The sequence below is a fragment of the Talpa occidentalis genome, unplaced genomic scaffold (genome assembly GCF_014898055.3).
Source record: "Talpa occidentalis isolate TD23 unplaced genomic scaffold, MPIMG_talOcc4v2.1 talOcc4.2, whole genome shotgun sequence".
Lineage (NCBI taxonomy): Eukaryota > Metazoa > Chordata > Mammalia > Eulipotyphla > Talpidae > Talpa > Talpa occidentalis.
The window spans coordinates 144,803,664-144,925,559 of NW_023602073.1; the positions used below are offsets into that span (position 1 = coordinate 144,803,664).

Below are 121,896 nucleotides of genomic sequence, written 5' to 3' on the forward strand. Positions count from 1 at the left end.
TAGCAGAATTCCAGAAGAAGTAGTGAATTTATGCATACTAGCATCCAAGTCTTTTTTTCATAAATTTATCCCAGGATAAGTTTTGTTCCTGTAAGATTCCCGGTCTACAAACCTTCAAAATCTGCTACTGTAATTTCATTGACCTACATTTAGACAATAAATTTATTTCTGAAATAGGAAGTTAGGTGACGGATGCTCTGTTTCCTTTCATTTGAAATGCTCCTGGTTTTCATGTGTTAATCTTTATTATTATCAACATTAATGTCTTTGATGTAACTGTCTTTTCTAGTCCTTGGCAATGACACTTGATTTGTCTTTTCTTTCCTAGAAGCTTCTTCTCTTATGATATGTCCTCTTACTCTTACCTGTCCAACTGAATATCAGAACTTCTATCCTCCTTTATGTCATGACCCAGGAAACTCTTCTCCACTTTTGATTCCACTAGTTATATAAGCGGCCAGTCTCTTATAACAAGTTTATTTACTTCCTAATCCATTTCTTTAGACTTGCTGCCTCAGGTTGGATGTTTTTACAGCACACATTGCACTTCTTGTTCATCACTATGAAAATTCTATTTCTTTCCATAGGCTGGTATGTGTGTATCCCTCTTCCACTTTATGACACCAATATCTTTGTCTTTGGAAACAAGGATTCTTCTGAAACTTCAGGTCCTAAAATCTCTATCTCCTACTCTATTCTCTTCAATCTTTGCCTCATGTGCACACAAATGTTCATTACTATTGCTTCCTAAATTAAACTTCCAGTTTTCCGAGTTCAATGTTTTCCATGAATTACAACTTCTTCCTTTTCAAATCTAGGCTTATAGAATACCATGTCAAGGTGATTAGTTTGATATTGCCAAATAAAAAATTTTTAAAGCTAGATATTGGTAGTATATTTAGAAAGATGTCTCAGTAGCAATCATTAGTACCAATCCAGGGCCAGATGGGGATCAATATTATATAAATATATATATAATATATATACTTCCCAATACCCTGTCATTTGATATATGCAGAATTATTCCCCTTCATCCCATCATATGCATAAAATAATTTGAATTATCATTTTACTTTATCAGATAAGGATTGTCTAGAACAAAGGCAATTTCTAAATCTTTCGATGTTGCAGGGAAATATCTGTGAGATTATTCTAAAAGGAGGAAATCCAGAAGACAAATCAAGCAAGAGCATAAAATATAACTAATATTTGACTAGCACCATGCTACCAAGAACAGAATTCCTACCCTAGAGAATCCTATGATTTTTTAATGAGAAGGAGATGGGATAGGAGGAAAGAAAATGAACTATTGCAACAGGGTGTTTGTAGGTGTGTGTGTGTGTGTGTGTGTGTGTGTGCATGTGCATGCCTGCATGTTAAAGCAAATAGAACCATGAATGACAAACATTTCCAGAATTAAAATAACAATGTACATAGAACGATAATTTTCTTTTGATTCAGAATCCTGAAAAATTCAAAATGCTTTTATGTGTCTTCTCTTCCTTTTTTACTTCACAGAGGTAAAGGAGACCATTGGGCAAATTTTAAAATGCTTTACTATGTGGAAATGAAGCAAAACAGAAACCAACTATAATCTTTTTCAAAAACCTATTGTTACTGAATTTGGGTATTATCCATACTGTTTTAGTCATTCAAGGCTAAAAGATCATTCTTTTCAAAAATTCATCTTTACCATGTGGGTGTTCTTTGAGGCTCTTTGACTATAGTTCACACCACCACATTCCAAAGATGTAATTGGAAGCCATCTGAACACTGGTCAGACTCCTAGCTTGTCAAGGAGCACAGTCTCACAACCTGAGCATGTCCCAGCACCCAGAATCCACAAGATGGCATTAGTGTTCACTTTTTTTTATATTTAAAGAAATTAATTTTATGACTGCCACTTAATTGTCTTTTTGTTAAGAAAAATATTTTTCCTCTTCTGAGATATTTCTTAATGATTAACAATGATTAATTTGTTAGATCTGGAAACACTGCAAATGAAAAACTACTTTTGTACACCCTATGCTTTGCATCTGTATTTTGAAAATTATCACCTCATCTCTCAAACTTCCACAATGCATCTGCATTAAGACTCTGAGTCTGTGCAGTTCAGTCCAGTCAGCAATAGCCACAGGCACCATTTAAGTTTAAACTAATTAAAGTTCTTTCTTCCTTTCTCCACTTGCACAAGCCACCTTTCATGTGCTCAACAGTTACAAGGAGCTGGTGCCCACCTTAGGCAAACAGCAGACCTGGGGATCCCCATCACCAGGAATATTCTACTGGGCAGCATGGCCTGAGAGGTCACGGCTTAAAGACCTGGATGCATTTCCAGGAACTGCAAGGTACAAATGGCAGCCCTATTTGATATTTCTCCCTGTGACACCTACTCTTTGAAATGGAAACATAGGTGAATAGAAAGTTGAAATTAAGGGACTTCCCTGGTGGCACAAGGGGTTAAGTCTCAGTGCAAGCTATAAGCAGCCACTGCAACATGAGTTCCATCCCCAGCCACGGAGCTGACCCACATGGGGCAGCAGACCTCTCCTGTCTCCCTGCTGCTCCCCTCAGCAATGTATTTCATTCAATCCACCTGTTCTGCTCCTCACTCCATCTCTGGTGAACCCTCTCACCCCTCACCCCACACCTCTGGCCTACACCCCAGTTCTTGTATGCATAAATAAATAAAAATAATTCAAAAATTGGAAAAGTTGAAATTAAAGTGTGCATTTTTACGCACCCCTGTGGACTCTAAAAACATATTCACTCATGGGCAGATGTTTAAAGTACACAATTTTGAGCATTTTAGAGCAGCCACTGACATCCATTTTTGTTAAGCTCTGCATATATTGTTGAGATTCCCAGAAATATAAAGACAAAAAGGAGAGTGGAAAAGAAACCTGGAGACCATCTTATCTAGCCACCGTGTATGACTGATCAGGAGCCAGGACCTGAAAGGCAGAAAGGGGTATAATAGAAGGGGGTATAATAGAAAGCCCACTAGTGCCGGAGGCCAGAAACAGCCGCTGTCCTGGGTGGTCCTGATGACCTTTCCTGCACCTCACGTTTGTTGTGCTTGTGAAAGCTTTTGGGAAAGTCTATTTGCAAGTTTACTGTCAGCTCTGAATTCCCTTCTTGTATAACATTTAGTTAGAAATTAAAGGTGTTTCAAAGTCAGAGGATAAAAGAGAGTACATCTACCTTGAGTATTTTATTCAAAAATTTAAGGAGGAAAAGTTAAGTACTTTGACTGGTAAGTGATTTAAAAATCATCTTTTTATCTTTCAAAAATGCAGTTGTGTTATGGAGAAGATAAAACAGGAAGCTACAAAGGAATACTATGCCTGTAGTGGGCTTTTTGAGATACGCTACCAAATCCCTTTGGAGTTCTCATTCATTCTTTCTGCCTTTAAAGACAGTTTTTTTCACTTTTGAGAACTGCTTCTGTAGGCAACTGCTTGTGAGTGAAAACCTTCACATGGTAAGTTTGGGGACTCATGATTTGATGAGGTCTGCAAGCCCAGAAATGTCATCTTCTTGAGTCCTTAATAGGGTTAACATGAGGCATCACAAAAGCAAAGTAAAAATGTAGTGCTTAATGGTGGTGGGGTGAGGGGTTGGGGTGTGGGGGCGAGCAGGCCCTGTGTCTCTACAGGCATCTCTTTTTAACAAACCTGCCCCATCAGACACCAGACACGGCTCTCCACCTGCCTGTGACTATGCAGGTGTTCTTTTCACAAACCTTTTTTTCCCTTTGCAAAACAGGACTGGCAGCTCCCCTGCCCACCTGTGACTATGCAGGCGCCTCTCTTTTTCTCCTTTCCCTAATACACCTGTCCTTTTAAAATGTAAAAGAAAAAAGAAAAGAAAATAGTGATGGTGGTGGTCATTATACCAGACATCTGGGTTAAATAATTACTAATTTTTAATCTTACAAAATACACTCTAATCTTCCTAAATGTTAAATAAAAATAAAGGAAAATGAGAAGTATCATTATGGTTTGAAGTAAGTCAAGAATAATATTGCATGAGGAACGTAGTCACTCCTATCCAGATTCAGAGAAATCAGAGGGATGAAACGCAGGCATGTATTTATGGGGAAAATCAGTATTATGAAATGAACATTATGTTTAGCAGCAACTTTACAAATGATGAAGTACTCCATACAGTCATTTTTCAGCCTGACTCTGAATAAATATGAAGAACAAGTTGCTGTGTTGGAAATTTGTCAAACCACTTCAACAGAACGCTAAACGTCAGTATGTTTCAGACTTACAGCATCTGAATGACCTGACTGGATACAAGGGTTGATCTTAGAGAATATGGACAAAGGAATTAGCTATATATCTTGGAATGTTCACTTCTCTTTTTAAATGTCATTTTCTTTTTAATTTTACACATTGAAATAACACATTGAAAATAGATGAGTTCGGATTTATCCTTAAATACCACCATCCAAGAGAGATATTTGTATAGATCTTTTGTATCACTGAAAGCAAACAAATACTATTTTATCCAAAAATCTGTTATAAACAGACTGGGAACCCATTGTTACTTCTTGTCTTAGATTTTCAAATGGCAATAATGATTAAATGCTCATCAGCAACTAACTTTTTCGTCGTGATATCTTTTCAGTGTGGTACAATAACATAAAACATTAAAGTTTATCACCTAAACTCTTTTGAATACGCAGTTTAAGAAACCTGTATGTACATTGTTGTGCACAGATCTTTGTCATCTTGCAAACTGAAACTCCTTATTCATTAAACAGTAATTCTTCTTATTTCAACCCAGGCCTTGGGAGTCACCTCTCTACGTTTCATTTCTGTGATTTTTACTGCTTTAGATAAGTCACATGTGTAAAATCACGCAGTATTTGGACTGGCTTGTTTCACTTAACATGAAGTCCTCATGTACATCTACATTTTAGCATGAGACAGGATTTCCTTCTTTGTAAAAACTGAGCTATCCATTGTATGTGCCTGCTAAATTTTGCTTCATTCATCTGTTGATGGCTATTTGAGTTACCTCTGTCTCCTGACTAATGTGCATAATACTTCAGTGAATGTGAATCTGCAAATATCTCTTCAAAATTTGGCTGTAAATTCTTTTAAATATCTATATCCAAAGTGGCATTGCTAAAATCATATGGTAATTCTATTTTTACTTGTTAGAGGAACCTCCATACTACTTTCCCTAATGGATGCACAACTTCATTTTTCCACCAGCACTGCACAAGAATTTCAATTTCTCAGTATCCCCATCAACTCTGATATTTTCTTTTGAAACTGGCCATCCTAACGGGAAATGATCACTTCTATGTAGCCTTATCACTTATCAACTGTTCCAGACAGTAATATTATATAAGCAAGCAATTCAAGATGGAGGTTGTATGGGTGAATTGAATTAAGATAAAAACTGAATTGTAAGCAAGGCAACAGTCTTTAATCTATACATTTTATTAATTCAAAATGGCACAATAGTGGAGTGATCAGACAGTGCCTACAGTGTGGAGTGAGGATATTTTTGATATAGTGGTCTTCACCGATGTAGCATAGCAATGTCCAAAGAAGACAACTTGGGTTTCCCAACTTACTCCTACCACTGTCAAGCTGTGGAAGAAGAGAAAATACTTAACCCCTCTGAGCTCACTTTCCACATTTGTGAATTAGAGATAGCAATACCTGTCGACTGCACTGCACGCTGTTGGCATGAGGATTAAATGAAAGGATATACATAAAGTATCGGCACATAATAAGCTATCAACAAATGTTAGCTTCTTTTCCCTTAATCCTCAAATTCATTTCTCATGCAGGTTAATATATTAAGAGATTAAGACCAGAATTTAAATAAAAGTCTGATAGGAAATTTCAAGACTCATTCAGCTGCTACTGTAATATCTATGAAGATTTTGCATAGTCATCTATACCAGATACTCACCCTGAAGCTACTTTTACATGAAGAGGGCTCTACTACTCAAAATAAAGTTTAAGTAATGTTTCCTGGAGAAAAGTTTCCTCATGTTTAAGATAAGATGTTATAGCAAAGATGCTAGCACAGTCCAGTTGTTCCGGAGTCTAGAGCGACTAGGTCTGAGAATCCATACTCAAGCCCTGAGGGACATAGACAAGGCCTGACACTTGTCTATGGTAGTCGGCCAGCCCATTCTAGTTAATAAATACAATTTATTTTCAACACAGCAGTCAAAGGAATCTTCCTAAACCATAACAAATCACACCTCCACTCAGTATTTCCAGTGGCTTCCTACTAGAAATTTGGCAGGTATCTGCGTCTTTTTATCACCGCTGTAAACTCAGTGCGCTGAGTAGTGCCTAAGAGTTAACATGTACTTAAGTAACTCTTGTAAGGTAAATGAAGATGCTCAGGTTTTTACCCCACTGGCCTCTGTGGTTATCACCTGAGGCCTTGATTGTACTAATGTAGGAGGGGCTTGGGAGTTTGGGAGTGTGGGCTCGGGGCACACATGCCTGATGGTGGAAATCTGGAGTGTGGTGTGGGTGTGTATAAGTGTGCACACCTGTGCCTAGGAGGTCAGGGCTATAAGGGCGGCGTTACTCAGAGACTGTGTGGTGGCAGAATGGCTCCGAGAGGAGGAGTGATGGGTGGGAGAGGAAGAAACCTCTAGATGATGCCAGACAGAGCCCACAGAAAGAGTAATGATTCCCCGGGGGCTGAGGCCAACCAGTCTCTTGGTCCCGCAGCCTCCCTGCCTCACCAGCCTGCAGGCTTGCCCCACAACAACTGGCATTGAAAGAGCATTAAAGCCTGAAAAAATCCACCATGGGCTCCAAAACGCTCCTTTACCCATCCACCCGAATCGGTAGAGAATCTGCCCCAAGACTAGGGTAGCACACGCTGGTCATTGAATAAATAAATAAGTGAGTAAAAAATATAGTCACATTGAAAAAATTTCCATTTAGTGGCCCTGAATTCTGCTAAAATGCCCTACTTACTTCCCCAGGTCTTTCTTGTCTTCTAACCACAGTGTCTGAAACAGGACACCGGTCAACCCCTGGTGCTGGAAGTTGTTGCTTCTCCCATGTTTGGATCTACACTCAGTCCAGATGTCTCTCCCAAAGGACCTTTGGACCTGAGCACTGTAAGCACTTTTAAATTCCTCCCCTGGAGAAGCACCTCACCCAGCTCAGTCTCTTCGGCAATGCAAAACCTCAGGGCATTTGCATTGGGGGACACACTTGTACTTCAGTATAATCTAAGATGCTCCTCTCACAGACGGCAATAAACAAAGGTGAGTTAAATGTCAATTATCAATAATATTTTGCTCCATCTACATAAATAATGTTGCCCCAAACTTACCTTTGGGGTTTCATTTACGTATTGAGTCATAACTCCATTGAGATGAGTTTGATCAGACATTTCTCCCTTTAGATATCAGTACAAGAATAATGGCCTATTGAGCAACAATTTTCCTAAATCAGGTGATCTGGCAATAGAGTTTTATTAGAACTATTTCTATTCTTGACACTCAAGGCCCCTAAAATTACTGTATCAATTAAATGTTGCCTCAAACATATAAAATTTAACTGACTACTTCCAGCTAGAAAACATGCCCACTGACTGTATGTGTAAGAGAGTGAGAACCGAGACAGAGAGTGGTTTACAAATATTCAAATCAGGAATTAGAACTAGATTCTCAAGATTTGCGTTTAGATAATTGAAACAAAATCTAACTGATATTAACTCTAGTCATTTGGGCTAAGATGTCCTGAAATTTTGTTAAATCCCTTTCAGAAAGCAGGGAGAGATTGTTTGAAGTACCCATGAGTGAAATTTAGAGAAATAGACCTAATACTTAAAATTGCTATTTTAAAAGTTGAAATAAATACAGTGCCTGGGTGCTTGTTTAAAAATGCGAGTTTTAGTTCAGTAGACCTGGATTTGTGCTGAGAGCCTGTCTGAATTTGTAACAAGGCCCAGCTGAAGCTGATCCTGGTTCTGTGGGTCCACCGCCACAATTTGAGTGTCAGTGTATTAGGACAGGTCAGCAAAGGGTCTAGCAATGTTGTCAACGCAACAGAGCTCCCCTAAATGAGAACAGCGCCATCCAGACACTGCAGGTAGATGCCAACAGCGACTGCAGGAGGTCCCAGTATCACTGATGGAGCCATGTTCACATTCCGGGAAGGAATCATTTTATTAAGTTCATCAAGCCTTCTTCATCTCACAAGTGTGAATCATTAATGTTTAGTGTAGGGTTGTGAGTGTTTATTGTTTAAATTCGAGAGTTACAGGATGAGTCTTTATCACCTTCCACATTCATTAGAAAGGGAAACAGAAATATATGTAACAGTACTGTATAAAACTCAGTGATCAGAATATAATGATCATAAATAGCAAGAAGGTAAGAGTCACTGGAAGAATAAAGTTTCTGCTAGAAGTTTGTCAGTGGACAGGATTTATTCACTCAGACTTGAACTTTAGGAAAAGCCTTGAAGTGTGAAGAGGCTCCTAAGAAGACCTGGAGATACTGAGTCACGAGGAAGCCTGTAGCTTACTGCTGACTTACCCCTTAGGGCTCTGTGGTCCCCCTCCCTGCTTCTCCAAGAATGGTCTGGGCCATTGTGAATATTCACATGTTTCTGCAGGGCACATTCAGCCTCAGAGCGTATGCATTTACAATACAGAACAAAAGAGAGGATGCAAGTATGTCAAAGAACCATGTGGAAATAGCAAATAAAACCACTCAAAGAAAGTTCTTCAACTTGCTAAAAATTCAGCACCTGAACAAAATGCATTTACTTTCAAACCTTTGCTACAGAGGCCCCAGGTGCTATTGGGCTGCAACAAGAAACAAAGCAAAGTCAGAGAGTCGTTCCCCTTCTGGAGTGAGCAGACATATATGAGCACATCTAGAGATAGCAAGTTCCTCCTCCTCCAGTAAAGAGAAGACTCGTGGACCTTTGAATTTAATAGTTTTAAGGTTTGACTTACCTAAATACTAAAACGTCATTTATGTGCCTTTGTTCTGGACAAAATAGTTGTCAGGGTGAGTATGGGTGGTGTGAATATGGAAGCATATGTTCCCTAGGCACTTTGTAAAAAGATGAGTCCTAGGAGTCCTTCAATAAAATGGTAAAAAAAAAAAAAAAAAAAGACTCCAAAAATTCAGCCCTGGGACAGTGTATTATGGTATGTGCTGTTTTGTTGAGATTATAAAGGAATGTAGTTAGGAAAGAAAGCAGAAAGAAAGGAAGGAAAGTCAAGGACTTAACTTTAGGGAAGATTTACACTTAGGGACAGTGGAAATAGATGAACGATGGAAGAGTGTAAAAGGAGTGATAGAGAATAAATTGGCACAGAAGCCACAGACTAGAGAATGGTGCAGGAACAGGATGGAGGGGTCCATTGGCATTAAGCATTCAGGAAATAGGAGCATGGACAAGGGTCATTGGATTTCACAAATGTCTGGCCATTAATTTACCTTGAATATGGAGCCTAGTTAAAGTCAATCAAGCTTCATTCTTTTGCATGTAGCAACCCAGTTTTCCCAGCACCATTTATTGAACAAACTTTCTTTGCTCAATTGCATAGTCTTTGCTCCTTTGTCAAAGATTAGTTGACCATAAATCTGTGGGTTTATTTCTGGATTTTCTATTCAATTCCATTGGTCTGTATGTCTGTTCTTGTTCCAATACCATGCAGTTTTGATGATTATGGCTTTGTAGTATAGCCTGAAATCTGGGAGTGTGATGCCTCCATTCCCTTTTTTTTTCAGTAGAGCTTTGGCTATTCAGGGTTTTTTGTGATTCCATATGAATTTCATCAATAATTGTTCTATTTCTTTGAAGAATGACATTGAAATTTTGATTGGAATAGCATTGAATCTGTATATTTCTTTTGGTAGGATGGCCATTTTAATAATGTTTATTCTTCCAATCCATGAGCAGGGGATGTCTTTCCATTTCTTTGTGTCTTCTTCTATTTCTTTTAACAGTGTTTTATAGTTAAATGATATTAGAAAGGGTTAAACACAAAGTGTGAAGTATTGGCAAGAAGTGGAGAAGTTTAACTTTATATGAAAGAATAAGAGGGAATAACAAAATTATTGGTTTTGAGAGCAAGATGGAGAATGCATTTATGTCGATGTAACATGGAGGGGATTCATGCCAGACAATTTCAATCCCTTAGTCATTGCAGATGGTCACTATATTATTTCTGAGGCATAAGGGAGGCTGAGCTATAGGATAGTAGAGCTGTTCTGAAATAATTGGGAAATTAACAAAAGAATAATATCAATAGAAAGATGGCTAAGAAAAAGCATAGGCACATTTAAAGCTGGTACAATTTAGGACCAAAAAAAATCTTAAAACTTAATAAGCACTGTCCATTTCTTAGATTTCTTTGTTAGTCTCATCCCTTGGAATACATCCTTAGAAAATAATTTTTATAGTACAACCTTTCAAAACAAATTTATCATTTATTTTCCTGTGCAGCCAAGCAGTAAATATGGAAATAAACATAGCAGGAAAGAAACCTTGGGAATGTTCCACCCCAGCCAATAAACCTATTCCTTGCTTTCTTGCATATGCAATACTATAATTATTAGTCATAGTTCTTACCCAATGGCTTCCCTGTTCCTCCGGGAAACACATAAAGACTCTGTAATCCTCCTAGCATCATGTAGCCAACCGGTAACAGATAAAATTGCCAAAGCTTTTGTTTTAAGACCCAGTTTCTGTCTGTACCTCAAGTTTCCCTCCAGAAGGTTCCTCTGGGCATGTGCTCATGATGAGATGCGAGAGCTTTTTAGAGACTTCATTCACATCTAGTTTGCTACTGTTCCCATGGCCAAAGCCCTCACATGGTTACACTCCAAGCCATTGTGAGAGGAGACCACCAACAAAAGAAAAAAATATATCAATAAAAATTGGCGGCATGAATGCAATTAATAGATCACTGTAAGTTGCCAGTATCATGGCATTCACTGGCAGTTCAAAATTAAGTGATGAGGACAGAGGAGAGCAAATAACGTTTGATAAAAAGCCTGGGAACTGACAGGGGGAAAGGAAATATTTAGCTGGTAAAGACTTGCTGGAAAGTAATTAAAGAAATAAAGGCCATTCAACTCCTGGTTGCACATTTCTACCTGCTAAGGCTGGAGAATGTAGTGTGGGGGATTTAGGCTGGATATAAAGAAAAACTTGCTGACAATGAGAGTTGTTAAACACTGGAATGGATTACTAAAAGAAACTGTAATTTTCTTTTCTTTTAAAGTACTTAAAATCAGACTCGCTACCTAGTGATCTGGTATGTGTTCTTGGACAGAAGTAGAAGGATGAACTAATTGACTTTTCAGAGTCCCTCCAGACCTATTATTGTCATGCTGAACCTATTCACACAGTGGAAGAAAGACACTAACAGCCTGCCTTTTATTCCTACACTTAACACACTTTTAGCACAGCTCCTCTCTGTGCTTGGCGCTCTGCTTGGTGCTAGGGATATAATCCCAACCTTAAGGAGATCACAGGTTTTGGTCAAAAGGTGGAGCAATAATGCTTCATCTACATAAGTGGGAACACACAGGGTTGATAGAAGACGCTATTTAAAACAGCGACTGTCTTCAGAGGACAAAGGCTACCGTAAAAAGAATGATCTCCTGCCCGAGGTCTCTGCTTATCTTTTGAGCTGGGAAAAAAAAAATTTTTTTTTTGTTCAATGGAGACCATTGCTGGGTTTGAGACAGACAAAAGGACTTACAGCAGAATTATTACAGGGTAGAGGCTGGAAAGAGCAGCGTTCTCTGCACAATTAAGTAAGAATTTGTGATTCTCTAGAAACCCTAGGACTGAAGGGGGCAGAACAGACATGGAAAGGGAAGGCATCACATGGGTAACAAGGCCAGTGAGAGACCCTTTGTTCTGTGATGGCTAAAGGATATCTAAGAATCTAACAACCTCACTTTTAAAATATCTAATAAGAGAGCTTTCTGTTCAAATAAGACAGCTGGAGCAGACTCGTGTCTCTCTGCTAAGTACCATGTTAAACCCTAAAAAGGATACAGGGAAATCAAAGCAGGTGGTGAGAGGAAGGCCAGCTGATGAAGGAGCAATGACACATTAGGGCATCTTACAGCCTCTTGTCCAAAGGAAAGAGGTGTCCCACCTTGAGCCTGACAGTCCCCAAACCCCAAAACTCTGAGATGAGCAGGGAATCCAAAGGGGTGGATGGAAAGCCAAGTGAGACTGAGACAAGGGCACCAGGTGAAGGCGAAATGCTCTACTTGTGGGGGCCTGAACACCTTCAAGGAAGACTCCACCACAAGCACCTGCCCAGAAAACTCTCTCTTGTCCTCACAGTTCAGGGGATCTCTTTCCTTACCTGAGACTTGACTGAGGTGAGGGGCCTCAAGCTTTCTTCCATCCCTTCAAGCAGCACCAAGGGCAAAGCCCAGTGGCCAATGTTAAGAAAATCTTCAAACAGAAATGAAACAAATCAGGTTTCCATGCTAGGAAAAAAACAGGACAGTTTTCTAAACGTTATGGAATGATTGAAATGCAAATTACAATGTCTAATAATTACAGCAATGGTATACGAAAGTGGGCCGGAAAGAGTAAATGTAAATAAAGTTCCAATATTTGAAAAGATAAAAATGTTCGTACCAGTAGTCTGTGAGAAACAGTATGTATGTATGTTGTCATTCCCAGAGCAGCCACTATACAAAGTGATACACTCAAAAGTACTGTAAATTTAGCAAGGTAGGAATCCTTAAAAAATGTTCAAGTAACCTACAGGAAGATAAGAAAAACTAAAGAATAAGAATCAGGAAAGAAAGGAATACAATAATAAAATGTCAGACCTAAGCTCCAGTGTTTCAATAATTATTTTAAAAGAAAATGGTTTAAAAATACAAACTAAAAGGGCAAAAATTGGCAGAATGATGAAATGAATTTTTTTTAAAAAAAAGGATATTTACAAGATTGCTGTTTACAAGAAATCTACTTTAAATTCAATGGAATAAGTAGGTTGAAAGAAAAAGATTGAAAAAATATATATACCATGAAAATGTCCATTAAAAAAGCAGGATTGGCAGCATTACTGTCAGATAATGTAGAATTCAGAGCAACTAAAATCACTACAGACAAAGAGAGACATTATATTAAGATAAAAGGGTAAGTCCACCAGGAAGGCATAACTCTTATTATGTGCACACTGTGCAACAAACCCTCTAAATGCATGAAATAAAAACTGATAGAGCTAAAAGGAGAAATAGATAAATCCACAATTATAGCTAGGAGCATCAACATCTCCCTCTTGGGAGTTGATAGATTCTTGACAGCATATCAGCAAAACTGTAGAAAATCTAAACAATGCAGTCTAATTGACCTGATTAGAATACTCGAAAACTCTACTCAATAATTCACATTTTTCAAGTGTTACTGGAACATTCACCAAGATAGACTACATCCTGAGCAACAGAAAAAAAAAATGTCAACAAGTTTAAAAGAACTGAAATCATACAAAATATGTTCTTTGTCCATAATGGAATCAAGCTATAAATCAATAACAGACAGCAGAAAAATCTCTGGATACTTGAAAATTACATAATGTATGGGAAAAAAATCATGCTCAAAGAGAAAGTCTTATAGAAAAAAAAAATCCAAAGAGGAAATGCAAATGGCCAACAGGCATATGAAAAAAATGCTCAACATCACTTGTAATCAGGGAAATGCAAATCAAAACCACAATGAGATACCATCTTATACCAGTGAGAATGGCACATATTAAAAAACTAGCAACAACAAATGTTGGCAAGGGTGTGGAGAAAAAGGAACTCTCCTGCATTGCTGGTGGGAGTGCAAACTGGTCCAACCACTATGGAGAGCTGTGTGGAGATTCCTCAATCTGCTAAAGTTGGAGCTTCCATATGATCCAGCAATTCCACTCCTAGGGATCTACCCAAAGGACACCTGCACCCCTGTGTTTAGTGCAGCACTATTTACAATAGCTAAGCTGTAGAAACAACCCAAATGCCCAAAAATAGATGACTGGATCAAGAAGATGTGGTACATATACACCATGGAATATTACTCAGCAATCAAAAAAGATAAACTCATGCTATTCACAGAAACATGGATGGAGCTGGAAGGGATCATGCTCAGTGAAATAAGCCAGAAAGAAAAAAAAAATATTGGATGATTCACTTATGAGAGGAATGTAGTGAATCCAAATAAGGGATCAGAGGGGAAAAAAGTAATTATAATAAAAGTAAAAATTAAAATCAACAGGCAACTATAAACCGGAGACATTCTGGGTGTGGGGGGGAGGGAGGAGGGAGTTGGATCAAAACAGGGGTGGGAAGAGCACAAGGGACTATGGTGATGGTGCACAGGTGAATCGGTGATGGGAATTCCATGGGGACTATACCTAAGACAACAAAACCTACATTGTATAAAAATGAAAAATAATGTAAAAAAAATAATAATTTAAAAATAATAAGAAGATAATTATAAAATCAGCCCTGTTGGAATGAAAAAAATCAGTGAGAAACTATCTAGACCTCAGATTGTGTTTTATATTCATTGTTTTATATTCATTGAGATTGTGTTTTATATTTTCTGAATGTATAGAGTGCTCAAGATTTAAAAAGAATGCAAAAAGAAAAAAAGAAAAATGTAAATGCACAGAATCAAATGAAAAAGAAAATACAACATATCAAAGAATATGGGATGCAGCTAACAAGTGCTGAGAGGGAATTTATAGCACTAAATAAATACTTATCTTGGAAAAGAGGAAAGGTTATTAATTGAAGAAAGTAGGAAGAAATGTCTTTCTTTTATTATCAGCAAAACTGACAAATATAAAAAGAGACGATGCAGAAGCCACAATACCAAGATTGAAAAAAGCAATACCAGGACAGATAATGTGGTTCCATATGAATTTCAGGATTGTTTTTCTACTACAAAAAAAAATGCCAATGGAATGTCAGTAGGGATTATGTTGACTCTATAGACAGCTTTCTGTAGTACGGACTTGTTCAAAATATTAATTTTCCAATCACATGGGATGCCTTTTCATTTATTTATGTCTTCATTTCCTTTTACCAGTGACTTGTAGTTTTCAGAGCAGAGATATTCACTTCCTTAGTTAAATTTATTCCTGAGAATTTTGTTGCTTTTACTAAAGGATTAATGGAATTGTTTTCTTCATTTTTGTCTGATAATTCATTGTTATAGAAATGCTATTAATTTTTGTATATTATTTCTGCATCCTACAAATTTAGTGAATTTTTCTATTCGATCTAAGAGGTTATTTTTCATGAAGTCTTTAGGATTTTATATACGTATAATCATGTCATCTGCAAGAAGACTATTATATTTCTTCCTTTCCAATTTGGATGTCTTTTATATTTTTTCTTTTGTTGCCAGATTGTTCTAGTTAGGAATCCCTATGCTATGTTGAGTGGTGAAATTAAATGTTCTTTGTTATGGAATTTATTGAAACAGCAACAGATTGGAACACCGTGAATATCTTTTATGGGTCAACTGTTTAAAAATGATGGTACATCTTCTACATGGGAATATTATGCAGCTATTCAAAAGAATAAAGCAGATCTATAGGGAATGATATGTTACTCAAAATATTTTTATGTAAAATGCAAGGAACAAAATATTGATTATAGTGTGATCCCACTTGTTTATAAAAAGTAATTTAAATCTATATGATGAAGATTATAAAAGTTTTAAAACACTATAAAGGATTACAAAAAACCATTAATAGTTACTTCTATAGTAATTTTGTTGAGGGTAATTGGTGATCTCATATGAGAACATTGATTAGTGTATACACGTCCATGCAATTTAAAAAGAGTAACATGCACACTGACTAGTTTAAGTTTATATAAAAATGAAAATGAAAAATACTTGGTTCATAAAAGGTCAGGACTCTCTAATAAACAATATTGTGCAATTTTACAACCATATTGCACTGGTGGGCCTTTTACCTGGGGAAGCCACAAAGCTTCAGTTAAATTCTATGGTATCAATCTGAATTAGGTTGCTCTAGAATGGAAGGAGAATCAAGGAGAAGAATCCACATTCCTTCCTCATGGCAACACCAGGGCTGAGATGTAGGAAGGGCCACAAGATGAAGAAGTTTGACAAATGCAAAAAATAGAGTCAAAGTCAACCACTCTCTCACTCCCACCCAGCAAAGAGGCACAGAAATTTCGATGAAGACATTGGCCTGTACACAGCCCTGTGTGCTTGTTCATTTGTGTTATTTTTTTAAAGGTTTATTTATTTATGCATACAAGAACCGGGGTACAGGCCAGAGGTACAGGGGGTGAAAAGATTCATCAGAGACAGAGTAAGGAGCAGAACAGGCGGATCTACTGAAATAAAGCTGAGGGGAGCAGCAGGCAAGACAGGAGAGGTCTGCTGTGCCATGTGAGTCAACTCCCTGGCCGGGATTGAACTCATGCTGCAGTAGCTGCAGATAGCTTCACAGTGCTGACACTTAAGTCCTTGTGCCCTGTTCATTTCATCTGAATCTCAAAGGACAGAGTTAACCTCTAGGTTGTAACAGTCTAAGCGTTTGCATGCTCATGTAGAAATACAGAGTTAAATGGTTTGAACAAAAATTCAGAGACACATCCAGAGCTCTCAAAAATTTTCAATGACAATGCCATTGACAAGTTATTCTTTTAAGTATTTCAGTATAATTTCTACATTAAAATCAAAGAATCATGTTCCCTAGATATAAGTTACGTAAAGAATCCACACCATGTATGCAGCTTATCTGCAACCATTTTCAAATGAAGAAAGAGACTACCCCAAGAGCTGAGCCCTCAGTGACAAATTCTCTTCTCTTTCCCATGACAGTGGCAGCAGGAAGACAGATGACTTGAAACTTTCATATATTAAGATTTTCCCTATTAGCTATTTATAGGGAAATCTTTTAAAAATGTATATGCTTAAAAGTTTAAAGTGTGCTGCTCAGAACCTTACATTGACAAATGGATATGCTGTGGGTTACTCAATTTTTTTTTACTCCAGATTTAATTTTATTGCCAAAGGAAACCAAAAATGTAAAATGTTTCAAGTTCCTGGTCAAAACTCTTAAATAAAAAAAAAAAGATTTTCTTTCTAGATAAAAAAAAATACTGCCCAAAATCCTCAAACCAAAAAAACAGGATTTTATTTTCCCCTAGGGAAAAAAAAACAACAATACAAGAAAATACATTTTAAGGATGATTCAGATCTACTAAAGCGGTATTTGGAAATGTAGAAAGTAAGATTAAGTGGAATGAGTGACAGAAGAACAAAAAGAGACGAGCCAATCTTCTAGAACCCCATTGACTTCTCTTATCACCTGGTCTCTTCTGTCCAGTGGCCTTAGAATTAGCATAATTGTGAAGAAATTACTGTAATGGCCACCATATTAGAATTCAACCTACCTCACTATTAAGCAAAGTTCATTTGATTCCTGTGGATAACTAAGGAGCATTAGTCAGCATGGATGAGAGGGGTTTGCTATGCAAGCAAATGACCTGTTTAATTGCCAAATCATTATTTCAACCTGGACAAAGCACTATAGCCCTATAGATCTAACAGCTAGAAAAGCAGACCAGACCTTGTGCTACCACTCAGCAGTAGCCTCAGGCTACTTAGGATCCACTCACTTTTCTTGAATCAAGAATAAAATCTTCCACTTGGCTCCTAACCAAATGAGCCAAAACACACTTCCTAATGTTGCAATTTATTTTGAGCAACAGCCACATTTCTTATGCCACATTTAAATTCCTATACCAAAATAGCTATAGGAGGCAGTCTGGGCATTTCAATTCCTATGGAGTTATTGTTTAAATTTAGGAGAAAAAAAATGCCTGAACCAGCACATGCAAAACAAATACAAGTACTTTAAGTATCTAAATCTCTTTTTTAAGTCAATATATCCTTATCATTGTCCCCACTATAAACTAGATGGCATATGAAAAGAACCTAGCCAGTCTGGGGAAACCCAATCTGAAGGATTTCAGGAGACCAGCATGTACAAACCCTTTTAATTCAATAGCATTAGTAGGAAAGTCTAAAGTTCTGTATCAGCATTTTTTTATAGTTACAAAGCCTAATTCAGCTGACTCTCCTAAATATGTTCAAGGAATTTGTAACTGAAGAGTGTAACCAGCATAAAAAATTGTTCAGTGATGCAAAAGATTACAAAGAGTAGAACAGAGGAAAAGAAGCGAAGAAACAGGAATCACCACAGGAGAAAGGAGGTAATGGCTTATATAGGATACTTGGCAGGGCAGTGTTTCGGCTTAGAAAATAGGATGTGTGCTAAAAAAGCCTTATTAGAAACTGTGACACTATTTTAAGGAGACTTAGTATTATGAAAACAAATAATGGTTAGAGTAATAAGATGAAATTTCCAGTGTCAGCTGATAATAAATGTGTGACCTTGGGAAGTCACTTCACTTTATAAGTGTTAATTTCCTCACCTATACAGCAAAGCCTCTGGACTAGTTATTAGAAGCTCTTCACAATAAGAAATATGATTTTTAAGTACTAGGAATCAAAAATTTAGTGTATATTTTGGAAGAAGTAACACATTGCTTCAATACAACTCCCTTTGAAAATATTTTTTGTAAAAATAATTCTTGACAAGAAAAAAGCTATGATTTTTTCAAAGGATTTTGCATTGTTCATGGCTGGAAAGTCAAGAGTTTTCAGTGTTTCTGAATTATGATTCAGAATTTATTTTTAATTATCCAGTTTTCAAATTGACAGTAGTTTGGGGTTGTTGTTTTTTTTTTTCGGTATCTAAAGATGTGGTACCAAAAAACATAATACCTGAGAATCTTTTGTCAATCATAGAACAATATAAAATGCAAATATCACTCTTATTATTGCTAGTGCTAGAAAATCTCAGATATACTGTTGCTGAGTCCTTAGTTGTATGGCTTATTCCTTTTCATTTCTAGTGACAATAAATCTTGATGTTGAGTTCTAAGCAAGTTTCCAACATGAACAGTTCATATAAATGTTCTTTCTTCTTCGTTTTTAGAATATTTGGCAAAGCCAAATACTATCTATGATTCTTTACCAATTTTACTCAAATACAGTACTAGTGCTGATTGTAACTGAAGAAGCTATCTATTGTCACTCATGTAGCTTTGGATGAATGAGTTTTAATTTGACCCTCAAGAGTCAGTCTACCCAAATAATAACAATGAAAATGCATGAGAACAGCAATTTCAACCTGGCTATTTCACAGACAAGCTTATTTTATGCATCAATAGCAAATAAATCAAGAAATTGGATGGACTTGCTGAATGTCTTTCACTGCCCTAAGTAAATCCATCTAGCTAGCGTAACAAGCAGTTCTGAAGATTGGAGTGTAAGCAGAGAAGAAATATTGATTGATTGCTTTATTTAGAGTAGAACTGTAACACCACCTATGCAAGGAATTTAGCATATATAGCTAGGCAGTACCATCTTGTTGCTATAAACTTAACTGCAAGATAGATTAGACACTGGTGTGTGGAGTCTGGTCCCATAACTTAAAGACATCTATGATAGCAAAACAGCTCCTACTAATGGCATTAACTTTTGGCAGGTGCAAGTGATGGCCATCTAAATATTAAATTCCCATAACACCACACTATAGCATATCTGAGCATCTTGGGGGGATGTCAAAATTCACATGTCAAAACAAGGTATTTCCTTTTTTTTTTTTTTTTTAGATTTACTTATTTATATAAGCGCTGGGTACAGTCAGAAGGGCGGGAGGGTGAGAGAATTCACCAGAGCCAGAGGAGGGAACAGAACAGGCAGACTGAAGAAGGAGCACATTGCTGAGGGGAGCAGCGGGTGGCAGGAGAGGTCTACGCACAGTGTGGGACCTTCCTCTGGTGGCCGGGATCGAACCAGTGCTGCAGAGGCTGCGGGCAGCTTCACAACCCAGTGCTCAAACACTGTGCCACCGGGGAGGCCCAAGGTGTTTCCATTTTAAAGAGGGAGAATGTCTTATGCCAAAGCTCTGCCTGAGCTCCCTTTAGGAGGTTTAAACTTGGTTATATACAGGAAGCAACAAAAGAAGGCCCAGGAAAGCCCCATCCTTCCCTATCAGGAATTCTTATTGTTGTTATTGTAACTATTATTTCAGAAATTGGAATGATACCAACAAGCCCTGGCCCATAGTGTACAACCTTACTGATGTCCCACTAAGACTAATAGAGAAAAACCAAATTAAAGAACAGGACAAACCTGTTGAGTGACACAACTGCCTCAATAGAGAACTGAGCTAATGTCTAGTTGCAGGTTCAGCAGCATTTTGATGACAATGCCAGGAATCTCAGAAAAATATTTAGCAACCTTTTGAATTTCTAGCTCATCCACAGGATCATCAAGGGTTTCCAGGTGGCATTTCTGTTGGGATCTGCTCATCTATTTTGAAGCCTCTTGACCAGCTTACAGCCGTGCTCCCCATATGGTACTTGAAAGGTTGTCTGTCCCTGGTACCTGGGGTTTTCATTGTACCCCTCATGCACCAAGCACCTTTGCCCACATGTGACATGTAAATGCAGACATTCCTCTGGAACTTAAAATGTGGAGGAAACAAACTTTAAGAGGAGATAATTAAAAATTCAAATTGGTTACCTGATGCTGAGAAGGCACACTGTCCTTAGTACCAGGGTGACTTGACATCAGGGATAGCTGATTCCCCAAAGTTCTATGTATCCAAAAATACCAATCACAATAGTTTATACTCTTTTTAAAGCTTTATTTATTTATGCATATTAGAGCTGGGGTACAGACCAGAGTGTGGGGGTGGACGTGAGAGGATTCACCAGAGACAGAGTGTGGAGCAGAACAGGAGGACTGGCTGGAATACACTGCTGAGGAGAGCAGCAGGCGAGACAGGAGAGGTCTTCTGCGCAATGTGGGTAGCTCCCTGGCCGGGGATCGAACTTGTGCTGCAGTGGCTGTGGACAGCTTCGTAGTGCTGAGACTTAACCCCTTGTACCACCAGGCAGGCCCAAAAGTTTATATATTCTACATTATGTTGTGACTTATATAGGAAAAAAGAAACTCAAAGTGACATCTTCAACCCCTTCAAAGAGTGCTTTTGAATGGTACAACCAGAAGAGCAAAGCAAGGTCATATTCACATTTAGATTGGTCAGTTAGACGCATCCCCTAGCCAGCTTAGCTGCCCCACGCAGGCAAGAACAAGGGCTCCCAATGCACAGGATTGCAATTGTTTTTTAATTTTTTAAGAAAAATTATAGAGGACTCAGATATGCATCATTGTTAAATCATAATCAGTATGTATATACTAAATTAAGTTGACCACTAAAAGCTTAATGCGATCTTTCAACAGCTATTTGAGCCCTTTCACTGGATTTACCCACCCCAGGCCTATTCCTTCCTGGTAGCAACGTATTTGGTCTTGTCGTGGAAAAGGTTTTTGTTTGTTTGTTTTATTTAGTTCAATTGTTTGTCTCTTTAGGTATCATATCTGAGTGAAATCATACAGTGTTTTTCTTTCCCCATCTGACTTACTTCGCTAAGCATAACACCCCCTAGGTACATCCTTATTTTTGCAAATGGCTGGTTTTCAAGTGCCTTTTAGAAAAATGACAAATTGCAGTAGATCCCGGGACTTGAGGAGGGCGCTTACAAACGTGATCATTCAAACTTACTTTATTACTGTGTAAACCTTATGGGCATTTTTACCAGATGAAAGTTGTCATCACTAGTAACTTCAAAGAATCCATTGTAATGTGATTCCTAAGTAGAACAATGTATTATCTGAAACAAAATCAAGGAAAAGCATTTAAATATGTTTGTATTTCAATCAAATACCTAGTAGTTGTTGGATAATTTGAAAGAATATGATGATAACTCCTTTTAAAGACTGTTTAAAAATGCCTGGTCCAATATCCCTCAGAGACTCTGCTGCAAAACTGACATTTGTCTACCTGTATTCTTCAGTAACAATGCCACAGTGCCTCCATTGCTGCTTGCCTTACTTGAACACAGCAATTGCTATACTGGAGGATCGTGGAAACAGATGATGCGTTCTACTCCTGAATTTTACAGCTTTCACTTGGTGGCAGGATATCAGATAATGTGGGAATGATTTTTACGACTCTCTGGTAGCTATCTGGAGCATCAGCTTGCCTGCGAGACCCCCCACTTCTCAGTGCTCCTGCAGTTTCCTCTGTGCTGGCTTCAAATGACCTGGATACCACGTGAACAGAAAATAAGCTCTCCAGGATTAGGAATTCTCCATTATTCATCTATGTGAACCCAACCTCAAGCAGCAATGCATGTCACATATGCAGTCACGCAACATGTGTTTACTAAAACTGCGCAGTGACAGGGCATTTGACTATGTAGCTTTTCATTTCTAACAACTACTATTCTCCCCCATTTTTCCTCATCTGAGGCCCTAGGGAGCATAGTCAGCTCATTGGCAGCAGCTCATAAGACACGTTGGTTCTCTGGTGACAGAAGACAAAGCCCGCATGGAGGTTTTAGCAGGGAAGCTAAGCATAGCTGTACTGGGGTATGCCTGGGGGCTATCTGAGTGCATCTCTGTGAGCTGCTGAGTGGGAATAGTTTGTCACCTAATATAAAGAGAAAAAATGAACATAATTACTTTCATTTCTTAGAGTACAGTAGGAAAAGAAATTGTGTAAATACCCTTGGTGCCAAACTCACTGTTTCATTGGAAATGACTGAATGAAAAAAGAACATCTCAAAAAAGTTTTTCTAAAATGGTCCTGTTTAAAAAAAAATAAAATAAAATAAAATGGTCCTGTTTAAGCATCTTTTTTCCGCAAGCAAAACTACCAATTTTGATTTATGAAGTGCAAGTCCTTGTGGGAGCAACTTTGAGAAGGCTATTTACACTCCTCAAGGCAGGAGCCTGGTAAGAAAACACTGACTCCAATATGGTGGACTTGCAACATCACCTAGGAAACCACATCTCTCCCATCAGTGAGAATCTCTCCACTAAGAGAAAGGAAAGAGACTTCAGTGCTCTTGAGTCTTCCTTCTGTCCACATGAGAAAAGAATTATGTGAAAGTTTGCACAAAGCTAGTCAACTAAGGGTTGAGCTGCAATCACTCGAGGAGACTGGTAAACTCTCCAACCCATGATAGACTTGGAGTGTTGGGTTTTGCTCCTGTGACTGGGGTGTCACACACCTAATCGTTTGTCATGGCTTAAGGTCTTCCACCTCATCAGAGGGCAGACGTGATTTCCAGGGGATTTCCTGTTCCTGTTCCTATTTGGGTTGCCCTTATCTTTCTTTCCAAAACATGGCACAAGTTCATTGTCAAGACCGACAGCTAACTGCTTACATCAAAAGGCGATTTTGAAAATGAGATGAATTTCCCCATTTCATACTTCCACTCTATTTTATGTATTTTCTGGTGCCAGTAAAGAACTAAATGAGCATTTTTATATCTTAAGCATCTTTGTAAGTGGGAAAAAATGATTTCAAAGCCTTCTCTATACTTGGTGGAAGCATAAAATTCAAATCCCTTTAAGATACTTTAAGTTACTAATACTAACCTAATCAAGAATAAATTAATAAGGTTTCATAAACCATTTTTTCTATTTCCTTAGATAGTTCTAGCTAAGAAAAATAAATTTCAACTCTAAAGGCTGATAATTCTTTCATGAGAAATAATTAAGGTTTGGAGAATGAAGTTCCACCCTGAGAACTAGTTTCTAAGGTGGACATCATTCACTCATATACAAACTGGTGCTGAAATTTTATATGGACAGCTTCTATACTACAGAAAAAAGAAAGCATCCTCAAAGCTTCTACCCATGAAGGATTAATTACTGTGGGAATTGCCACATGCTATTCACGTAGAAAACCAAATGAAATGGGCTTCCCTGGTGACGCAAGGGAAGCCTCTGAAGTCTCAGCACTCTGAAGCTATCCTCAGCTACTGCAGCATGAGTACCATCCCTGCCCAGGGAGCCGACCCACATGGTGCAGCAGACCTCTCCTGTCTTCCCGCTGCTCCCCTCAGCAGTGTATTTCAGTAGATCTGCCTGTTCTGCTCCCCACTCTGCCTCTGGTGAATCCTCTCATCCCCCACACCCCAGTTCTTGTATGCATAAATAAATAAATGTTTTTTAAAAATGAAATATATGATACGTATTTTTTCATAGCGTGCACAACAGTTGATGCAAGTCAGTGTTTGCCAGATATGGGGGGGAAATGAAATAGTAAGGTTACCCTAATTTAATGCCATTGGGCAATATCTAGGACCCAAAACAAGAGGCTGACAGCAAACAGAGACCGAAGTTCTCACTGAGCTTGGAGTTTGGAGAAGCCAGATTGTCTAGGTAGAGTGGAGACGCAGACACTCCACAGAGACAGCTCCAGAAATTTCCAGCCGTCCCTTGTCATATCATTACCTCAGTTGAGTGTGCACGTGGATAAAGTGAAACTCCAGAAATCTGGGAAGAGAACTAGAAATCTGTAGGATGAAAACAATAATCTAAAAGAAGGTAGGAGAAAAATACAACAGAAAAAAAATGGACAAATAGATAACAATTAGCAAGGGTCAGATGAAAGATTTAACACAAAGCAAAACAATCATTATATATAAGTGGTTTAAAAGCTAAATTTAGAGGCAGATTTTTTCAGATTTAATTTATAAAAACCAAAATCATGCTATATGCTTCTCCAGTAAAACAATTTTAAATACAAAAACTCAAATAAATCAAATTTTAAAAATAGAAAAAGTTGTAACATGAAAAATAATCAAAAGAAGGCATGAGTGACTGTGTTAATACCACACCATCTCGACTTCAGAAAAAGGAACATAATAAGGGATTAAGAGGTACATTTCATCACAGTAAAAGAGCTAATCCATCACAATCCTGTAGTTGTCCATAATTAATAACATACCTTCAAAATATATGAAACAAATGTTGATGAAATTGAATAGAGGTGTAGATAGATCCAAAATTATTGTTAGATATGTCAATATTTTCTCAGCAAAAATCATTAAAATATTGAAAACCTGAGAAATAAAATCATCAATCAAGCTGAACAAACTGATTTTTCTGGAGCATTCCAACCAAAACAGAATACATATCTTTTCAACTGCAATAGACCAAGTTTGGGAACATAAATCAAGTCTAAATAAATGTAAATAGGCTGAAATTATACACAATTACATTCCTTGAATGTAGCATATTTTTATCAAAAAAAGAAAGATTAGTGATCACCAATTGGAAAATAACACTTCTATTTAACTCATGGCTCAAAAATATTACAGAGAAACTATTTTAAACTAAATGATAATAATGATAACCAATATTTGTGAGATGCAGCAAAAGCAGTATTTCGAGGGACACTTATAGCTTTAAATACTTAAAGATACCAATAGTGATAAAATGTTATGTCATTTATATCGCAAATTTTAATTGAAAATTTTCCTAAAATAAAAGAATACTTCAACTTGCAATTTCAAAGGACGTAATATGACCAAGGAGAATCTCTCCAGAACAGATAGAGCCTATTTAAGTTGCTGAGTTTCAAAGGTAAAAAGAACTAGCAAAATATAAATTAAATGAAGCAATAAATTTGGGTTAAGGGGGGAAATTAAGCTCCCTTCAGATTTCTCCATATCAGTGTCCAAAACCTTCAAAGACAAAAAAAAAAAAAAAAGTGATGTAATTCAATTATACTATCTCTGTTCAAGTGTAAAAGCACAAATCAAAGTTTTATTTTTTTAAAGATTTATTTATTTATGCATACAAGAACTGGGGTACAGGCCAGAGATGCGGGGGGCAAAAGGATTCACCAAAGACAGAGTGGGGAACAGAAACACACTGCTGAAGGGAGCAGCGGGCAAGGCAGGAGTGGTCTGCTTTGCCATGTGGATTGCTCCCTGGCCGGCTGGGGATCAAACTCATGCTGCAGAGGCTGTGGATTGCTTCATAGTGCGGTGCTTAACCCCTTGGGAGGCCCACAAGTCAAAGTTTTGAGTGTTCATATCATCCCCTGGGACCTGTTTAGTGATTCTATCACATGATAAACAGTTTAAACAACAGATATGGGGAGAAACTATGAGGAAATGTCTGGGAGCAATGAATATTTATATCTTAAACAGTATGGGATTTTGGGTAACTGGAAAAAATATAAATCTTATATGCTTGACAATTCAAAAAATGAAAAACTGACAAGAGTTGCATGGGAGAGGTGGGGAGAGAGTAAGCAGCATTGTACACACACTACTTTCGTGTCTTTAATAGCTGGAAGTCAATGGATGAATACAAAATTATGTGTTAAAGAAGTCAGGGGTGGAAAAGAAAAATTTAATTTAACCAATACTTATGGAAGAAAAATGGTAGAAAGATCTGAAAAAAAAAATGATTGGGACAGTAATTAAAGTTAAAAGTGTAAGGATAACTAGAACAATACAATTCTTCCTGTTTAGCAGAAGAAATACACAAGCAAAAACTCAAAGGAAACTGACTATTGACTATGAGTTAAATATTTTTTCAATATTTAACAAATACAAAAAACAACATGAAAAAACAGACCAGTAGATCTGTCAAATCAACAAATAAAAGTTAACTCACCTATTAAAAGATAAATATATTTTGATTGTATCACACAGCAAATTCAGTATTGAATTCAAGGATATACCTAGAACACAGTAATTCAGCAAGGATGTAATAAAAGTATGGGACAAAGTAAAACAGACAAATGCAAACAAATTGAAGGCCAAAATTGTGATCTTATCCCAGAGAAGTTGCATACAGACCAAAAGCTATTAGGTGTAAGTATAGACATACAAAACCACGGAGGAGTCCAGATATAGACTAGATGTGTTTCATTGATTTTTCAACACAGATGTTGAGTTATTTCAATAAGAAAATGATACACTTCTCAGCAAGGGGTGCTATAACATGTGGATAGCTGTATTCCAAAAACAAAACAAACAAACATAAAAACTTGCCTTACACCATATATAAAAATGACTCAAGATTAATCATGACCAACATGTACTTCTGGAAGAAAGCACAGAAGAAAATCTTTGTGCCTTTGGGCTAGGCAAAGATTTCATAGGAATTAAAAAATATAAACCATAAGGAAAAAATTTAAATTGAATTTTAGAATATTAAAACTTTCCCTTCAAAAGGCACTGTTATATACCCAAAATATACACAAAACTTATAATTTGACAATAACAAGACAAACAAGACAATAAAGACAGGAAAAACATGTGGACTCATCTTAAAAGAAGATATTCAAATGGCACAGAAGCACATAAATAGGAGCTCAATCTCATTAGTCATTAAAGAAATATAAATGCCACTACATAGCACTAAATTGGTTAAAATTAAGAAGATGAACTCTACCAAGAGCTTGTGAGGATACGAATTAAATAAACTTTCATATGTTGTTTCAAAATAGGAATGAGATAAAATAAATTCAGTGGCCATTTTGCAAAAACAGTTAGGCAGCTTCTTATAATGCTAATAGCACACTTGCCATACTACTCAAACATCCCAATCCTACATACTTGAAAATACATGCTGTACAAAGAAAATTGAAAATACATGCTGTACAAAGACTTTATGTAGAAGTCTTGACAATTTTATTCATAATAGCCCAAAACTGGAATCAACTGTGCCTTAAGTAATGACTGAATATAGAAATGATGTGGCCACACAAAGAAATACTGCTCAGTTACAAAAAGAAATCCACTATTAATACACTCAAAACACAGATGATTATCAACTGAATTATGCAGGTGGATGAAGCCATGCACAGAAACTACATAGTATTGACATACTACATACTTTATGACAAAGACAAAACCATCATGACGGCGCGATCTATAGTTTCCAGGGACCAAGGGAAAGGAAAGACGAATGTCGTAGACTATAGGAGAATTTTTAGGACTAGGAAAAAAAAATGCTTTTATTTTGATTGCAATCTCAGCTGTATACATTTGTCAAGCAATACATTAAAATGCATTGATTTTATTGTATAATTATACGTCAGTAAAATTGTTTTTAAAATTGGAAGGAAAATTTTTAAAAGTAACATTTATTAGAAATGCTGCAGAAGAGAAATTGCTCATTTGCTATTATTTTGTGTCCTGATGTGCAATGGTCACATCAAGCAGGGGGAGAGAGAAGCTATTTAACACTGAGGTTAATTAACTCTGTGGAAAGATCTTCAAATGGCATAAATAAAGTGATATTAAAATGAGAGTACTTTGTAGTAACAAATTGATAGTTTTTCAAGTTTTTTTAGAAGTGCAAAGAATGCACATGGATACTTATCTTCATTGTGATTTATTAAGTAGTGGGGTGTAGCTACACAAATGTCAATATTTACACTTTCAGCACTTCATTTGAATTATACTTTGATTTAGAGAATTCTAATTTTTATAATCAGTAAGTTATTGGAATAACATCGTGTTTACCCTTTTGTTTCACTTCTATTTTGTCAAAATTTGAAAAACAAATCTATTCGTTGATGGGAATAGATTTTCCCTAGTTGACTTCCACATTCATTGTGATCAATCCTGTAACATTAAGCACATTTCCTCATCAACATGAAAATTAAACTTTAGGGACTGACTTTATAAATAGATCAGGGAAAGCAGAAGGACACTGAGAATAAGTTAACGACATTTCCAGATAATCAAGCCCAATACAAATGTAGTGTTTGAATGTGCAATGTGTAGAATAAATCAAACTTGAAGGTACATTCCAAGACTTTAAATAGTCTACTGAATGAGAAAAGAGTAGCCGGGTAAATCTTGATCATCTTAAATTGGCAACACTTTGAGTGTGCTCTGGAAGATGTGTCGAACACATACACACACACACACACACACACACACCATGAATACATTATCAAATCAATTAGAATAACATTAAATTAAGCAAAACAAGACCAGTTTATTCACATCAAGACTTCTCAGAAGTTTATCAAGCATCAGTTACTGGAATTTGTATCTGAAGAACAAACTTTGGGATCACTATCTAGGGGGTGTCTATTTTCCCTGAGAAACCCTTTCTTGCATATGGAAGCACAGCTCTCTAAACCACATCTCAATCTTTTAATAGGTATGTTGTATCATTTGTTCTGCTTTGTGAATGTCAGAAATAAATAATTATTTGGTTGTCCTTCTTTAAATAATCTCTTGGAAAGTGTTTATGTGAGTACATGTGTATGTTTATGCAATTCATCTTCCATGAGCAATTGTAAAGTGTATGTATATAATTTAGCTGATTATGACTGGTTCTAACTTATTTTCTAAACCTGGGGGAAGCCTGCCTGGTTTATATCAGACAGGCATGTCTACCCACTGCAAAGAGACACTTTTTAAGGAAGAAAACACCTGATAGAAAAATTCCCGTGGTCTCTTGCATTTTCGCCTTACGACAAGATGCATTGGCAGCACTTTTCAGCAGTGTCTTTTCAAGGACATTTGTGTAGCACTCAGCTCTGGAAGATGCAGCCTCATCCTGGACCGCAGAGTTCCAGACAAAGGCAGGCATGTGTGTGGACAGCCCTTTTCCAAAGTCAGCTCCTCCAGAATATCGACTCCTGAGCTGCCTCCCTTTAAACCTTGGGGATCCTCGACCAAACGACAAACCCACTGCATTTGGAGGGTTCACTCTGTCTGCTCCACATCACGCCCAGGGGCCGTGGGGTGCAGAAGAAACACTGAACACGAAGTTCTGGTTTCCTGTGCCAAGTAACAACATCGTTGGTCTCTAAACCAGGAGTCTCGTATCCTCTGCAAGCATCTGTGAAACTACACAGACAGGCTTTTTCCTGGCCCTTGGCAGCAGTAACATTCACATTGAGGCAGAGTTTCCAGGTAAACATCTTCCCGTGTAGTAGCTGGAGAAGCAGGCAACATCAGTAAAGGACTGAATGGCGTAAGACGGGAAAGAAACACAGAGGTATTGTATTTTTGATAAAACCAGATACACAGTATTGGCTCCCAGGGACTACAATGTTAGACACGGTGACAAAGTGAGGAGGGATGTGACAGAGGCTGAATTTCAGAACACAGTAGTTTTGTTTTCATGGCCCAGCTGTATCCCCTAAACTGTTTATTTGGTGTACAAGCAGCAAAGAAGGCAGCAGGAAGCTAGAATCTGGCAGTCAGGACAGAAAAATATTTTTTGCAGGTCTGCAAAACAATATTTAAAAAACAAAAATAGTTTTATGTGTAAACTACGGTTCATCTTTATCTTGGTTGCCGTGCATGGTCAGAACATAGACTCCAGGCAGCTCTAGGATGGAAGGAGGGATTCCAATGGTATCTTACAGGAATCAATGGCAAAATATAATATTCCACAAAAACAGATGCTCTGGAATGAGAGAAGATATGATTGCACTGTCTGCACTCATGGTTACAATCGAACAGGACATTCCTATGTTGATTTTTTTCATTTTTGTCTTTTAGGAAAAAATGAAAATGTTTAGAGTCATGATATTTTGGCTCATGAATACTTTGTCTTATTTTTCAGTATGGTGGAGAGCAGTACAATAGCCCCAGATACATGGCCTTTGTCCCCAGAATCTGAGTAAATTACAACTCAGTAGATCCTCAAATAATGTTTTTTCAACATTGTTTTGTTGTAACATTGCTAAGAACAAATAAGAACCCCAACCAATATTGAACAAAATAATCTGATCCAAGAAGCTGATTTTGTTACATGTTGTTTCTCTTTTTTTTTTTTTAACTCCATTTTTTTAATGATTTATTTATTTATTTATTTATTTATTTAAATTAATAAATTTTATTTTTATATTCCCCATACAATTGCAATCCCCCCATTCTGACCCCAATCCCTCCCCTCCCGCCCCCCACCCCCCAAAAAGTGTCTCTGGTTCATAGTTTTTGTTGATTTTGATTTTCACTTTCTTATAGTTATTCATTTTCCTGGTCCCTTATTTAAGTTTTCTAGATTCCTGCTATGAGTGAGACCATCCGGTATTTTTCTTTTTCTTTTTGGCTTATTTCGCTGAGCATGATCCCTTCCAGCGCCATCCATGTTGCTGCAAATTGCATGTGTTTATCTTTTTTGACTGCTGAGTAATATTCCATGGTGTATATGTACCACATCTTCTTGATCCAGTCATCTATTTTTGGGCATTTGGGCTGTTTCCAAAGCTTAGCTATTGTAAACAGGGCTGCTATAAACATAGGGGTGCAGGTGTTCTTTGGAATTGATGTTTCTGTGTTCTTTGGGTAAATACCTAGGAGTGGAATTGCTGGATCCTGTGGAAGCTCTATGTTTAGTAGGTCCAGAAATCTCCACACAGCTCTCCATAGTGGTTGGACCAGTTTGCACTCCCACCAACAGTGCAGAAGAGTTCCTTTTTCTCCACAACCTCGCCAACATTTGTTGTTGCTATATGAAAAAATGTTCAACATCACTTGCAATCAGGGAAATGCAAATCAAAACTACCATGAGATACCATCTTACACCAGTGAGAATGGCACATATTAAAAAAACTACATGTTGTTTCTCTTAAGGGAAGGTTTTCAAGATCCTCCCAGCGTGATGAGTGAGGACCTACTTTGTATGGCAAGAGCAACCCTGACATGTAAGTAAAGTTACAAACTTTTTTTTAAAGATTTATTTATTTATGCAGACAGGAGCTGGGGCACAGGCCAGAGGTGTGAGGTGGGGGAGTGGGTGAGAGGATTGACCAGAGACAGAGTGGGGAGCAGAACAGGTGAATTGACTGAAATACACTGCTGAGGGGAGCAGCAGGGAGACAGGAGAGGTCTGCTGCGCCATGTGGGTCAGCTCCCTGGCTGAGGATCGAACTCGCACTGCAATGGCTGCTGTTAGCTTCATAGTCCTGAAACTTATCCCCTTGTGCTACCAGGGAGGCCCTAAAGTTACAAACTTTAAAATGAAATTATTCTGGATTCTCTGAGCACCCAGCCTAATCATCAAGCCTTTAAAACCAGAGAACTTTTCTCTAGCTAGAGGCAGGGAAGATGGAGCAGAGGCTGGTCAGAGAGATCTGACTGTGGGAGAGACATACTCAGCCCACTGTGCCTGGGTGGGCACCATAGGGAATGCGTGAGAAGTGATGTGGGCAGCCTCTGGGGGTAGCTAGTAGCAGAGGCCCTGCTAGTAAGGCAATGGAGATCTGGGTCATACAACTACATGAAACCGATTTCAACAATAACCCAAATGAGCTGAGAAGTGAATTTATCCGAGAGCCTCCAGAAAGTATAAAACCTGCCACGTTGATCCTGCCTTCTGAGACTAATCAGAGGACCCAGCTCAGTTTAGCTGCAGCAGAATTTTTAACCTATAGAACCATGAGGGAATTAGTGGGTGTTGTTTTAAATGTTAAATTGCTGGTAATTTATTGTGGCAGAAATAGAATCTAATACAAAGGCTTAGCTAATCCTTCTCTAACCACTGATGGACCATTTGTATGAAGCTTTCCTGTTTGGGTATTCAAGCAATGATGACCCTATAAGCAAATCTACTGAGATGTTGCTAGTTTTTAATTTAAGTGTCATTTATTTGCCTACAGACATTTGTCTAGCAAATGAAATAACTTGATGAATAATTGAAACTTTGCTATTTGATACCTTTTCAATTATTCAATAACAAAAGAGAATAACAGTACCACTGACAGAGAGTTTAAATAAATATGCTCTCCTGAATTTATTTAATTTTCACTGTGACCACAATGTCAAGGCTACTGCACTGACATTGGAGATTGGAAAACTCCCTTCAAATTATTCTTTTAGGCACTGAACATGAGGTCACTGTCGGATAGTGAAGGACATAGGTTACTATTTGCATCTTGCCCAGTAAATGATCTATTCCTTCTAAAAGGATCTTTCTTGATACTTTTAAAAGAAGGAATTTAACCTTTCTTTAAGAATAAAGTTCTTTGACAGTCTGAACTGGACTGGAGTATGGATTAGAGTATGGAACAGATGCTTTGGGAAGATGACAATATGATCATCAGTTGATTCACAGCTAGATCTCTATGAATACATCTCACAGAACTAAAGAACTACAACGAGAGAACGGGTCCCTTCAAGGTCCAGTGAGTGATTTGGAAAGATCAGTTTTATTTATTTGGGAACTGAATCAGTAGTCCAGAGGAAGAAACATGTTTCAAGACCATTAACAAGGTCTTATCTCTTCATATGGCTTCTCCCTAGCCTTTTAATATTAAGGTGTAATGACTAATAGCCAAGTATCCCCTCTCAAGTGTAAATATTTCAAATTCAGGAAATTCTGCCTATTTTCAGTCTTTTTGACATCATCAAAATTAGAATAAAAAACTGCTGGGGCTCCCTAGGGAATGCCTTGCCATGGCAGACTCAGCAGATGTGTCCACTCCTGAGGAGAGAACTTCCTCCCTGATAAGAAAAGCACGTGGTATCTCATTCATAACATTTGGACTCTGACAAAGGGGCATCCGAGAAATTTAGCAGAATAATTTCTCATGGAGTCAGCATTTAGTTTTAAAATTGTATCTGGACATCCGTAAAGGTCAAACTCAAAGTGGAGCTTCAGGACGAAATGTCATGGACTCCTGCCTTCTCTTTTCAAAGACAACAGCAACACCATCTCCAGTGGATAGAAATGTTTCCTGTTTGAAAAAGTTTCCTAGAAAGGAGAATGTCACAGCGTAATACAGCAACTCATGCCATAGAGCAGTTCTGGAATATTTCTTTTTATATATAGTTCATCTATTGAAATCTGCATCTTCTTGAACCACCATTGAATAAATATTTAAGTACCTACCTGGTCTTTCTGACTTTTATTTTAACAACTTTGTTGTGATATAGTTCACATATCAAAATTTCACCCCTGTAAAGTGTTTTTAAAATGGTCTTAGTATATTCACAGATGTGTACAGCCATCACCCACAGTCTGTTTGGAATATTTTCATCTCTCCAAAAAGAAACCCAGTAACAGCTACTCCATCTTCTCCCCCAGGCCCTTGCAACCTTTAAACTGCTTTCTGTTTCTATACATTTTCCCACTTTGCATATTGAATATTTATATATATATATAGTACAATCATACAAGATGTGTTTTTATGACTGGTGTTTTCATTTAGCATAATGTTTCAAGATCCATCCATGTTCTAATATATGTAAATATCATTCCTTTTTATGACTGAATGCTATTCCATTGTATGAATAATTAATTTCTCACTTTTGTGATTAATAATTATATTGATCATTTCTTCCTATGCTTATTAGCTCCAATTTAGAGAACTGTCTATTCAAATATTTCGCCCATTTACTAATTGGGTTATCTTTTTGTTATTGAGAAATTAAAGGTTCTTTATTATTCTGGATAAAAATATCTCATAGACACAAGACTTACAAATATTTTCTCCCATTCTGTGGATTGTCTTTTCACTTTCTTGATGATGTTGTTTTTTGAAAAACTATCTTTCCATGATTGAATTGTCTTGACACCTTGTCAAAGATCAGTCACCATGTGACTATGAGTTCATTTCCCACCACTTAATTATGTTCCATTGATCAGTATGCTTACCTTTATGCCAGCACCACCCTGTCTTTATTACTGTAGCTTTCAAATCAGTTAAGCGTTATAAGTGTGAATCTTATAACTTTATTCTTTTTCAAGAAAGATTTTGTTATGCTGAGACCCTCAAGATTGTATATAACTTTTAGGATCACCTTATCCATTTCTGCCCTCTCCTCCCCCAAAAAAAGACAGCTAGAATTTTGGTAAGACTGTTCTTCATTGACCCCATCAAAATCAATTTTTTATTTTTTTGATCAATTTTCACAGTATTGCCATTTTCACAATAGTATTTTGTGATCCATGAACATGGAATATCTTTTTTATTCATTTTAGATCATTTTTAATTTCTTTCAATAATGTTTTACAGTTTTTTTAATTTTTTTTTTAATATTTATTTATTTATACAAGCACTGGGTACAGTCAGAAGCACTGGAGGGTGAGAGAATTCACCAGAGCCAGAGCGGGGAGCAGAGCAGGCAGAAGGACCAAAGTGCACTGCTGAGGGGAGCAGCGGGCAGCAGGAGAGGTCTGTGCACCATGTGGGACCCTCCTCCGGTGGCCGGGAGCAGCCGGGGATCGAACTGGTGCTGCAGAGGCTGCGGGCAGCTTTGCAACCCAGCGCTCAACCGCTGTGCCACCGGGGAGGCCCAGTTTTACAGTTTTTAGTACACAAGTTTTACATTTCTTTTGTTACTTTATTTTATTTCAATTTTTCTGATCACTTTAATAGTATTTGTTGTTTAATATAATAACGTGCAAAATGATCAGTCCTAAGAATTTATTGGCATTGTGCATTCTTGACCAGACAGTTCAAATTGTTATGTATAAATATTCTCTATAGAATTTTCTTTTCTATTGACTTTGAATCTCCCACAATACTCATTTTAAGCATAAGGTACTCTACAATAGCTGATTTGTAAATACTAAGTAAATAGAATTTGGTAAGACTCTTCTTAATTGATCCCACTTGCTGAACATTAATTTATTATAGACTATGGAAACTGAAAGTCCGTGAACTTGGAAATTAACACAATACACCAAGACATATTAGGAACAATGATCTCAGGAATGGTTACTGAAGACTTAAAAATATGCAGTCCCTGATTTACAAATAACCTTTACCTCCATAGCAAATTCTGTAGCTTGTAAATGAATTTTTCCTTTCTGGATACTCAGACATCCATGAAAGTCAGAAGTTTAGACATAAAAAGTCCCCTCACTCAGCAACAGGGGGCAACAATTATTTTCTGAAAGAATCAGCAAATATTTTAGACTTTGTGGGCTATCTGTAGTGTTAAAATTACTCAATTCTGCAATCCTAGCACAAAAGCAGACATAGACAATGCCTGGAATCGAGTGTGACTGTGTTCCAGTAAAACTTTATTGATAAAAGTAGGTGGTGGGCCAATGCTGAACAGCAAATCATAGCTAGCCAACCCCATGCTATCCCAGCAAACCTAGAGCTAACTCCATGGCCAAGGTACAGTGCTTCAGAAAGAAAGCTTTTTCTTTTCCATCCTTTTATAGCATTGCATTTATCATTTTTTTTATTTTAGCATAATAACATTGATTGTGGGATGTAGGCTCACACTTCTTCAGATGTGTATCACAGCAAGGAAGGTTTTCACCATTACAACCTAGGGGATCAGAGGCGCATCTCCGCCTGGCACTCAGACCAAGAGGAGGCAAGACTCTGCCAACTCTATACCTTTGGTGACTGACTCCTCCTCAGGAGTCAGTCCTGGTTCATGCAGTCAAGGAAGGAAGAGCTAGGACAGACCAAGCTTTCCGGGTTAGTCTTCTGGGGCTGCTGTAACAACGTGCCACAGACTGGGGGGCTTAAACAACAGCAAATTTATTTTGTCACAGTTCTGGAGGCCAGAAGTCGGAGATCAAGGTATCAACAGACTTGGTTTCTTTTCTCTCTCTTTGGCTTGTCTTTCTCCATTTCTTCACATGGTTTTCTCTCTGTGTGTGTCTGTGTCCAAATTTCCTCTTCTTATTTCAAGTAGAGTCCACCCACATGATCACATTTGAATGTAGCACCTTTTTAAACATCATCTATCCAAACGTGGTCACACTCTGAGGTACTAGGGATTAGGACATACACAATTCATCCCATAATATCTTCATTCAGATATCTCAGAAATGCTTAAGTCTAAAATCAAGCCCTAAATCCTATCCCACCCCACTTTTTGTTAACTCGTCCCTGGACCTGTAGTGTCCCCTAGTATAACAAAGAACAGACATAACCTCCCGACTTCTCCACAATTTCTTCAAACAATAAAGCATGTTCATAGCCATCTGGAAATTTGTATAGATTTACAGTAGCTTGTAATAAATGTCCTCCCCTCCTTCAGGGCTTAGATCTTATTAGGAGAGGTAGCTCACACTAGGAGAGGTTGTTGTGTATACAATAGACCAAGAAAGAGTCACCTATTTTACTGTTAATAACAGGTAATGCACATCAACATGGAACTTTAATATATATATGTACACACCACTTTATTTTTTTATTTTATATATTTTTTTACATTATTTTTCATTTTTGTACAATGTATGCCTTTTCATCTTGGTTATAGTCCCCATAAAATTCCTACCACTCTTGTTTTGATCCTACTCCCTTACCCCCTCCACCCCCACAGTGTGTTTCTGGTTTATAGTTGCCTGATGATTTTGATTTTTACTTTATTATAATTAGTCTTTTTGATTTTTACTTTATCATAACTAGTCTTCTTCCTGGTCCCTTATTTGGGTTTTCTAAATTCCTGCTCTGGGTGAGATCATCTGGTATTTTTCTTTTTCTTTCTGGCTTATTTCACTGAGCATGATCCCTTCCAACCTCATCCACGTTGCTGCAAATGGCATGAGTTTATCTTTTTTGATCGCTGAGTAATATTCCATTGTATGCACACCACCACTTTGATCCCCTGGGTAGCCTGTGAGGAAAATGGGACGTTCCCACTTTACAAGTGAGGAATCTGAGCTGTAGGGTTTTAGTGATTTGCCTCAAATTCTACAACAAGGTCAGACTCTGAGCTATACTGCCTCTGATATGAAGTGAAGGCACAGCATCTCTGATTGAGAAGAAAGAGGTGGGGCTAGAGGGTGGACCTGCTCAAGGACTGACAAGCAGCTTCAGTCTTTGTAGGAGGTGAGGCAGATAAGGTATGGGGGTTGCAAAAGTCAGAAAGTACCAAATCTCAACCATCTGGGGAGAGGTTTGCTCTCCCTCAACCTCAACTACCACCTCTATCTGGCTATTGGTCACCAGAGTACAAAGTACTGGCCAAGGGGGTAAGGTGGGGGGGGAATATATGCAGAGCTACCTGTGTTTTCCCAAAACCATCCAGCAAGAGGGAACACTATGTCCCGCCCCAAGGTGGGAGATGATCCCATAATAGCCACTCCCAAGACCACAGAAGAGCAGGCTTGGATGATGTTTCAAACCTTCCCAGCTGATGATTCTCAATATGCAGCCTGCATATGCCAGGCACCAGTGAGGCTGCCTGCAGCGTGTTGACAGAAGAAATTGTCTGTAGGGGATAAACATAAGAAGTCACATCAGAATATTTCATATTGAAAGGAAGTATACAGCCATCCCCCATTCTCCAGAATTTTTTTTTTTTCATTTTCTAAAGGGCATAATGTTTAAATCGTTCCAACCAAGGCTGTGCAGAACTCTTCAAAGGGGCTCTGTAGCTGCCCTTGGGAGACTGTGCCAAAACACATTAGATTTTGAAGCTCTAATTTGAAAAAATGTTTCTAATTCAGACCCTACAGTTCCCTTTAGTAAATTTCTTGGTATTATTTCTCGTTATGCTTCCTCTTGGCACTATATATAATCCTACCCTTCCTTTTACCCTTCAGATGGCAGTCAAGAGTTATTTTATCTCTCCAATTCATCACTTAGCTAAGACATATAAAGCATATTGAGTTATTTTAGCCACCTTTTTCAGGCTTAAGTCTTTAATATGATCTCTTTATGGTCTCCAGCCTTCTTCCAGCAAAATAACTCAGAATTGGGAAGAATTTTAAAGATCATCTTTGTTGGGCCACTGAATTGCTATCTAAATCCCACTCACCTAGTAGGTCAATAAAAAGAACCCCAAATAGCTGCTGAGCCCTTGGGTAGCACAATACCTTTTGAGTCAACCCTTTCTTAACTTACTCAGTGGAGATATATTCTCTTGTGTTTTGTTGTTATTGTTCTGGTGGGAATAAAATTTATGGTGTCCCACTATTTTTCCATGTTCTGAAAGCTGAACAGAAAGCTACATTTTACACATGTAACCAGTCAAATATTGAAAACAACTTTCATGCGCATTGAATATCCCCAAGACTCTAACTAAGGTATGGTAAGGGGACATATCAGGTTTCCATTGAAATAAGCAATTTGTTTACCTACTTGCTCATCCACTTGACCAGAAAACATTAATATGTTACTTCTAGAAATTCCATCCTCTATCCAATGCCCTGCTTGTTCTCCCTTCCTTCTTATCTGCTCCCCATAATTTTACGTATAATATTTCCTTTAAGTCCCTACTACATGATTGGTAAGAAATCCACATGTGACTTTGAACTAATGAGTGAATATGATAAAATGACTTAGCCTTTTCTCATAACATCATGGTGGTGGATGTGAGACCATCTTTAACATGATGAAGTATATACTGCTGCAGACATCAGGGGACCCAATGTTTGAAAGCTTTGAGACTCTGCTATCTTGAAAGTGACTCTGCCCTCTTAAGAGTAGACTTCATTTGTCTAACCTAGGACTCAGTGCTGGAGAATAATTATAATATATCTCAGATTCTAGAATATACCTGTGTCTCAATGTTGAAAGAATTGCAATGCTCTTTGCTTGGGGAGATGACTCAACACTTCTGGCATAAGCTGCAAATCAGCTCAGCTGAATTGTATTTGCATCTGGGAAATAAGAAGCTTACTGTAAGTATTCTTCTGTGATCACTCATATATTCAAGGGGAGAAAACTCTTGACTAATTCTTTATCCTCATTTCTGGAAATCCCTTCATTCTGTGGATGGAGAAACCTGTTAGCTTAGCTGTCTCTCTATCAGGCAGAAGTCCTAACTGAGGAGAAGTTAAAAATCTCCCAGGAAGGAAATGTCACTATGTCCTGTGGTTATCTTGCCAGCGTGACATTTCAATAAGACCATCTCTCTCTGCCCCCTCACCCTGATTCCGAACCCTTTGAGCCCCCACCTTTGTTGATTCTTCCATATGGTGTTTTCATTCTCCTTTGCCAATCCAGCTCTGCCCTCCAGAGCTGTTCCATTTGCTCTCATAATAAAAGCCGGGATCTGACCTGACAATCCTGATTCTTCACGAGCCATCTCACTCCTACCTGTGGGGGTTAACATGTCCTCCACAAATCCCCTGATTTAGACAAAGTTAACCATGGCACCCATGTTCCCACGCTACCCCGACACACAAGCATTTTAATACTACCTCTTTGAATTAATTTTTGTTGAGGTAATACTGGTCTATAACTTTAGGTTTCGAGTATACAGATTTATGATTCAGTATCTGTATATTCAACATTGTGATGATTAAGATTATGATCCACCACCATAAAAATGACCCTCTTTACACATTTCATTCCCACCCCCTTGGGTAACCACCAATCTCCTCTCTATATCTAAGAGTGTTTTCATTTTGTTTTGTTTGCTTGTTTGCTTGGTTTCTTTATAATCCACATGAATGAAATCATCAGGTATTTGTCCTTCTATATCCTACTTATTTCACTTAGCATAATAACCTCAGGGTCCTCCTACTAAATGCTCAGGGAATTGGTTTTATTCTTTCCCTGTGGTATTTACTTGCACGATTTGATCATCTTCCTACCTGATTATAATAATCTACACCAGAGTCTGGTACCATAAGATCTACATTTATGAGTCCAGTAGCACTCAATCAGGTCATATCAGATGGCATCAAACTTAAGCTAATAACATGAATTTCTCACATTCCAATGAAAAGAAAACTAAGAATAAATACAAAAATAGTTTACATACATATGCATCTTAGGCCCAAGGTCAGTTTCACAGAATATTAATGTTGAGCACTTGATCTAAGGGATTTTGAGGGTTCTATCACTGAGATATTTTTGTAACATATATGTGGATAGCAAAATATATAGATACACACATACAATATATACATATACATACAAAATATATATAACAATATATACACATACAAAAATATATATAACTCTCTATATATAGTTAATACAAAAAATTTTAAAGCTTGTGACTTGCTTTCATCCTGGAAATGGCTATGCATTTCCTCCATTCCTGGACCTCTTGAATTCTTTTCATCCATTGGTGCTCTTCCCTCCCTCTGAACATTTCTGTGCTATTCTTTTAATGTCACAGAATAGCCTTTTGTTTTATAATTATTGAGAAAAATTGAACAATTCCATTTCTCACCAACATAACTCCGGGTAATCCTCCTTTGCTGCAAACTGAAAAGCACCAGAAAACATCAAAGTGTTATTTCCTGAAATAATTCCATTCTCCCAGATGCCTTCACAAAAGTGGCAGCAGAAGAACCAGCAACAAGGGGCAGCTCCCAGACACGAATACCCGCTGCCATCCAGGACAGCAATAATTGAGTTTTAATGTCCTGAGCATAGCTTGTCATAAATCCTCTATATGTAAAACTGGAGCCTCCACAAAGCAAGATTAATGGTTAGCAGTGTATATTATATTTATTAAACCCCCTTTTATGTTGCTTGGCAATCTGTGCTACCATCAAACAAGCTGAAATAATTGACATTTAGCACATCAACCTGCTTTTGACTGAGAAGCATGACATTCATGTAGATAGTAAACATTTGGCAATTGCTGTAAATGTCTCCAAATTTAACGCCATGACCTTTTCTCAGGTAAATGTTTTTGGATAAAATGTAAATAATGATTCACTGTATGTCAAATACCACAGTATGTCAAACACTGTGCAATGTCAAGTTTACTGTCTTGTTACCCTCCAGAGGTTCATAGATTGGTTGACCTGTTGTATCTTTCAGTGAATTTATACTAAAACTCACTATTATTTGTTATAAATCATTGTTTTTCCAAACTTTCTTCCCACAATTTTTCTGATGAAGAAGAATGGTTTGGTTTCATTAAATGAAAGCTGGCATTTTAAAAATCCATACTCTGGCATGAAAAAATTAATTCTGTTGCAGAGACCTCTACACACAAGGGTATACTCAGGTCTCGGAATCTCTGACGGTACCTTGTGACTCAATCATCAGACAGAGAGTAAGACTAGGGGATGCAAGGGGCCCCTTCTGTACCTTCCAACATTTCTCGGCTCTTCTCCAATCATATAACAAATGCTAATGTTATCAAAGCATAATGCAACCCCATTGCATGCTGCTCTATAAAAATCCATCCTCATTTGTCAATGTGGAAGGGATGGTTCTAATTAATGGTGTGAGAGGTCCTTCCTAACACACTACTACAGCATTAAAGTGTTTCCCAAAGAGAAGTTAAACTTTTCCAGTGATCATTTTTGTACACGCCAACAGCAAGTGGGATGTTTTCATGCATCTTGTGTTTCACTATTTTAATGAAGTATTCTAGAAATTTTTAACTGCTGAAGTGTTTCAATTAGAGGATTTTAATATAGCAGCAGAACTAGGTATGAATTGTGTTAAGAATAAAATTTAACCTATTTAATTTTTTTCAACGTTTCAAGATAGACATTGTGGTCAAATTTCTAGAGGTTTCCACAGAGGAACTCAGAAAATCAGTGTTAAAAAAGTAGGTCTGAAGACTCATCATGTGCCTGGCATTCACTTTGCATTTCAAACATTCTTTCGTAATTATTTTCTCCATAGAATTTCATTGGCTGCCTGTTGGAGCAGGAGGGACACTTTCAACATTGTGACTTCAGCACTGGATAAGGCATTGGGTCTTTTTCCCCATGCAATTTATGCTCTGGGAGAAATGACTTTAGGATTAACTTCCCTTATTTTTATACCAACTCACAGGTCAAACCCTTGAAACCCTAGAGACCACATCTTCCAACAGCCTCAGTTTTATACATGGAAAACTCCAGGTTCTGAATTTCACAATGACTTGTGCAAAGCCCCACACTTTCAGCAGCAGAGTAAAATCAGAACCAAATTCTCCTGCCTGGTAGGGGCCTTCTGATCCTCCCAACCTCCAATTCATTCTCTAGTCTATTTTAAATTGTTACAAAATAGCACCTCATACAAATGTTGGGGAAAAGTGATCTGATTCTCAAGTAATTGAGAAAACACAACAAACTGTTGTCCTGAAAACACAACAAACTCTGCATAAACGTTTTAATATCTATTAGGAACACTGACAGAGTATGGTTAAAAATAATAATGATGATGATGATATAATATCAAATTCCTTTATAATCTCCATTAGCTGGCAGACTTCTAAATCCCTTACGTATATGAACACATTTAATGCTCATTACATTATGAGAGAGATACTGTTACTATCCCCACTTCACAGATAAAGGAAAATTGAGGCACAGAGTAGAAAGTTACTCTTAAATAAAATGTTCATCAAGTTAATGAATAAATTAAAAAAGAACGTGCTTGCAATGTGTATTGATCTGTAACATTTCCATAGTAAATTGCTAAGTAAAAAACAGGAGTTTATATGTTGTAGTGTCAGGACAGGAACAGAGCAGGTTATCTATGATCTGAGCAGACCGGATTAAGGAAGAATCCTGGAGCCCTCGATGGCTTTCTCAGGCTTTTATTGAGCTTTTACATATAGTGCAGCAACCAGTACACAGAAGGCAGGGGTGCTGGGGGGCCAGGAGGTCAGCAGGCCCCCAGACCCCAGCAAGTCTTCACTCTGGGCTTCTCTCTCTCTTCTGCCTCTATTCTCCTGCCTCTGCTTCTCTTGGCAAATACCTCAATACTGTACCCATGGCCCACAAAAGTAAACAACACAACTTATAACAGTGTAACAAATATAGGTGCCCCATCAGGCAGGGCAATCCTAATGGTGGAGGGCAGAAAAGCCTGAAAACCATTTACCCTACATATGTGTGGACATGTAAATATATACACATACATATATATACATGTGTGTGCATTGCTAGTGTTTATGTAGTATTCATCACTAGGAAGCTTTGTTGAAATATATAAATAAGGTCCTAACCTTAACCTATCAAAAATGAGTATCTCTGGATGGGATTTATTCTCATAGACTCCTCTAAACAGATGATTCCTATGAGCCTTCTTGCATTAGATCGCCTTCCCTAATGCAACTGAACTCAACAGGGAAACAATGTCCTAATTAATTGAACAGAATAAATTATATTCAGTTGTAAAAACAAATCATCTTAAAATTCTCAAGACATATTTTTAGTTTTGCAAGTAAAAACATATGAATTTATATTTTCAAACATATAAATATATCCCAGATTATGTGCAAAGAAAATACACAGGAGCAGAAGCAGAGACCTTGCTGACATGGAGCATTTACGAAATTTGTGCCGTCACCACTATAGAGAAACATGTTCCAAATTTTAACTGCTAATTCCTGATTTAGACCATTGAACTGCAGTGCCCTTTAAGGCTAAACTAAATTTTAAATTCAATTCACTTGAAGGAGTTCATTGGTGACCTTTGAGAAATCAATGGTGTAGTATCCCAGGGAAAAAGATGATCTAACTTCCCTATAAATTAATGACCTTAAAGACACGTACTATCCCTTCCAAACATACTGGGAAACGCTTTTCCCAGTTATTTGACAATGGCCTGCGTTGTCCTGATCGGAGCAAAGGGATGACGCCTGAGAAGCAGCTCCCATCTTGGCTTCTGCCCCAGGTAGCGATGTTTTAGGCACACTGTTTTGAGCTGACCTATTTGTTGTGTGACTATCTGAATAAAAATCATCTCAGTTTTTTATTAAAATCTTTAAAAAAACAATAAATTTTCTTTTTCTAAAAAGAAATTGAACATCATTTGCGTACAGATACTTCCTGGGTAGTCATGGAAATACCATGTTCAGAGCACAGGCACAGAAGATAATAGCTGTGTCGTGAACTGCCATCAGCAGCCACTGAATAAGCCTCCTGTGAGTGGCTCTCCCCTCACCACTTCCTCTCTCTTTTGGGGTCCCAGGATCCCCCAAGGTCTAGATTCAGGATCTCTTTCCTGTGGCCGCCCCTTGTTTCCATCCTATTTCTTGTCGGTACCTCCCTAAATGACATACACCCCACCACTGAGACCTTTCAATCCAGAGCCCCCTGATATACCAAGGAGTCCAAAGCAACCAGGGTCCCATCAAAAACCTGCGAGTGACCACAATCACCAGCTCCTCACTTGGGGACATTTCTAAGTTGAAGAAACCTACCAGCGATGTAAAGAACCGGCCACAAAGTCTAGACAAGACAATGAGACGACTCTGATTTTGTGTGATCAGCACATCTGGAGGGAATCTGAGAAGTGGCCCAGGAGGTGGATAATGATAGAGGTGTGAAGAGGACCCGCCTTTCAACTCTTGGGGAGTGTCTGTGCCTTATTCGGTGATTCTCAGTAAACAACTCAGGTCCCAACTCCTCTCTGCCTGGCCAGCACGTTAAACACTTCTCCTCAGGACAGCCTTATATAAATAAGTTATGGCCAATATATTGCCAGCTTCCACCACCTAATAACATCATGTATTTTTTATGCATTGTTGGGATTCGTAAGTTGGAGGTATATCCATTGAGATGGATAATGGTTGTACTTTTATTTTATGCACTTAGCCTTCGTATTGAGAACTGCATTAATCTTATGTTTTATATTGGTGAATGCCAAAGAGGTGTCTCTCCCTCTCTGTTAAAAAAAAAATCCTGTTTTGGCTTCTAATGTACTTGCTCCTTCAGTTTATCCCCTGCTTAGACGTTTTTATTAGTATAATTGTTTTTGGAAGCATAAACCAAAAGCTGGAATCTAAGGAGACTGAAGTTCCTGTGAAGCAGATTTATGAGCCAATATGAAAATTCTTGTACTTGGAAATGCAGTCCCCAAAGTCAAGAAGGATTTGATGTCAAAATGTTTTTAAGTCACTTTCTAGGGGATATCTAATGCAAGTGCCTGGAGACTAAGATTCCAACAAATGGAGTTAAATTTTAGATTAATTTGCATTGATAGCAAGGAGTATTAGGTGATTTAACCATCATTAGTTTCGAATTGTTTTACAGATTAAATAGCTATTTTATCCAAAATGCAAACACAATGGTGAAACACAGAATGATTATTTAATTGTTTTAAATAGACTGCAATTTTGAATATTTCTAGAATGACAGATTTTTTTCAACTGCTCTGAAATAAGCAATGCTGCAAGCGTGAGAACAAGTACCAGTCGCTGTAAACCCACTGCTACACTGTCGGGAATGCCCACGGAGTATGTGGGCATTCTGCCCTGCCAATCTCTGCCAACATTCTAAACAATGTCCTGCCTTACAGGACACGAGAGGCAGAAGGGACCTTAGAAAAAATCCAGTCGAGCACCTTTCCCTTACACTGGGAAGATCTGAGTAGGTGAGTGGCTTGTTACCCAGCTCTTTCGAGGAGGAGTCAGGAGGAATGCAGGGCTTCTGTCTTCTACTACTGTATTCCTTCCACCAGACCCTATCACACCCTATGACCATCAACAAACAAAGCTGTGATGTGTGCATGATTTTTTTTTCATTCTTGAATGATAATTGGAAAAAACTCTTGATTATTATAAGGAAATCTGATGTGAAAATGTTTTAAATGAAATTGGTTAAAAACCAAATAGCTTTGTGTGTTCCATACAATACTGACCACAACCCCCACTCATTTTTATTGTTTTCCTTTTATTGATGGTTCAACTTATTTTTATTATCTTTTTAAACTATCTTTTGGAAGATGTTATTCTCTACTCTTCATCAGCTGTTTACACTCAGAGTGCAGAATTTTGAATACTTTGTTGAAATTTGAGAAGAAATGCCTGCATCATTTTGACAAAGTTATGAAGAGCTGTTACATCACTACCATCTGTTATTCTCAGGGATGGAAGAATTTTCTAAGAAGATAATTAAGACCACCAGAATAAGGCGCTGAGAGGACAAATCTAATTAATATGTTCCTAGCAACATAAAAAATTGAAATGTATATAAAAATATATAAAATAAAAAAATAAATTTATACTATATTAAATTTTAAAAAATTGAAATATATATGTCCCAGGATAGCTAAAATTTGTTGAGCAATTTCTGTGCACCAGAACCTGGCAACTTAGTCCTCAGAACGAAAGTCCAAGGTGGGTAGCACTTCTACTCCAGGGTGCAGCTGAAGAAAGAGATTTTCAGTGGGACCTGCGATAAGATCCAAGATTCAAGACCTGGTCCTTGCAGTCTGATTCTAGAACCTTTGCAACTGACCTCTGTGGCCCACCTGCCCTAGAGTCTGCTGCCCACAATCGGCAATCTGACCTTGATCAAAATAATAGCCTAGCAAATCTAACTCAGAAAATAACATAATGAACAAAAACCCCAAAACATGATTTTACTGAAGGAATCCAAAGGAAACGCATTAAGAGTATCACTTAGAGGAGATTTAGCACTGTCCACCATCAACTATGCAAATAACAAATTCATAAGATTTGAAAGCTCTTTTTCCAATAGCCTTAATCAATTGCTTTCAATTTCTTATGCAAATGAATTTACAGATATGTAAATAACAACTCACAGAAGAAATGCAAACCTGATAAATCTGTAATGAATGCACCCTTGTTAACACACCATGGTTCCATTTGTAATTTACAGCAGTGGCATAATTAAGTCTATTTCCTGTAAATGGCTACTGTGATGATACCAAGTTTGTATTTTGTCACATGGGTGACAGCACAAGTACACAGTACACATACAGCTGTTCATTTTTAATAAGTCAGATACATTGATGGGTATTCTCTAGCAATAACACTATGGAATATATGAATGTGCTGGGACATTTACTTAATAGCACAAATTAAATCATTAAATAGTAAAGATGGTAGACAGTGACATATAACATACAAATAAATAAAATGTTCTCATATAATTTGTAATCTGTGCCTTTGCTACCTATATATTTATCTATCTGTGCCACTATCAATTCAGGTCAGAGTGACAAGTCACTACATATACACTCCTTGGGAAGTGAATGACTTCTATTGAGTTATGAAGGGTAAATGATAAACCTATAATCAATAAGATTTATAATCACATCTGGAATTAACTTGAAGTGCTATTTTGAAATATGAATATCAAATATCAAACAATGGTTTAATTATTTGATGTCATTGTTTTTAGTAAAATTTTACTTCAAATCCAAAATATCGATGATGAGGTGATTCTCAGGAAGTGATGACATCAACCTTTTACCTTTGTTGAATCTTGAAATGTCACTTGGTTTTATGAACTTTTATAGGCACTGTTTTTAATTGTATACTGAATATCAGTGAAACCAGATACATAATAGCAGAAGAGTAAAACATGCTCCAGCCTAATCTTTTCCTACATCTTCTACATTAAAGGTCAAGTTGACATGTTTTTAGTATTCTCAGAGAATTTTAGTATATTCAGAGACTATACTCTTTGATACTCCCAAGATGGCAGAAAATGCTAGAATTAATCTTGAGGCAGTGAGACTCATTGTCATCCCACAACTTCATGTGTTTTGTTCTTGTTGATATGTGATAGTCTCATTTTTAGAGTTCTATTCCTCGCCCCTGAATCATAAACTCCTTGAGATGGTATCGTCTTCCTCTCTGCATCTTTATGTTCCTCTTTAAATTCTTAGTGCTGGAGCAGTGCCATGCATACAGTAGGATGTGATGAGCCTTTGTGAAATGGGGAAAGGAAGGGAAAAAAGGAAAAACGCAGGGTGGGAAGGAGGGTAGGGGAATGGAAAGGAAAAAAAAGAGAAGGAAGAGGAAGAAAGGAAGGAATGCAAGAGTGAAAATAGGGCGAGGGAGAGAAAGGAGAGAGTAAAGAGAGGCAGAAGAGAGAAAGGTAAGACCTCTGCTGTATCTTCCTAAACTAAAGATTCCACCCTTGCAGTTCCAACAATGGCATACATACGAAGGAAATGTGAATTTCCAAATGAAGATATTATGCAGATACTAATGATACCCAGAAAAAGCATTAGCCCAATGTTCTGCTGCTATGAAATGTAGAAAAAAAAATCCTCTGGTTACAATGTACTTGGAGTTCCATTCAATTAATTTAATCAAGCATGAGATCATACTGATCATTGCTTTTTAGTAATAATTTTAAACACTCAAGTTGTGTTTATTAAGTATCTAGTATGGGTCCAATATTATGCTAGCCACTGAAAGAAAAGCAGAAAAAGTTGTGCAATCATCCATTCATTCAGCATTTATTGAGTATTTAGTAATTTGCCAGATGTGCTGAACACTTTCCCTGCCCTTGAGATAATTACATTGTTTCTGAGAAACCAAAGCATGAAAGTGTAAAACAGAACACAGAGAGAACACTGAGATAAATGTAAGCATTTAATAATAAAGGTGGTATTAGCCAACACGTAGTGTTTACTATGAATCATTCAAAGTATTGAGTATTGTGCCTGCATAATTTTATTTAATGTTCACTATACATTATTCTCACTGCCATTGAAATCCCCATTTTACAGCTCAGGAAGCTCACTTTACAGTAGGTAAATAATTTGACAAAGTCATTAGCTAATAACTTGAACCAATGGTTTTTCCGGCTCCAAAGTTCAACCAGTTGGAGACTGTTCTAGTTTTTTTGGAGCCTCCAATCAGCTCAACTGACTTCAGCCAGATCCCACCAGACCAACCAGTCTGAACCAGCTCAAACCAAGCCCAATCAGCTCTAACTGGTTCCAGTTGGCTCAAACTAGATATAACTGGATCCAACCTGTGACAACTAGCTCCAACTAGCTACAACTGGCTACAACCAGTTTGAACCAGTTCCAGCAGAATCTACCTGTCTCAATCCCAGGTAGATACAGATTAGCCCAAACTAGATTAAATCAGACCCAACATGTTAGAAGTGGGTCTATCCAGCTCAAGAGAGCTCCAGCTATACCTAACAGGATCCAACAGCCTCTAACTAGCTTGAACTAGATCCAGCCTCCTCCAGTCAGATCCAATTGGCAGTACCTGGTTCCAGCCAACTGCAACTGATTCCATCTAGCTTCAACCAGCTCCATCTGGTTCCTGCCAGTTCCAACTGGTTCCAAGTGGTTCCAACCAGATCAAACCAGTCCCAGCTGGATCCAACCTACTCCAAAACTGACTCCAACAAGATCCAACCATTTCTTATTAATGCCTACTGGATCCACCTGACTCCAACTTGCCTGAATCCATCTGAAACAGCTCCAATTGGCTCCAGCCACTACAAATACAAATTCAACCAATTCCAACCAGTTGCAACCAGAAGAAAGCAAGATATCTACTCCCATGCAAATTACCAAAATCTATCTCTAATCTTCAGTTTTCCTATCAGAGAAGTAGACACGACAGTAAAAACTGATAGCTCACAGGCATTAAATAAGACAACACCTGTAAAGTACATATCTCAGTATATAGCAAATAATGTATGAACTCAATAAATACTAGTATTGCCATAATCTTATCTTTTTATGATCTGTCTTCCCCATTATCTATGTTCTAAACTACAGTTAGAGCTAATCTTTCCAAAACTACATATCTGATCAATTCATTACAGCTTTCAAATTTTCTAACGGTCTTTTATTACCTTCAGGATGAACTCCAAGCATCTTGGTCTAGTGTTAGCTTTGTAGGCCATTCAGTCATTGATGGATTAATAATTTTTTAGATAATCAGGCCCCTCCTATGTGCTTACTATCATGGGCCATCTTCTGCCATCTTAATGTAGCCTATCACCCTATAAGCAAATATTAAAATTAGCCCCATTATATGGCTGTGGAAACTTAGTTGTAGGAAGGTTAATACTTTAGCTGAGGTTTATGTAACTAGTTAAAAATGAACTAAGAGGGCCTTCCCTGGTGGCGCAGTGGTTGAGAGCTTGGCTGCGAAGCTGCCCACAGCCTCTGCAGAGCCAGTTCCATCCCCAGCCGCCAGCAAGGACCTCTCCTGCCACCTGCTGCTCCCCTCAGCAGTGTACTTCGTCACTCTGTTCTGCTCTAGCTCTGGTGAATTCTCTCACCTTCCCGGCTTCTGACTGTACCCAGTGCTTGCATAAATAAATAAATAAATAAATAAATAAAAATAAATAAATAAATAAATAAATAAATAAATAAATCTTTGGGAAAAAAAAAAAAGAACCAAGATTGGGACCTCCCTGGTGGATCAGGGTTAAGTTCAGTGCTATCACTGCCCCACCTGAGTTCTATCCCCAGGCAGGGAGCAACCCACATGGCACAGCAGATCTCTCCTGTCTCACCTGCTGCTCCCCTCAGCAGTGGATTTCAGTAGATATGCCTGTTCCGTTCCCCACTCTGTCTCTGTGAATCCTCTCACCCACCTCTGCACCTCTGGCCTACACCCTCATTCTTATATGCATAAATAAATAAAAATAAATCTTTAAATAAAAAGGACCAAGATTCACAAGGACCCTGATAACTGACTCCAGTTTACTATGTTCCTCACTCTGCTGCCTCTCACTTTCAAAGCTTCCATGCCAACACAAAAGCACCAAGCCTGGCAATGTAGACTAACCACATTATTAATTCCTTAGGCTGTACAATAAAAGAAAAAAGCCAGAAGTGAAAATTTAACACTAATAAATAACACAAAGAAAACTCGATTATAGGTTCTACTAGAATATCCAGGAGTTCCATGTTGTCAATTCACAAAGTTATCGTTGGCTTGTCTAGCTATACGCTGCACAAATTTCATTAGCAGATCCCGTACAATCCCGATACACCATAGACAGACAATCAATTTTGCTTAAACTCACCCTGAACCTGAATGGCACCTCTATTCTACCTTCCTAAATGACCCAAAACTGAATGAATACAATGACATAAACCTAAATAATGATTTAGTAGAGCAATTACCGAAAGTTTAAAATTTCCTCCTAATTATCTGCCTAATAAGAGTCCCAAATTTGCATGTAAGTGAATGTTGGTAAATTATTCGAGACAGGTGAGCAGAAGAGCATCACCAGTCATCCTAAATTTTAACTCACTGCAACTAAACTCGTTTCATTACGCACACACACGCCTGTCTTCAATATCCACTTGCTCCTTAACATGGAAGAGCTTAAATCAATCACAACATCTGCAGTAGCACTGACAACCCCGGCATTGTAGAGGCTAAATAAACAATGGATACTTTTTTAATTTGTAAGTGACAGGATGAAGAATATTGTGGATTTTCCCCACCAGACTGTAACAATATTAAGGTAAATCAAATTTTGCACCTCATTTATTTAACAATGTCGTTTTTCAGTTGCTATAGGGTTTTTCAACTTCTAAGAATATAAGGAAGCACAAATCTCCCAGAACTTATTTTTTAAAGGAAAAAAAAAAAAACCTGCTAGCTCTTGAACACTTAATTATAATTGGCTACGCTTCTTTTCTTTTATTAAGTGATAATTTATGAAAGACTACTTCGAGATCATCTGACACACTGCCTTTGGAAAGACTGAAGCAAGGAAATATGCAATCACTATGTAATGTAATCAGAATATTTAATTAACATGTAATCATTAAAAAGAAAATCGTCTGCTGGCATTTGTGCCCAAAAATCAACAACAGGACTCTACTTAAAAAGACTATATATGCTTTTTAAAATATTATGTTAGTAGAGACAATGTTTTTTAAATAAAATATTTGCATTAAAAAGACAGTCTGTGCTTTTCAAATTAGGCACCCTCACCCACATATTCAGCTCCCCAAAGCTCCCCATTCCCTCCACACCAGGTGCAGCTCTCCTCACAGCCTTCCTGTCCAGCCAGAAGTTTTGCTTTTCTCTTGCATGATGGATTACTATTTAGGATTATCATCCAAAACCAAGTAAGTCTTGGTTGTTTTTAACTTCTGATTAACTTTTTCCTCTTTAACATTTCATAAGAACCCATAGAAATGCAATTATAGAAAAATCACTGAGGAAGATGGTGGACACATAATTCTGTGCCCCAAATCAAAGGCAAAACACAGGCCAATAGTGGTAAATGAGGGGCCTCCCTGGTGGCGCAAGGGGTTAAGACGCAACCTATGAAGTTATCCCCAGCTCCGCAGCACAAGTTCCATCCCGGCCAGGGAGCAACACACATGGCACAGCAGACCCCTCCTGGCTTGCCTGCTGCTGCTCCCCTCAGCAGTGTATTTCAGTCAGTCTGCCTGTTCTGTTCCTGACTCTGTCTCTGCTGAATCTTCTCACCCCCGCACCTCTGGCCTGTACCCCAGTTCTTGTATGCACAAATAAATAAATCTTTTTAAAATAAAGAGATAAAAGATTAACACTCAGAATTATAATAGCAAACATAACTCAGAATCAAGTGCCTTCATATATTCACAGAGATAGGATGGCTTAAATATTTTTTTTAAGTTACAATAAGCATCTTATACGTATCTTGTTGTATTCATGTGTGAGAGTTTCCTCAAGGCAGGTATCTAGAATTACCAGTGGTTGAGTACACAGTTGTTCCCACACACCGTTGGGTACACACACTAAATAACTTTCCAAAGCTGATATTTTCTTCTAATAATTTCAATATTTTGTTTTTCATCTTTAGACATTTAATCCACACAGAACTGATTTGCATTTGATGTGAAAAAGGGGCCTAGTTATATTGTGCCAGTGTTGAAAGTCATTTATCTCTTATCATGTGCTAACTATACTAAAGAGTCCATCTTCTGCCACTAATATGCAAAAGCACCTTTCATGAGACAAATCTGCTTCTGGATATCCTATATCATTCAGCAGTTTGTTCTTATTTCAAACATCACTGTATTATCTTCAATTAATCATATTTTAATTATGCTTTATATTGTCTTGGTATTTATAGAACAATTGTCCTTTATGCCTAGTTCTTTTATTTAACTTTATTTTTAAAATTGTCTTAGATTTTTTTGACCTTTTCACTTTTCCATATTAATTTTTGAATCTGTTTCTCAAATTCTAGAATGTACTGGTTTTGGTTGCAATTTCAATATTATTTGGAGGTGGGGGAGTGACATCTTCATCATTGTAAACTTTCCCACTTGTGAAATGATATTGTTTTGATTACTTTAAACTTTTAAAATTTCTTCAACAAAGTTTATAATTTTCACCATGAGAATTTAATCCTCCTTTCTTTAAATTTGTTTTTGATTACCTCATAAATTACCACCGTGAAGGGGATTGTCTAGTAGGAAAGCTATTAATTTGAGTATGTTAATCTTGTGCGCAGTAATTTTCCTAAAATTTTTGAGCAGCTTTAGCATTTTGTCAGCTGATTCTCTCAGTCAGGTATGTGGATGATCACTTGCTGTCTACCTCTTTGTCTTACAATTCTATGCTTATAGAACTATTCTTGTCTTACCCTGTTGGTTAGGTCAAGGAAAACAAGATTGGATGATAAAATGAACATTCTTGCCTTGTGCAGTGCATTAATGGAAATGCTTCTAAATTTTATCATTGTGTGAGGTTAATTATAACTTTTTGATAAATGTCCTTCTTAGCTTAAAGACTCAACCTTCTATTCCTACTTAATAAGAGTTGTTGTCATAAGTGAATATTGACTTTTATAGAGTGACTTTTCTTCAGTTACTGAGATGATATTATGAATTACAGATATGAGTTTATTAATGCAGTGAATAAGATTTCAAGAGTCTCCAATCTTGAAAAAAAAATCCTTGTATTTCTTAAATATTAGTTGGTCCTAAGAAATTGTCTGTGTAGCCTTATATTCAATTTGCTAATATTTTACTTAGGAATTTTACAAGTTTCCAAACAAAAATTTGATATAATTTCCTTCTCCTCTATTATGCTTTTCTGGTCTGATTATCAAGATTACACTAGCAGGGAATTGTTTCTAGAGGGTAGGGATATCTCCTAAAGATTCCATGAAATTTTCTTATAAAATTGTCTGGGTCTATTGTCTTATTGCACTTTGGGGAAAGGATAGGGTAGTATTTTGACAATTTATTCCTTTAATCATGAATAGAAGACCTATTCTACTCAGGTCTTCTATCTCTTCTTGAGTACACTGTACTGATCCATATTTTTCTTGAAAATCATATGTCTTTATTTTATCTGTTTTTTCAGATGCTATAAGTACACATTTTTAAATCCTATTATACTAACGTGATATTGATTTTACATAACTGTAATTCTGGGGGTCCAACCTCATGCCCTGATGGGGCGCCTGGCTCACTCACCCTCCGCCAAAGTTGGGAGCCATTTTCTCTTCCATCTTACCTCCATGTTCTCCCCCTTCCTTTTTTTCCTCCCCTGGTAACAACTATACTTTTCACAGAGTCAAGAGTTATTTTTGTTGTGTTTGCTTGTTTTCCTTGGTTATTTATATTTCACAAATGAGTGAAACCAGTCATTTTCTTTCCCTTTCTCACATATCACTTAACACGATCATGTTCATAGAAAACTCTTACACTGAAAAACATCTGAGTTAGTTGCTTCAGTTCTCTATCTATTGTTTTGTTTTACTTATCTTTCATTCTTTCAGGCCTTTATTTAATGACTGTCTTCTCTTAACTCTTTAACTATTTTAAACACATTTATTTTAAAGCCTCTCTATTCCTTCCAGAATTCTTTATTGTGCTAAATACTAGAGAGGATGATATCATAAGCTCCCATGTACCTGTCCCAGATTCAAACAAATAAACTCTGAGCCAATCTTTATTCATTTGTTACAGCATCCATTTTCTCCTACCTCTCACTAATTTGAAACAAACCTCAGACATGACATCATTGCAGCCATACGTATTTTGGCACATAGCCCTGCAAATAAGTACTCTTAAAATTACAAGCACAGTAATATTCTCATACCTGTGAAATTTTTTAAAGTCATTTGATATCACTAGATCCACTCAGTGTTCAATTTTCCTTTCTGTTTCATTTTTTTTAAAGATTTATTTATGCATACAAGCGCTGGGGTACAGGCCAGATGTGTGGGGGGTAAGAGGACTCACCAGAGACAGAGTGGGGAACAGAACAGGCAGATTGACCGAAGTACACTGCTGAGGGGAGCAGCGGGCGAGTCGGGAGAGGTTTGCTGCTCCATGTGGGTATCTCCCTGACCGGGCATCGAACTTGTGCTGCAGTGGCTGCAGATAGCTTCATAGGTTGTGTCTCAACCCCTTGCACCACCAGGGAAGCCCTCTGTTTAATTTTTTAATAATTTTTTTAGTTTATTTTCTAGTCAGGATTTTATTAAGGTCCACACATAGCAAGCAATTAATGTCTCTTATGTTTCCTTTGAAATGTAGATTTCCTCCAACTCAGCCTAGCTGTTAGAAGTAAGAGAATAAGTTATCCTGCAGAGCATCTTAGTCTAGAATTTGCTAAATGCATCCAAGATACTATTTTAAATATTCTTTTATTTCCTGAAAATTAGTGGTTAGGTTAAGAAGTCTGATCAAATAACAACTCTATATTTTGTTTGGAAAAATGCTTCAGAATGTTATGTACCATGAAGACATATGTAATGTCTGGCTAAATTTATTTTTTTGATGTTAGCAACTAGTGAAAGACTTGCCTAGATCCACTCAGTAAAACTCAATGTTAGAAATTACAGAATGATCATTTTAAGATTTTATTACCTTTGGCAATCACAAGTTTATGTCAGTACTCCTATAAAGAGAAATTTCTCTTCATCAATTCTTTGATTCCATAGGTACAGCTCAAACTAAAGATAAGATAAAATGAAAGATGTTTGATGTTTTCCCAACAGTTATCAGTTTTCAAATAATGAACTGGTATCCCAAAAGCTTCCAAAGATGACAACTGAAGTGTTTCTTTTTAGTGTCTTTATGAACTCATGCATTTAAACATACTTGATATGTTGTTAAATTTCTATCTCCAGCCAGTGGACACTTTTTCCATGGACTCTTAACATTTCTTGACTTATTACTTGGAGCATTCGAGAATTTCCTTGCTTACTAGTAGGACAATATGTTCCCCTATAAAATCCCCTACTTTATCTCTGGATTTATGGTTTATTTTACCAGGAAATGGAATTTAGAAAACACAGTGAAGCCAAGGGATGCCCATTGCTTGTCACCCCTTTGTTGTTATTTTTGTTTGTCCTAAGCCTTTTTAGTAAACATGACTAGAAAATAATCTTTTAAATAAATATATATCATGATTTTATATTGATGCTTCCAATTCTAATTATAGACTTATGATGCTCATTGATTACAGACTTTCTACTTAGGCTCATTGATCTCACATCTATACCACCTTCTCCCCCCACGTTCAAAGACACCAATACAAATATCCATTTTCTTTACCCTCCAAAGCTCCCAACAGTCTTAAAATAACATTACTACCTAAAGTATATTTTAGTTCTTTTTGCCTTATAATACATCCCTCAAGGTACAATCAAATGACCTTTTAAAGATAATTTGGAATAATTTCCCTCCATGTAGTTGTTACTCTGGTATTTTTAAGAATTTCTGTGGGGACTGATCCAATTTATTGTCTGTGAACTGTCTCGCCTTGTACTGAACCTTTTATGTATTCTCATTTCTATACTTAAGGTCCCATTCGTATAGGGATCTGCCTTACGGTTCCCCGCGTTGTGGATATTTTCCATTACCTCGGGCAAACCCCAAAAGTTTCGTTGATTAAGAATCACTTTTACTTTAATTTGTGGCTCCATGTCTCATCACATTTCAGTACAAATTCAAGGGTTCCAGATCTCAAGTGATTCTGTTTCCTCCCATAGTGTGATATGGGTCTTCCTGGCCCACAAGCTCCTGTTCCTCTTGACCCATAAGGCAGTGACTTCACAGCTCCCCATTTGTGGGACGCCTGGCGTGTGATCCCTAACCTGCAGGTAGTTTGCACCCTCGAATCCCTTCCCACACTACTGCTCTGCACATTCTCTTTATTTGGTCACTTAGAGTTTTCTGTTTTTGTCCAAAAATATGGTTACATATTTCTTAATAGGTAACAAAATTTTAACTGGTATTTTAAACAGTAGTAGAGTTCCCTGCATCTGTGAAAGCCACAGACTTGATCTGAATGAAGTCTTGGAAATTAAGCTTGTACAAATATGTTCACACCATGCAGAAACTTCAAATGAAATTTGGAAATTTTCCTCACCCAGATACTTTTATATGCATAAACATCTGAAGAATTGACTGAATATTTCACCCCAACACTCCAGCTTATGTATATTTATATCCAGTTTAACTGTGGTACTGGTTTCAAAGGCGTGGAAACATTTGATCTATTCCTTGTAATATTTTGATCTTAAATTCTCATGACTCGATGAGTATTCTTTTTGCATGATTTCTTCTAGATCATATGACTTTAACTGATCTGTGAATACTTTAAAGCCTAATAAATCCTACCAATTTGAATGCTTGTTCTCTGGGTGACACCAAGTATGGTTTCGGGGTCCACTTTTCCACTTCATTATTTAATCAACTGTTGCTCTGAAAGACGTCAGGACTTCTCGAGCATCTCATTTCCCTTAGGTTCTTTTTGTTTGTTTGTTTTAGTCTGTTGCAATTTTGAAATAGTTTTTTAAAGTAAGTTGCCACTGGTGTACAACACTGTGTATGATTCAGAATCATAGGATCCCACCTCTTCAGATGCATATGACTTCACCAAGACAACACCCCCATCTTTTCTTAAAAGTTTATTTTTTTAAGATTTTGTTTATGCATACAAGAGCTGGGGCATAGGCCAGAAGTGTGGGGGGTGAGAGGGTTCACCAGAGACAGAGTGGGGAGCAGAACAGGTGGATCTACTAAAGTACACTGCTGAGGGGAGCAGCGGGTGAAACAGGAGAGGTCTGCTGCACCATGTGGGTTGCTCCCTAGCTGGGGATTGAACTCATGATGCAGTGGCTGAAGATTGCTTCACAATGCTGAGACTTAACCCCTTGTTCCACCAGGGAGGCCCTTCTTAAAAGTTTAATTTTTGAGAAAGAATCTTTTAATTTCAGCACCTCCTTCTTCTGTGTTTGAAATATGTCTTAATATAATTTTAAAGATATTTAAAAATTAAGCTTATTCCTTGCCAATTGATTTGTTAGCTAAGGAGAGCAAAGAGTTACAAATGGAATACTTTTAAATAAATCATAATTAATTAACTATGCAAATACATCAAATAAATGTGGATACATAGTTAGATGACTAATTACAGTTCAGGAAGGTTAGAAATTGTAATACTATTTTTTAGCTTGGTTAATATAATATTCTAATTGGGGTTGCTTTGATCATGTGGAGTGTCAGAGACAATAATTTTTCAAGCTTCACTGATTTTGAGATCATGTGGTTATAAGTATTAGCAGCTTACTAGAAAATGTAGTGCTGGCCACAGTTAAAAGAGATTATTTTTGTCATAATAAACTATATTAATTAGTCGCATATACAGATATATTTTTAATTTGAAAATGAAGGCAGAATGGTAGTTGATAGATTTAGTTCTTAAAATGAGAAAAAGTGTTTAATTCCATGGGGAAAATGTTGCCTCCTTGGGTTTTATTTGAAATGTCCTAGATATGTTGAGGCCTCTTCATTCCGGAATTCATTCAGTAAGTGTCCATGGGGTTCAGGATGTGATCTGGGTGCCACCTCTCGAGTTGACCCTCAGAAGCCCATCCTGTGTCTCTTGCCTCTTCTGCCTTCTGGCTTCCAGGCTTTTCAAGAACCAAGTTTTCAGTGAGGTGGGGAGACCAGTGTTGATGAATGACCCCATGTTTACATGTGACAGAAACGCAATGTAATGGCTCCTGTCATTCTGAATCACAGTGTTTCTTTATTGGTTCAAGTTACTCAGCCAGGTCATCATAAACAAGTCTCTAGCTCTCAATGCCAATCCAAACAGAAGCATTTGTGCACATGGGGGAAACGCCATTGGTGGTTGGGGAAATGCATCTGTGCATTGTCTTAAAAGCCACATGGTCAGACAGGCAGACCACCCGATGGGGGTTCAGGGGCAATGGGCTTGCCGCTCAGCTGACTGAGGAGGAGATGTGAGGGTAGTTACTAACCTTTGCCTCCTCGCTTCCCTCACCTCACACTTCCCTCGCCACACCTTTCATCATAGCTCTGGTAGGATTAAGTCTCATAATCTATGAAATGTTTGGCATGTGGGAGGCCCTTGGGAAATATTCAGCAGCCTTGGGAGTGATGATCCACTGCCCGTTAGCACTTCCAGGCCCCATGGTTTTGGACCCAGGTTCCTGAGGGGAGCTCTTAGGAGAAGCTTTTGTTGATTCTTTCTTCTGTCTCCACTATAGACTTCGAAGTTATAAAAACACAGGTTAGTGAGTGATGCAATGGAATAAAGAGCCCTCCTGTGGGCTTGAACTTGGTGCTCTCACACCCCCATCCCACTCACCACTAAGTGACTTTCGCCTGGATCCTAACCTCTCTGCCTCTGTTTTCTCCTCCAGAGTGTGAAATCCAAGCACTGCTCCGCATGATCCCGAAGGCTCCTTCAGTTCTAATTATTATGACTCTGCATGACATGGAGCCAAAGTCAGGGGCCTTCAGAGAGCTCTTACCGACTGGGTTGCACATTCTCTGTGTGAGTATTCTGTGTCCTTGCTGACAATGATGGCTGCTCAGTGTATCCATTTTATAAGTTTCTTATTTAGTGCTCACTGAATATTTATAGAAATTGTGCTGTGATACCAAGCAAATATACCTCTTTTCTCTGCTTACATTTTTCTCTTCTATTTTTCTTATTTTTCTAATTTTGTGTGATTTGGGTTCAGCTTCCCTCGGGCCCTTAGTCAGCTAACATGAATTGTCCAAAGTGTAGGAGTATAAATAATGAGAGTTAACAGATAACCAATGGCACATAAGACAATGAGTGAAGAGCAAGTCATTTCATCTTAGAAGAGAGATGCCATGAAACCATTGACAGAAGCTGGCAGCTTGAGTACAAATGGGCAGTGCTTGCTCCAGCTGATATTTTCATACATGACTGTTTTATTTAAAAAAAAAAAAAAACCTAAACTAAATCTTCTTTGATCTTCTTCTTCTTTCCTGAACTCTGATCAAACAGCCCCATAGTTTGGCAAGCTACTTTCTCAGGTGCCAGAAGGCTTAAAAGTCAACTTTCCAGCTTGTCTAGGTGGATCTTGAAAACAGAATATTTTAACACATGTTCATTTGCTTTCTTCATTGCTTCCAGAAAATTCATGGTGGTTACAAGAGATGTTTATTTATGGGAAGCTTGTTTTATGTGATTTCACCCCTCCCCTGCCTATTAAATCAAATGGATGTGATTCCTTGTCTGAGTCCTCTGTGCCTTTGCTCGCAGCCCCAGGGTCCGTGCACCCGCGGCATGAGGGAGCAGCAGGGAAAGCTGGCTCGGAAGTGCTCTCCTCATCACAAATATGTGCCTTCAATATTTAGCTGTTGTGGCAGGAAAACGGCAACAAATACATGAACTGTAAACCATCTGGCTTGAAATATGTTCAAATATGAATGTTCATCTTGAAAAATGAGATCTATGGAATTCTGGCATCCACTTTGACTTTTGAGAGATGAACAGCTTGGATATGCAAAGAAGGGATTTCTAGACTAGCCTTCTTAAACTTTAAATCTTCCTCAACTCAGAAGTTAAATAATCTCTACCTAGACCAGAAAACTTCCCTCTCACTTTTCAACTCTGCGGGAAATACGTGACTGCTTGGCAGTCCTGACACTGCAGGGCTTTGGATTGAATTGCCTTAGGTGTTAAGGAGCAGAGAACTTTTTAGCTCTTCTGCCCATTTTTTGACTGGATTATTTATTTTGTTTTTGTTGAGTCTTATCAGCTCTTTGTAGATTTTTGTGATCAGCCTTTCATCATTAGTGTTGTGTGCAAAAATTGTCTCCCAATCGGTGAGGTGTCTCTTTGTTTTGGTTACTGTCTCTTTTGCTGTATAGAAGCTCTTATACCGGATGGTCTCACTCATAGCAGGAATTTAGAAAACCTAAATAAGGGACCAGGAAAAAACCTATTTCTAATAAAGTAAAAAGCAAAAGCAACAAGCAACTATAAACCAGAGACACACTGCAGTGGGAGGAGGAGGGAGCAGGATCAAAACAAGGAGGGTGGGAATTGCATGGGGACTATAACCAAGATGAAAAGGCATACGTTGTGCAAAAATGAAAAATAATGTAAAAAATGTATAAAAGAAAAAAAAAAGAAAAAGAAGAAAAAGCAGCAGAGAAGTGGGTGTGGCTCTGTATGTGTTACTTAACATTTACTAAATGCCACTGTATACACACACAATATTAAAACATCTAAAAAGCTTGATGGTTGTGGCTTTTGCCAGATTCCTGAGCCAAAAAGTTAGAACTGGTATCACAGGAGACTGAACCGTGCCACTTAATTTGGGGTAAGAAATGATGATTTAGCCACTCAACTGACATCCGAACTCTGGTCCTCTGAGAACCCAGCATCCAGGTCCTGAAAGGAGCAGCACTCTAAATGCCAAAGGACTTAGGGAACTTGATCAGTCTAAAGACTTGCAGAAAATAGCATGTGAAGATGGAGGGAGAAATTGGAGTGATATGTCCATAAAACAAAGAAAGGCAAAGAGGCCAGGAGAAAGACCAAGAACAGCCTCTCCCTGATATCTCCCCAAAGAACCAATCATGACAATAACCAGATTTCAAACTTTGAGGCTCCAGAACTCTGAGAGCATAAATGTCTATTATCTTAAGTCATCCAACTCGTGGTCATTTACAAGCTGAGTAAGATTTATCTTCTGTGCATTCGTCCAACACAGCCCTAGTGGAATGCCTGAAGGTAGAAGATCTTGGCCGATGAATATTTGATGAAATGGATGGAATCAGCCATGAGCTCATTGATGTGATTCTGGAATTACAGAATGGTTTTCAGTGGAGGTAGAGTTTACCAGTCTCACCTTATGTATCACCTAATTGAAATTGGTCCCTCCCAAAAAAGAAAAGAAAATTCATGTGAGCAATGAGGAAGATGGAGGCCAGGTAACAGGAATGGACCCCAGCATGAAAGTCTTCTGGGCTTGGCAGAGCAGGCCAGAAGTGACACAGGTAAAGGGCTGGAGGCAGAGTTTTCCTTGCTTGCTGTTTGATGCTTTTGAAGTTTATTAAAGTGACCCTTTGAGAAACACAGAAATTCAAGCAGATTTTCCCTTCCCTTCTTCACACTGTATTATTTTTGAAAACAACACAATTCATTTCACCTTGTCTGCAAAATTTTCCCCAGAGTAAATCCCATATCTGGATCTCTTTGAGCTTCTGTGGCCTCCAGGTGTACAATCACCACTTGAGGGAGTCTCACCTGGGAAGGATTCTTAGTTATTGTGTATGTACCTGTTTCCTCTACTACATTAAAGTCTTCCGAATAATAGAATCCAGACCTCCAGTACCCACAGTGCCTAGCAAGTATAATTCATACAATAGTCGCAGGAAATATTCATTTGATATTATGAGATTTGGCCAAATGAAGGAAGTTTGAGCTCTATAATTCAGGTAAGTTTGTGATATAAATTCACTTTAAAATGATACTATGAAAGCATGTTTCCTGAAGTATAAATATAATACATGTAATTCAGCAAAAGGTAAGATATTGGTGGCACTTAATTCAATTTTATTTTAAAATCAGATTTATGCTAATGTATGGGCTATCTTAACCTTTTTCTTTCATTCTGCTTTCGTTTTGCAGATAGAATTTATCTATTTTTGTATGATGTATCTAATAAAATTACATCATTATCACAACAAATCTTACTCAAAATAACCAGCTAACAAATTATATGTGTTTGCATTTTTTCTTTATTTTTCTTATCTCTTTTCACTTTAACACCTAGATATTTATAAATGCTTTTAGGAAAATTTAAAAGCATGTTTAATGCTTAGAAAAGGAAAATTTGGCAATGCTATTTTTGTACTCTCCTCTCGTTCCAGCTATAGGGAACTTAGATTTTAGTATGCAGCACCAAAAGCTCCTAGATGATCAATCTTGCCCTTGAGGATCAAAGTGTTCCTTTGTTGGGTCAACTGTTCAACTTAGAAGTGAAAGAGGACTAAAAAATCTAATAGAACAAATTCAGTCCAAGATTGTAGTACGGACAGTGTCGAGTTTGTCTTCATTTATGCCAGCAATTAACCTACCCTGGTAAATATATTTGTTCTGCTTCTCTCCTATGTTTCCTATTATAAAAAGTTTATTATTGGTTGTCTTTACAAGGAAAAACCTCCACACCCTCTTTTCAGTGGGCTGGAGGAGCCAACGAGTATGCCCATTCAGTAAGAAAGACTGTATCCATCTCGGAAAATTGGCAATGCAAATTTCACTTATTTTGTTCTGAGAAAATTTTGAGAAATGAATTTTGAGCATTTTGAAAATTTTGAGAAATGAATTTTGAGCATTTCCTGTTGGCAATGAAAACAGGTAGGTGAGAATAGATAACATTCTAAGCACTTATATCATTTTTGCAGATTTTGTGCAATTTCTTCTTTTCTTAGATGCAGCCCCGTTAACTTGACCCCAATTCTGGGAAAATGACTCCAGTAGTCTTGATTTAAATAGCGACCTGTACAATCTCCTTCCCTGCAGTAAAATCTGAGTAGACATTTTGGGCATGAGCTACATCTCCGAACTTACACCAAGTAAATTAAAAAACAATGAGAGAAACCACAATTATTTATCAAAAATGGGAGCTTCTGAAAAAGAACCCAGAAAGGGAGCTGACCTGGCCTTGGGTGTGTGATGCTAGAAATGATATCTTGAGTCTTATGAAGTCTGAGTTGAATACTGTAAAAAAAAAAATTGTCATCAGATTATTCTTAAATGTGAAAATAGAAAAATTGAGGAGAAAATAAATGTGCATCAATTGTGCCAAAGTGTTGAACTCTCAATGAATTCAAATATATTTGAAGTTCAAATATGATATTTTTTCATATGCATAGACTAAAAATCATGGCAAGGTCCTAAAAAAATCAAATCTATAAGAAAAATTCTGAGGTTAATCAGAAGTTATAATACTATTTCATAGTTCTGTATAATATCTAACACCGTATTTCATAATACTAATATAAAACATTTGTATACTATAAATGATTAATAGCTACACTAACACAAAGTATATTTATATATTCAAAATGAGAAACACATCACATTTTAGAAATAAGAATGAAGCCTGCAAAGATGTGATTTTAAGCCTGAAACTTTCAATTATAATTTTTTACTGTACAACTAGAAATATTCTAAGCAATTAACAAAATAAAAATGTGACCACACATTATTATTCACAATATGTGTCTCTCACTTGTAACACTGTGTGTAGCGTGTAGAAAGCTAGAAAATTCCAACTCTTTCTCACACTCATTGAATCTAAAATAGACAAGATGGTATAAAATTCCAGAGGTATTCTCTCTGAATTAATTTCTATAACCCAACTGAATAAGGCCTTTAAGATATGTAAATCCTAAGTGCTTCAGAAATAACAAATCATTTCATCATGGAAGATTATTGGCTTAAAGAAATAAATATGAAGATTTTACATCTTTATATTATTCACTGTTAACGAAGCTACTGAAGATATTTCACTCACTGCACCCAACCTCAGGTTAATGCTGCCAAAATACCTGTACTTTTATATATTTCTAGCAGGAAAATTCCTGGAAAATGATTTCTTTTTCTATAGAGGAGCAAATTTGCTAAATTTGAACTGATAAATCTAAAACTTCTCCCAAGGCAGCATAATCTCACGTAAGTGTGTGTGTGTCTCGTGTGTGCGTATGTGTGTGTGTGTATTAGGAGAAATGCAGGTGAACGAAGAATAACATTGGCTTGGTGCCGTAGTTGATGCAGTATCATAATATAATCATTGTCATTAGACAAATTTGGAAACTGAGACTCAAAAGAGGTGACAAGAGGGTTGATTGACAGGTAGAAAGCTCACCCATTCATCAAAACAGTTGACCTATGATCTCAACATTCAAGATGTTTAGAAATACTGGTATTTAAAAATATACTTAGGGTTTGTTTTATTCAAATATAATCAAACGACATACATGGATTCATCTGCTTTGAAAGATTACTTTATTCCTGACAATTCCCAAAAAGAGGGGCACATCTCTCCATGTGGGGCCACTTGTGAAGTACCAAGGTTGGTCAGGAGACAGGAGAAGTAAGAGCAACAGCAAGGGCCAGAGTCTTCACTTTTTGTGGGAAAGACTGGACAAGACAGGGTAGACAAGTTGAACAAGTTTAAGATCAGATAATATGGATAATTTTAATAGGCTATGGCTGGAGGGCTGGGCCCTAGTCTAGTACCTGACCCTGGAGAGATTTGGAAAGAGAGAATATTGAATTGGTGTATGAGAGGTTTATAAAGGAGGTGGTTAAGGGTATGGGCTCTGGATTGGTTGATTTGCATATGAAAGATATGTTCTTTTATAAGTTTTTGCTCTCACTAGGAATTAGTTCATCCTGGGAAAAGCAATTCCTCCCTGGTGTCTGCAAGGTTTTAGGTTGTTCAAAACATATCTTTATATTTAAAATTAAAAATATGATTCATACAATAGGATAACATTCATTTTTCTATATTCATTGGCATTATGTGGAAATAGATAATACACTCAATCACATGCAATAACACATTTGTTTGTAAAGAATCAACTTAAATGTATGTGTTAAATATGATTGATACACAAATCCGTATATTAGTCCTTCAGAAAAGATGCAGTATAAGGTAGTGGTAAATAATGAAGATGAAGTCAGGGAGAACTGGATTCGAGTCACAGCTGCTCCTGTAGCTAAATTACTTCATTTGGACCTGTTTCCACATTTTTACATTGGTGTTGACAATAGCTACTGCAGAGTTCACATGTGATTCAACCAGACAATATTTGGAAGATCCTAACCTAATGTCTGAATTCTTGATGATGATGATGATTGCTTAGCTCAATGAAAACTCACAATTATTCTTACCAGGATTTTAAATTCTTTTTGCACCACTAACCAGACTGCCTATATGAAAACACAGAAAACTTGGGTAGTTATTCAGATGATTCCAATCCCCTCTTATTTTCATCTTAATCATCTGAAATGTTTAAATGAAATATTTGAGTCAGGTCTAGACAGTTGGGGCAATTTTTCCTACCGGAGAATTGCACTATCAATTAATTGTACTATCTATCATGTATGACCTGTGGAAAATCTGAGGAAACTCACGTTCATGCACAGCCAATCCTGGGATCACCAATTATAAAGGACAACCCCACTCACCTCACAGTGCACCAAGTGGGTTTGGGGAAAAGTAGGATTTATTCCTCTCATCTCATAAAAATAGTCTACTTGGTTCTTTATCATCACACTTTTAGATTTTTGAAAGTTCTCCTGTATGTGATTTTTTTTTAAGATCTTTTTCTTTTGGGCCTCCCTGGTGGCCTTGGGGTTATGTCTCAGCATTATCACCACCGTGGTTTGAGTACAATCCCCCACCAGGGAGCTGACCCACATATGTCTCTGGTGAATCATCTCACCCCCCCCACCTCTGACCTACACCCCAGTTCTTCTATGCATAAATAAATGATTTTTAAAAATTTTTTTATTTTATCTTCACCAACTTCCAAGAGATTATTTGTTATTTATCCAGCACAGTATATCTTCTAGAAAAAGCTCTTTTGCAAGAAGAAGAGGTAAACAAAGAGAAAATAAAGTTGAGAAAGCTCAAGTGGAGTGTTTTTGCTGCATTCAACCTTCAACAGTTAGCTAATTTCTCAAATTTACATGAAGACTTATTATCATCTTGACTGCAATCATGTAGAAAATGAATGGAGTATAGAGTACATGAGGATAATTTAATAAAATTAGTTTTCTTTTCTTATGAAATCTTTGAAGAAAGGAATCATAGACAGAGACTTGCCTTGTATTCACCAGGTCACGAGGCATGTCAGCTTGGTGATGTTCCTTTGGCAAGTCCTTAATTAGAAATTCCTCGAGAACTGCTCCCAGTAGGTGCTTCCAAAGACAGAAAGACAAAATAATTCAGCAGGGAAACCCTTACTAAGGCTAGAATATCCAGGCACAGTTCTGCAAAAGTGCAGAGCTGTCATGATGAGGTGCTGGATTTTGAATGAAAGCCTCTCCGTCATATTGGCAGTAAGTATCACATTTGTTATTCAACTTTCAATACATATATATTGAATAGTCTTTGATTTTGAGGCTAACTTGGATAGGAATGCTAAATAGCTGAAAGCATGACTCTGGTTAAAAGACTAAAACTTGTTAGAAAACATTCAGTAGATATATTTAATTTACCCTTACAGAATCATGTAAAGTTGTTTTCCGATTGAGTTCATTTTTAATTATTTTTAAAGTCAAGTAGTTTGTTTTTGCATAATGTATGAATGTTTCTCCAAATCAAATGAAGTCTTTGAATTAGACTATGAAATTGAAATTTTTTTTCTAGGGTACTTTCTGGGTTGTTTTTTTAAAGATTTCCTCCTTCTTGACATCATTGACTTCAAACATTATAGAGAGCAATGTTGATGAGGAAGGTTTTGAACTTTTCATTAAATTCCTTAACTTTTTATATTAACTTTTTAAAGTTAATAATTTCTTACTACTATAATCAATGCTAAAAACCAATCTATGAGAAATAAGGACATGGAGTAATTCTGATTAATAGGAAGCTGTTCATTTCACTTTAAAAGAAGAACCCCAAGTGATTTTGAATAGAGGAAAAGGTGGATGACAGTACTGATTGTCTGTCTTTTCATTCTGCTCTAGCTCTCATGGCTGGGAGTGAATTTATATCTGTTTATTGACACATTCTATTGGTATGAAGAGGAAGAGTCGTTCCTTTACACACGAGTTCTTCTGGGTGTAAGTTGAGTTGGCAACCATGCACACATTATCATTTCAAAAAGCAAAGATACATTCTATTTCCCCCCATTTCCTTATTGTTACTGTAGCTCTTTCTTGTGTCTTTCTATGGACAGTCCACACTGGCTTGGGCTCGAGCATCTGCTGTGTGCCTGAACTTCAACTGCATGCTGATCCTACTACCAGTCAGCAGAAACCTCATTTCATTCATTAGAGGGACAAGTATCGTAAGTAATAAATTACTTAAAATAATCCAGTTGTTATGATCTATGAATATAAGTGCCATTGAAAACAGAGATCTACTTTAACTGTGATTACCAATATTTCTGTTCAAATTGAGATTTGTTTCTTGATGAGAGAGAACACAATGGCTAAAACAAAAATTAGAAATCAGTGCCTCTGATTTGATTTTTTTTCCTTTTGCTATTGACTCCCTACATGACCCTGGACTCATTGTTCAACCTTTCCCTGATATAGTTGCTCCATCTGAAAAGTAGGGCTAATAAAATTGACCTGTCTCATGAAGATAGATATATAACAGCTTGAACTATTAACGCTTCTGATTGAAAGGAGACAAGCAGCTAAACCAAATGCCAATTAAGAAACATCTCTCTAGTTCTCAGCCCCAGAAAACAGTCACCATATACAGCTTTTACTATATAGATGTTTGTCCCTCTGGAACATAATGGGACTTGTTATATTGATTCCACTCTATTGGTATTTAGCTCTTTCTTACTGAATAGACTATTTCACCAAACTCTTATAAGAAATAACTTTTATTATAATAAAGTGAAAATCAAAATCAACAAGCAACTATAAAGCAAAGACATTCTGGAGGGGGTGGGGAGAAGGGAGTAGGATTAAAACAGGTGGGAAGGTCACAAGGACTATGGTGATGGTACACGGGAGAACTGGTGGTAAGAATTTTTCACAGGGACTATAACTGAGATGAGAAAGCATACATTGTAAAAAAAAATGAAGAACAATATAAAAAATATATAAAACTAAAGTTATTAAAAATAAAGGAATAACTTTTACAAGAAATTCAGTAAGTTTATATAAGTATTTAACTCTAGAAGAAAAGAGTGTATTATGTGATCATAACTATATGAATATTTAGGTATAGATGAATAAAGTACCTTTCTTTGTGCAATAAGGAATAATTTATAGATAATGCGTGGTTATCGGCAGGTTTTTTGTTCTTTAGTTTTAACTTACAGTCAGGGATCTACTAATTCAGTCACTTTTATTGAGTTGAAATCTCAGCAAGCCACTGGTAACTACTGGTTTGACCTGTTTAGCTAACTAATGACCTCTGATTTTTTGTGTCACATAGACATGCCTCCAGCAATTCAGAGGCAGAGCCTGGATCTCATTTCCTTAATTCTCACATTGTCATCACTACGAATTTTCCCTAAATGACTTCTTTTTGTTTCTCTAGTGTTGCAGAGGGTCCTGGAGGAGACAATTAGACAAAACCCTCAAATTCCACAAACTCGTTGCCTATGGGATAGCCATCAATACAGGTGAGTGCTTATTAACTACCTGATAGATTTTATAATATTTAACTTAATATTTTTCTTTAATCCACCCCACACCCCCGCTGACCTTTGGATTCAAGAAATAGTTGTCTTTCATCAGGCCACGTGAAAATTCTATGTAAATGAATTTAAAATTTTCTAATTTATACTTATGGTGACCAAACCCTCAATTTGTTAAGGAGTAGTTGATGAAATTTCATTTTCACCTGTCCATAGTTAAACTTGTTGATAATCCAATGATAAATATCTACTTGAAAATGAACAGTATTACACAATATAATTCACATGGGAACTAAAATTGACCGAGGCTCATCTCATTCAAGTCATAGGAAAATGACTACTGAGCAGTAACTTGGGAAGTAAAAGGACCAAAAAAAAGCACAATCTTTGAGCCAGACTCTGAACAGCATTGAGCTGGGGGCATAAAAGGATCTTGAGAAGATGTGAAGTTTTAAAGGCATATAAAGTGTTACTGTCATTTCTTGAAGTAGAAAACAAAACATTTCTTGAAGTAGAAAATTCTAAGGGAAGGTACTAGAAAGACTCATCCAAGGCCAAGCGTAAACCTTGGAAGAGAGACAAGGCCAGTAACCAGTAACCAATGTCCAGTGGGCAACAAAGACATTGGAGTAAAAAGCTATCTGAACAATAAGGAGTTATAATTCAGGCCTATTTCTCTCAAGCTAATTTAACTCTAAAATGTTTTCCTCATTTGTTTTTAAGCCTCTCATGCATAAAAAATAGCAGAGTGAAAGGAACACTCAAAACAAATGTGGATTTAATTAAGCAACAAGACATGACAGACGGTGCTCGAGTGCCAATTAACACAACTTTGGGTGTGCGGATACGTGTGGGGAGACTTCCTCCTCCGTTGTCTTCAATGCCAGATTAAACGAACCTGGAAGATGTTTGCAAAAGGTCTTTGTAGTTTGTTAAGAATCAAGGGTAAAAAGACGCCACATCCTAGAGAAAACCAGCTAAGGGATGGGGAGCAGAAGACAAAGGTAATTCATCTTTGTCTTCCGAGGCCTTGAGCAGCGCCAGGTACACACCAGTGCCAATAACTTTTGATGAATGAGTGAAGATGCAAAGGAATGAGGGCCCAGGGAAGAAGATTGCAGCTCAGAAATGGAGGTCTTTTCCAGACCCTGAAAATTTTCTCAAAATCCGAACAAGGGTCCCCTGAGAGTACGGAGATGCCCGTGTTGGGTGGCACCCTGGTGGAGCGCAGACTGCTCCTTGGAAAGCTCTTCAAAGAAAGAATTCAGGGACTCTCTAGGCTTCCTTAAGAGCCTCATTTCCTTCATTAAGGGAGAAACAAAAACACAGTAAACGTGCAGGAAGAATATTATCATTTTGCAAAAGCTTTAATGCAGAGGCGGACTCTAAAAGAATTATCAGCGAATCAGAGAAAAGGGACAATAGCAGCAACAACACAGAAAAACACAGAGCCAGAACACATCTGAAGAGGAAGCAGAGACTAAAGGAGAGTGTGTGCCAAGAGCCAGCTTTCCCCTTCAAGCTCAGGGTGTGTGTATTTCTCTATGTTTTCACATAGCAATAGCATAAACACATCAGTGATGCAGAGTGACTGTCTCCTGCGTGTGCCCTGATGGAATGTGGTCAGTCCCGTTGAGGAATGGAGTATAATTTAGTAGGGGTGACAGTTGACTAGTTCAGATGACGAGGTTACTTAAACCCCTGCTACTGATGGGTTATGAGATCTCAGCTAGCTCCCTATGCCTGTCTCTGCATAATTAAGAGAAAAGTCGTGCTCTGTCCAACTCCATGACACATGCACATGAGCTGTGAGTGGTGAACTGCTTAGAAATCTGCAGCCTGCAAGATCATTCACTTCTGTGATCAAAAAGCAGATCAAGTCCAAGTTTAGCATGATTGGCGGCTCTGCGCATGGAGCCCCTCCCACTACTCCAGTCTCATCTCTGGCCAACCCCTGGGCTTTTCTCCTCTGTATAGTCTGTGCCTTTGCCCTTACTCTCTTTGCCTGCAATATTCTTCTCTCCTTCATTGGATAAGATGGCACCGTATCCAGAATCTACGTGGTCAGCTTCCCCTTGAGCTGCCAGGTCCAGGCTGGTGCCCAGCTCACCTGCAGGTCACAGCCTCTTACCACAAATAAAATTCCTCAGACTCCGATGGCCTCCAGGGCTGACTGTGCCTTCTGCATCCAGGTTCCTTTGGCGCCTGGCATGCATTATAGGTGATCAAGCTTGAAGGGGACTAGGAGCTGACCAGCAGGCAAAAGCAAATGAAGGAAATCCTAGGAAAGTTACAAGACACTACAGTGCAGCGGTGTTTGGGGGAACAGGAGCAGTCTGGGGTGCAGGTAACAGAGAGCATGCAGGGAAGAGAATCAAAATGATGCCAGTCATCTAAGACAATCACTCCCTGTGCTGCTTCAACCAAGGAAAGCAGGATGCCCTTCCTCCCTTGCGCCTCACACATCCCTGGTGAGAATCAAGTATTCTCTCTGGTCTATTCCTCTTGAAACCCCCCTGCTTTGCCAGCCTCCTTCCCATCTACCCAGGCTCCCCCAGCAGGGTCAGGCTGCTTTTGAAAGCAAAATGCTCATCTCCCACTGCATGGCTGCCAGCCACCAGCCTCCATGCCGTTGTTCTCATTCCAGGCAAAGGCAGGAGGGTGGAGAGAAAGCGCTCCTTTCTCCCAAACCCTGACAAAGCAATTATTACATTTCACATTAACTAAGAAATGTGGCTGGCAACTGCGGCTTTAAGAAAAAGTGCTAAGCCCTGGTTTCATAGCTGTACCTTTGCTTTTCACATTTTGTCCTTCGGGTATATTCACTTGGGAGCAGCTGAAAATGTCCCCATGCTGATTTTATTAGCATCGCCCATTATGTTGCTTTTCAAATAGCCGACTGGCTTAATAGAGGTGTGTAACCTTGGAAGAAGTGCATCCACATCGAAGTGTGCATGCCAGCCTCTAATTTCTCATCCGTTCCCCTATAAGTTGAACCGCAGGCTTTAATTGGTCGAATCATTAAGGGCTGTAATTAGAGCCTGGTGGAAGGAGGCTGGGGAGGAGGTGGGAAGAGGCAAACAATGGTATCTATAATCAAGGGCATCACTGAAAATGCAGTGACAGGAACTCTTCTGGCTTCCTGCCTTCCTGCTTGCCTGCCCACGATAAGAGCGTTGGAACATTCCTCCACCACTCATAAATCATCCCCAGGGACCTATAACCACACTGGTATAAAAATCATAGTTTCACAGTCTCTCCATTCTTATTAACGTGGATCTTTCTGGACTCTGATTCACACTAGACCTTGAAGCCCCACCCACTCACTGATCCTGAGCTTCCTTCCTAGGGGCGGGTAAATAGTGATCCAAACAGCCCTCTCCAGCAAAGTCCCCACTGCATCTGCTGGGGCACAATTACCCATGTGCCACTCCTGACAGGCTGCTAAAATTAGTATATGAACCTCAATAAACATCCCAGGGGCAAGTGGAGAGGAGCAAGCTCAGAATAAGGTTAAAAAAAATACCTTATTCTTATTTTTTACCTCTCTGCAGAAATTGGACCACAAGTCTGAAGGTTCAGGCCTGGTTCTAGTTGCAGCCAAGATTTGCTCCTATTCGACAGGCTGCTTAATTAGCAGGTGTCTAACTCAAAACGACATTGCTGACAGGGAGGCTGAAAGACAGCAAGAACTGACCACACTCCCAAGATTCTCCCTCCATTATGCTTTCTTTCATCTCCTACGATAGAAAAAGGAAAGAAAGAAGGAAAAGAGACTTTCTCAGGGCAACTGGCTCTAATTGTAGCCTTTATGATTTTTTTGTTCCCTCTTCAATAAAAGCCCCTTATTTGAACTCAGAAGTTCATATACCAATTAAATGCACATTTGTAGTATGTCCAAGATTGCTGCTCTCTTTTCACTTAGCTGAGGAAATGACATTGTGGGACGATCCTGTCATAGCATCTTTTGTTCTGGCACTAAGTTTGGGTGGGTTCTCAAAAAAGGGGATCCTGGACTCCCCTGGGCTCAGCAGAAGCTGCACAGAGGCAGCAGGGAGAACCCCAGCTGCAGAGCTGATGGCTTAGATTTGCCACAAGGTATCAAAAGTTCCCTTAAGTCAGAGCTGATTCTTAAAAGATACTCAAATGTGAGTTTCATGTTGGAAATACTTTCACAATGGTCTGCAATCCCCTTTTAGATGGTGAATGTTCCTGGTTAAATTCAGACTGAGCATGGGAACCAGACAGCTGGAAGGGAGCTGGGGTGTCACACAGTTGAGTCAAATCCACCCACATTACAGATGAGAAAATGGGGCTGAAAGAAATTTAGTAACAGAGAGGTAACCTCTCCAGTATTCTTTCTGCTAAAATGAAATCTAATCACAAGATATGATCCTGATGACTAAGAGAGAAAGATGAAAATGCATCACTATTTAATACGTCCCTGAAGCAGTCATAAACCGTGTCTGAAGGAGAGGATAAAAAATATGATATCTAAAAGGTAACAAAATCGAGATTCCCCTTGGTTATCTATCAAGTACCAACATTTGGTAACTGAGGTACCTTTAGTTCCAAGCCAAGATAATAGTAAAATTAAATAAGAAGAAATAAAACATTTTGACAAAATGAATGCAAGTAGTTTTTCTCTGAATTCCTGAGATTAGATGCTACCTTTTTTATCTTCCACCTTGTGAAAAGAAAACAAAATGGATGCAGCTAAGCAAAGGAATGTGTAATACATGAAATTTATAAAGTACTATTAAAAAAATGGAAAAAAAATCATTTTCAACATATTCCCTCAGGAGCTACTACTTGAAAAGTATCTTGGTTTTCTTCTGCTGCTGCTGCGTTATTAGTTCTTCTGCTCTGTTATGAGACATCTGGCGATGAGAACATATAAATAGTTCAATATCTGCTCATTCAATAAATGTATTTAAATTTAGTTTAAACAATGTCAGATTCTCATGTGAAAATCAGTCTGGTAGAAAACAGATTGTGATCAGCAACTCATTACAGGAGAGAAGAATGTTCTAGAATATGGAATATAAAAGACACAGAATTTATCCTGTGTTCCCTTTCTGACAGTCACGTGTGGATGAGGTGATGGAGAATAAATTGCTTCATTTGGTTTGAAGCTCACTGTCTATTTCTGTAAAGTGGGACCAGCTCCACTCCCTGCCTGGTGTGCTTTGGTCTAGGGAGGAAGAATCTGAGAAATCTGGAAGCAAATGAGTAAATGGGAAAAGGTAGAATGTGAAAGGACCCTTGATACCACCTGCAGTGAGAGAGACCACCGCGATTCTGCTGAGTCATAGTCTTAAGAGGCGTTGGTCTCTAGATTAAAGACACCAGGTGAACCATTCAAAAAGCTTTAGCTAAGCCCATGGGAGAAATGAGTTTCCAGGAAAAAGTTTGGTATATAAACGTTAGTGATTAATGAAAAGAAACAATATAACTTAGGGTAAAAGATGAGGTCTTGGAGTCAGACAAACGGGTTCATCCCACCTTTGACACTTACTGACTACAGTCCCTTAACCTTTTGAGTACTTTTCTCTAATTATGGAAATAAAATTCACCCCTGAGGATCGGGATAATATGTTTAAAGCATTCATAACAGTGTTTGCAGTATAGGAAACATTCAGCATACGTTAGCTATGACAAGAATTACCTGTTCATTCAAAACTTTAATGTAATGGTCAGCTCTGGTCCCAAGGCTGTCCACCTGTGTCAATACAGATACTCTTTATCTGTTCTCTTTCTCCTTTTTCCTAATGAACTGTCCTTTAAAAAAAAAAAAGACAGGGGCCTCCCCGGTGGCACAGCAGTTGAGCGCTGGGTTGCGAAGCTGCCCGCAGCCTCTGCAGCGCCAGTTCGATCCCCGGCCACCGGGCAAGGGTCCCACATGGCGCGCAGACCTCTCCTGCCGCCCGCTGCTCCCCTCAGCTGTATTTCGTCAGTCTGCCTGTTCTGTTCCCCACTCTGTCTCTGGTGAATTCTCTCACCCTCCCGCGCTTCTGACTGTACCCAGTGCTTGTATAAATAAATAAATAAATCTTTAAAAAATAAATAAATATTTTTTTTTAAAAGCCAAAAACAAAACTTTAAGATAATTATCAGAAAACTGCAATTGGGAATACCAATGTTTATGTTCAATCCAGCAAGTAATTCACATTTTATGGATCGTGATGGAAATCATATAAGCTTTTGTAGCTTTCTGGATGCTGAGACTGAACAGGGCTGCCCCTTCTGAGATGTGGCCACATACACTGACAAATGAACATAAAGAGGAAACAAACTACCTCTTAGATGCTGCCCTCAATGAATCTGCAAATAGACGTTTATCATCATAGACTCAAAACACTAGAGCATTGCCTACTCAGGTGAGCCTCAATCAAAACCTATTGGATTTGATTTCTAACTTAAAGACCATAGAAAAATGTGCAAAAAAATATATGCATCCGTAGAAAAAGCACTTCCAGTAATGTTGCATCTACAGATGGGATTCCTAGCCCTTTATCCCTTTCTGTAATCTTGTTGTCACTCAGCATTGAGGTATATACTGTAAGCAATGTGCCAGGTGTCAAGGTTCTTGAGGAGTCAAAGTACATTGAGAAATGCAGGTATAAGTAAATACTCACAGCAATAGTGCCTGGGAAATGTTAGGATGACCGTATCATTTGTGTCTGTGGAATTGAAGAGTAGTTGATAGAAAGCATTTTGCCTTGGGGCTTAAAGCATGAGTAGAACTCTACAAGCAGAAAAGGGAATGACTGATAGAAGGAACTCATGTGCCAGAGAGAAGAGGCTCAACATTATAGAAGGTGGCATTTCTAAGTCAATCAGCTACCAGGAGCGCAGAACTCAGGATGACACCAATGCTGTTAAAAGTTTCTGCTGCCCCTTTTCCCCTCACTAGACGTGGACACAACTTGTAGTCTCTCAAGTAGCAGTGGCCTGGGCTACTTTCACTGTGGGTGCAGAAAAAAAAAGGATATCAACTGGGAAATGATCCATCCTCTGGGCAATGCATTCCGGTTTCTCACTGGAACCTGATCTCAATGGTGGAGATCCATGGAGCACCCAACAGGGCTTCCATTTGTAGGAGAGCATCAGATGTCTGGGTGTTTGGACTGCTCTTCCCCACAGAGTCACAAGTCAGGGGACAGTGGCGGCAGCACAGACTCCGAAGGTGACATAGTGCTGTGTCCTGGACAAGTTCTCTGCACTTAGAATTTAGACATCACCGATTCCCAGAATTAGAAAAAATGGGTTTTCTTCTTAAGACTATACAGAAAAATTTACTTCCATAAATGCTGGCATATTTCAATCCACTAGGAATAACCCCTGGAAATGTGTGTGTTTGTGTGTGTGTGTGTGTGTGTGTGTGTGTGAAGGTATATATCGTATATACTAGCATGTATAAAGGAAAAACAGAATACATAATTTTTGAAAGAGAACAAAAATGATGCCTTCCCTGGCATTATCCCACATGGCTGTACACGATGTACAAACATATTGGAGAATAATGTTTTCTGATTGCTCAAGAAAGAAAGTATATAGCCTATCTAATTATGTTGCAATATCATGATGCCTAGTTCACTTCCAGAATAATCATGTTTGTAATGAAACGATGGTGAATTTAGATTTTACCTTATGTCTTAATAGAATGTAAATGTATGGATATAGTAAATCATGCAATAGCCTGGGAAGTATTCAATCCACTCCATCCAAGACACCAGGAGAGATGCACAAATTAATCACTGTTCCTTGGAGATTAGAAGAACCAGGGCAGGGAAACTGGACCATAGAGACACTGCAGTCGTGAGTAATCTCAGAGGAAGAAATCCATGCGGCTCATGTCCCATGTCTCGTTGTATGCAGCTATTCACATCGTGGCACATTTATGCAACCTGGAGCGCTACCACGCCAGCCAGGCGGGGGAAGCAGGTGGACTTTCAGCTGCACTTTCCAAACTTGGAGATGCCCCGCATGAGACCTACCTGAACCCCATCCGGAGTGCAGGCGCAGTGAGTACTGTTTGCCTGCCACCTAGTTTCTCACCTGAAAAATTCCTTTCTCTTCCTATCCTTTTATTGGGAACACTGTATATCAAAGGCTTTTTTTTTTTTTTAATATTTATTTATTTATTTATACAAGCACTGGGTACAGTCAGAAGCGCGGGAGGGTGAGAGAATTCACCAGAGCCAGAGCGGGGAGCAGAGCAGGCAGAAGGACCGAAGCACACTGCTGAGGGGAGCAGCGGGCGGCAGGAGAGGTCTGCGCGCCATGTGGGACCCTCGTCTGGCAGCCGGGGATTGAACCAGCGCTGCAGAGGCTGCGGACAGCTTCGAAGCCCAGCGCTCAACCGCTGCGCCACCAGGGGAGGCCCTCAAAGGCTTTTAAGAAAGCTCCAGAGGGGGTTTTGCCAAATGTTAACATCAATTTCACCTTTTTCTAAAATGGTATATTTTAATGACATGAATGTTGCTAAGAGGTTATGCGCAAGAAAAACTGATACCACTTAATTAGTCTATAACAACAAATAATAAATACACCCCAACAGGAAATGCAGTAACCTGTTAAAATCCCTAATATTTTAAATTTTCAAAGCAGCTAATGATTAGAATTTTTTAGCGGATGTTACAATTATAAAAAAATGTGAAGTGTCATTAAAACCAGAGATTATAAATTGGATGTCTTCATTTTCAATTTGCAAATTGCTTTCCGCATCTCTTCTCCCATCTCCTATTTTGGCACGCGTGTGAATAACTGCTCTGCCAAATCAGATACCGGGCAAAGTGACTAATTTCATAATGAAGCCTGTATGGCTAGTGACATCATTAATGCTAATTACCTCTGTGAACGGTTGAAAAAAAAAAAGCCAAAAAATGTAACCAAGAAACCCACCTGTGGAGATAAAACAGTCCCCCCTAAATCCAACCCCTACCTCCTTCTTCCTACTTAATCTAAACCTTTGGCCATGGTATGCCACACTGTCATGCACATGCAGACTGTTCCCCAGGTTAAAATAGCTAGAACGCACAAGAAGAACCGTAAGGCAATCTTCACCAGAAATGGCAACCTCTTAGCTACCTTCCGGCCCATCTCTTTAAGGGATTATTTGGCCCGTGAAGGTGTTTTTGAAGAAGGAAATTCAAAGTCTCTTTCAGGGAAATTCATCCATGTCATGTCCGCTAGTGTCCTAATGTGATTTCCAATATCAGGCCATTGATCAAAAGCTACGTTTTCTTAGCTGATACAAAGAAAAACAAGTTGCACAGTTACAAGTCAAAACTACAGATGCCCTAAGCCTGGGAGGTGCCTTTGGGGTCACTCAGCGGAGCCACAGCATTTGTCTAGGTGTCCGCTGGGGTTCATGCTTTTTCCCCACAAATGCGCTACAAATGCCCACACACCCAAAAATGCATCTCAAACTTTTTGTAAAGCCAGTGTAGTAGAAAGTCTTTATTGTAAATACTTTCGAGGCAATTTAGCAAGATGATTCAGCTATTTCCAACAGTTATTTTAAAATTTTAGAAGCAATATACTATGAAGTACTAATTAAGTTCAGGAAACCCTTTAATTCTGAGTGTTTGGAGAAAGATGAGTATCAGTAACACAAAGTGTTCATTACAGAGTATTTGTGAAGAGATGCAAGGAGATTATTTTAGAGGTTACGTTGTAACTCAACCCAATCTCTCAGAAATGCTGCAGAAAAAGCAAAGTGGAGGCTTGCTCTAATAAGCAAAGAAGAATGATTCAAAATGAGTACATCGGATGATGTAAATGACTTTCTAAAGTGCCTGAGTACACTTGAAAAAAGAAATCTTTTAAGTGTTTTAGACTTATCCCTTTCTATTTTATAGCCACTGTTTGCTCTAGGAAGAAAAAATAAATACAAAGAAGTCCTGTCCAAATTACCTGGAGATCTCAGAGCACCCCAAATTAATGAGATTTTCTGACAAGAGATAGAGTTGAGTTTATTGCGCGTGGTTGTCTCCATGATAGTGACACCGTGTGTGAATCCTAATGACTTGGCAAGAATATGGGAAATTCACAATCAGAGCAAGATGCTTTGTGATTCATATTCTAAAATGCTCTTTAACTGTCCCCTGCGCTCGCAGGTCAGTATTCTGGCTTTTGGCACAGTCTGCCAGTTGAGAATAGCTGTATCTTTATTGATCACTTAGGATTTACAAAAAGCCTTAGTCCAAGCCTCCAGAGAGGGCATGAAAGAAATGCAAGTCATGGTCCTTCCAATTAAAAAGCAAGAGCAAGAAGAACCACCAGGGAACGGAGGAGGCAGCTATCTTATTAGCCAGACCCTGAAGGGAGCTCTCCCAAAAAGTGTGTTTTAATGTTAAAATGCAATTAAGCCTGTCAAGCCATCTTTTTATTTTAAAAACTAACAACTTGAAACTTGATTTACTGTGAGTTATTTCATCTTTAGATGCATTTTTATATATTGTCCTAATTTCAATTCAACATTATAACTTCGTCATCACAATTGATACAGGCAGATGAAATAAAAGTGTAACGAATGACATGGCATTGGATGACATCTGCCCAAAGCTAAGGTTTTCCATCTGAATGGGGAGCAGAAAAAGCCAGAGACCTCCCTTTGTGGATTGTACCAGGGCCATTTTTTTTTCAAGATTTTATTTATTAAAGATTGATTGATTGATTGATTGATACAAGCACTGGGTACAGTCAGAAGCACGGGAGGGTGAGAGAATTCACTAGAGCCAGAGCAGGCAGAAGGACGGAAGCACACTGCTGAGGGGAGCAGTGGGCGGCAGGAGAGGTCTGCGCGCCATGTGGGACCCTCCTCCAGTGGCCGGGGAGCAGCCAGGGATTGAACCGGTGCTGCACAGGCTGCGGGAAGCTTCGCAACCCAGCGCTCAACTGCTACACCACCGGGGAGTACCAGGGATGGCTCTCTGATTAGATGCCCAAGGGTTGATCCTAAATGGAAAACTAGCAGGAAGATGGAACGTTGGTGTGTTTGCCTCGTAGAACACCCCTGCTGCATTGCTGACCACCATCGCAGGCATCACCGGCCTGGTGACCACACTGGCCCTCATCCTGACCATGACCTCGTCCACCGAGTCCATCAGACAGGCCTCCTATGAGCTGTTCTGGTACACACACCATGTTTGCATCCTCTTCTTTATCAGTCTGGCTGTCCATGGGGTAGGGTAAGTACAGGCTGTGCTCAGTGTGGGAGATTTCACCTCTGTGAACCTCAAGATAATCTTAGAGAGTCCTTTGGATGGAGGAACATGACAGGCAGGGACTAGCAGACACCTGGAAGCTATGAAGATGCACCTTCACTGTGGTAAATACCTTTCAGTAACACTGAAAAGGTGCGACATAGGTGGTTTTATGTTTACTTTCCCTGCATAATTCTGTTGGGGTGTCTTGACATGCGTATGAGATTCAGGAATGTTAACGAATACTGGGAAATGAGACATCTGCCTTTCATTCAGAACCTATTCCCACCATCCAATGGACTTGGGATTAGTGGGGATATATACGTTTTGAACACCCCAATTCCAGTCCTCCTTGATCAAAACTACCCTCCAGGACAGCTGGTGTGGAGGAGGGGACAGTGTGGGGGGGGTTCAGTCTGACCAGGGCGGGCCTAGAGGAAGCTCTGATATGTGGCAGCATGACCATCTGCAAGCCCTTGAAATTCTCTGGACCTCAGTTTGCCCATCTCAACTAAAGAATTCCTTTCTGTTAAAACAGCCCATAAAATGTTCTGTATTCAGCACCTGCTTGGTGCTGTCAAGCACCTCCCAGGAAGTTAGAGCAATGCCTGCATCACATACTCAAATATACTGTGTTCAACTCTTCAAATATTATCAAAATGTTCTGGAACAATTCACCAATTAATGTCTATTAAGTAGTTCATACCATATTAGTTCATTCATAAAGTGATGCCTTTTTTTTTTCCATTTTACCATTTTCAGTGTACAGATACATGATTGGTTTGACCCTCAAGAGCAGCCATTCCAAAAGTTCTGGTACCCCATTTCATAAGAAGGAAGCATATGTTCAGAGGGTTGGGTGATTCACTTGAGGTGCCAGGAGGAACATAAGTCAGAGGCAGACCCAGAAGCCAGACTTCAGGCCGCCAAACCCTTTCTCTCCATCAGTCCTGGAGATCCTGTCTTCACTTTGTGAATTACACATCCCTCCAAGAATGTGGGGTGCTTTGAACTTCCTTCTTGGCTTGCATGAAACTCTTCCTGCTTGCCCCAACAGCAGAAAACGCCTCCCTGCCCCTCCTTCTTCACTGCTGAGTGCTGAGGCCTTGAAACCAGAGGCGGCTCCATTTCTGTCCCGACCTGGCAGAGCCCCAGGCCTCAAAGGCTGCTTGGCCTCCAGGTCATATGCCGCCATGGCCGTAGTCACCTGCTGGGGCCCCAAGGCAACTTTAGGGGACTTGCATGCTGGCAAGTCAGCTGCATCCTCAGCCTCCCTCCCACACTAGATGTGCCTTCCTTCTCAGCCCCCCACTTCTCAAAGGGGTGGGTGCACATTTCTGCCATTGTCTTGCCTGATGCAGAGCTCCCCCTCATCCCTCAACTTGCCTCATAATTGGACTTGGTGGAAGGAAGAATCACCTCTAGAAGAGTATTTTACCCTAAAAAGTTACCCGCAGCTTTGCTCATCCTTAGAAACCTCCAATGAGCACACCAGTGCTGCTGCCTGGCTGAAGGTTTTCAAGTCTCTTTTAGTTTTAAAATCTCTGCCATTGGCTCTGCTGTGTGACCCTTCACCCTGACTTTCTGTATTTTTTTTGGGGGGGCAGGTTGCAGTTCCAAAACATTCCACCTCAGAAACTGTCAGTCCTTCCTTTCTCTGCAGCTTCTTCTCCCAATGCTAGGTGCTCACCCCATAAGACATTTGAGGGCCTCTTCATGATCCACGTGTGTCTGAAAAGTACTCTTCACAGATGTCACACACACACACACACACACACCTGATCCTGCTCCCCCCACCCCCACATTCACACCCTGGTGCGCTATGGAAGCTCGAGGATTTCAATGGGCAGTGTTTCACTGGAGATATTTTTTAATATCCAAATAACATTTCCTAAGATGAAATTTGTTAGTCATTCTAACTTAGTTGAAAGGCTTATTTTGGGATAAGGGCCTCATTTAATCTTCTCAGCTTGAAGTATTCTACAGCTACTGTTTACAGCAAAAAGTAATTTGCAAATTCTATACAAAATGCCAAGTAAAGTAGGATTATTGGAATGTGTTAAAACCCACTAATCTTCCTATTATGGGATGGCAAAGATGAAGACATAACAAATTTTAAATTTTTAAAAAGATACTGCCTTTTTAGAAGGTTCTGAGACGTCTTTAGATAATACAGGGACGGCCACCCAGAGTCTGAAAATGAAGGTGTTAAAATGTGCAGATTCTTTTCCTGTGGCTCCTGTTTCTTACTCACTGTTCCTCTATCGGGGCATCTCTGCTCATGGGAGATTCATAGATAGTTTTACTCACCTAAGTCAAGAGGTTGTTATCAATTTGGATGCCTTCCATGAAGCAGCCTGGGACAGAGGCCAAGATGTCAGCTCTCCTCGCTGCTTCCAAGGGCTTTGTTCCCCTTTCCTGTTCCCGTTGCAGAAGGGGGTGTTACTCCTCAGGTCACCCAGGACATGAGCTGTGTGGTACTCAAGTGTCTCATCTGGGAGCACCAGGTTCCTCAAAAATTAATCAGTGCTTCTGACTCACAAGCACCTAGGAATTGAGCCTGTCCCAGATGCACATCTCTGACTTGTCAGCACCCGTGCCCCAATGGGAAAACCAAGGAACCTGTATCAAAGCAACCTGTCCAGTCAGCACTGCACTTGCGAGACATATAATATAGCTGCATTACAGGACTCTTGTTCCAGTGCTCTGTTCGTGAAAGCCAGTATCCTTTTTCCCTCCCCAGTTCATCCATAAAACCTTGAAGACACACTGATCTATTCTGACCCTGTCAAACACTAAGCCAGCTAGTGGTCCCTGGGCACAAGGGGGCAATATCATTATTGGGGCACTTCCTCTGATTTCTGCACTTGAAAACTTTTAGGTGCTCAGAGACAAACCAAGAAGGGTAGATGTTAAATAAATCTGCAAAAGACCCAAATAGTACAAAGTTAGCCAATTAGCCCGATTCAGTGATCGGGATGAGATGTGACCTAATTAAATTCAACAGTCTACAAAAGAATGTGTTCAAACCATTTCCTTTCATTATGAATTCTCTAATATGGACACTTTCAATTGAACACAGGATACCACAGAGGGCACCTCTTTGCTGGCATCTTCAAAGTGTCTCAAAGCTTCTTAAGTGCTTGTTTTTAAGCTAAGGGAATAGAATGACAGCCCAAATTTCAAGACAGGGATGGTGTGATTTCAGAGTCCACTTATGTCCCCCAATACTGCACAGAATCAATTTTAAATGTGTGCGTGTTGTGGGGGGGTGTTTTGTTTTTATTTTTGTTCACGGCAAGTCGGATGGTTCGAGGCCAAACCCCAGAGAGTCTGCAGCTGCACAACATCACCTTCTGCAGAGACCACTATGCTGAATGGCAGGCAGCCACGCCCTGCCCTGTACCTCAGTTTTCTGGCAAGGAACCTTCGGTAAGAATGAACCCAGGAGCTTGCACAAATAGTTGTCTCCATAGATAGTTAAAATAACTAGAGCACTTATATGCTTAAAATAGAACAGCCCGTGTCACCACCAAACAAAGCCAACTCTTTATTAAGTGTGCTAATGGAGAAATCGAGTTATGGATAATTTTAAAAGCGGTTTACTGCCAAAAGCACTCTGTCTATTTTGAACTGTGTTCTTCTACTTACATTTAAAGATGACTGTCAGATATTGTGGGGATTCACAACACAATCCTGTCCCTGGTTGGGTAGAAAGTCCTCAGGCCCCCACCCCTGCTCCCGGCATGCCTCACTCCTGGTCCCCTGCTTAACTGCCCGCTCCATTCTGAGAATTAATAGTATTGCTGCTCAGACGAATGTTAAGCACTACCAAATGAGAATCATGCCCTCTTTATAAGCTTACCTTCTTTCTTTCTACAACTTTTGGGATCAAAAAAAATTGGGGTGTTAGAATGCATTTATTTCCTGTTCTAATTAAGTTCCCATAACTGAAATAATGACATGTTAGCCCCAAAGAGTCTTAATTAATTAGAGTAGATGATAATATCCACGAGATCTCAAAAGCAGATTTCCTGGGTAAGCTGCAATCATTACAGCCGGTGGCATAGGTAAAAAGCAATAATAATCCCGTTTGGTCTCCTCAGGTGTCTTAGAATAATGCAAACCTTGGAATAGCTGGGTGATGCATGAAAGAAAGTAAATGAAACCAGTAGATTGAAACAAGGGGGAAATAGGCACCAAAAATACACATCATAAGACACAGGATTATAGTCTATAAATGGTAGGGATTTAGGAAATTAAGTCATCTACGTACGAAAAATATAATGACTGATTTTTTCTAAAATCCTCAAATATATTAAATTAAACACTGGATTTTAAGGGTGAAAACTGCTAGGAGGAATGTTTAAAGTGGAGAGAACTGGAATAGATGTGCCATTAGACTGTGTTTCTTTTAATGGCCGGTATAGATTGTCTCTGTCTTAAACTCAACTACCAGGAGCCACTACCCAGCCTGCATATTAATGAGGAACATGAATGCCTCTCTAAAATTTTCAACTACAGCATCTCCATAAAAAAATCAATATCCTCCCACACCTCATGCATACAGACCAGAACCTGCTCCTGCGCCTCTGCTGACATTAATTATCATTAAAGGGGGGAACTTACCCATCTCTCTGTTAACTCTCCCTGGCTACACCTCCTTGCACACCCAAACTCATGTTGTCACTCTTTCCCATTATTTTTAATGGATCCTGATTCAAAGCGTGTGTGGGCTGTGCAATTACTGCTTGGCTGAACTGTACAATATTCTCTCTGATAATCTCGGAGATGCTGTGCAGCATCCAAAAGGCATCCCAAGGACAAAGAAGGGTTCCTGCGCTCCACTGCACCCACTCCCCAATCTTTGCAGGACTCCAGATCTGCCTCTTTTCCTCACTTAACCGGTGCATCTTCGTGATGCTTTTATCAATCAGAATATTTATCCACCCACCTGTGTGGGGCTCTACTCCCAGTGAGGATGGGACACTTTGCACATCATCTCCTATAAACCCGCTGATCAAGAATTGCAGACACCTCAGGGATCTACAGGTTTGACTCCAGACCATGGCAATAAGGCAAATATCACCATAAAGCAAATCATATATTTTTTTTTGGTTTTCCAGTGCATATTATGAGTATACTAGGCTGCAGTCTAAAGTCTAAGTAACATTATGTCTTTAAAAAGACAAAAGAAAACAAAAAACAATGCACGCACCTTTATTTGAAAAAGAATTTGCTGCTAAAATATGAAAAACGAAGTGATCATGTGGCATTGGAGAAATGGCGGTGGACTTGGGCATGGTGCTGCCATAACGCTGAGGTTGTAAAAATCTTAGTATCTGCAGGATGCAGTAAAGTGAGGCGCAATAAAGTGAGGTGTGCCTGTATACCTGGCAATGTCTTTTCACTCCCCTGTCTACCGCACACTCACAGACACACAAGACTTCAGACTCTAGAATTGCTCATGCAATCCTTTCTCAAAAAATGCCTGGTCTTCCATAGTAAAAGAAGCACCTGCTTTCATTTAACTATGACATAGGCTAATAATAGTGACAGTTATAATAGTAATAGCAATGACACTTTTTTAATTACAGGGGAATGGTGTTAATATTGATAGTATAAAGAAATGCTTTCGCTGTGATCAAATCAATTCAGCCACCTTTTTCTAAACGGCTGTTCCATGCTTGGCATTGTACCAGAAGCAGGATTCAGAGACATGGCTCCTGTCCCTAGAAATCTCATTGTCTAGAAAAAGAGGCCACTCATAAACACACACATAAAATGAAATCAAAGCCAGCATGTTTTTATTTTCTTGTAGAAATGAAAAACCAGGAGCGAAAGTGGAGGAAACAAGTTGCATTACTACTGCTTTTAAATCAACATCGTTTTATTTCTATCATAAAATACTCACTGTACCATGACTTCTTGAGTATTTTTAGAGCAGAAAAAAATAAAGCTAAGAATCCACAGAGTATTTTAGTATTAAAGAAACTTAGGAACTAAAGAGTTCTGCCCCTTCCTTTAATAGATGGAGAAACTGATACCCAGGGAGTTTTGATGTCCCGTCTGTGGTCCCAATGGGCATTCCCAGCCAAGCACATCAGGAAGCCAGGGTGCCTTCACCTCTTCAAGAGCCACTCTGCACCTGTGGCCTCTTCCACCCCTCTCTTTGCCAGCTTTCTGCTGCCCTCTGCAATGACATAGCCCCAATATTATATTTATATAATAAGTATATTTATGTTAAGTAAAGCTAAGCCATTTAATACCTTGAAGAGACTTGAAATAAAATTGTCCTCCAACTCTCCCATTTTACAAAACAGAAAATAGGAACATATCAAGACCCAAGATTTGCCTCAATGTTAAAGATAGTAACCCCAAGATCAGAACCCAAGGCTTCAAGACCAGTCCAGATTCTATCACCAGGTGCCCCTCCTGCTCTGGCCATGCCCTCTTCTCCATGTTGCTGGTTCCTTCTAACCTGGTCATTGCTGCCAGGATAACAGCTCACCTGTGGCCCTACCTCACCCTCCCTTCCTCCCTCCCTCCTAGGGAGGGATCAATTTATATACTAGAGTAGAGACAGCGCTAGGGATTAATAGTTTGCATTCTCCTTCCTGGCTAATCAAAGAACAATTATTTACTCCATTTTATCAACATGGAAAAATCAGAGACCGTGACTAACGATTTGACGCCACCCAAATGAAGTGTGTGATGTTTTCAACGTTCTAAAACGGGCAGGAAAGATTATTTGTAAAAATACATAGAGACCAGGTGAGTGTCCTTGCAAATCTCTCTCTAAGCTTAGACAGAAAGAATTGCATTCTTGCCATCATGTCTGTCAATGTCCAATCCAGTTTTTAAAACACTTCCTGCTCCATTCGCCCATTCGTAAGAGACCTGAGGAGTCATTCCCTGGTCCCACCTGCCCTCACCACTGTCCTCTCGCTCTGCTCATCGCCACGGCCTCACCCTCGGCAGAGGTGGACAAAAGGTTTCATTCTCTCTGCTATTCTATACACGTCGCTGAACCCCACTGAGGCAGAAAAGAATAAGTGGGTCAAATTGCTTTGTGTTGTCTGCATAAATGGAGCCTTTACCAGGCAAACAAGAAGCTCCCGGGGTGGAAAGCAGAGAGGCTGCGGTGGGTGAGCAGAGGTGCCATGCAAGCAGAGCCAGAAATAAACAAAAGAGAACTAGAAAAACAGGAAAGGTAGCAGGAGTAAAAATAATGCAGAAAAAGGCTTGTGACCTGTTTTCCGCAAAGATGAGCAGGATGACAAGTAAGCGGGGGACTGGGGAGGAAGACAGGTAGCCAGAGGCTGAGAATGGCTGAGTTAAACAAATGCCTCATCCTTCGTGCCCCCGGAGAGCCCGCGCTAGCACCCAGGTGCTGGTGGGTTTAGAGCACCGAGGGGGAGTGTGGGGACAGTAGGAAACGGCTGGCCGTCAAGTCCTAGCCCCTGTGCTCTATTTGCCTCCCTAGCCCGACGGCAGGTGTCTAACTGAAGAATTAGGCTCATTCCCAAGAATCCTTAAACACCTAAAATTCACATAAATGTCTCAAGGTTTTGTAAACAAGTGTCGTTGCACGTCAGCGTTGGAGAGAAAGAAGAGTAATCACAGGGAGGCAGAGACCCGGAGCCAGTACAGGCCCGAGACCAGGCACCCCGGCTCCTGTCTTTCCTGTGCTCCCAACTTGCCTCTGTGGCCTTGGACGATTTGCTTGGCCTTGCTTAGCCTCAGTTTCCTCTCTTGCAAAAAAGAAAAAAGAATACCATATGCATTGTAAGGTCGTTGGGTTTCAGACCTAGTTTAAAATTCCTTGAAAATTTCAGGTTCCAAGAACAACAAAAATTAAGTGCCCATCCTTCCCTTTTAGAGGGAGAAAACACCTTTTGTTGTACCAACACCTGGCACAAGGACAGCCCCTAGGAAGATGTCTTCTACAGTGCGGCCTGTGCCCAGCAAAGGTTCACACTGACACGATTTGTTAAGAACAGAGACAGGGGGCCTCCCTAGTGGCGCAAGGGGTTAAGCTCAGCACTATCCAAGGCCACTGCAGCACAAGTTCGATCCCTAGCCAAGGAACTAACCCACATGGCGCAGCAGACCTCTCCTGACTCTCCCGCCGCCCCCCTCAGCAGTGTATTTCAGTCAGTCTGCCTGTTCTTCTCCCCACTCTGTCTCTGGTGAATCCTTTCACTGCCCCCCAACTCTGGTCTGCACCCCAGCTCTTGTATACATAAATAAATAAAATAAATATTTTAAAAAAAAAAAAAAAGAACAGAGATAGATGTTCAGTGTCGCAGGCCTCCAGGCAACTGTAGAGGCTTTTGTTTTGATTCTGTAAACTTAGATTTAAAATGCTACAACCGACTTTGTTTTTTCCCAGATGTTGTCTGCATGTGTATGTGTCAGTGTGTACAGGGTGTGGGTGTTTCTTCAGGCAGACTCCCACGTAGTGAGGCATTGTTGGTCCAAAAAATTCCTCTTTGAAGTGCCTTTAGAAGTGCAGCGTGGTGAGTCTTGACTTTGCCTGAGGCTGGAAGTGTCTGATGCCATCAAATGTTGCAGAAACCTCAGTCTGCTTTCTTATTTCTTATTTCTTTGTAAGATTGATTATTTCTGATTACGGAAAGGCATCATTGATCAGGTAAGCATAAAAACCAACTTGTAAACTTCAAGGGATCACCGAATGTTATAATATTTAATACAAGGAGACATCTTTGTGGTTGATCATTGGCCCAAAGTTAAAGGCACATGTCTAAACATGGTCATGTTACGCATGATCGGGTTCAAATGGAAAATATTTGGATTCTATTTTCATTTCCTTTTCCTTTCTGCTGCTCTCTGCAGGCTTGGAAGTGGGTCTTAGGCCCTGTGGTTCTGTACATGTGTGAGAGAATGATTAGATTCTGGAGATTTCAACAAAAGGTGGTCATTACCAAGGTAGGCATGTAGCTTTATGTCTGAATAAAAGCCTGACTGTAGATGAAAATTTTTTATAAGCCCAAGTTTTTAATTTGCCTCTTTTATTATAAAACTGTCCATAATTTAGAGACTCATCATCTATTCCAGTAATGGCTTATATCTTGTGCATCTTTTAGTGTGACTGATTTTACTGGACAGAGGGATCAGGGCTTTAGACTAGTACATAACGTGGAGAAGGTTATGACACAGCCATGAAATCTTACACATTTCTCTTTATTTTGGATCCTCTTGGGTGGGCTGAGTATGCTTTATGGGGTCCTAATAACCTAGAGTAGATTGACGTCCTTCACCATATGAAGACAGGGATTTTGCAAACACACAAATATGTACGTGGATTTTCAAGCACACACTTTTACATCTGGAACTTGTAAGCAGAGGATGGGGGAACAGTCAGCCTCAGGTTCAGAGGGAGAAGGGGTGCATTGGCTCCCAAATGGAGACGGGAAGAGGAGAATCTCCAGCCAGAGACCTAGTGCTTTGTGATGGTGTTGTCCAATCTCACCGTCCACCTCAAAGCCCCCCGATTTTTGCCTCATGCTGGTGGAAGATGTAAACATATCAACAAAGGGTACATGTCTAAGAGACGGAAATGTGTTTTGGGTTTTTTTTAAGATTTATTTATTTATTTATACAAGCACTGGGTACAGTCAGAAGCATGGAAGGGTGAGAGAATTCACCAGAGCCAGAGTGGGGAACAGAACAGGCAGGATGAGGATGAACACTGCTGAGGGGAGCAGCGGGCGCGGCAGGAGAGGTCTGCGCGCCATGTGGGACCCTCGCCGGCGGCCGGGGATCGAACCGGCGCTGCAGAGGCTGCGGGCAGCTTTGCAGCCCAGCGCTCAACCGCTGTGCCACCAGGGGAGGCCCTGAAATGTTCTTTTTAAATGGCTAGAAAGAAATTCTCTGTTAACCGAACCCCTGCCTCTTTGCTAACGCGATGCGAACAGAACACACTGGGTCTCCGTAAGTGTCATCGGGAGCGCAGATGAGAGGTGTTGCTCCCTATTTCTGATTTAAGCTGTTTCTGTGTTGCTGTTTTTAAGCACCAAAGGATATCAGGTTGTACCTAAAACCAGACAGTAAAACTTCTGGAAATCTATTCAATACTAGAGCTGTTACTAAGGAGACAATTTTCCAGTAGCTTCAGAGCAAATGTCAGGAGAGGAGAGACAGAACTAATGACTAAAATGCTGTGAAATCCTCTTCTAAATGGAAAGATATTGCCACGGGCTCTAGACCCTAGATTTTATTCCCATATACTTTTGGCCATGACAGAAGACAAGCCTGAAGAGATGTTTCAGAAAACAAGATGGAAATCTAAGGAAGGAAATTTATTATTGCATATAAAGTTCTTGTGTAGTAAGCCCCTGGGCCTCCCTGATGACCTAGGGGTTAAGTCTCAGCGCTATCACTGCTGAGACTTGAGTTCGATCCCCAGCCAAGGAGACTCTTCTGACTTGCCTGCTTCTCCCCTCAGCAGTGTATTTCAGTAGATCTGCCTGTTCTGCTCCTCATTCTATCTCTGGTGAATCCTCTCACCCCTCACACCTCTGGCCTGCACCCCAGCTCTTCTACAAAACAAATATTAAAAAAAATAGACTGATAAGCCCCTTTGTATGCTCCTTACAACTAAAACTCAGGAGCCTGTGCAGGAGACTCGGCTGAAACAAATCAAGCAAACAAGACATTTCAGAGCAAGTGCAAAGATTGTTTTCCACTTAGAAGGAAGATACCAGGGTGAGTTCCCAAGGGAAAAAGAGAAGATGCAGATGTTGAAAATGGTGATTACCTGGACAAACATTTTAAAAACATGGAGATAATTTTTATAACTATTTTTAGTTATTAACTTTAATAACTGTAATAATAATTATAATATAATGATGACTTTAAGCATAATTAAGTACTCTGAACAATATGTTAGTTTATATTCTCTTCCATGTGGTCCACAGTCTACTCAAAGCCTGGTTATTTAGACTTAAAGTCACATGCTGGACCCCATTTTGCCCCTGGTGGCATCGACCCAAATTTCAGGAATCGCTTTCTGAGGGAGAGAAACTTGATTCTGGCTGGAGTTGCCAGACAAGATATGAAAATAATGGCAAAGGTTCTGGAAGCTCATAGCAAATAGTACATGTAAAATATTCCTCAAAAACAAAAACTAATTTAACATTTATAAAACCTTTGAAGGACACATAAGCAACTTAGTGTGGGCCCTTTGCCTGTGGTAAACAGTCATTCTGCCACACCGTGGGACAACAGTTTGTACAGCCGGGAAACAGCATGACTGGTCACATACGAAGGCAGAAGCAAGCTCAAATCTGCCTCCTGCCCTTTACAGGGGTGGGGGCTGTGACGGGTGAGTAGGAGACACAGAGATCAGGGTAGAGCAGGGCAAGGGAGGAAGGAGGATCTGAACTTGCAGGTGTAGTGGCTGTTCATGTCTCCTCCTGGGTCTCTTATTCATTTTCAAGAGGCTTAGCACGCGCTTGAGGGATTTGGAGGGTTCGATGTCAGAGGGTTATGCTGATCACTTCTGGGCATCACGTGTGTGTCCTAGGACAGAACTCCTCCATCACCTGCTTCAACCAGTTTCAGCTGATCGGGATCTGCTGGCCTTACAAAAACCCGTGGACAAGAGCTTGTGGGGGGCGGTTGGGATAAGCAGGAGGAGAGAGCCATGGCGTGCTTTGACCACTCCTTGTGAGCCAAGCTTGGCAAACTGTTTTGCAAAACAGTTTCTGACCACGATCTCAGAAGGAGGACAATTTTCTGATCATTTAACGTGAGTAAAAAGACAAAACTCTTTCTCTGACACAGGTGGTGAGCCATCCATCTGGAGTCCTAGAACTTCAGATGAGAAAGCGTCACTTTAAGATGGCGCCGGGACAATACATCTTGATCCAGTGCCCATCCATCTCCCGCCTGGAATGGCACCCATTCACCCTCACCTCCGCTCCCCAGGAAGACTTCTTCAGTGTGCACATCCAGGCCGCGGGGGACTGGACCGCAGCTCTGTGTGAGGCCTTCGGAGCAGAGGGCCAGGTCTCCAAGGAACCCGGGAGCCTGCCAAGGTAGAAACCCGTTTCTTCTTTCACAGATATGTTAGAGTAGTATGAGAAGTAGGTATTTTGGTACGTCCACATGCCACCAAATTCAGCAATCTCTTTATTCTAAGTGGTAAATTCGAATCCATTTTTTAAATTCGATAATCTAGAAAGTACAAGTGAGTAGATTTCTAGCAGAAGCAAGTACATTTTTTTAAACAGCAAATGTTAACCACGGCAGGCAATGATCTAGGGGAGGAAGATTTTGCTCTGCCAGCTCCAGAATGTCACTTGACTAATTCTGCACAGACTGTGATGAGTAAAAGGCAGCCCTGTGTACTTTTACTGTCACAGTCTGAAATTATATTGGTAAAGTTCATGATGTCTGGTCTTCATAAAAAGGATACATCACCATCGGCATTCTTCTGGCAGATTGCCTACACCAGAGAAGGAGCTAAGCAATTCCAGATTAAAGGTTACACATGACAAAGTGATCTGAGAGGCAGGAAGATCAGTGATGTCAGGCAGGCGGCCCTGCACACGTGTGATTGCTACCAATATTAATTAGTCACCACTGTGTTCCAGCAGCCCCGAGACGGCAGAATGTTACCTCCATCCTCTCAGACTTGAAGAGGGCTAGGGAAAACAGCATGCAAGCACATGATTTGACTTTGCTAAAAGGGAAATGTTTGAAGGATGGAGCTGAGATGCGGGAAAGCATGTGCGTGCACCTCCTGGACTGTCCTAGCAAAGCACACGCAAAGTGGGTGACTTACAACAATAAAAGTTTGTTCTCTCACAGTTTTGAAGGCAGTGGATCTGCAATTTGTGCGTCAGCAGGGCTATATTCCCTGTGAAACCTGCAGGGAAGCATCCCTCCTTGTGTCCTCCCAGCCTCCAGGGTTTGGCCAGCGCTCCTTGGTGTCCTTGGCTTGCAGCTGCAGCAGTTAAACTCTGCATCTGTCACCCCAGGCTGCTCTCTGCACTGTGTGTCTCTGTGTTTCTGTGATCCCTTCTTATAAAAACACCAGTCATGTTAGACGAAAGGTCCATCCAACTCCTTGTGATCTCATCATCCTTGACTTATTACACCTGCCATAGCCTCATTTTCAAATAAGACATATTCTAAGGTACTGAGGGTTAGAACTTTAACATATGCACTGGGAAGACACTTCAATCCACAACAGCATCCTATTCAAAAAAGGTTGGCATAGGCTGTTGGCATGTTGAGTGAAGTGATCACTCCTTGACTTCTTTTAATAAACAATGGCTTAAAGTTGACTCCCATGCTGCTGAAGAATTTCCCAATAATTAGAAAATCAAAGATGTACCAAAATGAAAAATGATGGGGAGAACATTTTGAAAGAGTATATTTCAAAAGAGCATCAAGAGATTCTTTCTCTACCATCTCTGGAGGGTATAAAGAAATACCAAGTGGTGGTTAATGCCATAAGGAATGTAGTGGTGCTTATCATCAAGGAAATGCAAATCAAAGCTACAAAGAGATACCACCTCATACCCTTATCAAAAAGGCCAGAAGCAACAAATGCTGGTGAGGATGCAGAGAGAAAGGCAGCCTCACACTCATCACTGTTGTGTTGAGTGAGCTCTTCTGAAAGCCTTTGCCTCTGATGGAGGAATTTCCCAGCCGTGACAGTAGAGTTTTCAGAGACTGAACCCACTGCCCAGAGCCAGTGGCTCCAGAATCAGACAGCTGGTCTGGAGCCCAACTTTGCGTGTGCTTATGGAGAATGTATGTAACACCTTGCCTCAGTTTCCTCTTCTGTCAATGAAGAAAATCATGAAACCAGCGTGGTCATGGTGGTCTTTTTCTGTTTCTGCTTATGATGCAAGAACAGTAGGGCAGGTTTTTGAGGATGAAACAATAGAATAAGAATACCCCTACCCAATTTAAATGAGGAAAAGGGAGTATTTTATAAGTGGAAAAGTTGTGTTTCAGAGCATAGGCCCAGAGGAGGGTTCACTGTCCTTCAGGTGACTTCTCATTGCCTGGACAGAAAAATGGCCACGGAAGACAGACCAGGATGCCTGACTTAGGGGTAAATAGACAATACTCAGAGGCCATGGGTGCTCAGTTTGTAGCAGTTCTTGACCCAAATTTGAGTGGCACCATGATTCAGCGGGAAGCAACCTATTAGACTCAACCAAGTTAATTTTTTTTTATATTTTCTTTGTTCCTCAACCCCATGGACATTGCCCAAGATTCCATCCTCATGGAGAGTGATTGGAGAGCCTGGCCTCCAGTCTCCACTAGGCGACCTTTCATTGACTAGTTCTTTTCTCAAAAGCTGTTGGCATGGTGATGGGTGTATGCACCCTTGGATAGCAGGAGCACATGAGGTAATAATAGTACATAGGGTTTAAGATTAAATGTCCTTAGCATAATGAATAGTGTGGGGGGAGGCAGAAATGGTGCTGCTATTATTATTGCAAATAAGAAAGGCTGTCTAAATAGAGGTGAGAATGACAGGGAGGCTTAGCCAGGAAGAACATGGTGAATGAACAGAGGTCGTGGAGTCAGAGAAAAGTGAAGTTTGATGAGGAGGGTGGAGATGCTGCTGCTGAATTTGAGCAACAGGGAACAGCATGAAGTGGGTATTGGTAGGGTGAGTCTTTTTCTAAGCTGCTTTATTGAAATTTCTGTGTCCAAACAAGAAGGAAGAAGCTAAGTGAGCTTAATAAGCCAGAATGAGTGCAAAGGAAGCCCATTCAGAATTGTGACAAGCATTGAGAAAGGGAACAATTAATTGTAGTCCGAAAGAAAACAATCAGATGTCACAAGAGCAACGACTGACTATGTAAAGGGCTGAGATGTAGGAAAGAGAAGAGGGTTGGTTTGTGTTTCTTACAGAAGCAAAAGACTGGAGTTATTAGAAGGAAATTTCAGTGAGACCCAAGAAAACACCAGCTGGCACTGGTGGGGTCTACATGGAACTCGGTGCCCTGTGATTTGCCATCAGAGCATGCCCAGCTGCCGGGGAAGTGGAAGGCTTCCTGCACTAGCAGGGAACTGGAATAAATATTTATTCCTGCCACTTCCAGCTTAGATTCTCAATTCTAATGATGCAGAAATGTGTTTGTTATGTACTTCTGTGGATTATATGACACAATTCATTTTGGGTTTAATTGTTATCTTCTAAAATCAGTGTCAAATAAATCCTAGATATGACCAATTATAAAAACAATTAACAATAAGACATTTTAATCCATAGACAGTCACCATCTTTTCTCTCACAATCCTCCTTGTCTAATTATTTATAAGTAATCTACAGTGGGCTGAGACACTAACCCTTTCTGGTTAATGACCTTTTATTTTTGCTCTTCCATTTCCATATATCAATATGTAATAAAGCCTTATTAATTAAGATTAACTTGAGGAGAGTTCATTTGAATTGTTAGAAGGTCTGGCATATGGAATATTTTTAAATAAACACAATTGAACTTTCATGAACACATAGTAAGCCCAAATGGGCCAACCTCGGCTGCCTTCACAGACACCCCTTAGGGAATGGTTATGAATAACTTAGAACTCTTTTAATTAGCATATCTTTGTTCATATGTAAATGCATGCTTTTTGGAATAGTTGCGTTTATTTAATACATTCTGCTGACTGAAATATTTTAAACATTTCCTTTACAATTTATTCAGCAATTGTTAGGAACAGCTCCAGGCCAGAGAGCACTGGAGGCTCCAGGATGCAGTGATGAACGGACAGACACAGCTCCTACCCCCATAGAACTCAGACAGACAAAAGCCAAATCATGCACTCTCATGTCCCCATCACACCCACCGCCCCCCCAAAAAACCTGTAAATCTGAAGCTGTGCTAGACACTGCGAGGGGCACAGTGCAAGGGGTCTATAAGTCAACTTAGGGGTCCAGAAGTTTTCCCAAAGAAATTGATTGGAATAAGACCTCCAGGAAGACCTACCATTAACCAAATCAGGGGGGAGGGAAATTGGGGGAGAGTATTTCAACTTATTACTTGGATTATCACATGCAAATCCTCTATGGTAAATGGAGGTGTTATGTGGGTTTTTTAAATTCTTTTAAATTTTTTATTTTTTACATCATTGTTTATTTTTAAAAAATATTTGCTGCTCCCCAACCCTTCATGTGTAGTTCCCATAGCGTTTCCTTCAACAATGCACCCGTGCACCATCACCACGGTTCCTGTTACGTGTTTTAAGAAATGGAAGAAAAGCCAGTGGGGAGAGCTGGAGAGGAATCCAGAGACCAGTCTGTCCAGGACCATGTTAAAGACAATCATATATAGTCAAGGAATAGGCTTGAAAGATTTGCTAAGCAAAATGAAACAACAATGCCACCCCTGGCCTAATCATCACAGATTTTGAGTTCACATAATCGAAAATAACATGTTTTAGAAATTCCACTTAACTGACAAATTATTTCAAAATCATACTGATTCCAAATGGATGGTTTCTCTTAGACTAAAATTATATAAACTTACAAAGATGTGGGGCTGAACCAATAAAAACAGGGAGAATTACACAGTAGAACAACAGCTGAGCCTTCTAAATCACCTTGATGGCTCTGCTTTTTTCTTCTGATGGCAGCTTGAAAAGGAAGGAAGGGAAATAGAGGGAGGGAGGGGGGTGGGGTGGGGGGAAAGCCTTCTTCTACCAGGCTTTTGTGATGCTTAAAGCCAAAGCAAGTAAGAACTGCTTGAAAATTGTGCTACATGGAAGAGGCATGAGCTCAAGCCAGAGAAGTCACGCTTTGTCCTTTCATGAATGGCAGCTGGGTTAGACTGATCATCTCCCCATTTGGCAGGCTCCCAAATCCTCATGTCCAGCCCAAGGTCTCCAAATAAGTTGTTCTAGAGCACACAGCTGACTTGCCTGTGCACGTTTACCAACATTCTACAAAATGCCCTGACGTAGGATAGTTGTGTTTTCAAGAGCAGAGTGCTGTGATTGACAACCAGGCCGCTCTTTGCTCCTGCAGGCTAGCAGTGGATGGACCCTTTGGAGCCTCGCTGATGGACGTGTTTCACTACCCAGTGAGCGTGTGCATTGCTGCAGGAATAGGGGTCACTCCCTTCGCTGCACTCCTGAAATCTGTCTGGTACAAGAGTGAGTCAGAAACCCAGCTGAAGCTGAGCAAGGTATGCAAAAAGAAGTCATTAGTTCATCCTTCCATGGATTAAAAGGTTCAACATCCTTATATCTATCATCTGCCGATTCTTGGGGAGGATTTTAATTAACTAGGAGGGATAAACTCAAAGATCCTTAACTATACTTATGTTCTTAAAAATCTCCATTCAGTATTATATTTATGAGAAGGGTTATGTCTAATCTTGTTAAAGATGACAAGACATAAATTTTATTGCTTCATTGCCATTACAGGACATGTAATTGCTCATGTCAGTAAAATATGGACAGGCTGCAAATGGCTATGTGACTGGGCTGCAGTTAGTAATATTAACAGGCAGCCTCTGCCTTCATCTCTTTAGTTTGATACTGTGGTTGCAAGTGTGCAATACAATATCTTCTTCTCGTGGACCAGGGTCTTAACAAAAGGTCAAAATGACATAACTGGCATTTGTTGGCCTTCTTCCTTGGTGCTTTCCAGCTCTGAATCTCCCCGTGGCCATTTCTTATATATTCTTTGTCCAGATGCCACCATGGTTCCCTTAATACATTTGTCCTATCCAGAGACTGTCTCATACTTTAATCCTCTTAAGACAAGCAGCCGACCCTAGGGCAGTGGGAGAAAGGGAGCCACATTAACACCAAATAGAGTGAACTCAGGGGAATCCAGGATATCAGGCCAGCCTGGTTCTGGCTCTGTCATTTCTTTTCTGGTCAAAACCTTGGCTGCAGTTCCCTCATCTACCAAAGGAGGATGCTTGACTAGATCAGCATGTTCCAGTAGATGGTCTATGAAATGTTGATCATGGAACGCTCCCCTGGAGCATCAGGTGGCTAAATGAATTTCAGAAACATTACCACAAATCTAGCATTAAAGGGTCACATTATCTATTAGCCTATTAAATAAGTTTACAGAAGTTCATTTGGTTTGTGTTTCACCCACCCTTCCCAAGCCTTTTTAGCCATAGACACTTTCTTCTTCAAACATTTCTTAAGAAATAGCATTCTGAGAAACCCTAGGGGTGAGTGCCAGCTAGGAGTCCTCTACTATCTCTACTGCTAGGGTTTTCACAACTAAGACATAAGAGTAAATTAGCCATCATCTCATGAGTTTCCAAAGGACAGGCATTGGAGATACATTTTCTCATTTGGAGATACATTTTCTCATTTGATCTTAATATGTCCAATAACCTTAAAAAGCAGTGCCTATTTTCTACATAAGCAGCCTGAAACTTAGCAAGACTAAGGTGACTTTCCTGAAAATACATGGGTAATAAAAGGCAGAACGAGGATTCAAACCCAGGCTCTTCTGGCTTTTGCTGTGATATAACCAATAGTGGCAGACATGCCCCCCATCATTGTATTGAGGAAACACTTGGGATTCCTGGTCAGAGAAACCTCCTCAGCTTGATTCTGCCCTCACCAGAAGCTTTAATTTGAGAACCTCAGTTCACCTTTCTGAATAGCATTTCCTGACACACTGGAGAAATAAGACTAACTCCCAACAAGCAGTTTAACACCAAATAAGTTAAATTAAAAATATGGAAATATTTCTGTGTACCTGTGTATAAAATGGTAGCAAGTTTATTACATCTGCCAAAAATACATAGACAACTACTGCTACTACCAGGACTAGCATAGATTTATCAAGCATTGACCACTTGCAGGAAAGTAGTTGGGCATCTTATACATAGTATCTCACATCATATTTTTAAGGTTCTTACTGTTTTTATTCCCCTTTTACAGATGAGGTAACTAAAGCTAGATCACACCGCCAATAGGAGTGGTAGGTTCATATTGTTGAATTTCCATGAGACCTCTTTCAACTAAGTACTATTGTCATTTGACAATGAGGATCCTAATGTGCAGAGAGCTAGTAACCGGTAGAAGGAGAGAGTGAATTCATGCCCTTCTCATGCTAAAGCCATCTTCTTTGCTCTATGCCACAATAACTTTAAAAAAGCATCTTAGTTCCTTTGGGTGCTTTCACAAAATCCCATAGAGCAGGCGGCTTACAAGCAACAGAAATTTACTTCTCGCAGATCTGGAGGCTGGCAAGTCCAAGATCAAGGCTTCATCAGAATTTACTTGATGAGAGCCTGGCTGCTGATTCATAGCAGCCACCTAGCTGGAACCTGTCTGGCAGATGGGGCAGAGGGATTTCCTTGAAGTCTTTTTTTTAAGGTCACTTACTCATTCATGAGGGCTCCACCCATATGACCTACTCACCTCCGGAAAGCCTCTCCTCCCAAATGGAGCTTTTGGTTTCCACATGTAAATGCTGAGGGGACACAAACACTCAATCTAAGGCACAAGCAAGCAAAACAGCTACTGGTTTCCATGTGTTTTCAGTGCGTTGTTATGGCTTATGCTGCTTGCTCAGTCCTCTTAAGCTTTTTCCTTCCGCTTGCTCTCTACCAAGTAAAGACACTTATAAATAACTTTGTGATTTTGATTACACTAAGGATCCTGTTCTGTTTCACCTGCATATGGTGAAGCGTTGATTGTCTCACTTGCATCCACTTATTCACTCAAGGAATATTTATTCAGCACCTACTAAGTGCCAAGTCCTCTCAAACCGACATGAAAAGCTCTTCACAGGATACTTAAGGTTACCTTGCTTTCTCTCAACCTCCATGCCCATACACTGTCCTTCTTTTATATCATCTATCTTTCTTTTCTGTATTGAGACACACAAAATATCTTATTTTTCCCTAACATATAAATATGTATATTTTTTTATCTGAATACTTATTTTCAGTTGAGCATTTTCAGTTGTACATATATGTGTGTATATAAACACACACATATCCATATACATGTATGCAATACATGCATGTCTGTAGATACTGTCTATGTATGTATCACATATGCTCTATCAATTTTGAATAAATCAATCCATGAATATTTGTGTACCCCCAAAGAATGAATAAATGGCTTCTACAAAATTTTCTGTAAAATTCTAGGTTACTAAGATTAATTCATTCCTTGATATAACCAGAAAGACTATTCAATAATTTAACAATTAAAATAATACATTCCTATTATTTTATTACCAATAAGAAAAGTTCTTATAAGCACCCACGCAATCTAAAGTCCATATAGAAACTCATGAAATCTTAATCCATCCTCCTTTCTCATATTCCCTTGTTATTCTTGGTTCGTGTTTAGGGATTTCTCAATGCTTTCTCCAGTGGGAAGGAAAATAGCGACGTTGATCTCCAGTCCAAAAGCCATAAAATTGGAAATAAAGAAACTATGTTTCATAACTGATACAATCAGGGATAATATTGGGACAATACTCAATTGATAACAAAAGCAGGAGTAATGGCTTAAGGGACAGGAAGCTAACTGGGTAGACTCACCCAAGAATTCCAGGGGCCTTGACCTTCTTGCTTTGCCTGTGACCATGCAAGTTGGTGTCGGCATGTAGATGGGGAACTTATTTGTCCAGAGACACTCAGCCACTTAGCCACTGAGTCAGGAGGTAGCATGTGTTTCTGATTTCAGCACTCTCTGTGAAGGAAGTGAGGCTTCATGCTATTGAAAGTTGAGGCTGAAATTACACTTAAGCTCCACTTCCTTGGAGTCTGCACACAGGAGAAAATGTTTAGAAAGTTTCTCTGCTTTAAAGCAACTTTGTGTTTGTGTGAATACAGCTATCATTAGGCTTATGTAACTAATATTTGTCAGGCCCTCCCACATGCTTTTGAGATATAAATACCACTCCTTCCACTAAACTGTCAGCATCTATATAATTTTTAAAGTGCAGCAGAGCAAAGCACTAATATTTATCCAACAGCGTCTTCGCAATTACAGATCTGAGCTACAGTTTTCACATTGTTCTCTTCTGTAACAAGGAAGGGGATAAAAAACAACACAGGGGTCGAAGCTAGGATTTTAAGCCTAAACAGTTAACTACAATTAGGCAGGATTTTCTCCTCCCTGGGCTAAACATCAGTGGGCATGAAGGTATACATTTCTACCTACAAGCCTCATGTTGTCAAGTCTATAGTAAAAAATTCACACCAGAAGTTTCCTCAGTTGTTACCACCGCAAATTTGATCTCTTTACCCTTTTTTCTGCCACATTTTTCTAGAACCCATGTAAGTAAAATGCAGGGAGAAAAAGCAATAGACTCTGCTCCTTCTCTGGGATAATGTATAGCGCTTGCCATTTGAAACTGATTTTAAAATCCCTCTCCAGCAATCTTTTATTTTTTAAGTTTTTTTCTTATTTATACAAGAACCGGGGTACCAGCCAGATGTGTGAGAGGGTGAAAGGATTCACCAGAGTCAAAGTGGGGAGCAGAACAGGCAGACTGACCGAAGTACACTGCTGAGGGAGCAGTGGGTGATTTTGGAGAGGTCTGCCCTGCCATGTGGGTATCTCCCCAGACAGCCGGGATCAAACCCACACTGCAGAGGCTGCAGACAGCTTCACAGTGCTGCGCTCAACCACCTGCGCCACCAGGGAGGCCCAATCTTTTATTTTTAAAGATGGTGGGAGGAGGGGAAAAGGAAGGAGTAGATGCGGTTGAGAGGAGACTCCCCAAGAAGGCAAAACAACACTAACCACAATGACAACTTGCTGGGAAGAAATTGGGGGAAATGTTTAAGATATTAAAGGGATATTTTCAACACAGGAATCAGAGTCAAACTTCCTTAGGTGAAGGCGGATGAGGACACAGAGGTCCTTGGAATAAGGGCAGGGGTGTGAGGGGCTGTGCATCTTTGTGCTATGGATAAAACTGAGTGCTGAAGGGTGTGAGTGCTCCCTGGCGAGGAAAGTCCTCCACCCCAGTCTAACAGGTATGATTAATTCTACATCACACTCAATTTGTGAAAAGAGCTCTTGAAAAAATTAGGACAGTTTGCTTGTGCAAACTGTCAAAATGATGAATGAAATAGTTGTGTACAAATGGGGAGGGAGGGGGGGAGATGGCTGACATAAATATATTAGCTTTCCACGTTTAGTTCCCCCTAATATCACCGCTGTGTAGACAGAGCCATGAGAACTGCCAACTGCGAAATTTGGTTCATTTTCTTAACTGCATATGTAATCTTCAGACTATAATAAAATAGATTATCGGAAAACTGAGATAATCTAATTTCTTCATAAATTGTCTTCCTTCATCAGTTCAATAATATATAACTGTGATAATGGGTATTTATAGCGTGTCCCATGCAAAATGGCCTTTGGGTTTCCTAACCTAATATAATAAACAGATAATTCAAATAAAAAGACAGCAGGGGCCAGTGGGAACCAGGCAAATAGGCCAAGAAAGGCAAAAATCCATACTCTGCTTAAATATATTAATAAAACAAAGGAGGGCCTGTTCTCTTTTCTAATGAATGAAAAATGCATTTAATTTAATCGGTTGCGTTGGAGAAATTATTTACCTTCACTTTCCCTCACACTGGAGCTCTGGCCTCTCCTGGAACTAAATGATCCTCTGCACTAATGCCTGAGAAGTGGGGAGCGGGAGCCACGTGGGCTTTGCCAGAAGATTCCTGAGCACCCCATCTTTCACTAGACCATCTCAAGAACTTCAATCTGCCTTTAGGCTTCACCATGGTCCTGTGGGCATCTGACCAGCATTCTCATTTTTTAATATCTTGGTTTATTAACCACACAAGCCATACAAGTCAATCGTGTCCCCTGAAAAGGATTCAAATAAAATAGTCAAAAATCTCCCTTCATTTGCCTTCCCCACCAAACTAACCATCACCACCACCACCACCTTGCTTTCCAGGAAGAACCCATTAAACAGATTAGTGCATCTTATTCCATCCCTTTTCCATGTTTTTGTGCACGTATACTCACCTATACACATATGCAGGGTGTTATTTTATTTCGTTTTGATTTTCGTTGCTGCATGTAGCATGGATTAGCAACTCCAGTGTCATTTCATTTTGTTTTTTCATTTCATTTTGTGCTGTCATATGGCTATCTCAGTTGTAATTCTATTGTTAACGAACATTTCATTAAGTATTGTGACTGTAATTAAAATCAACAAAGATAGAAAAATATCAGTTCTTGGTCATAGGAGAAAGTAGCAATGAAATAATTGCCATGAAATAATTAACATTAAGGATAATGACTTAAAGGACTAAAAATCCCTGAAAAAGATGGATCTCAGTCTTTCAATGGTTAGCTGAAGAAACAATTTTATAATTATCTCTCTTTAAAATCGAGTATGAAACTCCCATTAGGGAAGCTTCTCAGGAAAAAGATATGTTTGCTTCATAATTTGTTTGCTGTTGCCTTCATAAGAATGATTTTGGCAACAACAACAAAATAAAACCAGGATAAGAATAGCTACCATTATTGAGAAGATTCTATATTTTTCTACATATCAGATGCAGTTTTTACCTTCTCTGAAAAAGTTCTCTCTTTCAAATATAGTCAAATTCTCCATCCCCCTACTTGTGTGGAGCTTCTGTCAGTCCTGTTATTATCTATACAGTGTGAAGTCTCCATCAGCTTGGGATGCTATCACAAAAGTTCTATGGACTGGATATCTTCAATCACAAACATTTCCTCACAGTTCTGGAGGCCTTAAGTCCAAGATCAGGTGCCAGTGTGGGTGGGTTCTGGTGAGAGCTCTCTTCCCAGCGTGCAGGCGGCCACCTCCTCACTGTGTCCTCACATGGCAGAGAAAGCTCTGGTCTCCCCTCTTGTCTCAAGGGCACTACTTACATAGCAGGAGGCCCAACTTTCATGACCTCCTCTAAATCTAACCACTTCCAAATACCAAAATGCCATTGGGTGCTAAGCTTTCAAAAGATGATTTGGGGTTATCTATATAACAAAGTTTGTTCTCTACCACATGCCACCATGTTAGATAAAACAGCCTACTGAGAGTAAGATGGAGGGATTCTATAGAGGAGAAAAGCAATAAATTCCTCAGTAAGTTTTCTTTTTTAACCAGGGGCAAAGCAAACTCCAGTGAGGGCTAAGGTTTTCCAAAGGGTTATTTAGATTAGGCACAACAACACAAATTGAGAAAGAAGATAGCCATGTTTGACACCCACAGAGGATGTGAAATCCATTTCCTGGTCTCCAGACATGTGCCCTTGTTCCCCTTATGCCCTGCAGTCTATTCTCAGCAAAACAGGCAGGTCCCCTTGCCCTGGTGCTTCCTCAGATCAGGCCACCCCCTGCATGACATCCTCCAGTGCCCCACGTCTCACTCACAGCCGTCAACAATGGGTGAGAGTCAACATGGCCCCAAAGCAAATCTATACCTCCCTGACCTCCCCCATCTTTGCTACTCTTCCTTCCCTCCCTGAAGCTCCTCCCTGAGAGGTCCCTTGGGGTGTCTTCCCTCTTAGCTCTTCCCCTAACCATCTCACCTCTTCCTCCAACATCTCTCTGCTCAGCTGTCTCTTTCCTTTGACCATTTGACTTAATATTGCAACCCTTTCCGATCTGTCTGGTATTTCTCTATAGTATTTATCACCCTCTGGCATAACCTATATTTTACTTAGTAATTAACGTCTTTCTTCCTCCCAATTGCAAAACTCTGCAGGGACCAGGAATTGTTCTCTCTCTCATTTGCACTTACAGCTCCAGAGCCAGGAACAGTCTTGGAATGTTGCGCATTCACTGCCCATTTGTTGCATCAGCAAATGAGTGAATGAACAGTCTTCATACTTGTGGGGGATGGCGGGGGGTGGGGGGCACTAGAGGGAAATACTGGTTCAGTTTTACAACCAAGAAGAGACAGGCACTCCTTGTGGGGAGGGGCAGAACATTTGTCCCGAGATTAATATTCAAAGTACCCTTCCAAGCAGCAGCTGTCCAACAAATATGTAGACTAGTTCTTGAGAGAAGGTCTTATCCTCACTAGCTCTTGTTCTCCCTGGCTGTTAATATTATAAATTCCTGCATAAACCTGCAGAGAATAGGCAAGATGTTTAGCCTTGAAAATACATTCTGTGATTTTTGTTCCCATGAATTTGATCGGTTAATTAAATCTCATCTATAAGTTTCTTTGTATGATTTTGAGCTTGCAGACTAACTGGTGAAGGTAGAGGGAAAACTGATTATTGGAGGACATTATTCTCCCATGGAGATCAAGACCAGCCCTGGGTCCATCCTGCTCAGTAGCGATGTCTCTGGGGAGGGGATAGGCAGCAGGGGGTAAAAAGGTGAGAAAAATCTGGAGAATTAATAGATCGATTTCCCATGGTTTTTTCTAGATACAATTATCAGAAACTCAAAGCAGAACAGCTAAGCCTTGATTGTAGCAAACCCAAACTACTCTTGGTCACATGCCATTTTCTAAACCCAGAGAATTGCAAAAAAACTATTTCTAGACCTAATTTCATTAGAGCAGTTGTCACACACCACGGCCACCCAGCCCCGACTTCCTTGAACACTGATATTGTCCAACTGAGGGGAACCGTCTTGGGCTGTGTGACTTGAGGCTACTGTTACCATAACCCCATCCTCTGGGGGTCCTGCCCAGTGAAATGGATCAGGGCACCAGTCTTTGGGGTCCCTGGAGAAGAATGTTTAAATCCAAGCTTAGGTCATAAGTACAGATGAAGGGGCTTGGTCTGAGAGTTTATCCCCCTTTGGGGGCAGTGAAAGGCACAGCTAGTTATGATTATTAACCTCGCTCAGAAGAAGCACAGCCAGGAATGTGTTGAATTGATCCTCATCCAGAGAAACTGGCAACAGCCCACAGGCTCCTGACTCTCTGAATTCACTCTGGGCTTTTTCAAACACAATGTGATTTTTTTTTTCCAAAAGAAATCACAGTGTGACTGTTTGTTCACTGGCAGAGGGAAGCGTGTAATTTTGCAGAAGTGCCCATTTGAGCTCAAATAATTTAATAGAGATAAAGTGGTCTGTGATTATCAGCACATTATGAAAGAGGGACAGATCGTTGGTCTAGCCTTCTCTCTTTGCAGGTGTATTTCTACTGGATTTGCCGGGAGCCCAGTGCTTTCGAGTGGTTTGCTGATCTCTTACTGTCTCTGGAAACACGTTTGAGTGAGCAAGGGAAAGCTCACTGTCTGAGTTATCATATATTTCTCACTGGATGGGATGAAAACCAGGTATTGACATGACTCTGAGAATGAGCAATATTATCTAACTTGCCTAATCATAGAGCCAAGAGAAAGAAAGAAAGCACTTCAATAGTGAGCTATATAGTTATCTGGTAGCATGAAAGAATTATTATATTTTTTCTGTTCGTAAGTAGGAGAGAATAAAACCAGATGAGAAAGAGCTATTCAAATTGTAACAATCAAGCACCTACAGATAACTTACTGGGAAACAGAAAAGATAGGAAAAGAGGCTGGCTAATGGAAGACAATCCCAAGTTTGGGAATCCAAGAAATGAATGTGATGTCACTAAAAGTTGTATTTGCCTTTTAGTGACATCAAGCAAATATTATTGACTAGCTGTTATGTCTGGTTGAGTTCCTAATAGGTTCCAATTCTATGCTTTATGTTGTTCAGCATTAGGCAGAAAGATTCCCAGGTGTTAACATTCAATGTTTTGTATTGTAAAGTATGTGAGCTTCTACAGAAAATAATTATGTCAAATACATGATATATCTAGATCCTTTTCTTAAAATTGTATGCATGTGCACTTATTTGCCTAAGATCAAAATGATCTTCTGGTGTGGCAGGTGTTCTGCAGAGTATTATATTAATGAAATATTAAGAGTTGATCAGAAATAATGTATAGCAAAATACTGCATGACAGTATTTCAGTGTTGATAATACTGAATGATAACTATTAAATTTTAAATCTTTTTTAACTCGTCAAATATGGAAGACAACAATGAAATGATTGCTAGATTATGAAACGTATGTTGTAATCAGCACTTCTGTAGCAGCTACTATTAATATTTACTTTAAGGAAAGCATGTTTGAGCTAAGGAGATTTGTATTAATCACTAAATTTACAAACGAATGCTCCTGCATGTCTGTGAGCTCTTTCCTGTGTTTATGTGTTGTGTCTCTCTCCCTCCCTCTCTCTCATCTCCATCACTTTTTCTCTGTCAACACACACATGCACACACAAAGACACACACGCACACACAAAGACACACACACACACATCCCACATTGGCCCAATAGAGCATCACTGTATTTGGTCTCTGCTTCTGCAAATGAATAAGAAGATTGGGCTTAAAATTCAGTAGCTAAATGAATTTTTAACTTCTTATTTGCAGTTATCCTTAAACATTTATTCCTCTGGGATAATTTGAAATATAGATTTCTTGGGAACTATACTTGAAACACCTTAATGAATTAAATAGTGTTAATTATGTTTTCCAAACAAACATTTTCCTTACTCAAGTGGGATCTTTGACTAATGATCCATTTGGTGAAGTACAAACCCAACCTTGTCTTTGGCTTTCCAGAACACTCTTGCTCTAAACGAGAGTGCCCTGGCGTCACATAGGCGTGTCTTCATTGGGTAGCTGTGAAGCGAAGGCTCAGTCTGACTTTGTGAAACACAGCTCTGTCGCCTCCCATCTCTGCCACTTCCATAAGCAAATACAATATACTTTTCCAAATACAAGTAAATTAAAATAGACATGTTCTTTAATTTTTGCCATGACATGTTGAAAATTCTTTAGACACTCAAATTTCAGGAAAAAAAATAATTGGTACATTCTGTCAGTAAGGAATCAAGAGACTGTTTTAGAAATAGCCAATTGTTAGATTGAATTCAACCTCAAAGTGGCAGAATGACAAGAACAGAAGGGACAGATGGGAAAGGTATTTTAAAGGGCAAATCGACAGCGTTTGGAAACTAATTGAACACCAGGCTGAGAAATACGTAACAAATATATTCCAAATGTTTGAACATCAGTGATCGGCAACTCAGCAATACCTCTAACAAAATTAGGAAAGGCCCTTTTATTCTTTTAAATGACACACAATATTTTTATTAAGGACTCACCCGCTGCGCCCCTCAGCAGTGTATTTCAGTCAATCTGCCTGTTCTGCTCCCCACACTGTCTCTGGTGAGACAGAGAGCTCTTTCCTCTCACCCCCCACACCTCTGGCCTGTACCCCAGTTCTTGTATGCAAAAATAAATCTTTTTTTTTAAAAAAGGAGGCAAAGACCGTATTCAACCTGACACACAACCCACTTGTTCTAGCCCACTCCCACCATATTCCACTGGAACTGGAGCCTCCAAACCCAGCTCATTCTCCTCTCAGGCCCACACTTGGATGCTTCCCCATCACTAATTCCCTCTTGCCCTCCCCCCTGACTAAAGCATGGAACCTGCCTTAGAGTCTAGTTCTCTGTGAGTCTACCCAGTTTTCTTAGCGGAAATTTCTTGGACATCACCAAAGTAATTGGTTTCCTTCTCCAGAGCTCTTTGTTTCTGCCTCTAGTGAAGAAGAATCTTGCTGTGATTCAGAGCATAATAGCTTCCCTCATGGGCTGCCCCTACTTCAGGAGAAGCGCCTCACAAAGCAGAGGTCTTCTCTCTTCTCTCTACCATTCTGTTTGTGCCTCACCGCCTGCCTGTAGGCCTCACTCAAGAGCCGCATGTAGAAGTATCTTGATGCACAAATTATTTGAGAATTGGAGTGATGATTTTAACTATGATGATCAATTTGAAATAATTCTACATAATATGTTTGGGAAGTTCGAGATGTAGGACTCCTCTCACGAAGGATGACAGAGCCTAGGAGAGAATTTGGATTCGTCTTTGTAGATTACGCTAATTTGGTCATGAAATATGGAAGCTCTTTGGAGACTCATGGTCCAAAAGAGGGAAGATTGCTGGGAATAAAGGATGGAAATGTAGTGACATTTTTAAGACAGGAATATATGATAAGAAAACAAAATCTAATGTTTTTTTCCTTTAATCAAAAGAAAAATCAGAGAAGTCAAAGAACTAGGATTTTAGTGCAACTAGAATCAAGAAGGAGCAATGTCTAGCCACTGGTGGAGAAACCAAGGAGAACTAGGTCTCAGTTGGTTGTTAGATTTGGCACTTGGTCAAAATTACCTTGCCTGTCTGTATTCTTCTTTGGCCCTCAGCTGCCAACAGTTTACAGTCAATTCTATGATTTAGCAAAGGCATTGTGGGGAGTGCAATGCCACGTCTCTGATCTGGAAGCTAATGCAACTCTGACCCGGAATTTCAGCTCTAATTACAGAGTCTGCCAGTTTCCAAAGCTCATTCCTCAAATACCACCTCAGATCTTACTCCTAAACTCTTGTCTCATACTTCTGCCTTGATAAACCTGCCTCATAAGAAGATCCTGCCTACCTCTTTCCTTGTCTAGAGTCTGATTCCCAAACTTGGTTACTTCAGTGGCCTTGCTTCATGAAATTAGACTTACCACAGGGATTTCCTGTGGCCTGGAGTTCTGATATTCCATTATCTTCAAGGTGCTTCCATTATTTTCTGCCCCACCTCCCCATTTCTGGATGCTTTGCTAGACTGATAAGTACAGTCAGGGAAGTCAGGACAGTAGCAAAATCCTGGAGGAAGAGTTATGTCTAGCAAGGGTCTTACCTAACTGGTCAAGAGCAAGAAGCAGCAGAAGATGTAAGTAAATGGAGCACCAAGAGTACAACATGTGAGCTCAAAGAATAGTAGAGGGGTCTAAGAGAGGAGCTCAGGGGACACTACATCCCAGGTAAGAAGGGGGCAGCCAGAATTCAGCAGGAGCTGATACAACTTATAGCAATGTAAAAAATCGTCATTAAATGGCATTTGTAGGCCCAGGCTCTGGTTTATGAACCTAGTATTTGTTTATTCTCCAGTTACCTGACTCCTGGATATAGTCACATAATTTGAAAGCAAATGGTAGGGCATGAGCTCCAGCCACACCCTTGCTATGCTTTGGCTGCCTGTCCTGTCTGCCAGGCTCTACAGTAGCCCCACCCAGACAGTACATTCAAATGATCTCTACTCTGTGACTTGATGGTAGGACCAGCTTCTTCCTGAGTGTATGTAGCCTATCAGCCTAATCTGGCAGTGCCCCTCTCACATCCCCAGGATTAATATTCAGTGAAAGGGGACAAAAGTCAAGATTATTTTTGAGAAGTTTGGCAGAAAAGAGAAATAGCTTAGTGCTTGTTTTCCCATAACCTTATTTACTATATTACACTCATTCTTTAAAAGAAAAATATTCATTCCAGCCTCATGTTCTTGTACATCTACCACGTGTAAAGCATTTTGTTTCGACAACGCCCAAGGCAGAATACAAAGAGAAATGAGATCAGATGCCTGTCCTAAAGTGTGCAATCAGTGAGGGCTGATGGTAATGAGGAGCAGTTCCAGCCCCGTAAAAAATTGTCTTGTGTATTAAATCTATAAATGAGCATAATTACTTCATCTTTTATTTAGTAGACAGCTCTTTTTTTTTTTCTTCCTGTCATCTGATACCACAATTTTTGCCTTAGGCTATTTACATAGCTTTACACTGGGATGAAAATACTGACGTGATTACGGGGTTAAAGCAGAAAACCTTCTTCGGAAGACCCAACTGGAATAAGGAGTTTCAGCAGATCGCCTGCAATCACCCTGGGTAAGGAACAGACATGGTCTTTTTCCTCTGCCTACTGGGAGCCTCCTGGGGAAATGCCAGTTGCTGATGAAATGGGAAGTTCTGGACCATGAGCTAGTTCACCTATAGTCGTGGGCATCTCGTTCATTGAGAGAGAAAACATGGACCTTAGCTAAGGCAGTCATAGGATATTTCAGGATACAAATATCCTGTAACTGGCTCAGAATAACAGACAATTATCAGTTAAGTTGAAAAATTTCACACTGAAACGCAATGAAATAAGCTGAGTTTCCCATCTTTTCAAGATGTCTTTGGTGAACAGAGATGACTTCTAATTACCCACATGGAAAGTTCATTTCTGTCCACTGTAAACTGTGGCATGTCTAGCAAAGCAGACAGGAAATGTTTGAGGCCCAGGCAAGGATGATGGGTGGCGATTAAAGAGCCAGTATCTGTAGTCCAAAGGTCTGGGTGTAGATCCTGGCTCTGCCATTACCGTGAACTTACCTGGTACAGATTTATTGTTGGCACTGACTGATTTTCTTCTGTAAGCTGCAAATAATAATGCTAACCTTCTTGACTTCTGTGAGTATCAAATGAGTAAATACATATAAAGTGCCCAAACCAGTATTTCAAATACAGTAAACGTTAGCTATTATCATCATCAACATTAGCTGTAGTAGTTGCTTACTACTGTTATGATTTTGTCATGATAAACTTCTCTGCAGAAGAGAAGAGCATTTGTTCTGGGACCTTAAGGCAAGAGTGAAGCCTATATTTTCAGTTCTAGAAGTTGCTGGCTATGTGACCTTGAACAGAGTAGCTTATTTATGCATTTTGGCCCATTATAAAATATGGATGATATTATACATTCACAGCATAGTTTTTATTGATATAAAAAAATACATAGTAGTTTACCAAACTTGGTCAAATACAAAGCCCTAATGCAAAATCATCATTGTTATTACATGACCTCTGAATCGGTCTTTGTTTTGAACCCCATCATCTACAACTCTTGAAAATCATCATGCCCTAATACTGTCTTCACTAACATAATAGCTTCCATGTTTGAGAAAGACCTGGAGGATTGTGGGATTTTGCCATGTAAACAGCTGGGAAAGAGCAGAAGGGCAGCACATGGCAAGGTCCTGAGGCAGCAGATACTGTTCGTGGCTTGAACTGAAGGCCAGAGTCATTGAAATAGAGAGAGTGTCAGGAGGAGGCACTTAGTAGAGGGACCTGTAGTGGATATTACAGGTTCCTGAATTTCATTCTGAGGGGAAACTACTTAATGGTTGAGTAGAGGAGTGATGTGACCCATCCTGTGTTTAATGGGATCATCTTGCGGCTATGAGAGTGTAGCTCGTAAGAGGCAGAAGTCCAGAGGCTGGTAAGGAAGTACACAGTGGTGGAATTAGCAGGGGCAGAAAGTGAATATGGTGACAAGCAGTTGCACTTGGGACCTCCTGTGGAAAGAGAGCTGATGTGAAGGTCTTACTGATGGATTGGACGGGAAGCCTATACCAAGCTTGAAAGGAGCTACCACTTACTAACATTGGGATACCTTAAGAGGAACAGGGTAGCAGAAGTGGGGTAATAAGAGTTGTGATTTTTTTTTTTACATTTTCAGTGTAAGATGCCCATTATGTCCAAGTGGAAAAGTTGAGTAGGCAGGTGAATGCCTTAGGGACTCGGGGGAGAAGTTGAAGTTACACACTTGGCAGGTGACAGCATATAAACTGTGTTTGGAGCCACAACAATGGGTGATATAGACAAAGAATCAAATGTAGATCAACAGGAGTTCTGGAAACCATGATATTTGGAGGGTAGGGAAATAGTCTCTTCTTTCAGGTTATAGAGTTTAACACATCCCACTTTTAGCTATTGTATTAACCTTGTCGTTTAGGTTTTCTATCCCCTGACCCTTTGTTTTCTGTCCATTTTTTCAGTATTGAACCACTAAGAGCAAATTAAAACTAAGAGGGTATTTTTGATTAATTCCCTAATTTCTGTGATTTCCCTGTGTTCTTGTCATCTCTCTTCTCAGTTCAGGTATTGTCAGTTTGTCTTCCTTCATGGAGGCTTTTGCTTCATTAAACTTTTTGTAGTTATTTAATATTTTTTCTGCCTTATGGAATATTTTTCTGGTGAATATTCTTCTTACCAGTTTTGGTACTTATTCTACTATCTTCTTGTATTTCTCACTGACGTGAGCTAGAACCTGTTCTTAAATTTTGTCTGTTCTCTTCAAATGTGGCTTCTTCAAACCCATGCCAGCTTCTGGGAATCTCAGAATCTGATTGTCCTGTGATTCCCTCTTCAACATCCTGTCCTGCTTCTGGAACCCCAGACTTCTCTAAATTCATGAAATCACTGTTTTCACATCCCACCCTTCAGGTGCTTGTGCAGAGGCAAAGAATGAGTGGTTCATTTTCCCTGTGGTCTCATAATAAAGATTATCAGTAGAAAACAGACCGAATGTTACAAACTCCTATGTTACAGCTGCAACCGGGTTTTTTAATCACAATTTTCTCTTTTCGGGAAAAAAAAATCTATTCTTCTGATAAATGTTGAACACTCCATTTCCAGTTATCATGGAGTGAATGTTGCCACTCAGCAGGCTCTGACACAAGCGTGCATTTTGGGACAGAAAACTCTATAATGACATCTCACATCACATGTGTGTGTTTTTGTTAACATGCAGGTTTGGCAGCCTAGTGGGGCAACCCTTTCAATACAGACCATTGCATTAGCTCCTTTCCCTCAGAAAGGTGTGAACTAGAAACACAGCATGAAGAACTTGAGAGTGGAACCGAGTTTGGACAAACTCAATCCCCAAAATTGTGTTGTGTAGCGCTGGCATGGTAGTCTGTCTGGTTTTGCAGGGAATGAAGATCAGAGAATAGTTTGAAGGAGGGAACTTGAAAACCTGTCACTTTTCTCCTTGCCCTGTGAGGAGGGGGTAATTCCTCTTCAGATGCCATCATCTGGTTGAATTTTTCAGCAGAGTAGCTGTGTAACAATCTCTTCTGAAGGATGATTTCATCTCTTGCAGAATAGAAAAGACCCCAAGATTTGGATGTCACTGACCCAATCCTCTCTTTTCTAGCCTAAAATTTCATAAATCCCATATTTGTAATAGCCTTATACTCTAGAACTCTGTGACTTGTAACTTAGCTCCAACGATCAGTGTAATTAATATCAGACACATGTAGGCAAAGATCGATTATTATTTCATCCTTGGTATGCCAGATCCCTGAGAAAAAACAAGTCACCCATAAAGAACTTAGCACCACCCTTCCAAAAGATTTTTAAATGACCTCCTTAAAATAATCTTATTTTCTGCTGTGTAAAAAAAAAAAAGAAGAAAGATTTATGTTTAATGAAGCTTTTAATGAAGAAATCTCGGAAAGAGAATGCCAATAAAATCTAATTTTTAAACAAGAAAATCTAATATTGAGAAGTATTTCAATATCCTGGCCTTTGTCCAGATATAAATGAAACACACAATCCAATTATTGCTTTGCACAAAGGACAAAGTAACATTAATTTTCCTCAAGATGGTTATTAAGGAGATAAACAGTATGTTTTCCCCTTATTATGTCAAGGATATGTTTGTTCCCAGGCTCACTTGGCTACTCTTCTAAGACAGGTCTGGCTTGTCATTAGCTCATATCTTTTGGCAAAGATGAGTCAGAAAGAATTGGTGGATTTGTCCATGGCCTCAGAAAAGCTTCTTTGTTCTTGAGGGCCTTTGAAGTAGGCTCTCAACCATTTCTATTCATCAGCGCGAAGCCAAGGATTCTTAGGGCTTACTCTTTTAAAAACATTTACCTGTTCACTCAAAGCTGGAGTTTGCTCTTGTTCTAAGAAGGAGTTAAATCAAAAGAATAAAGGGAAAGAAGGGCAAAAACATTTTTTATAGAACATGAAAAACAGCACCAAAAATAAAGCTCGAAGGGAAGCAGATCAAAGAGAATAGTGCAAGCTCTGAAGGAACCAGAAAATTGCAGAAATAACAGTAATAGAGAAACAAATTGATGGGCATCGAAATGAATACAAATAAGGAAAGGGGGAGAAAAAAATTAAAAAGCAATCAAAGGCTGAAAGTAGAAAGTGGGAAAGTGTGTCCTATTGTTTTTATTTGCAATTAATTTTCATAAGTATATCAGCTGTATTGCAAAAACACAAGGATAGTTTTAAAAGAAGATCAACAAATACCAAGTGGATATATAAAAAGTAAGTCTTTTATTGCTAACCCACGTGCGTGGCAACTGTTGTATATTGCTTAACTTAGACAAGCACAGAAAGTGCTCTAAACATAAAAACAATGGAAACTGTTCTCCTAATTAAAGTACAGTAGGTTAATTAAATGCATGCCTTGCGATCTGTCTCGCTAATCTATAGAATTGTTCACGTATACAAAAATGGAAGCGGCATTGCGTGTTTTCGTGAATGTTCTCAATATGTTCCCAAGCTTCAGACAAATGTTCAGAACCTCCGTGCATCGTTTCCCAAAAGGTAGACAGAATGAAAATAAATTTATCTTTGTCACATCTTAGCTACTTTTTTGATAAACACACATTGTGCATATCCTCAACCTTCTGGATTTATGGATCCGTTGTTTTGAATTAATTGAATAAAATGACTTTCCATAGAACTTCCATCTTTGATCTTGCACTTCACTAACATTTAGAGTTTGCTACTTCTGACTTATCTACTAACAACTTCTCTGTGCCTGGTAGGCATAAAACTATGTAATTAATTACCATAAAAAGCTTTGAAGATGTAGCCATTTTTTCATAACTTCAGTAGAAGTGTTTCTTTGGTCTTGCAGGGGGAAATGAAGATGAGCAGAGTACTACCTTTTGTTGGGTCAGTGCAACCCAACCTGATCATAAAGGCAGATGTCAACTTACCATGTGACTCGGAGTGTCTAGTCCATTTCACAGGGCTGTATTTGACACAGCCTATTGTTTTCAGAAATGCAAAAATACCTGTGTGTTAAATTGAGCCAATGTGTCCATCTGGAGCCACGTTTGCTTGTGTGCACACCCTCCAGTTCCCGTTTGTGCGTGCATATGGGCAGAGTGTTTTCAAATGATATCTTTCAAAATTAACACTCTGCTTATAGCATCCGGGCCTCCTACCTAACAGGATATCCTCAATGTTCATTTTATGACTAACATGTTTAGAATTCTCAAATAGACTTAAATGTAAGTCCCACATATGATAAATTATAGCTGCAAGAGAAAAATAAAGCCACCATAAACTTATCACTGGGATATTGTCAGCGTAGTTACTTAGAGCTTTCCTACCTGAGGACAGTCAGCTCTCCAGTTTTAATCAAAAGAAGATTCCATGGAAATTACTTGCATGAGGGGACTAGGAATGTGGGTGAGCACAAGGTGGTTCATCATTACTCTGCAGTTTCTTAGATGATGGGACATCCTCCAAGATATGGCAAAAAATACTGGGATTTTTCCATATGAACATACATATATTTTAGTGCTTTATCAGCAAGGAGGAAGGAGAGAATTGGCAGAAAAATGGCTCTCCCTTTTCTGGGAACCCACTCTACAGTCTACTACTTTTATTTCCTTCCCTTATTTGACCCTAATGTCCTCATAGGCAGCAGCTAGTCTATGCTTCTCAGCCAAGCAGGTGGCCAGCATCAGCAAGTGTAGGAATAGTGACATGGACATGGAAGCTGGGACAAGGGCCTGAACTCCTGTCAAAGAAGATGGAGTTGGTGGGAAAGGAGCAGGGTGAGTGTCACAGCAACGAGCAAGGGACGGGGCATTGTAGTCCTTAATGAATAGCTGAGTTATTAAGACGCAGAGAGAAGTACCGGGGCAGGCTGCCACAAATCCATTGGGAGATGGGGTTAAAAATGGCCAACGCAACTATCTGTGGTTATGAAAAAGAAGGTGTTGTGCAGAATATAATTATGCCATGAATCATTGGGAGGCATTTCTAATGAAAAACATTCTCTAGGAGAGATTAACCAAAAGTGGTGTCCATTGTCTGATACCCAGTTAGTAGATTCTCATTCTCTTCCTTCTAAGCCCCCATAAATCCACAGGAAGCTTCTGTTTATCGATTTTATTTGCTGAATGCACTCAGGGTATAAAGTAATTTGATTTTTTTTAATGGGGTTTAGGGTCTGCCCCTACAGGGTTATAACTTACCAAGCATAAAAGTCAACACATAAAAACAAACATACAATTTAAAGAGAAGAGGGCAAGAGGCAGGAGAAGCTGGGAGTCCAGCAAGAGGGTGGGAGTACTCCAGGCCCAAGCAAGCTCTCATCTCGCTATGCACAGAGACCTCCTGGGGAGCGACATTTGGATGCCTTTCATTCAAGGCTTCCCTGACCTGTTTTGCAAAATGCATCAACCCCACAGAGAAGAACCAGAAGTTATTTAGCAAAGAAGAGGGAGGAAAGGAGAATTTTCTTTATCACTTAGCGGAGCGGAGAGTAATGCTGTGAAGGTTCGGAGCGGAGAGTAATGCTGTGAAGGTTAGCCATCTTTGTGGTCTGTGTAAAATTCGTCCTTTTCTCATCAAAGTCAGCAGCTCAGACGATCAATGCCGCTGATGTTGTCCCTGAGCCAAGTCCTCACGCGGGTGCAGCTCAGCAGCCTGCAGGCTGTAAACTGGAGAATGATGCCTCGTGTTTTTATACGTCTTTTACAGGGAATCTTTTTTTTTTTTTTAATTCTAAGCAATTGTGGGTAATTAAACTTTATAGAAGAATTTTTTTTCTTTACCAACCCCATTAGGGTTCTGTTACCCTTATCCATGGCCTCATAAAAGGGAAAAAAATGCTGCTGCATCTGCGCCTCCATTGCCTTGTGCAGTCTCTGCTCCGTGACTCACAATCTGCTTTTAGAACAAGCAATCTCCAGGCTTGAAATCAAATGCCGAGAGGGCTGAGCAAGGCAAGTGAAGAAAGCCGTGCCTGGGGACAAGGGACAGCACTGGGAGCTGGAGCGATCCGGCCCCTCTGCCTTAGCAGAAAGTAGAGAATGGATGATCTTTGTGAGACCTTTTGGCGACTGCATTAGCAGGACAGTGACATGAATACAGAAAAGCATGTACTGAGCTGCACGGTGCAATAGCTTTGGCTTCAAAAGATGCCGGGTAGTGCGACCTGCTGGGGACGCCAGAGGTGCACCTGGCAGCTAGCAATCAGAATCCTTTGAAATGGAGTCTTCAAGGTCAGCATCGAAGAGCCTCCTTGGGTCTGCAAGCAGTCACGGTGGCTGCAGACGAAAGGGCATCTCAGCCTGTTGGGAAGGGGCCAGTGGGCCATCTCTTTGTGATGCCTACACTAATAGAGAAATATGACCGCCCACAACAGCGCCTTTGAACCTAAATGCAAGGTACCTCTGGGCATCAGACGCCACGCCACGCTGTGATGCCTCTCTGGGGAGGGTTTTGTCTGCCCCATTCAAAATGTTTCAGTCCAGGACTCAAAAAAACAAGAGCTAGAGTGCTGATCCAGGAAATCTGCCATCATTGCTGGGTTAACAGCCACCTGGCATTTTCTCTTTGGCTTCATGGGGCAGGTTGGCATCCTGAGGGTCCTGACAGAGCGAGTCTCGTACCCACATGGAGGGGACGGTGGGCTGCGGTATCTCACCCAGCTCACGCAAAGGTTCTGGGAGCGAGGTGCTTGCTATAAGTCTCCCCATTTTACAGGTAAAGAAATGGGGCTTTTGAGGAGGTAATTAACATGCCCAAAGTTACCCAGCAACGAAGTAGTGGAACCAACCACTCTCTTCACCATCTTTTTCATAAGTGCCTTAAAATTGCTTCATTCAGTCATAAACTCATTTTTCAGTGGGAACTATTTTCTAAAAAAGCACTTTCTTGAATTTAGCCATGGGAATGATATTGTTAAAAATACTACTTATACATTTTAAACATATTGTCATTTACAAATGATTCCACTCAGTAAGTTGCTTTGAAGCTAGAGTTTGAAATGTAATTGAACCATCAATTTCTACCATGATATTATGGGCCTGGAACACATCATTAAAATGTGGGTACAATCATTAAATGTGGGTACACGACAGAGAACCGTGTTAACATATCAGCTAATAAGAGCGAGGCGATACAAGCACTTCCCAACAGAAACCAGGTGTAAAGTCCAGTGGTTTAGTGGGCTCGCCCTCGAGTCCAGGAATTTCTCTAAGACAATGGTTGACATAACCACACTCTGCCGTGTTACCTGGGGTCTCGCTAAAAATGCTTACCTGGATTTTAAGTCTGGAAACCTATGTTTTAACAATCCGCCTAGATGACTTTATGTGCAGAAACTATGAGAAATTTTGATCTAGAGTAACTGATTCAGCTTGTGCTGGAGGTTGGAAAAATGCTACAGGAACCAATTCCATACAAAGTGAGGGGAAACATGGTCTCTGTACACCCTCTAGAGACTGGCTCCTCCTAACTTCCAGAGACGACCTGAATCTTTACCCCCAGACATTGTTTCTGAGTCAGCAGAGCCAGCAGCCACATGTACAAGGGATCTGAGTGGCCCTGGGACAGTCACTATGTACAAAACTCCCCCAACACAGTCTCCTGAAATGTCACATTGTAGATGAAACTTTTGGGTGACTTCATTCTCAGCAATAGCTTTTTCCTTTCCAACTCTTTTCCTTGACCATCTTTGAAAATCCCAACAAGAGAGATAAACTAAGCTGTTATTATTTAGTATGAATTTCATTGTCAGCACAGAGACAGAGTTGAATAGAATACTAGTAACCACTGACACTCTGAAAAACTTTTTGAATGAAATATCTCATTTCACTTTCAAATAAGAATTTTCCTTTCAAAGATTATATAGTCCTGATCTTTGTTTTTCACATGTGGAGACTGAGAGCCAACGTCTTGACCAAGACTCACAGGTAGTAATCAGCAATCATTTGTTCATTCAACAAACATGTACTGTCTGTGGGCGGTGGGTAATATCCAGGGCGTCAGTATTACAATGACAATCCTCCCATTTTATGATAAGGAAAAGGGGGGTACCCCGTCCAAGTTCCTGCTCACAGGGACTCTACATCTGATCACCAACCCAAGAGGACACTAATCAAGGTGACCTGACAAAAAATCCGAGCAAGATCACCTCAACATCAAAACCCCCTCTCCAGTTAGCAAGGCCCCCTCCAGCCTCTGCTTTCTCAGGTCTCCCTAGCTGTGTGACTCAGGTGTGTAAGGTCCTGGGAACCTGTGAGAGGGTGTGGAGCTCAAAGCAGGAAAAGAAACTCTAAGGAAAATGGAAGTGGGTAGGGAAAGATAAACAAAACAAGTCCAAACCACAAACATGTCGCTGATTGTGTCATCTGTCCTGGCCGGCTTTGCTTCGTCTAACACGTATCTTCCCTTCTCCCTCTCCTGCAGCAGCAACATTGGTGTGTTCTTCTGTGGGCCCAAAACTCTCTCAAAGACGCTTCAAAGCATGTGCCGCCTATATTCATCCGCTGACCCCAGGGGCGTCCATTTTTACTACAACAGAGAAAGCTTCTAGACTTAGGGATAAAATTCACAAATTGTGTAAGTGTCTACCATCGTAGAGGTCAGAAGTTGGGAAACTTTTCCCGTAAGGGTCAAATAGTAATTATTTTAGACTCTGTGAGCCTTATGGTCTCAGTCACAACTGATCAATTCTGTCATTGCAGTGCACTAAAGTCACCACCAAAAATACACCAAATGAATGGGTTCCAATAAATGTTCCCATAAAACTTTATTAAGGATACTGAAATACAATTTCATATAATTTTCTCATGTAATAACATATTCTTTTTCTTTTTTTTTCAGTGATTTAAAATTGCAAATCCTTCTTAATTTAAGGGGTGGGGGAAGAGCCCAATGGACTGTA

The 121,896-nt window shown here is 39.4% G+C and overlaps 1 protein-coding gene and 1 long non-coding RNA gene across 2 annotated transcripts; one reads left to right on the forward strand and one right to left on the reverse strand.

The window, feature by feature from the left end:
• The first annotated feature begins 67,792 nt into the window (after positions 1-67,792).
• NOX3 (NADPH oxidase 3) lies at positions 67,793-121,551 on the forward strand. The gene is made up of 13 exons (XM_037521010.1): positions 67,793-67,840; positions 68,471-68,566; positions 68,683-68,793; positions 70,008-70,092; positions 77,989-78,134; positions 81,124-81,305; positions 84,623-84,752; positions 90,180-90,272; positions 93,132-93,385; positions 98,347-98,506; positions 107,417-107,563; positions 111,901-112,025; positions 121,419-121,551. The coding sequence occupies exons 1-13, from the start codon at positions 67,793-67,795 to the stop codon at positions 121,543-121,545; spliced, it is 1,704 nt and encodes a 567-aa protein (XP_037376907.1). The 3' UTR covers positions 121,546-121,551.
• Positions 98,884-106,087, reverse strand: LOC119253483 (uncharacterized). Its single transcript, XR_008552920.1, has 4 exons — positions 106,063-106,087; positions 104,319-104,492; positions 101,858-102,082; positions 98,884-99,099 (listed from the first exon to the last, which is right to left on the reverse strand). It is a non-coding gene; the product is annotated as an uncharacterized LOC119253483 (long non-coding RNA).
• Positions 121,552-121,896: the final 345 nt, after the last annotated feature.

Coding starts and splice junctions, on each gene's coding strand:
- NOX3 (XM_037521010.1), top strand. CDS start 67,793: ATGATGAGGTGCTGGATTTTGAATGAAAGCCTCTCCGTCATATTGGCA. Junction 93,386..98,346: donor GAACCCGGGAGCCTGCCAAG/GTAGAAACCCGT, acceptor TTGCTCCTGCAG/GCTAGCAGTGGATGGACCCT. Junction 112,026..121,418: donor ATCGCCTGCAATCACCCTGG/GTAAGGAACAGA, acceptor CCTCTCCTGCAG/CAGCAACATTGGTGTGTTCT.